The sequence below is a fragment of the Patella vulgata genome, chromosome 7 (assembly GCF_932274485.2).
Source record: "Patella vulgata chromosome 7, xgPatVulg1.2, whole genome shotgun sequence".
Taxonomy (NCBI): domain Eukaryota; kingdom Metazoa; phylum Mollusca; class Gastropoda; family Patellidae; genus Patella; species Patella vulgata.
Genome location: NC_065885.2, coordinates 64,573,482 through 64,717,660, shown reverse-complemented (window position 1 = coordinate 64,717,660; position 144,179 = coordinate 64,573,482). Strand labels below are relative to the sequence as shown.

The 144,179-nt window shown below is 37.9% G+C and overlaps 3 protein-coding genes across 7 annotated transcripts; all 3 read left to right on the top strand.

The window, feature by feature from the left end:
• Nucleotides 1-1,128: 1,128 nt before the first annotated feature.
• Nucleotides 1,129-18,015, top strand: LOC126827274 (cyclin-dependent kinase 20). The gene is made up of 11 exons (XM_050556558.2): nucleotides 1,129-1,335; nucleotides 2,405-2,498; nucleotides 3,072-3,145; nucleotides 3,359-3,398; nucleotides 4,833-5,021; nucleotides 6,738-6,859; nucleotides 8,693-8,755; nucleotides 9,390-9,441; nucleotides 10,480-10,551; nucleotides 11,318-11,473; nucleotides 14,090-18,015. Exons 2-11 carry the CDS (start codon nucleotides 2,418-2,420, stop codon nucleotides 14,282-14,284), a joined length of 1,044 nt encoding a protein of 347 aa, XP_050412515.1. The 5' UTR covers nucleotides 1,129-1,335; nucleotides 2,405-2,417; the 3' UTR covers nucleotides 14,285-18,015.
• Nucleotides 18,016-29,629: 11,614 nt separating this feature from the next.
• On the top strand, nucleotides 29,630-101,075 carry LOC126827250 (uncharacterized). 3 transcript variants are annotated; one of them, XM_050556512.2, is made up of 2 exons: nucleotides 29,630-29,859; nucleotides 97,788-101,075. In XM_050556512.2, exon 2 carries the CDS (start codon nucleotides 97,982-97,984, stop codon nucleotides 99,392-99,394), a length of 1,413 nt encoding a protein of 470 aa, XP_050412469.1. In that variant the 5' UTR covers nucleotides 29,630-29,859; nucleotides 97,788-97,981; the 3' UTR covers nucleotides 99,395-101,075. The 3 variants fall into 3 exon arrangements, with proteins under 3 accessions (XP_050412469.1, XP_050412468.1, XP_050412470.1); XM_050556511.2 differs by lacking the exon at nucleotides 29,630-29,859 and adding an exon at nucleotides 46,568-46,662; XM_050556513.2 differs by lacking the exon at nucleotides 29,630-29,859 and adding an exon at nucleotides 85,508-85,626.
• Nucleotides 101,076-109,273: 8,198 nt separating this feature from the next.
• On the top strand, nucleotides 109,274-139,374 carry LOC126827245 (striatin-interacting protein 1). Of its 3 annotated transcripts, none has more exons than XM_050556499.2 (19): nucleotides 109,274-109,365; nucleotides 110,065-110,134; nucleotides 111,681-111,755; nucleotides 112,194-112,325; nucleotides 113,627-113,747; nucleotides 114,962-115,030; nucleotides 118,057-118,163; nucleotides 118,952-119,079; nucleotides 120,983-121,171; nucleotides 126,754-126,920; nucleotides 127,699-127,828; nucleotides 129,925-129,996; nucleotides 130,644-130,718; nucleotides 131,847-131,944; nucleotides 132,223-132,349; nucleotides 134,334-134,501; nucleotides 135,488-135,592; nucleotides 136,417-136,621; nucleotides 137,267-139,374. In XM_050556499.2, the coding sequence occupies exons 1-19, from the start codon at nucleotides 109,288-109,290 to the stop codon at nucleotides 137,515-137,517; spliced, it is 2,367 nt and encodes a 788-aa protein (XP_050412456.1). In that variant the 5' UTR covers nucleotides 109,274-109,287; the 3' UTR covers nucleotides 137,518-139,374. The 3 variants fall into 3 exon arrangements, with proteins under 3 accessions (XP_050412456.1, XP_050412455.1, XP_050412457.1); XM_050556498.2 differs by having other exon boundaries at nucleotides 126,739-126,920; XM_050556500.2 differs by lacking the exons at nucleotides 109,274-109,365; nucleotides 110,065-110,134; nucleotides 111,681-111,755; ... (4 more) ...; nucleotides 118,952-119,079; nucleotides 120,983-121,171 and having other exon boundaries at nucleotides 123,310-126,920; nucleotides 137,267-139,372.
• The last annotated feature ends 4,805 nt before the right edge of the window (nucleotides 139,375-144,179 follow it).

Genomic DNA, 144,179 nt, shown 5'->3' with positions numbered 1-144,179 from the left:
ACATCCACTCGACACAAACTAGGTCATTTTGGGACCAACATAATTATGGTTAAATTTTATTTCAATAATTGGCTTGCGCGTAGGGGCCTTTAACAGTGGGAGGAAACCGGAGGACCCGGAGGAAACCCTACTCATTGACACGTACAACCGGGGAATCAATGACAGACCTTATGACGCAGGGCGCACGCGCTAACCATTCGGCCATCAACCCCACACCCCCTCACTCGTCCCCAAGTAGAAAAGAAATAGAAAATCGCTCATCTAATTTTAGCATACTAGGCCTACATAATGTTATTTCATTTTGAATAATATCAAATTTATTTTACAGTTTAGTATCGTTTTAATTTGAATTACATTTGTAATGTCGCCATGATGGCTGTCATTTTATGCCAACAAATAGTGAGGGTCTTGGGATGGTCATAATCTAGAACTGATGGCTGTCATTGTATTCTTCTCCTAAAGGTTAAGGTCTTGGGAAGGTCTTTAGATTAAAATTTAGAACTGATTGTAGTGTCACCGTGATGACTGTCATTGTTTTCTTCTTCTAAAGAATGTCAAAATTATCTCCATATTTCATATGAAATTGATCTTTAAAAAAGAGTATCTGGGAATAAATGAATGAATAAAACCGAAATATAGGCCCGTTAAAATCATGTTTAATCTTTAAATAGTCTAAAAACATTAATACGCTTACACTAGGCCTATACTTGGCCTTAATACACCCACACTAGTCCTACAATAGACCCTAATACACCTACACTAGGCCTACATTAGACCTTAATACACCTACACTAGGTCTACATTAGACCTTGATACACCTATAACTAAGTTTAAACTTCAAGGGCTCTAATCGCAGAGAGAACCCAGCATGTAACAAACAAAATTTATTTAATTTTTCTAAATTAATTCAGTGGTTTGTTTGGGGTTTTATTCAAATGAAATTTAACAATTTTTTTCAGAATATATAAAAGTCGCTTCTATATAAAAGTAGCTATTATGATGACCCCTTTCTTTATTTATTCTGCTTTTGTGTTTTGAACACACCATTAAATTGAATTCGATTGTTCAGCTTTCCCCGGGTGATCCCAGTCTAAGGGAGATAACTGCGACTCAATGCTCTCTGGTGCCGTGAGGATGAAACGGTATTCGTGGGAATTTTCTAGTAAATAGTTGTTTGTACCGTTGTTAAGACAAGTTTTTCAGTTAATTCTTGAAATATGACAATGATTTGATTAACCATTGTTGGTTTCCCGAGACTTTTAGGCCATTTTGAATTAATTCAGAATTTTTTGTTGGTGGTTTGGGTTGATTTAACTGGAAAACCTTGCTATAGTAGTAAGTGATGATTATATGAACTCCGTCACATACGTACAAACAATATTTAGTTCAGCTCTGAATGCAGGGCTCATTACACTCGCCTCGTACGTTCAGGAACCGCCCAGTTGAATCCTTGATGAAAAAGTATCGGCCCCCAGTTTGGCTTCTGAATACTAACTAGGGCACTCTGTGAAATCCATCATCATTTCCATGTCCCGCTTTATTTCCTTATTACTTCAACCCCAAATTTTTTTGAGTAATTGATATTCTGAATATTCCGAAGTACGACATCAATCAGAGGTCCCGTCACACGATTTGCATTGAATTATTAACAATGTATTTATATAATTCGACCTTCAATCTGTCAGTGTTTACCTACAAAAGATTGACACACAATCACCAATCAATTATCAATGAGATTACTTGTGTCGAACTTTGTTGGTTACCTTGATAACAACAGAATGACACACATTCACACAAGTGCGGTCCATGAGTAGGGAACGAAAAACCAAGAAACACCACAGCGCCAGTGAAGCCTACACACTTGTGTAAAATAATGCCCCAGTCAAAATCCCCCTCCCCCGCAACTCATTGCACACAATCATAATCACTGGAATGAAAATTAGTGTGTGTTAGTATTTAGTAATGACCAGAAGTTAGTTTGATAATGACCAATGTATCAACCCCATTCAGTTCTATTCTATTGAGGGGTGGGGGATGGATGGCCAAATGGTTAGCACGATTCGCCGAGGGTATGTGACGAGGAATAGGGTCGCCTGTCTAACCTCGTGGGTTTTCTCTGGGTCCTCTGGGTTCCTCCCACTGCTAAAGACCCCTACGCGCAAGCGAATTATTGAAATAAAATTAACCCATATGTTAGTCCTAAAATGGCCTAGCTTGTGTCAAGTGGAGTGAAACCATCTCTCTCTCTCTCTCTCCCTCTCATCTGAGAGAAATTATGAGGATTATTAGAGCATATGTTCAATTCTTGTACTGTAATAAAATCTGCCTTATAACTACAGTCTAACTGGAAAACTATTTAACAATTTTATTTCATATATAACATTTTATGTTTGATTTATTTCAGTTGAGATGTTAAAATGTCCATGTTTCAGTATACCATATTAGGTCGTATTGGAGAAGGGGCCCACGGAATCGTATTAAAGGCAAAACATATTGAGGTAGGAGAAACGAGAAATGAAATAAATAATGGATAATGGCCGCATGAATAAATGCATGTACGTTAGAAGATGAGGTCTGTTATCAACTGGCGTGGTTTTGATTCCCCGCTTGTACGTGACAAGGAGTAGGGTCGCTTGTCCAACCTTCTGGGTTCTCTGGGTCCTCATGTTCAACCCCCCTCCCCCACGGCAAGCAAATTATTGAAATAAAATTGAATCATGAGTTTGTCTCATCAAGAAAAATATGCAAATGAATAACAAAACACCATTCATGATAGCCTTAATTATCAAAAATTATCAAAATTATCAAAAAAAGCTAACATTGACCATTTCACTGCGAATAAAGTTTTGTCTACTATCATTCATCAGTATTCCTTGGAAACAGCTAAAATATGTCTCACTGACAGCGTTTGAGAAGGACCTGTTTTGGTTAATCACATCAAATTGAAATTTATTTTTTTTTAACTCAAATGATCTCTGAAACGCTGATGCCTCTTTACCTTATAATGGATACAAATATGAATGGTAATCTTTACAGAATAAAATAACTTTTAGTACTTAATGTTCTTACAGAGTGGGGAAATTGTTGCCTTAAAGAAAATCCCACTACGTAATCTAGAAGATGGGATTCCTAATACAGCTTTACGGTAAGAATTAACAATGGAGTATCTTATATTTTATATAAGACATTGAAGGAATTGATTTGTTTGGAACTCTCTCTCTCTCTCTCTCTCTCTCTCTCTCTCTCTCTCTCTCTCTTATGAAATTGAGATAATGTTCTGATATTTTTGATTTGGTTCTGCTATCAGATTTAGAATTATTTTTTAGATGTAAATTAATTAATTTGATTTTGTTTTCAGTGAAATCAAAGCTTTACAAGAAATAGCTGATAATCCATATGTAAGTTGATTGATTATATTTATATTATACATGTAGTTGATTGTTTATGTATATATAGGGGGGTTGGATGACTGAATGGTTAGCGTGCGCGCACTGTATCATAAAGTCTGTCATTGAGTCGACTGGCGTGGTTTTGAATCCCCGGTTGTACGTGACAAGGAGTGGGGTCACCTGTCCAACCTCGTGGGTTTTCTCCGGGTCCTCCGGTTTCCCCACCACTGCTAAAGATCCCTATGCGCAAGCGAATTATTGAAATAAAATAAAACCTTATGTTAGTCCCGAGAAATGACCTAGTTGTGTCGAGTGGACGTTAAACCCCATTTCTCTGTCCCTCTCTTTATGTATATATACCATCTGAAGATCTGTTAACGGAACACAGCTGTCGTACGTTCAGATGTCACTGTAACCCGGGTATCATTTAATCTTGTGTATCTAGCACTAAGTTCTTTCACATTCGTTTAATATCAGATTTTTGTTTAAAAATTCGTAAAAATTGTTTAAAATCATCCCAAATCATCTAATTTGTACTTGTATCCAGTTTGAAGCTCACTGATTAATTTTCATAATGAGTGTCCAATTTTGGATTGTTTATTTTTTAACAGTGATCGGGAAATTAAACGCTTGTAAATTGGACACTCATTATCACAATTGAATGGTCAGCTTTAAACTGGACACAAGTACAAATTAGATGATTTTGGTGATTTTAAACAATTTTAAAAAATTTTAAACATAGATCTGATATTAAACAAATGTGAAAGAAATTAGTGCTAGATACACAAGATTAAATGATACCTATGTTACAGTGTGTAGTCTCTATCAGAATGAAAAATTAAAAGTTGTTGTTTTTTTTTAATTAGACATATTTTTATACGCCCACATCTTCATGTGGAAGTGTATTGTCGTCCGTCTGGATTCTTTCGAAATTGTATCAGACCGTAACTTTATGGACTATGGCCCTTGATTGTATGAAATATCACATTTTTAGCTTGTGGACACTCTAGAGATCACAATTTTCATCCGATTTTGATGAAACTTGAAATGTATGTTTACAACCCAAAGATCTTGGTTCCCATCGATATTGCACATTTCAGACCATAACTTCTTGGATTATCACCCCTGATTGAACGAAAAATAGCTCTTTTTTTTGTCTTTTTAGCTTTTCATCTATTTCTCTATTCATCTCTTGCAAAATGTTTTGTTTGTATATTTCTAGGTGGTAATATTAAACAAACCAGTGCCACCTATAAGTTTTGTTTGTATATATCTAGGTAGTAATGTTAAGCAAACCAGTATCCCCTATAAGTTGTGTTTGTATATTTCTAGGTGGTAATATTAAACAAGCCAGTGCCACCTATAAGTTTTGTTTGTATTTTTCTAGGTGGTAATATTAAACAAACCAGTGCCACCTATAAGTTTTGTTATGTATATTTCTAGGTAGTAACATTAAGAGAAGTATTTCCCCATGGTTCTATGATAGTTCTAGTATTCGATTATATGTTATCTGATTTATCTGAGGTTATAAGGAACTGTGATAAACCACTGACAGAAGCCCAGATTAAATCATATATGTTGATGTTACTAAAGGGTGTGGCCCATCTACATGAAAATCACATCATGCACAGAGTAAGTCAAACTTTATTTATCTTAAACATACATTATGCAAGAGCTAAATCTGTCATTTGCAGGTCTTTCTTTAGGCCTGAAATGTTATCTAAATTATTAATTAGACATTAATTAACTTATCCAGAACATAATCAACTGTTGATGTCATCGCTAGCGTGCGATATTTACTGGATTAGCATCCCATCTGCTGTTCAATGCTCATTGATGATTAAATCTGACTATTGCAGGTCTTTCTTTAGGCCTGAAATGTTATATAAACTATTAATTAGACATTAATTAACTTATCCAGAACATAATCAACTCTCGATGTCCTTACTAGCCTGCGATATTTACTGGATTATTATCCAATCTTTAGAATCGTGCTGACTTTAGTAATGATGATCGAGGGTAGGCCTAAATTTCAATCGTTCAGAGTGGATCAATTTTCAGCAAATTCCCTTTACATTATCTAGTTTGTAAATATTGTAGTGAGAACTGCTAGCCCTTCATCTAATCTCCCATAATGTATCTTTAATGGGGGGTTGGATGGCTGAATGGTTAGCGTGCGCGCTGTATCATAAAGTCTGTCATTGAGTCGACTGGCGTGGTTTCGAATCCCCGGTTGTACGTGGCAAGGAGTGGGGTCGCCTGTCCAACCTCGTGGGTTTTCTCCGGGTCCTCCGGTTTCCTCCCACTGCTAAAGACCCCAACGCACAAGCAAATTATGTAAATAAAATTAAACCATATGTTAGTCCCGAAATGACCTAGTTTGTGTCGAGTGGACGTTAAACCCCATTTCTCTCTCTCTCTCTCTCTCTCTCTCTGTATCTTTAATACAAAAGGTAATGAAATAAAATTGGATCTAACGTCCTATTGTTCTGCTACGAACTGGGCTAATGCAGACAGGCGACCCTTGCCATGTAGAAGTGGAAATTGAAACCACGCCACTTGGCTCTATGACAGACCTTATGATCAAACCCACAGGCATTAACCATTCAGCAACCCATCCATACCCCCTTATAACCAGGGGGATAACAGAGAGAGAGAGAAATTGGGTTTAACGTCCACTCGACACAAACTAGGTCATTTCGGGACTAACATACAGTTCAATTTTATTTCAATAATTTGTTTGCGCGTAGGGGTCTTTAGCAGTGGGAGGAAACTGGAGGACCCGGAGAAAACCCACGAAGTTGGACAGGCGACCCTACTCCTTGCCACGTACAACCGGTGATTCGAAGGGGGATAACAAGTCTCAGCCAACACCGGGATCGAACCCCAGACAGCCTGGCTAGCGAGCAAGCACCTTGATTGGATGTAATTCACAAAACAAATGGAATATAATGAAATGGGGTTTAACGTCCTACTGTTTTGCTCCTAAAGTGGGCTAATGAAGACGGGCATACGCCATACAGTGTGCTATGAGGGAAAGTTTGCTTGCTCAGACAGCAGCTCTACAGCCTACCCAAATCAAATTCCAACTGTCAATGGATCTTTTACATGCACACCAATGTGTACACGGGACCTCGGTTTTTCGTCCTATCCGAACGACTAGACAGCTGTCCTTGTCTGGCCCTCCAGGTTTAACATCTTGTCAACACAATACTTTCATCGTTCTGGGACTAACATGTTTAGTTTTCCATAGTTAGCTTGTCCAACTTCATTGGTTTACTCCGGGTCCTCCGGTTTCCTCCCACTTCTCAAGACTCCTACGTGCAACATGGTTTTTGTTTATTTCAGGATTTAAAACCAGCTAATTTATTGATAAGTGCTACTGGACATCTTAAAATCGCTGATTTTGGTCTGGCTCGGGTTTTCCAGAATAAAGGTGAAAGACAATACAGTCATCAGGTGGCAACCAGGTAAATTATACAACTAGTAACCAGGTAAATTATACACCTAGTAACCAGGTAAATTATACTTTCCAGCAACCAGGTACTTTATGCTCCTAGCAACCAGGTAAATCTCCTAGCCTAGTAACCAGGTAAATCTTCTAGCCTAGTAACCAGGTAAATTATACTTCTAGTAACCAGGTAAATAATGTTTCCAGCAACCAGGTAATTTATGCTCCTAGCAACCAGGTAAATTATACTCCTAGCAACCAGGTAAATTATGCTCCTAGCAACCAGGTAAATTATGCTCCTAGCATCCAGGTAAATTACACTTCTAGTAATCAGCTAATTTATACTTCTAGCAAAGTATCCAACTGTTGTTTAGGGTTCCATCCCATGACATGGAAAAGGTTTGTTAGTCGAACCTTGTTTTGTGAATTTCTGGCACGGTTTCCCCTTTTCGGTGAGCAAAACAGTAGGACGTTATACCCCATTTCATTATATTCCATTTGTTTTGTGAATTACATCCAATCAAGGTGCTTGCTCGCTAGCCAGGCTGTCTGGGGTTCGATCCCGGTGTTGGCTGAGACTTGTTATCCCCCTTCGAATCACCGGTTGTACGTGGCAAGGAGTAGGGTCGCCTGTCCAACCTCGTGGGTTTTCTCCGGGTCCTCCAGTTTCCTCCCACTGCTAAAGACCCCTACGCGCAAACGAATAAAATTGAACCGTATGTTAGTCCCGAAATGACCTAGTTTGTGTCGAGTGGACGTTAAACCCAATTTCTCTCTCTCTCTGTTATCCCCCTGGTTATAAGGGGGTATGGATGGGTTGCTGAATGGTTAATGCCTGTGGGTTTGATCATAAGGTCTGTCATAGAGCCAAGTGGCGTGGTTTCAATTTCCACTTCTACATGGCAAGGTGTAGGGATGTCTGCCCAACCTCATGGGTTTTCTCGGGGTCTATTAGATTCCTCCCAACGCATATGTTTCAGATGTCGTGGTTGGTTAAGATATTTTCTTATGCAGTCAATCTGATTAAAATACAGATCTATATTTCGTTTCGTTTTTTTATACTTTCGATGGTCTACACTACATGAATATCTGGCCGGTTGTAGCGATAGGTCACTTCAGGGGTCAAAAGATCGACTTATGACCCTATGATGTCAGACATTTGATTAACCAATCAGCATTGATGTTACTAGTGGATTACCCACAGTTTCGTGCAAAACACGCCTAAAGCTCGCCGTGACAGACTGTTTCATTGGCTTATCCCTTACGCCATTCAGAACACGAGTTAAATAACAACTCTTCCAGAACCAAGTGTAGTAAAGACAAGTAAAACGAAATTTTGAACTATAAAAACGAAACGAAATAGGATCTGTGTTTTAACCAGATTGTTATGCAGTCGGCCTGAAATACCCGTCTTCACTCGATTGTGACTATTTTGGGGATTGAGAGAATTCAATTCTGGAACTTTCAATCGAGTAGCACCATACAGTCTTTGATAATTTATATGTTTAAACAGAATACAAATTCTTGTCTTTGTGCCTTCATTTGTTATTTTTTATACTTAGATGTTCACTCACAGCTTTTTGTATTTGTAATATTTGTAATAAAGCTATTACACTCGCAAATTATGTATGATATTATTGATTACCTTTGTCCTTGAGAAGCAGAAGAGGATTTCTTGTTGAAACCAGCACTAGTGATTGTAATCCCGTTCCCATCAAGTTGTTTATGTGTTATTTCAATGTTGGGGTGTTGGATAGCTGATGTGACCAGTGGACATTACCCTCTCTCTCTCTCTCTCTCTCCCTCTCTCTCTCTCTCTCTCTCTCTCTCAATGTCTATCTTTATTTTAAAGGTGGTACCGTTCTCCAGAACTTTTATATGGTGCCAGGAAATACGATGAAGGTGTAGATTTATGGTGAGTAAATGGAGAAAGTAGTTATGTTATATTAATACGCCCACATGTTAATGTCGTAATCCTGTCCTGCAGTTCGTCTATCTGTTCACGCTTTAACCCCTCTACAAGAGGATTGTTGAAATGAACAATTTCCGACAATTACTTTATTTCATTTGATTGATTGTGAATAATTACCAGAGTTATTCCCCTTGATTTATGAAGCCAATTATCATAAGTCAATTAGTAAACTGATGCAGCCCATAGATTTTAAACAATTGCTACCAGAGTTACTCCCCTTATTGTGCAAAACCTTGTTAACATTTCAAGGGAGTCGACATTATAATAACATCCTAAAAATTACTGCTGGAGTTATTCCCCTTGATATCCCATGATAACAACTTGATTTACTTTACTAAACTTTAACTGTGCCTAGTTGTTCAGATGGGACGAAAAGATGAGGTTCATCTTTGTACACAGGTACGGGAACCCTTGTCAGTTGGAAAACCCTTTGTCAAGTTGGAAGAACCCTTGTCAAGTTGGTAAAACCCTTGTCAAGTTGGAATTGGAGAAAGATTATGCAGATTCTGCTGTCCTGACTGCAAACAATTAATTTATCTGTCCGCAATCTTATCCTATGTTTGTTTATTTTTTTCAGGGCTGTTGGATGTATTTTTGGAGAACTGTTAAATAATTCTCCCTTGTTTCCTGTGAGTATTTTTTAAACCTTGTCACAGCAGCTGACTCTCATACTAATATCCGATTGCTGACTGCTAGCATTCTCCTTCCATACTAGGAGAGTTAGATGGCCAAATGGTTAGTGTGTGCGCGTTTTATGGTAAAGTCTATTATTGAGTCCACTGGCATGGTTTCGATTCCCAGGTTGTACCTGGCAAGGAGTAGGGTCGCCTGTCCAACCTATGAGATTTTCTCTGGGTTCTTTGGTTTCTTCTCACTGCTAAAGACCCCTACGCGCAATAAAATTGAACCATGTGTTAGTCCCTAAATTACCTAGTTTGTGTCGAGTGGATGTTAAACCATATCTCTCTCTCAATAACTATACTGTAAATAATATATATGTTGTAAACGGCTAGCAAAAAGAAATGCAGTGAAATTGTTGTTTAACTTCTACTTTTCTGCAGGGACCGCGCTAATAAAGATGGACATAAGCCATACAGTGTGCTCAATCTGATTACAATACAGAACTATATTACGTTTCGTTTTTTTATACTTTCCATGGCCTACACTATATGAAGATCTGACCGGTTGTAGTGGGAGGTCGCGTCACGGGTTGTACGAGCGCCTTTTAGCCCTATGACGTCAGACATTAATTAATCAATCAGCGTTGGCGTTTCTAGTGGTTTACCCACAGTTTCGTGCATCGCACGGCAAGAAGTCGCTGTAGCAGATGGTTTCATTGGCTAATCTCTCACGTCATCCGAAACGCAGGTTACATAACAACTCTTCCAGATCCTAGTGTAGTACAGACAAATAAAACGAACTTTTGAACTATAAAAAGCGAAACGAAATAGGATCTGTGTTGTTTTTTTTAAATGAGATTGCAGTGTGCTGTGAGGGAAATTTGATATAAGAGGATTTAACACAATTTCCTTTTATTTGTTAGGGTTACTGGTGCAGTGTGAAGGGCAGAATTTTGCTGACTTTTATTCAATTTCCAACAACTAAATGTGCAATGTTTACAGAGCATATATTTGTGGATATTAGAACTATTTGATATTTTATTACAGGGGGAAACAGATATAGAACAGTTGTGTTACGTTTTACGAGTTCTTGGTACTCCAACAGAAAAAACATGGCCGGTATGTTCATTGGTTTATAATTTCCACAATTAAAGATATTTTTCGTCTGTCTTTACCCCCTACCTGAAAAGGGTTGACTATCTTGAACAGAGGGAGGGGGCATCTAGTTTTAAGGAAGTTGACTATTTTAAGGTGTTTTCTATGCAGGGTCAAGAGAAAGTATAGACATGCACATGAACTTAAAGGTCGATAAACTTGAGAGTTAAAATAAGGCTTTCATATTACCTTTGTGAAACAGATTCATTTGGCTTACCTGAAGTATTCCCATGTTTTTGTCAGATATGACCTAGAAATCATTATGCAAATAAGTATTGGGGTTTTGGGTGGCATAAGGTCTGTCATTGAGTCAACTGGAGTGGTTTCGCTTCCCTGGTTGTATGTGACAGGGAGTAGGGTCGCCTGTCCAACCTCGTGGGTTTTCTCAGGGTCCTCCGGATTCCTCCCACTGCTAAAGACCCCTAAGCGAAAACAATTGAATTAAATAAAATTGAACCATATGTTAGTCGCGAGATTACCTAGTTAATCTCTCTCTCTCATCCATCGGATGATACGAAAAACCGAGGTCCTTTGTCTACATCGGAATGCAAGTAAAAGATCCCTTGGCAGTTGGAATTCGATATAAGAGTAGGCGATAGTGCCGCGGCCCGGGCAAAATTTCCCTCATAGCACACTGTATGGCGTATGCCCGTCTTCATTAGCCCAGTATAGGAGCAGAACAGTAGGACGTTAAACCCCATTTCATTTCATCTCTCCCTCTGTATTACAGGGAATGACTGATCTGCCTGATTATCATAAAATATCATTTGAACATAACGAACCCATACAGTTTGAAAAGATCGTTGTTGATGCTTCAACTGATGCATTAGATTTACTGAAGAAATTTCTGGTGTATCCATCCAAACAACGTATTGCTGCTAAAGAGGTGGGTATATAACCAAACAGAAAGGGATACTCGATTGACCGTTCCTGAATTAAATGCTCTCAATTCCAAAAATAGTGTCAATCAAGTGAAAAGGAGAGTTTCGGAGTACAACGCATGTGCCGACTGCATTAAAAAATATCTAAACCAATCATGACAGCTGAAACATATTTGTTACTTAAAATACGTCGCGATTCTACTCACACCACCTCAGCTGTCGGGACTGGTGGGGGGGGGGGGGTGGCCGAATGGTTAGCATGCATGCTATATCATACGGTCTGTCATTGAGTAAACTGGCAGAGTTTCGATTCCCCGGTTATACGGGGCAAGGAGTAGGGTCGCCTGTCCAACCTCTTGGGTTTTCTCCGGGTCCTCCGGTTTCCTCCCACTGCTAAAGACCCCTACGCGCAAGCGAATTATTGAAATAAAATTGAACCATGTGTTAGTCCCGAAATGACCTAGTCTGTGTCGAGTGGACGTTAAACCCCATTTCTCTCTCTCTCTCGGGACTGGTAAACCTGTGAAATGGCTGAATTCCGTATCACTTGATTGCATTTCCGTCAATTCTGGACGTTCCAGACTTACAATCGGGCACCCCCAAGAGATTCTATAATCCAGTTTTAAGCATACCAGGAACTGTGCCCAGAACGGAATAGTTAATTTTTTTTTGTAGTGTAAAATGGGTCGAACGTAACCGTACTACCAATCGGACCATTATTTGAATGACGATCAGCAGTGAATATTCGCTAGGCCGCGACAATCACTGATAAGGATGACATCGATGCGACTTAATGGGCCAAAAATATTAACTTTTTTCCGTCAACAAATTAAATTCTAAAACATTTTTTTTTATGTATTAGAAAAATAAATAAAGACGTTTGAAGTATTTGTAGGTAAAAATTATTTCCAATTTTAATGTAAATGGGTATTAAAATGAGTATAAGGCGCCATTCTGCTCCAATCAGTAACGTTTTATGTAAACAATGCATGCGCCATTGAGCCAATGATTGACGCCGCGTGATATGACGTCATGTGTTGAAGGCAGTCATCTTTTACAGAGATATTAGAAGACTTTCGTAATACTCTTTGAAACAGATTGATATTTGATATGACAAAAATGACAATAATTACTACCCAGTAAATGATAATTAACCCAATATCAAATAGCTGCATATCAGTATATAATTACTGCAAGAAATAACCCCATATCAAATAGCTGCATATATCAGTATCATTACTACAACCAATAATTCAGTATCATCAAACAATGGCATATATAACAGTTTATTTACTGCAACGTATCTGCGATAATTTTGTCCGAATCAACTTTGTTTTCTGAGTGGGGTGATCTAGGCACCGTTCTCACAGTTAAATTTTCGTACTGTTAATGATAGACTATAAGGTTTCAGAACAGTACTCAGTATGAATTTCTGCGCATGCGTCAGCATTAACGTTGGGCCTTTTCCCAGTGATTGAAATTAACTTTTCAGAATTGTTCTCAGTACGGATTTCTGCGCGTTCGTTAGCATGAACTTTGACCCTTTTCCCTGTGACTGAAATTAACTTTTCTGTGAAGAGTTCCACATTTAGCAAGCCAAACACGGTTCCGAGAATGGTCATTGCATGTATAGCAATGTAAACTGGGCTAAATCTATTTGTTAAGACCAGCTTATTTTTTGTCAAGGTCGCTGAAATGTAAATAAGGTTAGGGCACATGATTGTTTGTGTGATTGTAGGTTAGGTTTAAGATTGTAGGTTGGCTAGGTCCAGGGTTAGGGCTAGGGTTGGGATTAGCCCTAGATGTAAACGGTGTAATTTCTTGAATGTAATCGTCTGGGACGGTTCTGTGTAGAGTATGCTTACCGTGTTGGCTGAGAAAATTGGTCAGGATTGTACCTTGTCAAGGGTGCAGGATTAAAGACCAGTCTAGTTTAACCATAATGTATCTTTAATTCTTTTCTACACTCTTTAAAAAAAAGTAGGGGATATTGGAATGCTAATACCTATGTAGGTTGTGATATGATAAATAGTCATGGACACTTGCCATGCTTTAAGAGTATGTTCACAGATGAAGAACTATTCGCCCCAACAGAATCACTGAGCTGCACATGCGACACGCAATAGCGCCATGCACGTGGAAGGGGTTCATTGTCAAATTTGAAGGGTTGATGAAAACTGCCGCTTGCTGGTTTATCCTCTCCATGTTTGCTTTCCTATCGGTTCTTGCATAAGAGTTACAGTTTAGCGTAACTTTGCTTTAGTGTGTTACGTTTAATTTGGTCGGGAGATGGTTTCGTCGACGTCAACGTCAACCGACAACACTGCAAGAATTGCCACGACGAATTGCTGAATGTCTGAGGATTGGTGGAGCAATTACTCATTATTAAGACAAAAATCAAAAACGTCCATTTTCACTTTTGACGGTGTATCTCTTTACAGTGAAATGGGGCCATCAGATAAGCCGCCCATATGAACTGTTTATGTTCATGTGTATGCAATTGGCCTGTTATTAACATACACTGGTTACCTCTAATAAAAACAGCAGTGCATTTCCGCAGTTTTGTATTGTTTCTGAATATCCCCTACTACTTTTGATATTTGATAATGATTATTTTTCAGGCTCTACTACATCGATATTTTTTCACGGAACCTCTTCCAGCTCATCATTCCGAGTTACCTATTCCACAACGTAGTCGTCGTACAGGTGTTCAACATAAACATCAACCATATGAATATAACATCAATATCCCTCTAGAAGATACTCTAATAGATCCTGATCTTATATCACCAAATGTAGCTAATTATATACAATAATGTAGGGTTAGGTTTAAGAATTTGGGGGGAGAGGTTAAGTCTCCACATAAGCACTGACCTAGGATGATGAAAAATTAGTTCGTGATATTTCCTAGTTTTATTAAAATACATACAATACATTAGATTTATATACAAAGGCGATTTCACTGTTTATTGGTGTTGGTGGCGCTGATGGTCTTCCTTGGGTGGTGCTTCTGGTATTCTGGTATTATTGTTTCTGAAGAGAAAAGAAAAGAAATTTGAGGCTCTCGCGAGAGAGCCACATTAGTGTGTTTCCTACAACGGATTGGATTTTCTAAAAAAAATCGTGTTTGTTCCACATCACCGGGTTACGGCTAGGGATTCTTATATCTAATTGATTTTAATTACTAGCGGTTAGGCATAGGATTTGATATATGGTTTGTTTTGGGTCAGGGTGGAGACTGGTCTTATTTAATCTAATTTACTGTGCACTAGGATGTCGTTCAGATTTTTATTTTTAGAATATGCAATTATAAGTTTCTGTGTGAATATTTTCGGGTGATTTTCTTGGAGATCAGTATAGTGTTTTCTGATGATTTTGGACGCACTTGCTGCTGTTGCGCTAAATGGAACTACAAAAGGAGCTATTGCGCTAGCCGTATGAATATTCAAACCTAGGGGGGCTGTTGTTTTCAATTTGTCAATCCAGAATTTTTCTCTTGTTAGCCTAAACGTTTTAATTTCTTCTGAAGTTTCAAAGTCGCTCTTGGTCTTTTCTATTGGCGTGACAATGAGATCTGAAATGTCATGATTTGGTTGGTTGAAATGAATTGAGACAGGTTTGTCTTTTTTGGTGACTATGTCAGACCGGTGACCGTTAATTCTTTCCCTAAGTGCATTTTGAGTCTCCCCTACGTATTGCTTGTCACATTTTCTGCATGAGATTAGATAAATTATGTTTGAACTACTGCATGAAAGTTGGTCTAATATTGGGAATTTTGTGCCAGATGTTTTGTTATGGAAATGGTCGGATATGTTTAAGATTTTGCATGTTTGACATCTTGGATGGCCACAAATTTTGGTTTTATGTGCTGATTGTATATTATTTGTTTCTTTGGCGGCAAGCTCAGCTAGAGTGTTGTTTTTTATACGTCGTAGATAGCGTTTGGAGTATCCCCTTTCCCGTAGTTTGCTAAATACCAATGTACATGCTGACTCAAAGTCGGTCTTCTGAGTACATATCCTATGAAAACGGAGAATCTGAGATTTTATGATGCCAGAGAATGTATGTTTTGGGTGAAAGGAGCTTTTGAACAATAATTGATGTGTGTCGGTTTCTTTGAAAAATACTTTAGTTTCCAATTGGCCTGTGATTTTGGTGTTGTTACTTTTAAAAACGGTAGTATCAAGGAAATCTATGCTGTTATGGCTTACATTTGCGGTTAATTTGACAGATGGATGATGATTGTTCAGGATGTTGAAAAACGTCAAAAATTCGTCTAGTGTGTAGGTCCAGACTATGAAAACGTCATCTAAAAACCGCCCATAGAAATCTGGTTTTAATGGACAGAGTGGCAGAACTTCCCTTTCCCACTCCGCCATGAAGAGATTTGCATAACTCGGGGCAAATCGTTTTCCCATCGCAGTTCCGGAAGACTGAAGGTATACTTGGTCGTTAAAAGCGAAGTCATTCCTCCTCAGACAAATGTTGAGTAGTTTGAGGATTTCTTCGTCCGGCCTGGATGCTTGCGGGTTCCTAAGAAATGCTTTCCTAACTGCTTCAATACCTATGTTATTATCAATGTTCGTGTACATGCTTTGTACGTCGATGGATATTAATACGGTGTGTTCGGGGACTCTTAACTGTTTGATTTTCTGAATGAAATCGTTAGTGTCTTTAAGGTAGGATGGGTGTTGGCATGCTAGGGGTAATAGGAAATGGTCTATATATTGTGATACGTTGTATGATTCGCTGCCACAGTCTGATATTATTGGGCGTCCCTTGGGTATTTTATTAGGTATAAACCATTCTGTTTCTGGATTTTTATGTATTTTTGGTAGTGTATAGAGATGTCTTTGTCGGCAGTCAGATTTAGCAGATAGATAATCATATTGTTTTGCTGTTATGTATTCCTTATCCTGCAATTCATATAAGATGTTGTTTATTAAATTTGCGGTGTCCTTAAAGATTGGTTGGTCTAATTTAGTGTAATGTATAGGATTACTTAATTGTTTTTCTGCCTCTGAGATATAGTCTGCACGATTCATTATGACACAACACGAGCCTTTGTCGCTTTTCTTAATTATTATGTTTTTGTCCTTTTTAAGGGTGTTTAATGCCGTTTTAGTTGCTCGGTTAAGATTTGGTTTTTGTGACTGTGGTTGAATGGATGATATTTCTATATTCATTTCGTCGAAAGTTTTTAGGATGGCTGGTGATAATGACTTTTTAGGTGGTTTCCATGTGGATTTTACTGTGAATAATTTTTTACCTCTGCCGGGTTTGTTCCTAAAAAAATAAGTCAACGAAAGTGTTCTTTGGAAGCGATCGGTTGCTTGGGTGATGGGGTCTATGGATGTTATTGTGGGGGTTGGGATGAATTTAAGGCCTTTATCAAGAATGTTCATTTCTAGGGGGTTGAGAAGTCTGTCGCTCAAATTGACAACTGTCTGTCCTAAAGACGGCTTCTCATTCCTTTTCCCTAATCCTAGTTTAAATTCCTCATCCAGCAGTTGATGATCTCTCTGGCCGTGTCTGTGCTCCAGTGGATTGCGTCGTTACCTTTCAGTTCTATTTTGCCCTTGAAGGTTGGTAATGTGGTGGCGTTTGGTGAAGGTGCAGTGGAGATCAGTTGGTTGTAGCTGGTGATGTTTGGATGGCCGAATGGTTAGCTTGTGTGCGTTGTATCATAAGGTCTGTCATTGAGTCAACTGGCGTGGTTTCGATTCCCCGGTTGTACGTGACACGGAGTAGGATCGCCTGTCCAACCTGGTGGTTTTCTCCTGGTCCTCTGGTTTTGTCCCATTGCTAAAGGCCCCAACGCGCAAGTGAATTATTGAAAAAAAATTAAACCATGTGTTAGTCTCGAAATGACCTAGTTTGTGTCGAGGGGAGTTAAACCCCATTGCTCTCTCTCTCTCTCTCTCTCTCTCTCTCAACCCTTTGATAAAAAGAGAAAAGTAAGGAACAACCGTCCCTAGGTTAGATATGGAACTAACTCTAATAAGGACATTAATAGGAAGGCATTATCTAACTCATCCAGGCTTTCGTGACGTTGATACAAAAGAGATAACTTGTTCTTCGGAAAGCTGGATAACTTGGACTTTGGAAATCTGGATAAATCATTCTTTGAACAGCTGGATAATTTGTTGTTTGAATAGATAGAGAACTTGAACTAGTTTCGATTCTCTGTGGTGTAACAAAGTGCTGTTTAACTTTCATCAAATTGAACGGTCATCTGGGTGCTTAGAACTTTATGACCTTAGCTGCTTCTTGATAATATATATAATATTGACATTTTATGACCATGAGCTTATCATGTATGACCATGAGCTTATCTAGGATCAAAAGGTATATAACTGAAGACAACTAGAAACGAAGACAGACCGAGCAGAAGAGACGCAGAGGCCGGCGTATGGACTCAACTAAGTTCAGCCGCTGCCTTGGCAGAATGGCGGATTTAATATTGTTTTATGTTTTCCTGTTGTAATTATGTAGATGTGTTATATTCAGTTCCCGTTGTAAATAAATGCTGTATTTATTAAACTGATCGCTGTTATCAATAGAAAATAGTGTTACAGTGGTCCTTCAGACGTGACAAGGAGTAGGGTCGCCTGTCCAACCTCGTGGGTTTTCTCCGGGTCCTCCGGTTTCCTCCCACTGCTAAAGACCCCTATGCGCAAGCGAATTATTGAAATAAAATTAAACCATATGTTAGTCCCGAAATGACCTAGTTTGTGTCGAGTGGACGTTAAACCCCATTTCTCTCTCTCTCACTGCCTTCAGTACATCTAAGTTTTTAGGACTACCCTAGAACTAGTATCATTCTCTGTAGTCCTCCAGTACATCTATGTTATTAGGACACACACACACAAACTGTGGTTACGGACACGTTCACAAGGGTGGATACGTGATTTTTCAAAAGGAATGGGGGGTGGGGGGTCAGTAAAACCAAAGTCTCGTCGAGCGTATAATCGAGGACAGCATACTTGGTGACACCTTCAAGCGATTATATAGCGAAAAAACACACGTAAAGTCGACTAGAAATGGCATTCGTTGCATTAAAAGAGTTTGTTCCATTTGTTGCAGTTTGAGATGTAAGAAATGAATAAATGACAAATTCAAAGCGGGGCGAACTCAATAATTGTATTTTAGGTCTTTGAAGCTTGATAATTACAAATATACTATTCATGTTTTTATAATATAATAAACAAAATTATATTTAATATATCTCATGAAATTTTATGTAATTGGCACTCAGTTGTATGTAAAAAAAAAAATGCGAAAGCAGTATCTAAATGACCAATTAAATTCCATCGAAAATGAAATAGACACATTTTATGTTTATATAATGACTGCCAAGCGGGGCGATGCGAACAACTTTATTAAAGATAATAATTACATGTTCATCTTCCAGGTGACCGGACTACGTCTGGAGTCTTAAACGCGATTATATTTTAGAGAATAAAACTGCTTAATTTTATGTTAAATGCCCTTAAAATTATCTACCTTTGGGCCGAGCAACTCAGCAGGGTTAGAAATTCGTCATTTTTTGCGAGAATCCAAGAGAATTCTCATATATGCAATCTGCGCGAATCTTTCGAATCTTAATAATACTGACTAAAAAACAAAATTGTGTTTATTGTTTATTGCCAGTATGAGAAAATGCCGTAGCCAAAATAAGCTGATACGGCGCCGTGGCATTTCTTCATAACACAATTTGTAGTCCTTTGTCCATCACGTAACAGTCACGTAACTTGCAAAAGTTTTTATTCATTCGTCGATGATAGACAAACGGCACAATGATCAGGTGACAACCATAACTGAAATTGCTATAAAATAAAAGTCTGTACGACTATGATATTAGTCAGGTCAATATATGGAAAATACCCCCTCAACCCCCCAAAAATTAAATTGCAACAAAAGGTTTCTCAACTGATTCTGGCAGGGTTTAGTGTACTGTATAACATACTAAAAGTTTACCAAAGTAAGACCCCCGGAAAAGTGTTTTTTCAAGATGGCGCCAAAATGACCACTGAAACGTCTTAAAATAATCATAACTATGGAACTATCAACTCTAATTTGATGATCTTGGTGTCTTTCCCCAGGGTGTAACGGTGATATATTCAAAAGGTTTTTTTTAAATCGGATAATAATTGTGACCTCTAGAGGAAGCTAAAAACGCGATTTTTTTATACGCCCAAATTTTCATGTGGACGTATATAGTCGTCGCCCCTGTCCGTCCGGACGTCCGTCCGTCCACAATTGTTTGTGGACACTCTACAGGTCACAATTCTTATCCAAAAGATCTCGGCTGCTTTCGATATTGGCATGTATCGGATCGAAACTTCTTGGATTATGGCCCCTGTTTGTACGAAAAATCACGTTTTTAGCTTGTTGAAACTTGAAATGAAATGTAAGTTTATAACCCAAAGATCTCGGTTCTTTTCGATATTCGCGCATATCGGACCGTAACTTCCTGAATTATGGCCCCTGATTGTGCGATAAATCGCGTTTTTAGCTTGTGGACCCTATAAAGGTCATAATTTTTATCCGATTTAAAAAACCGTATTACTATCTCACCGTTACACCCGAAAGACGACTGAGTTCGAATTTCGTGAAAATCGGCCCAAAATTGACAGACAAAATGGCCGCCGTTCGTTCTCAAATAGCGTAAAAATACGGTATATCAAGGTTGTGGACCCTATAGAGGTCACAATTTTTAACCAATTTTGTTGAAACTTGAAATGTAAGTTTATAACCCAAAGATCTCGGTTCCTTTCGATATTCACGCATATTGAATTGTAATTTCCTGAATTATGGCCCTTGATAGTAGGAAAAATCACTTTCTTGTTAGCCTGTTCTCTATCCATCTCTCGAAAATGTGGGCGTATCCTGCCTGGCAGCCGCTGGTTCCTACATGAAGTTACGGTCCGATACATGCCAATATCGAAAGGAACCGAGATCTTGGGGTGTTAAACCTATATTTCATGTTTGATTGAAATCGGATAAAAATTGTGACCTGTAGAGTGTTCACAGACAATTGTATAAAAATTGATGTATGGTACAATATCGCGATAATGTAATCAGCCGAGGACGCATATTATGTTTCAATACCGACACATGGGGACTTTGTGTTTGGTAAACGCCAACAACCTAGTACATACACACTCACATCCGAGGACGTTACAAGTGTATATCTATAATATAAATTGAGTGGGTTCAACATTATATCCCAGAACAGGCCCCTTTGACCACAGGAGCAGCCCATTGAAAGAACATTTTTTTACTGATTCAGACACTTAAACTTCTAATTTTCTGAACCAATCTAACTGAGGTCTTACCTCGTAGACTTGACACTCGTTGTGGTCTTTAACCTGTAAATAACTACGCCCCCCCCCCCCACCCTCCACACCGTATGACCGCACATGGGAAAAACAATATAACAGTTAATAACTGATGTGTGGTACAATATCACGATAGAACAGTCATTTATTAATGTGATCAACCTAGAACGCACATTATGTTTTAATACCGACAAATGGAGACTTTGTGTATGGTGAATGCCAACAACATAGTAAATACACACCTGGGGATCACGTGGCTAAGTGGGTAAGACGCTGGCTCACTAGCCTGGAGGTCGGGTGTTCGATCCCTGCATTGGCCGAGAAAGTTCATCCAGATTTTCCGGCGTGGTTCCCCCTTGTCAGTGATGCAGGACGGAGGGCCTGACAAGGACAGCTGTCTAGTCCTTCGGATGAGACGAAAAACCGAGGTCCCGTGTATACATCGGAATGCACGTTAAAGATCCCTTTGGCAGTTGGAATTCGATATAAGAGTAGGCGATAGTGCCGCTGCCCGGGCAAAATTTCCCTCATAGCACACTGTATGGCGTATGCCCGTCTTCATTAGCCCAGCATAGGAGCAGAACAGTAGGACGTTAAACCCCATTTCATTTCATTTCATTTCAAATACACACCTACATCCGAGGACGTTACAAGTGTATATCAATAATATAAATTGAGTGGGATCAACATTATATCCGCGAACAGACCCCCTTTGACCACATTAGCAGCCCATTGAAAAAATAATTTTGTATTGATTCAGTCAGTTAGATTGGTTCAGAAAATTAGAAGTTTAAGTGTCTGAATCAGTAAAAAAATGTTCTTTCAATGGGCTGCTCCTGTGGTCAAAGGGGCCTGTTCTGGGATATAATGTTGAACCCACTCAATTTATATTATAGATATACACTTGTAACGTCCTCGGATGTGAGTGTGTATGTACTAGGTTGTTGGCGTTCACCAAACACAAAGTCCCCATGTGTCGGTATTGAAACATAATATGCGTCCTCGGCTGATTACATTATCGCGATATTGTACCATACATCAATTTTTATACGCCCACATTTTCATGTTGACGTAAATTGTCGTCGCCCCTGTCCGTCCGCCCGTCCACAATTGTCTGTGAACACTCTACAGGTCACAATTTTTATCCGATTTCAATCAAACATGAAATATAGGTTTAACACCCCAAGATCTCGGTTCCTTTCGATATTGGCATGTATCGGACCGTAACTTCATGTAGGAACCAGCGGCTGCCAGGCAGGATACGCCCACATTTTCGAGAGATGGATAGAGAACAGGCTAACAAGAAAGTGATTTTTCCTACTATCAAGGGCCATAATTCAGGAAATTACAATTCAATATGCGTGAATATCGAAATGAACCGAGATCCTTGGGTTATAAACTTACATTTCAAGTTTCAACAAAATTGGTTAAAAATTGTGACCTCTATAGGGTCCACAACCTTGATATACCGTATTTTTACGCTATTTGAGAACGAACGGCGGCCATTTTGTCTGTCAATTTTGGGCCGATTTTCACGAAATTCGAACTCAGTCGTCTTTCGGGTGTAACGGTGAGATAGTAATACGGTTTTTTTAAATCGGATAAAAATTATGACCTTTATAGGGTCCACAAGCTAAAAACGCGATTTATCGCACAATCAGGGGCCATAATTTAGGAAGTTTCGGTCCGATATGCGCGAATATCGAAAAGAACCGAGATCTTTGGGTTATGAACTTACATTTCATTTCAGGTTTCAACAAAATCGGATAAAAATTGTGACCTCTATAGGGTCCACAAGCTAAAAACGTGATTTTTCGTACAAACAGGGGCCATAATCCAAGAAGTTTCGATCCGATACATGCCAATATCGAAAGCAGCCGAGATCTTTTGGATAAGAATTGTGACCTGTAGAGTGTCCACAAACAATTGTGGACGGACGGACAGGGGCGACGACTATATACGTCCACATGAAAATTTGGGCGTATAAAAAAATCGCGTTTTTAGCTTCCTCTAGAGGTCACAATTATTATCCGATTTAAAAAAAAAACTTTTGAATATATCACCGTTAGTTCCATAGTTATGATTATTTTAAGACGTTTCAGTGGTCATTTTGGCGCCATCTTGAAAAAACACTTTTCCGGGGGTCTTACTTTGGTAAACTTTTAGTATGTTATACAGTACACTAAACCCTGCCAGAATCAGTTGAGAAACCTTTTGTTGCAATTTAATTTTTGGGGGGTTGAGGGGGTATTTTCCATATATTGACCTGACTAATATCATAGTCGTACAGACTTTTATTTTATAGCAATTTCAGTTATGGTTGTCACCTGATCATTGTGCCGTTTGTCTATCATCGACGAATGAATAAAAACTTTTGCAAGTTACGTGACTGTTACGTGATGGACAAAGGACTACAAATTGTGTTATGAAGAAATGCCACGGCGCCGTATCAGCTTATTTTGGCTACGGCATTTTCTCATACTGGCAATAAACAATAAACACAATTTTGTTTTTTAGTCAGTATTATTAAGATTCGAAAGATTCGCGCAGATTGCATATATGAGAATTCTCTTGGATTCTCGCAAAAAATGACGAATTTCTAACCCTGCTGAGTTGCTCGGCCCAAAGGTAGATAATTTTAAGGGCATTTAACATAAAATTAAGCAGTTTTATTCTCTAAAATATAATCGCGTTTAAGACTCCAGACGTAGTCCGGTCACCTGGAAGATGAACATGTAATTATCATCTTTAATAAAGTTGTTCGCATCGCCCCGCTTGGCAGTCATTATATAAACATAAAATGTGTCTATTTCATTTTCGATGGAATTTAATTGGTCATTTAGAAACTGCTTTCGCATTTTTTTTTTTACATACAACTGAGTGCCAATTACATAAAATTTCATGAGATATATTAAATATAATTTTGTTTATTATATTATAAAAACATGAATAGTATATTTGTAATTATCAAGCTTCAAAGACCTAAAATACAATTATTGAGTTCGCCCCGCTTTGAATTTGTCATTTATTCATTTCTTACATCTCAAACTGCAACAAATGGAACAAACTCTTTTAATGCAACGAATGCCATTTCTAGTCGACTTTACGTGTGTTTTTTCGTGTGTGTTTTCGCTATATAATCGCTTGAAGGTGTCACCAAGTATGCTGTCCTCGATACGCTCGACGAGACTTTTGTTTTACTGCCCCCCCACCCCCCATTCCTTTTGAAAAATCACGTATCCACCCTTGTGAACGGGTCCGTAACCACAGTTTGTGTGTGTGTGTCCTACTGGAGGACCACAGAGAATCGATACTAGTTCTAGGGTAGTCCTAAAAACTTAGATGTACTGAAGGCAGTGAAGGACCACTATAACACTATTTTCTATTGATAACAGCGATCAGTTTAGTAAATACAGCATTTATTTACAACGGGAACAGAATATAACACATCTACATAATTACAACAGGAACACATAGACCAATATTAAATCCGCCATTCTGCCAAGGCAGCGGCTGAACTTAGTTGAGTCCATACGCCGGCCTCTGTCTTCGTTTCTAGTTGTCTTCAGTTATATACCTTTTGATCCTAGATAAGCTCATGGTCATACATGATAAGCTCATGGTCATAAAATGTCAATTTCTAAGCACCCAGATGACCGTTCAATTTGATGAAAGTTAAACAGCACTTTGTTACACCACAGAGAATCGATACTAGCTCAAGTTCTCTATCTATTCAAACAACAAATTATTCAGCTGTTCAAAGAATGATTTATCCAGATTTCCAAACACCAAGTTATCCAGCTTTCCGAAGAACAAGTTATCTCTTTTGTATCAACGTCACGAAAGCCTGGATGAGTTAGATAATGCCTTCCTATTAATGTCCTACAATACACCTAGAACAAACTGCAACAGAAATCATTTCTTTGGGAACCGTTCAGGTATGGTCTCTAGTACTTCCATAACAAAAGCGGCCATTATATCGGTCTTGGGGAAATTTGCATAAGTAACATAAATCCAAGATGGCCGCCAGTGGACCAGAAAATCTCCAAAATCTCCGAATCGGTTGACTTTAGTGCAAATAAATGTATTAACGGCCTATAGGATATCGATACTCGCGAGTTCAAAAATGCCGACATAACCTACGATCTTATTATGACGCCGTAACGTCATTTTGATGGCATTACGTCGTTCTCATTGTGACGTCATTATCAATTGTATTGTAACTACGCTCGGAAAACTGTTGGAAACCATGAACCGCTGCAATCTGTTTCACGGAGGATTACGAAAGTCTTCTAATATCTCTGTAAAAGGATCAAGATGACTGCCTTCAACACATGACGTCACGCGGCGTCAATCATTGGCTCAATGGGGCGTGCAATGTTTACAGAAGACGTTACTGCTTCGGGCAGAATGCTGCCCGTTACTCATTTTTATACCCATTTACACTAAATAGGAAATAATATTTACCTACAAATACTTCAAACGTCGTTATTTATTTTTCTAATACTTAAAAAAAATGTTTAAGAATTTAATTTGTCGGAGTAAAAAAAATGTTTTAGAAATTAATTTGTCGGAGTAAAAAAGTAAATATTTGGGGCTCATTAAGTCGCATCGATGTCATCCTTATCCACTGCTGATCAGGGTGGAACCGCTGTACAACTCATCAAACTGAAACTCTACATCATCGTTCATCTATAGCTGGGGGACACGGTGGCTTGCTTACCTGGAGGTTCAGTGTTTGATCCCTGCGTTGGCCGAGAAAGTTCACTGGGATTTTACGGCGTGGTACCCCTTATCAGTGGTGCAGGACAGAAGACCAGGCAAGGGACAACGTATAGTCCTTCGGATGGTACAAAAAGCCGTTAAGGTTCCCTTGCTAGTTGGAATTCGATATAAGAGTGTGCCGTAGTGCACTGGCGTATATGCCAGTCTTCATTATCCCAGTCGGAACAGAACAGTAGGACGTTAAACCCCATTTCTTTTCATCTATAGCCATCTAATAAAAGCCGATAAGAATAGTCTACCTACTTAGAATATGAAAACAGGGACATAGTTAAAATCAAATCTTACGAAATTATCGCTGGTCTTATTGGAAAAATGCCATTTAAGTACTAAGTTCTTTTGACCAAATCTGAATAGGTTAATGGAACAATAGAACAAGCGCACCTTAACGTTGGCAAATACGTAAGACAATATGAACATAACATGATTCAACTGCAGGTTGTGATATGATAAATAGTCATGGACACTTGACTTGCTTTGGGGGTATGTTGACAGATGAAGAACTTATCGCCCCAATAGAACCACTGAGCTGCACACGCGACTGATACACGCAATAGCGCCATACACGCGGGAGGGGTTTATTGTCAAATTTAACACTTCAAGGAAGGGTTGATGAAAACTGCCGTGTGCTAGTTTATCCTATCCATGTTTGCTTTCCTATCGGTTCTTGCATAAGATTTACTGTGTAGTGTATCATTGCTTTAGTGTGTTACGTTTAATTTGATCGGGAGACGTGTTCGTCGACGTCAACGTCAACCGACAACACTGCAAGAATTTTGGCCGTGGCACTGCAAGAGGAGTTGGTCAGATTGCCCCAAATCGTGATTGGACGGTTGATTAGGAGCACGCCACAACGAATTGCTGGATGTTTGGGGATTGGTGGAGCAATTACTCATTATTAAGACAAAAATCAAAAACTTCCATTTTCACTTTTGACAGTGTATCTCTTTGCGAGTGAAATGGGGCCGTCAGATAAGCCGCCCATATGAAATGTTTATGTTCACGTGTAGGCAATTGGCCTGTTATTATCATACATTGGTTACCTCTAATGAAAACAGCAGTGCATTTCCGCAGTTTTGTATTGTTTCTGAATATCCCCTACTTTTTTGAAGAGTATATTATAATTTTATTTCTAAAGCGCTACATTATAGCAATAGTTATTTCTAAGCGCTGTACAGGCATATACATGCAATATAGATGATTAATATCTACATTCAAGTTAAACCATATATATTTTTTAAGTCTTACGTCGAGCTGTATAAACTATATGATTTATTGGCATTAAAACTCCAATGGCTGGTTAACAATGCGTAATTAAAGACTATAATTGGATCTTTGTAGAAATAATCATAGTAATTATATTAAGGTGTCATACGATTGCATGTAATATAAACTATGATATCATAACATTCTTTAATTACAATTCTCAGTAGGGGAGGGGTATAATTTATTGTGTAACATTGTGATTATAATCAAAACAATAAATCCCGTCCTATACTCCAAACAAGACATAGTAAGAAATACCTCCTATTGCGAACAGTTTAATATACCTAGAATTTTCTACACCAACTCGGGGGGTTGGATTGCCGAATGGTTAGCACGCGCGCGCTGTATCATACGGTCTGTCATTGAATCAACTGGCGGGGTTTCGATTCCCCGGTTGTACGTAGGGTCGCCTTTCCAACCTTGTGGGTTTTCTCCGGGTTCTCCGGTTTCCTCCCACAGCTAAAGACCCCTACGCGCAAACGAAGTATTGAAATAAAATTGAACCATGTGTTAGTCCCGAAATGACCTAATTTGTGTCGAGTGGACGTTATACCCCATTTCTCTCTCTCTCTCTCTCTCTCTCTCTCTCTTTCTCTCTCTCTCTCTCTCTCTCTCTCTCTTTAAATGTTAAATAAACTTTTAATTAGACACTTATTGACATAATCAACTCTCTAGATCATCGGATGGTGGAGATTTAAATGGATTACAACTCCTGCGAGATGTAAACATTGAACGATAAAATGATAATAAAAATTCTATATCTTCAACCAGTCATAACTTCACCTAGAAGAAAGTAATTTGAATGAAATTTTCAATATTATTTCTTTTTCAATATCTATGTTTGAACTATTATAGCAAAGAGGGAGAGAGCAATAGGGTTTAACTTCCACTCGACCTGGTCTTTAGCAGTGGGAGGAAACCGGAGGACCCGGAGAAAACTCACGAGGCTGGACAGGAGAGCCTACACTTTGTCACGTATAACCGGGGAAACGAAAACACGCCAAATGATTCAATGACAGACCTTATGATACAACGCGCACGCGTTAACCATTTCCCCCCCCCCCTTTTAATATCAAGAACTGCAAGTTCGCTATCTAGATCTTACATTATGCATCTTTAAATAGTTGATATGAGTGATCACAAGACTTGTGTAAATACGACGATCCAATAGTAAATACCCTAACTGTATATCATTATACCATTGCAGCATATTTATCACGCACCCTTTCATATCAGGTGTTCAGGGGCACTTTATACACTGATAATATACTATTCAAAAAAAGTAGGGGATATTTGATTTTGGGGGCATAATACTAAAATATGCAAATGACTACGAAAAAAGTCACTATAGAACCTAACAGAAGAAACATTTCCAGTTACATGTGACGCCCAAACGCACCAATAGCTACCGCATGGAATGCAGGTGATGCTTGGGATCATCATGGGGGTCCAACCCAAGATTTGCACGACTCTGACTTTGAATGTTACAGTCATTGTGGCATTGAATTCCAGGGTGGAAACATCAGTTTAATTGTTTTAGTGACCAGAAAACAAATTTTGACATGCGTCGGCTTACCCAAAATGAAAGGTTACGTGCCCTTGGCATGCTACAGATCGGCACAACACAGGCGGTTGTGGCGCGGACGATGAATGTTTCTCAGTCTGTCATAAGCAGGCTATGGTCCAGATACCGTGATACACAATCTGTACAGGACAGACCACGCTCAGGTCGACCAAGGGCGACAACTCAAGCCCAGGATCGATTTATCCGTACCTTGGCCTTGAGAAATCGTGTCATCACAGCAAATCAGATCAGCGCTCGTCTTCAAACAGACACTGGTGTGAGAGTGAGTGGCCAGACGATTCGGAATCGACTGCATAGGGGTCACCTTCGCGCCCGACGTCCTCGCGTGATCCCTTGTGTGAGAGATCATCACATTCAGGCAAGACGTCGTTGGTGTAGGGATCGTCAACACTGGGATAATCGACGCTGGAGCAATGTGATGTTTTCAGATGAGTCAAGGTTCACTGTTGATTTTTTGGACAGACGTAGGAGGGTGTGGCGTCGTCGAAACGAGCGCTTTCAAGACGTTAACGTCATCAGACATGATCGATTTGGGGGTGGTTCTGTTATGGTGTGGGGAGGCATCACTGTTGCTGGAAGAACGGCTTTACATGTTGTTGCAGGGCGTGTTACAGGCCAGTACTACCGGGACAACATCTTGGCCGCCGTTTCATCTTCCAGGATGACAACGCAAGATGTCACAGGGCCAGGATCGTTACAGGTTACCTCCAACAACAGAACATCACCACTTTACTTTGGCCAGCACTGAGTCCCGACCTCTCCCCCATCGAGCATGTCTGGGACATGCTTGGACAGAGGTTACGTCAACGTCAACAACGTCCTGCCAATGTCCAAGAACTTGCTGCTGCGTTGCAACAGGAATGGGACAATCTGGACCAAAATGACCTTAGACGTCTCATTAGGAGTATGCCACGTCGGATCAATGCTTGTTTAGCAAACAGAGGAGGATTTACCCGTTACTGACTTGGTTGTGATGCTGTGGTAACTTTGCTGTTTGACCCCGGGTATCATTTTACCCTTATAATGGTCAGTCTGTGCCTTACTAAGTCTAACGATCATTTGGAATAAATCGATGAATGTGAACTTCATTTCATTTTGTCATTTGTTTCTTCGTCAGTTTCATTAGGTGACTTTAATAACACTTAAAAATCAAATATCCCCTACTTTTTTTGAATAGTATATGATCATAAAATAGACTATTATGGACATTGATATTTCACAAACTGTAGAATATTTGGGGCCGTTATATCGTACAAGCCCCCAAAAGAATACTATAGAATTTCATGCTATGGAAAAAGTGATAGTATGTTAACGAGTCGTTAAAAGTTAACGGGGCTTTGAACACCCGGCCACAGGTGTAACACGTTCTAAATAATCTGAGAGGAAAACGGGAGCTTTATTTTAAAGATTTAAGGTAAGTATTCAAATCTTAAAATCAATTCGTTATTTGACAGGTACCCAGTGTAAGGGATATTTCGTGACCCCACGACCATATCCTTAACATATTTTGAGGGAACTGGTTCATAATTGTCTAACGAGAATTATATACAATTTCGAGTATAATGCTGTAAATAGAACGGAAGTGAGTTTATATAACATTTAAAGAGAGAGAGAGAGAGAAATGAGGTATAACGTTCACTCGACACAAACTAGGTCATTTCGGGACTAACATATGGTTTAATTTTATTTCAATAATTCGTTTGCGCGTAGGGGTCTTTAGCAGTGGGAGGAAACCGGAGGACCCGGAGAAAACCCACGAGGCTGGACAGGCGACCCTACTCCTTGCCACGTACAACCGGGGATTCGAAACCACGCCAGTCGACTCAATGACAGACTTTATGATACAGCGCGCGCACGCTAACCATTCAGCCATCCAACCCCCCCGGAAGTGAGGCAGTGGCAACATTCACCATTTGACAAGAGACAAGAGGTCTTGTGGACACCCCAACCTCCCATTTTTTTCTAACATTTTCCAGGTTACAAGTATCTAATCTGTTCTGCGCTCGGTGCTAGCTTTGTATATATTTGGAATCTTTCTTACTGATGATATTGTGTTGGTCATTCTAGTAATCTGGATCTAAAAGCAAATCTAGGTACTCTACCAGCCCCATCAAAGGGCGATTCTACATGGAAATGACAATTAAAGGACAATATTGGTGCCAGTTAATATCACATATTAAACACGTTCCAAATATTATTTTATCACATAGATTGCTACGATAGATGCGTAATCAGTGCTTGAACAATCGGTAGTGACGAACGCAAAAGGAAAACACGAGTTATCCCACTGTATAACCATAGAACTAGAATACTAACGGGAACGCCCACCGTGTGACGTCACTACCTTATGTGACGGCGGGCTTCTGACGCTGATATCGGGCACAGCGTACTTCCGGTTTCTGCTCGCACTAACAAAATGCCTGGCGCGAATTGTGTTTTGTTCGGATGTTCCGCCTGCAATAAAAGAAATCGGGGTTGATCATTCTATCGCTTACCCAAAAAAACATAGAGTGGAGAGAGAATCATTACGTATCATACAGTCTACCAGATCAGACCCGATAAATGACAAGACCTTGACAATATGTTCAAGACACGTTGAGCCGGATTATTTCGTTGAAAAAGTAAGTGAAAACTCAAAAGAAATTAATTATGTAGATTCTAGTTGGCAGTCCACCCTGACAACCTACAATGAAACAATGAAGGTAAGTTAAACCCATACTAGCTGAATGTCTGTATTTTCATGTTTGCCCGTTAGATTTTACCCTTTCTCTCATCAAAGTTGTATGCATATAGGTTTGTTTACATTAGTGCCGTAGCTAGGCCTAGTCTACTTTCAATTTGTTATGAAATTGACGATTACTACACCCGATGAGTGTGTGACAGCATGACGATTCTCTCTCAACAATCTTCTTTTACTTTAATTTTATGAATTACTAATTATTATTTTTTTTTTAAAGGTCAAAGTTTTAACTGAGCAGCTCCATAAAAATTAAAATTGTATATTTATTTATGACTGACCTTGACCTGTCAAATCCTTTTATTTTTAAATTCCGAAATAATCTTGTTCCCGGTATGAATAATCAACAAGCATGGAAAAAAAATAATTATATCTGAACCTTTTGTTTTGTATGTAGGAACCTTTTTATTTTGATTTTATGAATATGTCAGTCTTCAAGTGATTATATCTATCTGTTTAAAACTGAAGATAAAAGTGTAACATACCATTTAACCATTGACAAGGACTTGAATTGTGAAGTACAATATAATAATTTTTGTTTCCTGTTCAAATTAAAGTTACATCTATAGATTTACTTATAAGAACTGTTGAGAATATGAAGATATGTAGGGGCATAACATCAAAACATTTACAGTCTTATTCTCAATGTCAGCCTACAACTGTAATATATATTAGACAGGTTGATCTTTTCATGAACACAAATAAGTCAACAAATAAATTACGAAAGCTGTGTACTTGCTTCTGTATGTAATAGTTTTGTTGAGGACACTCAAAAAGAAATTTGTTTAAGTTGTCGACAGATTAACAGAGATTTACAGAGAAAGTAAATAGCAATAATAATAGTTTATTTCACATATATGGCTGCATAGCACATTGCATATTCAGATTTTGATTGACAATATATAATTCAAAGAATCAATATTTACATACTTGTAAATGTAATTTACAATTCAAAAATAGCTTAGCAATAATATATAGTTGCCATATAAACGAGCAAAAAGTGGTAGAATATAATCATGTGGTACGAATTTGATTAAAATGTAGATTTCACTCCATTTTGATTTATTTCTTCCAACTGACTCCACTCCACATAGATTTGAGGTCAAATGAGAAGTAAAAGAGTTAAACTGTGATCAGTGATGTCAGGTATTTTATTTACAGCACTTTGCTGCAAGCATTTCACACAATGAAAGTAACAAAAACACAGATTATACAGATAATTTCATACAACAAAATAGAAAGTGTATAATTAAACTAAACATTTCCTGGCTCTATTGGAATTAATATCGATATTGGAAGTATAAAAATATAAATGTGATTGAATCTAGGATTAAATCTAGAACTTAATCAGCAGTGTTCTACAGATTTTTTATTTCTTGTTATTACTGTATTGTAGATAATAAGTAATGAAAAGAAAACAAGGCCCTAAGGTTTTACTCAAAATTGTTTGTCTTATTTTAACTTAAATATAGCAATTTACTAACTATTGTTGTTTTAATGTAAATATATCAATAAGAAACTATGTGCAAAGTTTTGTGTTTCTGGATCAAAGATATTTCTCAAAAACAGTGATTGAAAGTTGAGCAAATTCTTAAGTCTGGGAATGCTTTGTGAACTTGGGGCCAGGTTGATAATTGTAAACAAAATATATCGAGACGCAATGAAATAGCACCTCTGAGATGACGTGGCATAATTTTGCACCTTCCACAGTTGCACAAAACCTAGCTTTTTAAAAGCTGCATTATATACCCCACGTGTGTACCAGAAAAATCAACATACTGATTCTGTTGGGTTTAATTTTTTTGATTGAGAATTGTTCGGGGTGCGTTTACACAATCTTCAAAACATTCTCACATGTTATCATCGTAATATGATGTTGTTACATCCTTAATTGCAAGATTAAAGCAAATCTTTAAAACAAAATTGAGCTGAAAAGTACTAAGTAGGGTGTTAAACCTGGATTCACTTCTAAACAAGATTTACATTCATCCATTTATAAAAGTGATGTATTATTTTTATTGCATCCCAGTATAAAATATTAACAATTATTTACAAAATTTATACAAATTTTATACAGGTGCACTACTTGTAATGTGTGAGCTTTATAAATGTATTAAATTATTCTTAAATATACATTATGTAAGATTTTCATAAAGAGCTAGCCATTCTTGCTATAATAGTTCGAAGATAAATAATGTAAAATGAATAATTTGAAAATTTCATTCAAATTACTCTATTGCGAGCGAAGATATTAGCCTTTGAAGGCCTTTGAAGGTTTGACAAGACGTGTGCAATAATTTCAACCATCGTACTGGTTGTTCGAAGTAAAGTCTCACTCCTCCATTTTTAGCTTAAATCAAAATATGGCTGAACTGTTCTAATCTATTTAATATTGGAGAAATCCAATGCTATCGAGAGTTGATTAAGGCCTGGATAAGTTAATTAATGTCTAATTAATAATTTAGAAAACATTTCAGGCCTAAAGAAAACCTGCAATAGGCAGATTTAGCTCTTGCATAATGTATGTTTAATCATTATTATCATAAGCTTATGGGTTTTTTTGTGCATTTCTATTTGCCTTTAGTGTTTATCAATGGGGATTATCTGTTAAATTCACAAGTTTTATTTAACAAGCATCACTGTCATGTGAATAAAATATCTTTGAACAGAGCCTTGGATCATTCCAACCACATATTGTTGTTCTTGTTTTTTAAATTAGTTATCTTGAATAGTAATTTAACCATTTGTTCCAAATGATGATAAACTTATACTAGAAAATGCACAGGCAAATGAACAGTTTTGATGTATAATATTCCTTGTTGGGGTTAAACTCGATTGAGGTTCGGCAAACCCTTGGGATCATGTGAACATCAGATCATTTTTCATATAACCACTACTTGAACTTTCCCATAAAATTAAACTGGATTAGTTTGAATCTTAAAAAGAAAATAAATAACAATGAAAACAACGTAAATAAAAACCAAACAAAATCAATAGCTATGAATTAAAATTACCAGTGTAAATCTGTACACAACCAAAGACAGGGTTGGAGGTTATAATTTCCCTCACAATTTTATCTAATTACGAGCTTGATACCAAATTAATACAGTTCTTTAAAGGCTCAATACCACTCTTGTTGTAACTGAATAATATGTCCCAATCTTTATTCTGGTCAACAAATTTAACTATTTTAGAATATTTCAATTAATTGATGATACAAATTTCATCTTAACACACCTTATTTAAAAAAATTGAAAAATTCAACATAATGGTTTGAAACGTCTAACGTAAACCTTTTCAAATGAAACTTCGATTTAAAAATATTTTCGAACCCTCTGGACAAGTAAAATAGGATGTAATGGATAATTTACACAACAGGTGGGACACTTAAACATCTAGTACTTAGATAGAGATATTATTTATTTTCTGGAGCTTTCAAGCCAGCAAGAGTGTTATTGTCCCTTTAAAGTAAATATTATACAAAATAAAAGAAACTGTTCCAAAGCAATTTGGGATCACGTGGCTAAGTGGGTAAGACGCTGGCTCGCTAGCCTGGAGGTCGGGTGTTCGATCCCTGCATTGGCCGAGAAAGTTCATCCAGATTTTCCGGCGTGGTTCCCCCTTGTCAGTGATGCAGTACGGAGGGCCTGACAAGGACAGCTGTCTAATCCTTCGGATGATACGAAAACCCGAGGTCACCTGTATACATTGGAATGCACGTAAAAGATCCCTTGGCAGTTGGAATTCGATATAAGAATAGGTGATAGTGCCGCTGCCCGGGCAAAATTTCCCTTAAATCACAACTTATGGCGTATGCCCGTCTTCATTAGCCCAGCATAGGAGCGCAGAACAGTAGGACGTTAAACCCCATATCATTTCATTTCCAAAGCAATTTGATCGTTTGAGAAGAAAAAAAATATATAGACATGGTCGAGACTATAATGAGTTTCAAAACTTGCCCATTTGCTACGAACACTATGTGACTATATGTATGTATGTTGTATATGTAGAAAACTTACGGATGCTACTGGAACGACAGGTTGAGATGTCTCAAACAAATCTTTAGCAAAGAAAAGCTGTAGTAAAGAATAAACATTTTTTTTTTATAAACAATATTTTTATTCAGGATGTCTGAATGGGATTGGGGAACAGGCTTAGCCTATGTAAAACCCCTCGTTATAAACAGGAAAAGGGCACTGGGAAACCAGCCAAAACTGGCACGGACATGCCATAAGGCTAACAACAATATACACAAAACAATAAATAAAAATAATAACAAGTCCTAGATAAAATGTGAATGTCATCATAATTTATTAATAATAATTTTATAATATGTAGTAGAAAATGATACACAAACGTGTGTTCGGATAATTTAATGTCCGAAAATAAATGGTTTATACTCCCGATGGTATGTTATATAACTAATTTTAAAAAAACTCATTAAAATTATGAATAACTTAAATCTATTACACCGTCAAGTTCTTGAAATTCCAGGGCGTCGTACGCTTCTGCCATGTTGACATACGGCCGGAAGTTACTTGTGCCTTATTGACTTCGCGCATGCGATGTACAGCATAATTGTGTCATCACCGTTATACGTCACCGAGTGGGCGTTCCCGTTAGTATTCTAGTTCTATGGTATAACTGACTGAAGTGACGAGTGATAACAGATACATGGGCGAATTTCTGCTCACTAATAATTAATTCGAAGACCAAAAGTTGTTATATGAGACAGTAAGAATATATCTGACAATTCAAAAATGTAATTAGATAAGAGAACAAGAGAAAAATAGAAACAGTCCGTACATTCACGTATGTTTATTCATTCTATACTTATAAAAACATGGTAATACACGGACTTTTTCTATTTTTCTTTCATGTTCTCTTATCTAGTGACAGTCAATTTATTTTATGAATTGTCAGAGCCGCCCATATGAAATGTTTATGTTCATGTGTAGGCAATTGGCCTGTTATTATCATACACTGGTTACCTCTAATAAAAACAGCAGTGCATTTCCCCAGTTTTGTATTGTTTCTGAATATCCCCTACTTTTTTGAAGAGTATATTATAATTTTATTTCTCAAGCGCTACATTATAGCAATAGTTATTTCTAAGCGCTGTACAGGCATATACATGCAATATAGATGATTAATATCTACATTCAAGTTAAACCAACTGTGTCTATATATTTTTTAAGTCTTACGTCGAGCTGTATAAACTATATGATTTATTGACATTAAAACTCCAATGGCTGGTTAACAGTGCGTAATTAAAGACTATAATTGGATCTTTGTAGAAATAGTAATTATATTAAGGTGTCATACGATTGCATGTAATATAAACTACGATATCATAACATTCTTTAATTACAATTCTCAGTAGGGGAGGGGTATAATTTATTGTGTAACATTGTGATTATAATCAAAACAATAAATCCCGTCCTATACTCCAAACAAGACATAGTAAGAAATACCTCCTATTGCGAACAGTTTAATATACCTAGAATTTTCTACACCAACTCGGGGGGATGGATGGCCGAATGGTTAGCACGCGCGCGCTGTATCATACGGTCTGTCATTGAGTCAACTGGCGGGGTTTCGATTCCCCGGTTGTACGTAGGGTCGCCTTTCCAACCTCTTGGGTTTTCTCCGGGTTCTCCGGTTTCCTCCCACAGCTAAAGACCCCTACGCGCAAACGAAGTATTGAAATAAAATTGAACCATGTGTTAGTCCCGAAATGACCTAGTTTGTGTCGAGTGGACGTTATACCCCATTTCTCTCTCTCTCTCTCTCTCTTTAAATGTTAAATAAACTTTTAATTAGACACTTATTGACATAATCAACTCTCTAGATCATCGGATGGTGGAGATTAAAATGGATTACAACTTCTGCGAGATGTAAACATTGAACGATAAAATGATAATAAAAATTCTATAACTTCAACCAGTCATAACTTCACCCAGAAGAAAGTAATTTGAATGAAATTTTCAATATTATTTCTTTTTCAATATCTATGTCAGATATCCTTTCACAGTCTCACACAACAACTTTTGGTCTTCGAAGAAATTATTAGTGAGCAGAAATTCGCCCATATATCTGTTATCAACCGTCACTTCAGTCAGTTATACAGTGGGATAACTCGTGTTTTCCTTTTGCGGTCGTCACTTCCGATTGTTGAAACATTGATTACGCATCTATCGTAGTAATGATCACTGTGATAAAATAATATTTGGAACGTGTTTAACCAATTCTATCACATATGTGATAATGACTGGTTGTTGTTAGTTAGTTGTATTTTACGTCCGCTTCCACCGAGGTGATATCGCAGACAAATAATGACTGGCTCCAATATTGTCCTTTAAGTTATACGCAGATTTGTATGGTTTCAAAAATACCTTATAATTGATATTGTAAATGTTAAAGATGGGTTCCCAGAAAGGTATTTATCGGGTGGTCATTTCCAATAAAAGTATGGTAATTTTGGTATATATGGAAAGTAGAGATATCCAATCTTACTAGAAAAATACTGGATTCCCCGAAAAACACTCATGGAGCGTATACAGGACAAAAATGTAAGGATTCACCTAATCAAGAGCCCGAAGATTAGGAATTTATGCACGCGTGATGTCAAAGGTCACACGCGAACATTGAGCGCTTGATGTACAAGTTGATAAACTTTATGAAGAGTTAGACGTACAACACTTTCTGGGATACAAATGACGGAAAAAGACGCGAGTAGTGGATAATCCTAGAATTTAATTAGGATTCGATATTTGTAATAAATAGTAAGCGATTAAAGACAACATCGTCTTATGTATGCAATGAATTCTCCTCTGACTTCCAAGAGAGGTAAGTCACGTGACGTAAACATGACATGGTTTGATCGAATTTTTATAGCAGAACATTCCTTCGCAATTACAATGTTTGAGAAGGGTTTGAAGCAAAGTTATGACAAATTAATTAGTTTGAATATGTTTTTAGTCCATATATACCATTAAATCACCCAGTTTGTACGCGGGAACCCATCTTTAATACCTCAAATGTTTTTGTTTTTTTTTTACTCTGATAGATTATTCTTCAGTCTTTATATGAATCTGTAGTTTGATCGTATTTGAATACAATTATGCATACAAAAACCTATTTGTGCCTGGGGTCTTAGATTACTCTTTGTTGCCGACAAGTGTTTTCGTGTGATGTGTTTGCGCAAGGTAAACAGTAATCACGTTTTTCAGTTAAAGCGAGAATTTCATATTTTCTAAGAAAGTCAAAACTGAATTATTTCTATGTCTTTTACTCAATAGGTTGTCATTCCACTATTATACGATCATAGGTATCATTATCACACTTATAAAATCATTCACACAGGAAATAATAACACAATTACCTCCCTTGTTTTTCTATTCCACCCATGGAATAGCTATCTTCAAACGTTTGAATTTGATCTTGAAAATGATATTTTTGCTAATTTCTCAACTGGCAATAGTGAATTATAGGATTAATAGGATTATTCTTTAACAAAGTAGGGCTGTTTATAGATACCATCTTATGTAAGGCTTTATTTTAATACATTTTAAATATATAACTTAAAAATATGAAATTTATCTAGAAGCTTTAACGGTAAATAAAGTACAAATCACAGGTACTGTAACAAGCCAACAGTGAGGCTGATGTCCCCCGCCGAAATAGGAAAATAATTAGAGGACACATATAAATTTATCACAAATAAGCGGAACGGACAGACAGACAAACAGACAGACGGACGAACCCATTTTAATAGTTCCCTGCTTTCTTCGAAAGGCGGGGGACAATCAAAGTAGGAGAGTTATTGTTTTCCAAAGTCTCGACCAATCAAATTGCGTATCGCTCTGCTTACCCTGAGCAGAAAATGCTCATTATCAAACTTAGTCAAGGTATTACTGTAATGAAACAATACACCAAGTTTCATCAATCTCACTTAATTAGAACTAAAGTTATCGTGTCCCAAAGCATCAACCAATCAAATTGCTTATCTCTGCTTACCCTAAGCGGAAAATGCTCATCTTCGAACTCCATCAAGGCATTGACCTAATCAACACATACACCAAGTTTGAACATTCTAGCTCAATTAGGAAGAGAGTTATCGTGCCCCAAAGTATCAACCAATCAAATTGCTTATCTCTGCTTACCCTAAGCGGAAAATGCTCATCTTCGAACTCCATCAAGGCATTGACCTAATAAACACATACACCAAGTTTGAACATTCTAGCTCAATTAAAAGTTATCGTGTCCCAAAGCATCAACCAATCAAATTGCTTATCTCTGCTTACCCTAAGCGGAAAATGCTCATCTTCGAACCCCATCAAGGCATTGACCTAATCAACACATACACCAAGTTTGAACATTCTAGCCCAATTAGGAAGAGAGTTATCGTGTCCCAAAGCATCAACCAATCAAATTGCTTATCTCTGCTTACCCTAAGCGGAAAATGCTCATCTTCGAACTCCATCAAGGCATTGACCTAATCAACACATACACCAAGTTTGAACATTCTAGCTCAATTAGGAAGAGAGTTATTGTGTCCCAAAAAGTGTGACGGACAGACAGACGGACAGACGGACGGACGGACAGACAGACGGACGAACCCATTTTAATAGTCCCCTGCTTTCTTCGAAAGGCGGGGGACAATAAAGTAATAAGAGGTTTATATTTAGAAGTAAAATATTTTGTGATTGTTTGCCTGGGGTTAAGATCCTAATCAGGAAATTCTTGAATAGACGGTTGAATAGCCATAACAGATAACTGTAACACTATATCTTAGTATAACATAGATCAGTTTCGTAAATATATGGTTTATTTACATAGGAACAGAATATAACTCAACTACGTCAATACTACAGACACTAGACTATACTGGAACTAAACTACATCGGAACACAGCCACGGTGGCTAGTTGGTTAAGACGCTGGCTCGCTGGCCTGGAGGTCGGGTGTTCGATCCCTGCATTGACCGAGAAAGTTCATCTGGATTTTCCGACGTGGTTTCCCCTTGTCAGTGGTGCAGAACGGAGGGCCTGACAAGGACAGCTGTCTAGTCCTTCGGATGAGACGAAAAACCGAGGTCCCGTGTATACATTGGAATGCACGTAAAAGATCCCTTGGCAGTTGGAATTCGATATAAGAGTAGGCGATAGTGCCGCTGCCCGGGCAAAATTTTCCTCATAGCACACTGTATGGCATATGCCCGTCTTCATTAGCCCAGTATAGGAGCAGAACAGTAGGACGTTAAACCCCATTTCATTTCATTTCATATAACTATATTAAATCGACCATTCTGCCCCTCTGCCAAGGTAGCGACTGAACTCGGATGAGTCTATACGCCGGTCTCTGCGTCTCTTCTGCTCTGTCTGTGATCGTCTCTAGTCGACTGCGTAACTGTCAGCAACATCCTCGTTATATACCTTCGGACACATGGTCATACATGCAATTGTCTCTTTTATCTCGTCATGGCATACTTACTGACCAGGGGCCTGTTTCACGAAATTTTAACAAAGATAAAATCCAAATTTTAGTAATTTGATTGGATAATATTAGATTGATTTTAGTGCTTAGCCTATCAAAATTGAAGTATATACTAAAATTTGGATTTTATCTTTAGTTAAACTTTCGCGAAACAGGGCCCTGTGCGTATTCCTTTGAAGTAAAGCGGAACGTGTGCACAGATCATATGTACTATGTAGTTTGTAAATGACATATGGGATTAATTACATGTTTAATTAGATTATAGCCAGTTAGTGCCTTAACAAAAGTTTATACAGAGTTGAAAAGTCAATATCATATATTATCAAAACCCAGCTGAGGTCATACAGTTCTAAGCACCTAAATGACCGTTCAATTTGATGAAAGTTATAGAGTACTTTGACACAGTACACGAGGACAGGAACGCCCTTCTAAGTTCTTACCTAATGTGATTTTTTCAAAGTTTTTGATTTTTTTTTTTTTCATATTTTTCATTTTTTTAAATCTTCTTTATTTGTCTCCCTTTTTGGTGGTAAATCATATGATATTTACTCTCAAACATGTTCGTATTAAAAATATAGAAAGGTAAGTTGCTTTTCTGTTGACATTTTTTTTTTCTCCGTGAGGTACCCCTGTCGCTATTTAATTTTTCAAATCGTGAATAAAATTGTCTTGCCGTACAAATCAGCCACTCGGCTCCTTTCGATATCTAATCCTTTCGATAAAAACAAAAAGAAATGCCAAGTCAGTTTATTTGCCATAAATCACTCGAAATTTTTTACAGTTCTTCGACATTTTGAACATGTTCCGTAGAAATGACGGAAGTGGTAATAAGGGAGACAACTTTGTCAAGTGGCCCGAATGAATCGGCATTACGAAAACATAGGTGCACCATATAAGGGCGCCCCTGTCCTCATGTACACCTGTGGTACAAATACTATAGATAAAAACGTAAATAAATGAAAAATACGTCAAGTTAAAAACGAGTTTTTTTTTTACCCCTTTACAAGATATAAACCAAATGATCCACTCTCCACACAAGTCTCGCTATCTAGCATTCGACTCTGCCGTCGATTCACGCACTACACTGGTTGACCTAGAGGTCATTGGTCACGTGATTAACAGCATGATGAAAATGACATCTGTCAGAAAAGTTTCTGGCGTTATAAACACTTGATGAGTTTTAGTCAATTTACGATCGCATTATAAAGGTAAACAGATACACGTGTATTATATTCTGAATTTAGCACGGTGACATGCGCAGTTCGTATTTCCGACCATTTAACCCTGTAATCTTACGCGAAAGAGTTCCCTGTAATATTTGTAAATACATTGTTACTTTGCAATTGTGACCCCATTTCTATTTAAATATGGTAGTAGTACTAAATATATTATCATTTATTTGTTTTAAATCGTATTGTTTATCATTGCCCATCAACCCCAAGAATCTGGGTGGCGTAGTCAAATGAGCCGTTAGCAGAGATAGTGTGGACTGCAAGGGAAGACTCGCTTTCAAATTTTGAAATCAAATTATTAAATGGCGAACCGTTCTAATCTAGTTAAAATCTCGAGTATCCGATGCTATCGAGAGTTGATTATGGCCTTGTTTTGTTAATAAATGTCTAATTAATAGTTTATATAACATTTCAGGCCTAAATAAAGACCTGCAATAGGCAGTTTTAGCTCTTGCATAATGTATGTTTAATTTACACTAGCATAATACAGGAGTAATGAGATCAAATTAAGGCAAATTAAGCATACAAGTCTGGTGAGTGAAATTGGATTGCATGTTTATTCTTTTAATGATATTATCAATTTTAAATTTATAACAGGGAAAATACTACTAAATTTAATATTTGAATTTTTGGTACAAGTTTTTGAAGGTTTAGAAACTTTTAAAACGGGATTTATTTGTATATTTTGTCGCCTGTGTACTCGGATGCGTGCGCATATTTCAGTACCGCACTTAGAAGTAGAAAACGTAACATTACCAGAAACTTGAAATTTAGCTCTAGTGGGTAATTTTTCACGACTAAGTAGTTGGCGTTTACTGCTGATTACTTCTAGGCTATGAAATTGATTTTTAAACTTATCATTAGAAAAGGAAACATATTTAGTATCATTAATTGTGTCGAATAAAAAATATTAAGTCGAGGATTGTGTGTCGTAATAAAGGTAATGCATACATATAATGAAATGGAGTTTAACGTCCTACCGTTCTTCTCCGATGGGGCTAAGGAAGACGCGCATACGCCATACAGTGTGCTATGAGGGAAATTTTGCCAGGACAGTGGCGCTACGGTCTACCCGTATATCGAATTCCAAACTGTACACGGGATCTCGGGTTTTTGTCCAATCCTAAGGACTATTTGCCTTGCCAGGCCACCCGTCCTTCACCTTTGTCTGCGATATCACCTCGGTGGAAGTGGACGTAAAATACAACTAACAAACAACAATAACCGTCCTTCACCACTGACAAGAGGGAACCACGCCGGAAAATCAAAACGTTCATGGCCAATACAGGGATCGAACACTGAACCTCCAGCAGGTTAGCTAGCCAACGTCTTACTTACTGATCCACCGCGGCTCCCCATCAGCTGTATACATATATATATTGTATATTGATGCTTTTTTTTTTATAATGGCCCATATTTTCGAAAGTAGGTTAGCGCTAATCATAGATTTGATCTCTGATTTTCTGAACAGTCATATTCTGAAAAGCTGACTAAATTATAAACTACGATTTTTATAAACTTTGATTAGCCTAATCATTGGGTTAATCATTGTTCGAGAATACCATAAAATATTAGTCATTTCGGGGCGGGGCGGGGCGAGGTGGGGGGGGGGGGGTAGTTGATGGAAGGATTAGGTGCATGGATATGCCATTATGATACATTCAGTTATGCAGTTATGAACCAAATAAGCATGAAGCAACATTTATTTTCGGCTAATACAGTTTGCCATTAGAGTATTTTATCAAATACATCAGCACTACGGACTACTCTTATTTCGAATTCCCGCTGTAAGGGGTTCTTTAAGGTACACGGTACCTCGGTCTTCCGCCCTAGGGTTAGGGTTAGGGTTAGGGCAGGAAAATGGAGATGAAACTTCTCGGCCAACAAAACGAGCGAATACGAGAGCGAGCCAGCGTCGTACTTGCTAAGCTCCCCTTATTTATTTTTAACACTATACCCCCCCCCCCTACACCATAATTCGCATACACGCTTCGCATACTCAACGTATGCTGTCTATAATTAAATATATTTTCAATTTACGCCGCCCCCCCCCCCACCTCGCCCCCACCACCAAAGTGCAAGTAATTGTCTAGATGCATGATCCCCAAGTTGCGAACGAAAGTTTACGGAGATCAAACCCCGGCCTTCCTTGTTTGTGTTTGACCCCCTCCCCCTCCCCCAACCAACTTCTGACTACGGACCTGTTCATAAGAGTGAATACATCATTTCTCAAAAGGGGTGGTGTGGGGATCAGCCAAACCAAATTCTCTTCGAGCGTATCCAGGACACCATATTTGGTGACACTTTCAAGCGATTATGTAGAGAGAAATACACAAGGCAAAGTCGACTAGAAACGACATTGGTTGCATTAAAATAGTTTGTTACATTCTTTGTTTCAGTTTCATATGTTCCCACAATATTTCCATCAAAGCGATGTTAGAAATGAAAACGAGCCAAGTTCAAAGCGGGGCCAACTCATTAATTCTATTTTAGGTATTTGAAGCTTGATAATTACAAATATATGTTCAAAGCGGAGCGAACTCAATAATTGTATTATAGGTATTTGGAGCCTGATAATTACAAAATATAATGTTCGTGTTTATATATAATAAAAGATATTATATTTAATATATCTCATGAAATTTTCCGGAATTGACACTCAGCTGATGTATAAAAATTGCAAAAGTAGTATCTAAACGGCCAATTAAATTTCATCGAAACATGAAATAGACACATTTTATGTTTATATAATGAGATGCCAAGCGGAGCGATGCGAACAACTTTAATAAAAATGATAATTACATGTTCATCTTCCAGGTGACCGGCCTACGTCCATACTCCTCGCAGTGTTCCGTTTGATTAGAGCTAATCTCGGGCCATTGCTTCAGGAATATGGCCTACGTCTGGAGTCATAAACTCGATTATATTTTGGAGAATAAAACTGCTTAATTTTGTGTTAACAGCCCTTAAAACTCAAGCCCGAGCCATTAACTCAATAAACGTTATACGTTTTCAAATAACTTAAACCTATCAGTCTTCATCTGGAAATGGAGACCGGTGTCCCAAGCTGTATTATACGGTGTCTGGATAAAACCAGACCTTTATTTTATAAAATAATGTGTTGTTAAAATTTAACTTTCGTTATCAAGTATAGCACATGGGTTATGCACAGTATAGACCTCTAAAGGAACGGCCATAGATTATCAGGTCACCCAACGAAAAAATTGACCCGAAATCTTAAAAGGGTTACGTATGCGGATGGGGGGTTTTGACGTTGACGTCCAAACGGCACAATATTTCGAACTAAAATTTTGAGACAAAGTAAAGACAAAATTGACAATTAATGATACATTCTGATGTTAATCCGAGAGAATTTTCTATTGTAGTAAAGACAATTACACCTCCTCACCTCCCCATTGTGAACTAGGTCGTTTGTGGCAAATGTGACGGATAACAACTACTGAAATTCACTGTGCCAATACAATATAAAAAAAGTTCATTTTCTAATTTACTTGGATATCCTTTTTCAGGGACCCGCTTTCTCAAACTACTTTGTAATCTACTTCCTGTAACTGGTCGTGGGTAACGGTGGCTAAGTGGGTAAGACGCTGGCTCGCTAGCATGGAAGTCGGGTGTTCGTTCTTGCATTGGCCGAGACGTTCATCGAGATTTTCCGGTGTGGTTCCCCCTTGTCAGTGATGCAGGACGGAGGGCCTGACAAGGACAGCTGTCTAGTCGTTCGGATGGAACGGAAAACCGAGGTCCCTGTACACATTGGCGTGTACGTAAAAGATCCCTTGACAGTTGGAATTCGATATAAGAGTAGGCGATAGTGCCGCTGCCCGGGCAAAATTTCCCTCATAGCACACTGTATGGCGTATGGCCGTCTTCATTAGCCCAGCATAGGAGCAGAACAGAAGGACGTTAAACCCCATTTCATTTCATTTTTTTAAGTTGAAATCGTCATCATCCTGCAGAATTAGTCTAAAACGACCATAAACCAATACGGCCAACTGTCACACTTTCAACCGTTTTGATCAAATGCTTATGGCCGTTTAGGTTTATGACCGTTTCATCTGTAATCCACTTACTCGCATTTTGAAGTGGAATTAGAACTTCTATTCACGGGAAACGGGTTTATTATCAGGAAAAATTCACATTATCATACAGATGACTAACTGACCCATGGGATCTCCACCACATTTTATCCATTAAAGGCTTCCATTCTTCTTCTTATATAGGGGGTTGGATGGCCGAATGGTTAGCACGTGCGCGCTGTATCATAAGGCCTGCCATTAAGTCAACTGGCATGGTTTCGAATCCCCGGTTGTAAGTGACAAGGAGTAGGGTCGCCTGTCCAGCCTTGTGGGTTTTCTACGGGTCCTCCAGTTTCCTCCCACTGCTAAAGACCCCTACGCGCAAGCGAATTATTGAAATAAAATTAAAACCATATGTTAGTCTCGAAATGACATGGTTTGTGTAAAGTGGACGTTAAACCCATCTCTCTCTCTCTCTCTATCCCGGACACTAATTAAAGTAAAAATCGAAATAAAGATGTATGTGTATCTTTAAATTCACCGTGAGAGCAGTAATATGGCAGATTAGCTATAGTCTAATCTACTGCATATATATCTAATAAGGACAATATCACGTGATATTGAGATAACGATACAGTGTAGATTGTGAAACTAAACGAAAGGACTATCAACCAGACAACGCCTACCTCGTGGAAATATTAAAACACCTTACAGGTCAGATATATCTATATATATAATTTATTTTCATCTCTTTCTACTGATCAAACGCCAACAAACATAAATTATTAATCGATCAGTTTAATATCCTTCTCTACGAGCTGAGAATTGTTAAACTGGTAGGGGTACGATACCATGCAAATAAACAGGTATGATATTGTCTTTCCATTGATGTTTCTTGACTAAAATGTCCTGGGTTCGAATCCTGCTGTGGGCCCCGAAGAGCGTTCGGGAACCTTTAATCGGGGTTTTCACGTGTCAGAAATGGTGCCTTTGGAGCTCACATGGGGGAAATTGAGCATAGTCTTTCTAGTCTACCCGTATTCATATTGGCGTGCACGTTATTATACATAGCAGAGGAAACATTGAAACATAGATTAATATCTTGGTGTCGAAAGGAGTGAAGTACTGAGTTAACAGGAGGCTAATTCCCATTCTTTTTATCACCTGTCGTTAATTTAGGGCAAGTTAACATTAAATGCAGTGGACTGCACCACACACAATTAAGTTGAGGGGGGTTGGATGGCCGAATGGTTAGCACGTGCGTGCTGTATCATCAGGTCTTTCATTGAGTCAACTGGCGTGGTTTCGAATCCCCGGTTGTACGTGACAAGGAGTAGGGTCGCCTGTCCAACCTCGTGGGTTTTCTCCGGATGCTCCGGTTTCCTCACACTGCTAAAGACCCATACGCGCAATCGAATTATTGAAATAAAATTAAACCATATGTTAGTCCCGAAATGACCTAGTTTGTGCCTCCTTTCATTAATTTGACTGTTTGAAATTTATCCCAAGTCGCCATTCGTCATCGTCAATACGCTGTATTGTTTCTGGTAAATAAGTTTGTAACATTTAGCAGGATCCCCTGCCCCATCTTGATCCCACGTCAATGGTAAGCAAATAAACCATACACGCTACAGACATTAGCAAACACTGGATAAACGAACGACAATTTATGATCAGTGGAGATGTATATAATATAACATTGTATTGAATTACAAAATGAACTACACAACTTTTATCAACTGCCATATATAATACCAGATACATGACAGATTATCTAGTCACATTAAAGTAGCTAAGTCTCTAACTCAATATCATCCAAAGTCTTGGATATAGATAACACGAATTATTTGTCAATTTTAATCAACATTGGTGTTGTGATCTTACCGGGAAAAGATGGGCTTCTAATATCCAATATTTAAGACAATATAAACATTTTACGATTGGTACACGAATCGTGTACCATAATGCGTTTCGGCTCAATTTGTAACAAGCGACCCGGAAGAACGAGGTTAGACATATTCTAAATGTCATGTCAAACGGTGACCCCATATTTTTCTCTGGAGAGCATGCGCAATAAATACTATCGGTGTAGACTGGAATAACCAGACGCTAGAGATTGCCATTCGATTGAGACTTCTGGCGTATTTCGCCGAACATAACTGTTTTGAAATTAGCGTAAAAACGGAAACGATTCATATTACATTCATATTACATTATTATATACGTTGCGACCCATTTGTATCAATTTTTAGATCCCAAATATTAACGATTTAGCTCCTTTAAATATGTGGTGGGGAATATAATGAAGACATAATAAACAACTAATGATCATTGCGCCACCAATTCTCTCATCTCTACAGGTGGTTGTGTGTTTAATTAGGGCATGATCAGTGAAGCCACAGCCTCCTTCATCTCTACAGGTGGCGGTGTTTTTATTTAAGACATGATAAACCTCCCCCAACTGATTGTTGAGAAATATACATATTATAAGTTGATATTCTTTCCGCATGAGTAGACATTTTAATGGCATCTGATGAAGATGAAATATAGCCTACTGGTTGTATGGATGTAATTACAACTAGACATGTGGATGAACCGTTCGGAGGTTGGATGTTCTAGTGGTCTAGGGTGTCGCACTTCGAACTCTAGCTGGCCGGTCACCTCTGACTGCTTGTGGTCCTGGCTTCGATCCGTGGTGTGAGCGTATTTGACTTGGACTGGAGGAGATAGGTGCGTCTTCTCAACATCGTTGGTTTACTTGGAGTACGGGAAGAGAGAGAGAGAAAAATGGGGTTTAACGTCCACTCGACACAACCGGGGATTCGAAACCACGCCAGTTGACTTAATGACAGGCCTTATGATACAGCGCGCACGTGCTAACCAGTCGGCCATCCAACCTCCTAAATATAAGAAGAAGAATGGAAGCCTTTAATGGATAAAATGTGGTGGAGATCCCATGGGTCAGTTAGTCATCTGTATGATAATGTGAATTTTTCCTGATAATAAACCCGTTTTCCCGCGAATATAAGTTCTAGTTGCACTTTAATATGCGATTAAGTGGATTACAGATGAACCGGTCATAAACCTAAACGGCCACAAGCATTTGATCAAAACTGCTGAAAGTGTGACAGTTGACCGTATTGGTTTATGACCGTTTCATCTGTAATCCACTTAATTGGTTTATGGTAGTTTTAGACTAATTCTCCAGGATGATGACGATTTCAACTTAAAAAAATGAAATGAAATGGAGTTTAACGTCCTACTGTTCTGTTCCTATGCTGGGCTAATGAAGACGGACATACGCCATACAGTGTGCTATGAGGGAAATTTTGCCCTGGCAGCGGCACTATCACCTACTCTTATATCGAATTCCAACTGTCAAGGGATCTTTTAAGTGCATTCGAATGTATACACGGGACCTCGGTTTTTTCGTCTCATCCGAAGGACTAGACAGCTGTCCTTGTCAGATTTAAACTTAAAGATGCATTATATAAGAGCTTCAAATTATATATTAATTAGACATTTATTCACTTGACAATCCTATAATCAACTCTCTAGGTCATCGGACAATGGATGGTTTAAATATTCAATGGATTAGAACATCTCGTCATTTGATAATTTAACGATAAAATGGTATTTAAAAAAAGGGATACTAGACAATCGAGATTGTCTTTCAAAACTTCAAACACAGAAAGGAACTAAACCTTTAATGTAATATTTTCCATAAAATTAGAAATTAAAAACACAGATTAGAATTCAATATTGGTACCTTTCAATCAGCGTAGCTGTTGTTATTTTGCCGGGGATCAAGGTGGCTAAATGGGTAAGACGCTGGCTCGATAGCCTTGAGGTCGGGCGTTCGAATCCCTGTATTGACCGATTTTCCGGCGTGGTTCCCCCTTGTCAGTGATGCAGGACGGAGGGCCTGACAAGGACCGCTGTCTAGTCATTCGGATGGAACGGTAAACCGAGGTCGCGTGTACACATTGGCATGCACGTAAGAGATCCCTTGATAGTTAGAATTGAATGTAAGAGTAGGCCCTAGTGTCGCTGTTCGGGCAAAATTTCCCTCATAGCACACTGTATGGCGTAGGACGTTAAACCCATTTCATTTCATTTCTGTTATTTTGCCTTTGTTTTCATCGCCATTTGTAATGAACAAGACAATACACTTTAATAATGGCTGATGGGTGGGACGATTTACCCAATACTACCCAATACCACCACAATACCCCCCCCCCCCCATATCACCACATACTACCCAATACTAAATCGTCCCGCGGATGACTGATTAACAAACGACAAAATATTACACTGAAAAAACACTTGTGTTGGATCTCAACACAAGTACTTGTGTTAAAACTAATCTACACAAGTTATGTGTTGTTTTGCATTGCATTAACACAAACTTGTGTCGATTTATAAAATCTTGTGTTTTTTTTCATATCATTAACACAAGTAATGTGTACCTTCCAAGATTTGTTTTCTTTTTAAAAAAAAACTCCATACAAAGTCTGAATTCGGGAGTCGTCAAGTTTTAAGAAAAGTAATAAAGGGCTTAATTCACATCTTGAAAATCACATGCTGTTCTTCACTGGAAGGGTGTGAGTACCAATTAATCAGACAATTGCCAGACAGACTTGAATGTTAATTGATGTTAAGTTGTCTGTAAAGTTAAAATGTCTGTCTTTTTTTATTGACCCAATAAACTGATAGATCAAATGAATATATAGTGTACATGTGATTTTCAGCACCCTGGTGTTTTCGAAAATTGATTCAATGTACAATGAACAAAAAAAATGAGTAAAACTCTTAATAATGTAATTGGTTGATGTAATCGAAATTGGACAGTATTGGTTAACTGAAAAGTAACCAATCAAATTTAATTGATCATCCACGTGTATCTCATAATCGACTTATTGATATAATGGTTCTCCAAGTTATCTATACTTTTTGTCTGCGATATCACTTCGGTGGAAGCGGACGTAAAATACAACTAACTAAGAAGAAGTATCTATACTTTAGTCATTGCGACAAATTCTTTCTTTGGTATTATATCAGCGACATTCGGTTAGATAGATGTAGTGAAGTTAGCATCAACAGGGTGCTTTAGCCGTGATATTTTAAAAAAAATTATAATGGTCACATAGAATACCAGACCGCAGGTTTGTAAATTTTTACAAAAAATAAAACCGTGTATTTAATTTAGCATGTATATATTGCTTCTATGTATATAATAATTCGTTCGGTTAAAACAGTCAGATTTAGAACTACTGCCACTGACTGCACCGGAAGTCTATTTATATAATGGCGCCACAAACAAATTTTTTTTGATGTGTTCTAAAAGTGTTCCGCTAATTCAGCAATCTAATGAATCTGTCTTAATTTTTCTGAAATCGTGCTTAATTATTATTAGCTAATCGGCGCTACACCGTTGTTCAAATACTTATAATTGCAAGAAACCCTCGACTAGGACCAGCAGGTAAGAATCTGTCTTGATTTTATAGTTATACCCGGTTGCAATTATTGGCCGCCATCTTTGATTTTTATAGACGTTCGGGCAAAAGGAGAAATGTATATCCAGACATGGACTATAGCTAGATACTAACTTTTGTGTTAGTTGTTTAGTTGAAATGTAATCTTATTTCTGTAAAAGAAAAAAACAACAACAAACAAATCAGCCTTTTTTTTTATATCAATGTCATCAATGTGTAGGCCTAATATTAGACTTTCAATGATTCACTAGTTTCTCTACAGTTTCGTTATTTTGTTTTTTCCAGTCATTGATGTTAGCATGTACTACACAAAGAAAAACAGGTAACAGAATTTCATTTCCTTATAATATATTTTTTTAATAATGGCCAATAATTGTTATTGTATGTAACACGAAAAGTATTTATCTCTGTAGAGAGAGGGCGAGTAAATGGGGTTTAAAGTTCACTAAATTCACTTGACACAAACTATGCCATTCATTTCCTTGTATTAAATTGGTCGAATCAAGTAGGTCCATGCTATATATATGTCCTAGAATCAAGTAGGACAGGTAGTCTTCTTCCGCCCTTTTTCTGAACACTGTCTCATTCTATTGCCATCTGTGTATGTTGTGTTATATTAATTCTGCATAATTAACTCTAGTTAACCTAGTTAACTCTATAATAATAAATGAATTTAATATATAAATAAATAAATAAAATATAAATAAACCAATAATATATTTGTAGTTTAATATGTTTTATCTTATCATTACAGGCAAAGCATGAAGCCAAAGGGAATGTTTTTACCAAGGCATGTTCCTCAATAGCGGAGAGAGTTTTATCCAGTGTCGGTTCTGCAGAAGAACCCATTCATAGCAGACCACCCATTGCAGCACTTCTAAGGTCGCTATAAAGAACCCGACAGACTCTGCGACCAAAAGATCCCACTGACGTGTCGTCAAGCGTAAGTACTCATGCAATTAAATACCCATGTATATAAGAATTTATTAACATGTAATTAAATGTACAATTTTATTTATTTATTAACATGTACTTAAATGTACTTTTTTATTTATTTTTTGTTTTAGCTTGACGCAGATTTCATCGATCATAGTGCACCGGGATTTTATCAAAAAAGAGTAAAAGTTGGGGAAAGGTGCCATCACATTTTTTGTACTGATAGACAGATGCAACTACTCGCACGCGCAAAAACTTGGTATATGGATGCAACTTTTCGGGTGGTGAACAAGCCATGGTCTCAGTGTTTTCCATACACGCCTTCATTAAGACTGGAGAGACCACCCGACAGTTACCATTGGTGTTTTGTGTAATGTCGGGTAAAAGCCAAGACGACTATTATAAGGTAAATAGCACTTACTGATTGAATTACTATTAATAGTAAAAAAGGACTATTATTTGGGACCTTGAAATTGTCACAAATGGGTCGCACTAACAGCGACATTTGTTTCAGGCATATTTGTTTCATCGGTGACACGTCTGGTGTCATGTGAATGCAACGACAACAGCCTGGTTGATTGATTTGTTGATTGGAGTTCAGATGTCTACATTAAAATCGACCACTTTCAGGTTGCCGTATTCACGGCCAGGCAAGACCGACTTGAAATTTCTAGAAATTTTTCTGGGGGAGACAGGCCCCAACAAACCCCCCGACGGTGCGTTTCACGACTTTGGCGCAAGACGGTGACCTTGAAGAGACGTCGAAAACCATTTAATAGACATAGTAAAAGTCATATCTTACGAGATTATCGCTGGTCTTGTCAGAAAATGCTATTTTATATATGACCAGTTTGTGTTTGAAAAATTTAATTATTTATTCTCCCACCATTAAAGCACACTAATTACGAAATATCGCTCTCAGAAACTCCATGGTTTCTTTTGCAATTTGTTTGGGGTAAGACGTTATATAAATAATATCAATCTGTCTACCACACAAATTTAACAGATACAAATGCATGTTATTCCACAGGTAGACAGACAGGGCCTCCTTTGAAGGGACTCAGTGAAGGGAACGCGGTTGGTTTAGAGTTTGTCTGACCCCTTTGAATATTTGCGTCTCATCTCCAATGAAAACAATCATGTTGCTCTCATGCTGTTCTCAACCAGAATCAAACATATATCGTACCTGAGATTTGTTAGCATGTTCCACACAACCCAACATTTATCGGCACCGGGATTAAGGGTGTATATCTTTGTTTCTAACGCTTATTGGGAATACGCCACGGAAACTACAATAAAAACTTATTTACAAAAACATTCTAAAGAGGGAAAACTGACATATTTCAAGCTTTACTGTATTTAAAGAAATAATTTAAATCAGCCGGCTGAAACCCCGTCTCCGCTATTTGTTCAGTCATTCTTTAGGTATAGTGCCAGTTTCCACCGACAATGATATTGCAAACAAGTGTCCAATCTATAAAAGCATACATTCCTACAAAATGTTTCTTTAGTCAAGTGAAACAATAAATACATAACTATGCGAGGGTGTGGTGAGTAAATTCGTGGTAACGTGAATAGGCTAATGTGACATAGAACAAGGTCACATTGATGTTGACAAATACGTAGGCAAATATGAACATCAACTAAAAAGATATGTAATGTAATTCAGCTGCAAGGTGATATATGCATATATGCAGCATAGATAATTAAAAGTTCTATTCAAGTTAAACCAACCGTATCTATTTATTTAAGTCTCACGTCGAGCTGAATACATTTTATGATTTATTTTCATCTATTGGTGGTTAACAGTGTGTAACTAAAAACTAAAATTGGATCTTATTATTGCCAATGATATAATGTACATGTAATAGCAAGTGTATATATACTATTCAAAAAAAGTAGGGGATATTTGATTTTTAAGTGTTATTAAAGTCACCTAATGAAACTGACGAAGAAACAAATGACAAAATGAAATGAAGTTCACATTCATCGATTTATTCCAAATGATCGTTAGACTAAGTAAGGCACAGACTGACCATTATAAGGGTAAAATGATACCCGGGGTCAAACAGCAAAGTTACCACAGCATCACAACCAAGTCAGTAACGGGTAAATCCTCCTCTGTTTGCCAAACAAGCATTGATCCGACGTGGCATACTCCTAATGAGACGTCTAAGGTCATTTTGGTCCAGATTGTCCCATTCCTGTTGCAACGCAGCAGCAAGTTCTTGGACATTGGCAGGACGTTGTTGACGTTGACGTAACCTCTGTCCAAGCATGTCCCAGACATGCTCGATGGGGGAGAGGTCGGGACTCAGTGCTGGCCAAGGTAATGTGGTGATGTTCTGTTGTTGGAGGTAACCTGTAACGATCCTGGCCCTGTGACATCTTGCGTTGTCATCCTGGAAGATGAAACGGCGGCCATGACGTCGTGCGAACGGCACAACATGGACTGCCAAGATGTTGTCCCGGTAGTACTGGCCTGTAACAACATGTAAAGCCGTTCTTCCAGCAACAGTGATGCCTCCCCACACCATAACAGAACCACACCCAAATCGATCATGTCTGATGACGTTAACGTCTTGGAAGCGTTCGTTTCGACGACGCCACACCCTCCTACGTCTGTCCAAAAAATCAACAGTGAACCTTGACTCATCTGAAAACATCACATTGCTCCAGCGTCGATTATCCCAGTGTTGACGATCCCTACACCAACGACGTCTTGCCTGAATGTGATGATCTCTCAAACAAGGGATCACGCGAGGACGTCGGGCGCGAAGGTGACCCCTATGCAGTCGATTCCGAATCGTCTGGCCACTCACTCTCACACCAGTGTCTGTTTGAAGACGAGCGCTGATCTGATTTGCTGTGATGACACGATTTCTCAAGGCCAAGGTACGGATAAATCGATCCTGGGCTTGAGTTGTCGCCCTTGGTCGACCTGAGCGTGGTCTGTCCTGTACAAATTGTGTACCACGGTATCTGGACCATAGCCTGCTTATGACAGACTGAGAAACATTCATCGTCCGCGCCACAACCGCCTGTGTTGTGCCGATCTGTAGCATGCCAAGGGCACGTAACCTTTCATTTTGGGTAAGCCAACGCATATCAAAATTTGTTTTCTGGTCACTAAAACAATTAAACTGATGTTTCCACTCTGGAATTCAATGCCACAATGACTGTAACATTCAAAGTCAGAGTCGTGCAAATCTTGGGTTGGACCCCCATGATGATCCCAAGCATCACCTGCATTCCATGCGGTAGCTATTGGTGCGTTTGGGCGTCACATGTAACTGGAAATGTTTCTTCTGTTAGGTTCTATAGTGACTTTTTTCGTAGTCATTTGCATATTTTAGTATTATGCCCCCAAAATCAAATATCCCCTACTTTTTTTGAATAGTATATATTTTTTGTTCAGTCTGTACACAGTAACATATCTGAGAACCATATTATTATCATTTCTGCCCAAGGCTCCCTGTGCCTTATAGTTAGCAGTGATACAAGGCAATTACCAATTTTCCATGTTCTTGGCCTGAAGAAATAAAATAATAAAAGTCAAGTTTTTATTATTATGCAAGTGGAAAAATACAATTATTCATAGTATGATTTGAATAAATACAACTGATTTGAAGTTGGAATTATTATTTGTCTAAGATGACTGGGCATTTACAAATTGAAATAGCTACTCTTCAATAAGAAAATACATTAATATTTTTCCCAATTCACCTGGATTTTATTGTAGGTCTTTGTACGTGAAATAGCTTTATTTAACGTCCGCTACCACCGAAGTGATATTGCAGAAAATTAACAAATTCGGATTCCCTTTTAAAGGAAATTGACTGCACTATTGCTGGATTGTATTATATAGGTCATGTCAGTTTTTTTCAAAATGGCGCCCAGAACACAAAACAAACATTGCAATTCAGGGCTGACTGGTGTCGAGGCTGTATCCGAAGAATGATTTTTTGAATATTTAATCACACAGAAACACAAGTATGCACATGCAGTTATGATATAATATTAAATTAGCTTACCTCAAATACCTCGAAATATACTGTTTGGTCAGTTTGTCCGCCCGCCATATTTCTATTAGTCACACATCCTTCGGCCAATTAAAATGGACGTATATTTTGTTTTAACCGAAACGAAAAATTTGCGTTATAAATAGTAAACGAGCTTGATTGACAGACCACTGCTAATGTTTTTTCGTGAAACGGTATAACACACGGCCGCCATTCTCGATGATTGACAACTCACACTTTTCCTCATCCACCAAAGAACCGTTAGGTTTCTTTGAACATACTGTAATAACATTGGGATTATCAGTTAATCAGCTTTAATAATCCCGCTTTGATCGTTGCCATTTCTTATATTTTCCACAAAAAAACTTTGCCTTGTACGCACTAATTTATCAATTCATATTGCCATCTACGACAAGCATGTCAACGTGCAGCTCACGGATTATCGTTAACAATTTCTAGGGGCTTGTAAAAAAAGATTGCATGTCGTGTAAATATTTATTTTGTTTTTTGTGTAGGTCATTATCAAATAAATTCATCAGCATATTATTCGTTTTAAATAAATATAAAACTTTTATAAGAAACGATGATTATCAAAGAACCTTAAGTGCAACTAATGTTTTATCGTTTGGTTGAGCCTTTTACTAACCACGTGATTCATGTTAATAAATATTTTCTTTCGTGTTTTGTTTGAATTGGCCTATTTCTAATAAATTATCCCGAGTCCCAAACGTCGTTAACCCGAGTCCCAAACGATGTATACCGGAGTCCCAAATGTCGTGGTCATATTTTTTTGAGTCCCAAATGATGTGAGTCCCAAATGACATGTAATCAACCTAGAGTTGTTGTTAGTGTTTGTCGGATAGATCCTTTATACTTACTGGCTCTAGGTAATTTCGAGGCTAATATTGTTCAATTTTATTTGAATGATTTGCTTGCGCGTACCGTAGGAGTGTATTAGAAACAGTGTTTGCGCAGGTTCGAGAACGGCTGAAGAACATGAAAACACTTTCATGAGAGAACGGTATCCATGGTAACAAGATGAATTAAATTCATACAATCTGTTACGATAACTTGTTTAGTATTTACTTCGCTATTAAGCATAATTTTGATAAATTATGACACCGTTTTACTCCTTTTCAATTCTTTGGATGACGATTACATCACCTTTTGATACGCTCTCGTCCGTAGGTTTGTCCATCGTCTACAGAACTGATTATTTTAAAATTGATATGTTGTTTATTTTAATGAGATGAATCCTATTTAATTTCAATAATTTCTGTTAGTTTCTTCTGGAGTTATGGCCCTTGTTTCACTTTGTGAAATTCATTTAAATCTTTTAAATTAGTGAAACGAAGACGTCTATTAAATTTCTGCGATTTCTATGAATAATGTCTACAGTTGTGGCCCTTGTTTCACTTTTTCGAACCTTGTGAACGCACGAACAACAGAATTATCATCCGATTTGTATGAAAATTGTATGCATTATTTAAATTAGTAAAACACAAAACAAAAAAATCTGTCAAATTTCAACAATTAAGGCCCTTGTTTCAGTTTGTAGAACCTTTGTAAACCCACAAACGACAAAAATTATAATCTTGTATGAAATTTTCTTGTAAATGCCCAAATTACCTACAAAAGAATGAATATGCGACAATCCCTGTTGACTGCGCAACCGATTAAACTGCTGTGGGCATATGTTTCGTTGCCTGGCAACCTAACTTACTTCATGTTATACTGGCCACATACTACATCCAATTTTCGAACGGTATTAAACTTCTAAATTAATAAATGCACCCATGATGCTGTTTTCTCAGCAGTTATCGATGCGTCGACCTTTGTAAACCCACAAACGACGAAAATTATAATCTTGTATGAAATTTTCTTGTAAATGCCCACATTACCTACAAAAGAATGAATATGCGACAATCCCTGTTGACTGCGCAAACGATTAAACTGCTGTGGGCATATGTTTCGTTGCCTGGCAACCTAACTTACTTGATGTTATACTGGCCACATACTACATCTAATTTTCGAACGGTATTAAACTTTTAAATTAATAAATGCACCCATGATGCTGTTTTCTCAGCAGTTATCGATACGTCGACCATGTTTGTTCTCCCTCACACCAGCTATGAAGTAGTGTGGGATTTGAGAACGGGAATGTGTTCGTGAACGTTCTCTGCACCGGAACGCCGTTTCGAATACACCCTAGGGGTATTTAGGAAAGGGAGGAAACCGGAGGACCCGGAGAAAACCCACAAGGCTGGACAGGCGACCCTATTCCTAGTCACATTCAAGTGGGGATTCACATAATAATGGCCTATTTCAAATAAGATATTTGCATATAAAGAAAGAAGGCTTACAGCCTCTTTCAAATGTGATATTTGCATATAAAGAAAGTACAAACTTAAATCGTCAGTGCTGGATAAACTAGCCAAAGGATTTGGCTGAATCAATTGGCGCTAAACTTCACCTAGTTTATCCACTGACATACGCCCGAATCAAACATGTTTGATATATTTGGCCGAATTGTATTTGAGTGGTGTGTCCGCTTCGCCGAAGCATTCGTCTGATTTTAGAATTCATTAGCCAATCACCACTCATTCATATCGATTGGGTATCGCAAACTAGCAGTCGAACTGTGACACGGGTGCTACAGCCAACAAATTCGAACTACCATACTATCGGCTTAAATGCACGCCAATGGGACCTCAGGTTTTGTGTTCCATCGAAACGACTAGAAATGAAATGAAATGGGGTTTAACGTCCTACTGTTTTGCTCCGAACTGGGCTAATGAAGACAGGCATACACCACACAGTGTGCTATGAGGGAAATTTTGCCCGGACAGCGGCACTGCGGTGTATCGAATTCCCACTGTCAAGGGATCTTTTACGTGCACGCCAACGTGTACACGGGACCTCGTTTTTTCATTTCATCCGAATGACTAGACAGCTGTCCTTGTCAGGCCCTCCGTCCTGCATCACTGACAAGGGGGAACCACGCCGGGAAATCTGGGTGAACTTTCTCGGCCAATGCAGGGATCGAACACCCGACCTCCAGGCTAGCGAGCCAGCGTCTTACCCACTTAGCCACCATGACGACTAAGCATGGAATCCATGCTGAAAAATTCAAATGAGCTTTCTCGGTCAACACTGGGAGCGAACACTCAACCTCATAGGTGTTTTTGGAGGGTGAGTGTTCAATTCTAATAGAAAATAATGTTGTTATGGTATTTTAGAATCTCACCATAATGTGTTTGACACAATAGGGCCCGGTTGGAGCTGATGTGACATAAAACTCCATTTCATTTCATTGTTTTGAAATTTAAAATTCAGTTTAGTATAGTAAATTTGTACACGTACATGTATGTACACAAACAGAATCTTACTTATGTCCAGATACATGTAGATATGACTGTCTCATCTGTGGGGGACCACGGTGGCCAAGTGGGTTAGACACTGGCTCGCATATTTTAAGGTCGCGGGTTTGCAGTAAGACATTGCAGTACGGAGGACTGGGCTAATGAAGTTGGGCATATGCCATACAGTGTGCTACGAGAGAAATTTTGCCGGGTACCGTGACCTTAAGGCCTTCTCTTGTATCAAATTCTAACTTCCAGGGGATCTTTTACATGCACACCAATGTGTACACGGGACCACGTTTTTTTTGTTTAATCTGAATGACTAGACAGCTGTCCTTGTCAGGCCCTCCGTCCTGCATCACTAACAAGAGGAAACCACGCCGGAAAATCTGGGTGAACTTTCTCGGCCAATGCAGGGATCGAACACCCGACCACCAGGCTAGCGAGCCAGCGTCTTACCCACTTAGCCACCATGACGACTAGACAGGGAATCCATGCTGAAAAATCCAAATGAGCTTTCTCGGTCAACACTGGGAGCGAACCCGCAACCTCCCGGGTAGCAAGCCAGTGCCTTACACACTAAGCCACATGGCTCTATTTTAATTACTGTGACTCTCCAGTCACATGACAAACAAGGGTTATTAAAACAGATTTTCACGCTTTAGGTAAGATCTTCGGGATTCAAATGGTTTTAGATATCACACAGTTTGTATATGGTAAGGTATCTTAAACAGTTAATTACATGTCACATATTCATATTTTTCAGTTTCCAAATTAGATGCCATAGCAAATCAAAGATCATATAATAAAATAAGTCAAAAAACCCAAATATGGGAAAAGAAAGAGCTGAAGAAATGGTGATTTGAGCACCTATGATTTCTCATAGGTGTTTTTGGAGGGTGAGTGTTCAATTCTAATAGAAAAGATTGTTGTTGTGGTATTTTAGAATCTCACCATAATGTGTTTGGCACAATATAGCCCGGTTGGAGCTGATGTGACATAAACCTCGATTTCATTTTAATATTTTGAAATTTAAAATTCAGTTTAGTATAGTAAAACTGTACACGTACATGTATGTGCACAGATAGAATCTTACTTATGTCCAGATACATGTAGATATGACTATCTCATCTGTGGGGACCCATGGTGACCAAGTGGGTTAGACACTGGTTTGCATATTTTAAGGTCGCGGGTTTGCAGTAAGACGATGCAGTACGGGGGGCCTTACAAGGACAGCTGTCTAGTCGTTCAGATTGAACAAAAAAACGTGGTCCCGTGTACACATTGGCGTGCATGTAAAAGAGCCCCTGGCAGTTAGAATTTGATACAAGAGTAGGCCTTAGGGTCACGGTACCCGGCAAAATTTCTCTCGTGGCACACTGTATGGCATATGCCCAACCTCATTAGCCCAGTCGAAGCTGAACAGTAGGACGCCAAACCCCATTTCATTTCATTTTTTTCATTTTGTTTCATCTGTGACAAAGCAAACCAACACATTACAATACAATTTAATTAAATTCAAACTTTCGTCTATTTAAATATTGAATCGATTTAAGTCAACTAAAACATAGTATGTTTTTTTTCTCAGTTAACTACATCAGAAAGATCAAGACAGTTGGAAATGGCTATTCATATTATGGAAACTTTTTCTCACAGAGCTTGATAATCAGGTAAAATGTAAGTAACATACATATTTGTATTTTTAATCATCAACTAGTTCTATACACTTGATTGGTAATCTAGTTATTCTTCTTGGGGCAATGCCTAGGACTCTCCTATTCAAGTCTTGGCATTCTTGATTTTTGACAATCACATCCATTGATTTTCTTCAAGTTGTGATAGACCCTATGTGTATTTTTACAGTAAATAGCAGTATAAAAATGGACAATATTTTACTTTTCAAATAGATTTTAATAGGTAATATCCAATTTGTTGTCGATGGAAATAAAATATAATAATCTGCCTGGGTCTGTTATTGGACAAGACACAATAAGTGTTACCCAAAGATGAAACAAAATAGAGACTCAGTCTCGATGTGGCAAAATAAATTGTTTATTTAAACATTGTGAACCATAAATAGTAAGAAAGTATTCTTATTGCCTACTTTTTACTTTTTAGGCTGGAAGATTATTTGATGTATGATAACAACAAGAGATCCCAAGCATCAATTTATTTTATAATTCTGGAAAAGAATGCATTTGACCCAATTTTTGAATATTTTTTTTTTGTTTTTACTGTTAAATATTCATCCCAAACACAATTAGATTTTAATTCTCTACAGAAATTTATGTATAATATAGAATGTAAAGTGACATATAAATCACTTAGAATTTGGTCGGAAATCATAAAGTATTTAATAGGCATAGTCTAGAAACCAAATGTAGATCAAATATACCCAGAATTACAAAAAACCTTGACCTACATTAAGTTGACTTTCCCTTGCTTATGAAATGAAATAGGGTTTAATATCCTACTTTTCTGTGTTATTATGGTGATTCTGCCCTACAACCTACTCTTATATCAAATATTTCAACTGTCAAGGTTGTTTCAGTGTAACAATGCAAAATGTGTGAAATGGACTAAACAGCCGTTCAGTTTGGACTGTTCAAGTATTTCTCCGAACATAATTTAAAAAATTACACGGAGGACATGTTTATACACGTTTATGACTACATGTCTTGTTGAATGTTGTAGCACCATGGGTCTTCTGTCTGACGTGGAGAGCGGGCATATGTCGGAAACCGGTCGCCACATCCTACGTACGACCCATGCATCTTTTCTTACTACATATTTCTGTAGCCTTGTGATCGTCTAGAATTTGTGTCTAGATGTCTTTACTTCTGCTTCTTAAGACGTTGTCTTACCAGGAATAAGAATGCGACAGTTTGCTTCTACATTTTATATATATATAGCTGAATACAGGTATACAAGCATAATAGATAACAATACTAGCTAAAACCATTTCTCTACCCTAGCCAGCCTCGTGGCGGCTGTCTAGGAACTCAGATGGAACGTGCGCGTTGCATCATAAGGTCTGTTATTGGGTCAACTGGCGTGGTTTCGATTGCCCGGTTGTATGTGACAACTAGTAGGGTTGCCTGTCCAACCTCGCGGGTTTTCTCTGGGTCCTCGTGTTTCCTCACACCACTAAAGACCCCTATGCACGCGAATTATTGAAATAAAATTGAACCATATGTAAGTCCCGAAATTACCTGGTGTGTGCCCCCAACCCCATAATAGTGTTATAATCAACAGACGTGTTAATATATAATCTCCTCTTGAATATGGGGTTGTATTAAAGATACATTATGGGAGATTAGATAAAGAGCTGGCAATTCTCACTATAATAGTTAAAAACTAGTTAATGTAAAGGGAATTTGCTGAAAATTTCAGTCAAATTGATCCAATCTGAACCGCGAATTTAGCGATTGAATTTTCGGTCTAGCCTCGATCATTAATAAAGTCAGTACGATAACAAAATATAGCCCTTTATAAAACTACTTTTGTTGTTTTAATGTGTCAAATACATCAATAAGAAACTATTTGTGCAAGGTTTTGTGTTTCTGGATCAAAGATGTTTCTCATAACAAGTGATTGAAAATTGAGTAAATTCTTAACTTACGTCTGAGAATGTTTTGTGATCTCGAAGACGTCATAATTTCGCGTGACGTCCTTAATTAGAAAGTTTATGTGTATCTTCGATAAGGACCATCCACAAAGCCCCCCCCCCACCGCCCGTCCGCCCCCCCGCCCCGCCCTCCCTCCACACACCCACCCGCCTGCCCTCCACACACCCACACACACCCACACACACACACCCACACACACATCCACCCCTACCGGGCCATATGGATTTCTTTCCAATGGATGTGGGTTTAATAAATGAGTTTAAAAGAGTTCACAATAACAGATATATTTCAGTGAATAAAAGTGTGGGTAAAGTTTACAAACAATATAAAATAAAAGAGTTTACGCAACCTCAATAAACTGTTTTGTCCATCAATTCCAAACGGCTCAACAGGATTTTTCTTTATACTTATGCGAACTTTTTTTTTCTCAGGAAACTGAACTTGTCCTTTGTCCTTTCAATGTTGATTAAAGATAATCCTTGCAATTCCAGCGTGGGGACGTTAAGAGAATACTTATCGAAATGTAGCCTAAATTAAAAAGTAAGTTTGATCAATATCAGGAGGTTAACATACCTAAAATAAAGGGAAGTAGGCCAACCTGAGTCAATACCAGGAAGTAGCTATAGGTGCAGGTCAAGGTCGTTTAAATTTTATATCCTGTGATCGTTTTACACATACAGGTGTTTAATTTTACAGTATTATACAGATTCGAATTGCACAAATTTAAATAATTTAAATATTTATGCAAGTTTTCCTACCGTGATCACAGTTCAAATTTTAGTAGACTCCATCTCCAAGTAATCTGTTAGAGATATGGCGCTTTGCTAATTTGATCACAGTCTCGATTTAAGTTAAATCCATCTCCAAGTAATCTGTTAGAGATATGGCGCTTTGCTAATTTGATCACAGTCTCGATTTAAGTTAAATCCATCTCCACTTAATCTGTAAGAGATATGGCATTTTACTACTTTGATCACGGTCCAGATTTTAGTTAAATCTATCTTCGGGTTATCTGTTAAGAGAATGAATGAATGAATGGGGTTTAATGTCCTACTTTTCTGTACCTATACTGGGATAATTAAGACGGGTATCTGTTAGACTCCCTGACCTTATAAATTACATATGGTCCATATAGACATATAATTACAGCGGGGTTCTGTTTTGGTCATTTTTTTAGTATCTAGTTCTTCTACATAGGCCTAATCTACTTACAATATAATACGAGTTTCTAAATAGTTTGTAATGGTATTATATTATATTATATTATGTGCTAAAGACCCCTTACGCGCTAGTGACGAGTGGACGTTACTCCTCGCCCCCCCCCCCTCTCTCTCTCTGGATAACTTTCCAAGATATTACAAACCCGTGATAATATACTTTACCTCTATAATACAAGCCTTTAGTAAATGATTTCAAAAATCCATATAATTGTCAGCTATGCGCCAATGAGTGAAAAGAGAAGGTAAATATTAAAATATTAATTATTTCGGTAATGTATCAATCGACCTGAATAGAAACTTATATTCTAGCTTTTAGGGACAACACCTTATATAAACAGAAAATATGCACAGGTTGTTGGCAAGATAAACTTAAAGCAGTTAAATATGAGAACTTGACTGCTGGGTATAAATTATGTCTCAAACTTCGGCCATCCGTTATGTAATAGGTTGTGGTGGTGGCTGTGTTGTCGGTATAATTAGAATGCCCCGGTTCGAATCTTAGTATGAGCATGATTTCTTAATAATTTTTTTTTTGAACGTCAAGACTATAATGATATGGTATTTGATGTATTATTATCAAATAATATTATTTATTCATTTAGTGTATGTATGATTTTTTAGAATGTAATTTACTCAATTCAAAAGCATTAGAGATTTAGAAACTACTGTCATAATTATTTTTAACAAACGTTTTCTTTTCTTGATATGTTGTTTTTTCTGACGAATGCTTCGAATGTTTAGGTTTTTTTTTTCGTTGCTGTTGTTTTTTTGTTTTTTTTTATCAAATTTACAATGTTTAATGTTTTAAAAATGTTTTAAGTTATTAATTCATTGGTCTTACTCAATGTGTCAATTGAGTTTATATTACCAGGAAAATAAAACTCTATTAAATAATAAGATAAATGACTGCGAAAATTTCTCTCAGTTGGTCTTTTACAAAAAGCTTCTTTTCCAGTTTTGATGTGGCTGTAGTCCAGAAAAGAAGCGTGTTGCTCAGGCCATTTTTTAAGGGAATATGAAACATGAGGTGTAGTGTCGGGCGGGCGGGGGGGGGGGGGTGTATACCTTAGAGTGGCGTATACCTGAGTAGTATCTGGGGAGGGGCGTAGACAGTTGTCAGAGAAAGATTTCAAACACTGTGTCGGTTGCTAGAAATCTACTAGCTGCGCTTTAGATCATAGGGTTTGTCATTTGAGTCAAGTGGCGTGGTTTTGATTCCACACTAGTAGGGTCGCATGCCTAACCTCATTGGTTTTTGTCCGGGTATTCCAGTTTTCTCGGGGGGTTGGGTGGCTGAATGGTTAGCACGTGCGCGCTGTACCATAAAGTCTGTCATTGAGTCAACTGGCGTGGTTTCAAATCCCCGGTTGTACGTGGCAAGGAGTAGGGTCGCCTGTCCAACCTCGTTGGTTTTCTCCGGGTCCTCCGGTTTCCTCCCACTGCTAAAGACCCCTACGCGCAAGCGAATTATTGAAATAAAATTAAACCATGTGTTAGTCCCGAAATGACCTAGTTTGTGTCGAGTGGAGGTTAAACCCCATTTCTCTCTCTCTCTCTCTCTCCAGTTTTCTCCCACCAATGCCTGGTGACAATGAGTAAGCGGGTAACAATACTCATGCGCCACTACCACAGTGACTTTTGCGCCACTTTTGCCATCACCTTTTCTCCTGAAATCAAGATTGGATTTTTTTGCAAAGCAAAAAACAATTCTTCATACTCAAATAAAAAGTAACACCACTTTCATTTTTCAAGTGGACGAAATTTAAGTTTGTTTGATCCGAAAGAGTGGATGCGAAGGAATCGTGGTGTATTTTTGCGCCACAATGTCTCGGCCGTACTCAACCTAAAATGACCATCACAAGGTCCCTGCCCCCCACTGATAAAAGGTCCCCCGGCGCAAGCAATACAACTGTACCGTATGTAAGTCCCGTAATTACCTCTGTATTGAGTGGACATTAAACCCCATCTCTCTCAAAGTTTCCCACCCACCCTTTCCGAAAACATTGTTTACGCGATTGAGGCTACAGTTTTTATTGGATTTTTTTTTTAATTTGGTGTGAAGCATTAGGACTGTGAGAGGATGAATCCTATAGATTTCAAACTTGGTGTCAAACACTGGTATCGGAGAGGCAGAACACTGTTGATTTTCAGCATTCTAGGACTCGCGTGTCCGGAAAGCTTGTGAATACGATTGAAATTAAGGATCCTTGTCGAATTTGGTCAACATCCAAGTTTTCCTTTCAGATAAGCTGGTGTCTATGGGTATCTTTTTGTCGAGACAGCTGCTGTGAGGGCGTGTTTGCACGCTGTTGTGTTGTGTAATACAATACAATGTACACATTGGTGTGGACGTAAACGAACTCTTGACGGTTGGAATTCGACATACGAGTAGGCTGTAGTGCCGCTGTTTGGGCAAAATTTCTCCCATGTACACTGTAAGCTGTATACACATCTTCAAGAGCCCAGTCGGTGCAGAAAAATAGAAAGTTAAACCCCAGTTCATTTCATTTATTTACAGCGTCCTGTGAAATCTGGGATTAACCCTTAAAGTGATGTAAAATTTGTAACTCCATAATGTTTTCAACCGATGACAGAAAAATACATGATTTAATTAATTAATAAAAATACCCGGCCTTGGCCGGAGGCTTAATAAGTATAGATTAAAATGAAATCACATTAGGAAGCGGAATTATTTTTAATATATGTTATCCACGGAAATATTGTTTTGTAAAACACTAACAGTTAAAGAGAAAATATAGCTCGGGGATTTACTACATATTTTGGAATGACATTAGAAAAAGTGTCATAAACTATATACACCGAGTAGCCTAAATATACTCTCCAAGAAAAATACATGGGGTTTCACAGTCACTGCTAATAAATATAAAAAATCGTAATGGAGGTCGATGTACCTTATGGCAGGACATGCTGTCCTGAGTAACATAAATAATTGGAAACAGGCTATGGGGGTTCTGGACGGGTGGGTATTAATTAGTTTAAAAATTGTTCCGGGAACAAGCCTCCCAGTAGGCTAGCGCATTTTGGTTCGCTAAGCTGACGCCCCCCCCCCCCCCTAACACACACACACACACACACACCACACCACACTACATAAACTGATTCCAACTAAAATAGTATTGACATGAGAGAAACTGATGCTTGTAGAGGTTCGTGTTGCCATGGTTACTGGTAATTAAACATCATAATATAGTTTCTCCTTTCCTCGTTATACTGGAGCCATCACATTACTAAGTATACCTTTGTCGTGGACATTTCATAATATGGCTACCTAATAATATATTATTACATACATACTTGAATTACTTTAATTAACAAGTTAAAGGAGCTAAACCTCTAACTCTGTATTTTCCATAATATTAAGGGAGCTAAACCTCTAACTTAGTATTTTCTATAATATTAAGGGAGCTAAACCTCTACTCGCCACAAAGTAGGTCATTTCGGGACTAACATATGGTTCAATTTTATTTCAATAATTCGCTTGCGCGTAGGGGTCTTTAACAGTCGGAGGAAACCGGAGGGACCGGAGAAAACTCACGAGATTGGGCAGGCGACCCTACTCCTTGTCACGTACAACCGGGGAATTAAAACTAAATGACAGACCTTATGATACAGCGCGCACGTGCTAATCATTCTCCCCCCACCCTCCCCCGTGCTACGTGTCGGTGACAAATAGATAAAAAGTTATTTTAATTTCATCATAAATATATATTTGAGAACTGCAAAGGAAGACAACTCTGCTTGTGAGAAGGAGGCAGACCACGATTAATTTTCACCTTCAACTGAATTATCAGTGAAATAAAATTCGATCGTTTGTCTGTTGTCGCTCGTTACTTCAGTCAGTTATATAGAAGGACAACTCGTGTTTGTCATGTTTGACGTCACTTCCCGTTTCTTCACGTGCTTGTTACACATCTCCCGTAGCAATGATCTCTGTGTTAAAATTATATTTGGGATGTATTTAACGAGGTCTATCACATATTTTATAATGACTGACACCAATATTGTCCTTTAATTCTGGCCTCTTTGCCCACCTCCAACTTTTACCCACATTTTCGTTGGACTGAATGCTTTTCACCACAGACAGAGAAACAAATGGCCATGTCTTTGCACTAAAATTTGTACGAGGTTGACCACCAAAATTTTGAGATACACAAACTTGAAGAAGCATACTAAAAACATGTAACTAGTTGCCGTACATATCCCCGTAGCCAACCTGATAACCCCGTTATCCTTCCGCCTCAAAATCATGAATATTTACCAAAACCTGGCGAAAAATGTTAACTCAAACCCTCTTCATCCATTCTAGACGAAAGAATTAACAAAAATTGGCATGCAAAAGGGGAGAAAAGCGACACAGAGAGAATTGCTATAAATAGACTAATGACAATTTGTGGGTACCGAGATGGTGAAATTTAATGGTGGTCTGCCTCCTATATCGTTTTATAAGTTCATATATCATCAAAATTCTTTTCTTCATAGCTTCACATTTATTTTTGCAACAATATTATAATACAGAATCACAAAAAAGTAATTACTGCAGAAACGGTGGCCCTTTAAAGTTGTGTACTGTTTTGTATACCAGATTGCAGCTCCGGTCCATGGCCTTTTGTTCTAGAATTGAAGATTCTTTCTTAAGTTTGTCAAAATGTGAGTTCTGCGAAAAGATTTAAAGAGTTTCAAACAATTCACATAAAAAATATTCAAATTATTGGAATATTTTTCAAAAATTGGCTTTCTGATGATGGAATATGGCTAATACCCATATTCTTCTATCCCTGGGTCCGTATTCAAAGGAAATCTTAAGTCTAAGATAGACTAGATTTCACTTAAATATACGTAACTTCCAGTAAGTTAAGGGTAAGTGGTATTCAAAGGCAGTGTTAAGTATCGAATTTTACCTTAAAGTTAGGCGGCCTTAACTTATAAGTGTTTAGTCCTTTAGTGGTATTCAAGGGCCAGTTTAAGTGAGAACAATCCACTTAAATTTAAGTGACCTATGGAAGGTACCTTAAAGTTGAGTCAGATTATAATGACTTCTTTTTACCGGAATACATAATGTAGTAGCATGCCCATAATGGCGATTTTAAAAGTAAGGATGAGATTGAAATAAAGACAATGTGGCTGAGCGTTGCTGGTCGCAATCTTTTTTTTTTTCATTATCAGCTTTGATTTTGCAGAGCCATGATTGTATAAGGTTACTACCACCGAAATGATCTAGTTTTTTTCCCGATCATCTATCATGTTCGTATTGCTTAATCATTTATGTTTTCCACGACTGCCATATAATAAAGTTTGATGCGTTAAATTTATTTGTAAATTTGATATCGAGATGACATTCAATTGTAGATTTCAGCAAATATTAATACGGCCGCGAGAAGCAAGGCGTGGTTTATTTTTTACAATTCATTCCCATACATATTTGAAGTTTTGATTGCTACATGTTCTTGTCTTTGTTTGTATAAATTTACAAATATATGATGATGACTGCTGACCGAAGCGTGCCACCAAATGATTTACAATTAATTTCTTGTGTTACCTATTTCGTTTTAATCAGTAGTATTCATTCGGGAAGAAAAGGGCGCCACGTGCATCTTTTGTACACGCAATGTACCGTCATGGCCAGGCCATGAAATGAAATGGGGTTTAACGTCCTACTGTTTTGCTCCGAACTGGGCTAACGAAGACGGGCATACGCCATACAGTGTGCTATAAGGGAAATTTTGCCCGGACAGCGGCACTACGGCCTACTCTTATATCGAATTCCAACTGTCAAGGGATCTTTTACGTGCACGCCAATGTGTACACGGGACCTCGGTTTTTCGTCTCATCCGAATGACTAGACAGCTGTCCTTGTCAGGCCCTCCGTCCTGCATCACTGACAAGGGGGAGCCAGGCCATTGGGATTCTAAAGCGTAGGAACTGACAAAATTTATTTGTTTAATTTCTCAAATGATAGATTGATAAACAAGCCCGAATTATTTGTTCAGTTTAACTTTAAAGCCAAAATCCCTGCGTATTGCTAATAATGTTGTTTTTTAATTTTTATTCGTTATAAATTGTTAAAATAATAAAGTTTATAATATCCATCATTATACTACCACTATTCGATAACTGCTATTGTTTTTGAAAAACATTCAAAGGAAACATCTGTTCGGTATGGTGGCTGATAGTGGCCATGTTAAATCTCGCCCTTTTCAAAGCGCGACAACACGACATCACGACAGTATTGACGCAATCATACGACACTTAACTCTGTCGTATCATCGTGTTATTTTTATCGTAACGTCGAGATGTCGACTTATTGTCCTAGTCTCTTTCTACAAGTCACAAAAAAATACAGCTGTACTCATTACATCAGATACATATACATAGATACATATAAATAAGACTCGTCAAAAGAGATAATAGGAAAACGTTGATTCGTTTTCTAAAAAAAAATGAAACATTTTGCGCCCAAAATTGAATTATATTTGGTATTACATTCAAAAAATCTAGAATCATAATAGCAGGACAAAAGTGAGTCAGCTATGTTAATTCCTTGAATAAGAAGTGGTGTCGGTAGGTATCGAACAAGTATGCATTGCCTCGTGTACGACACCCACCAATACTTATAGATTACTGAAGCGATAGTTTAGAAGCGATTTCAGAAGATTTCCAATTTATTTTATTAGAGTGGGAAGGGGATTATATAAAACCTCAAATCAGACCACATAAAATCACCGCATTGGTGTAGCACGCCATCCCAATAAGTGCAGGGGAGGTTTTTTATGAGGTGAAGAAAGCGATTTGCAGCTGTTATTGACCTTATCGCATATTCATCCGTTTGGCATCACTAATGGGATCGGGGCCTAGATGATTAAAAATAGGCCCAGTATTGCCTTCAGCTATGAACACACTCCGAAAGTCCCCTACGCACCCCCCCCCCCCCCTCTTATTTTGTTTAACAAATAATTTCGGAATCAATAAAATGGTAGGTCCCTATCAATGATGTTTGACACGACTGGAAATTAATGTGTCTAAAATTGATTAAACAACATAGGGTAGTAAATATTACATTTTGAATCCGTATCAATGATACATTTAGGGTAGTAAATATTACATTTTGAATCCGTATCAATGATACATTTACTCAAAATGTTCCTTCCAATGGATCACCATTTAACTTGAAAACAAGGGAAGCAGCCGATCGAAGAAAAAAAGATTTTAAAAAACAAGTTTCAATATGATAGTAGTGGTTCGGTCATGCATTTACATCTGTGGGTGTCATCCTTTCTTTGAAAGTAATGATTGTGCCAGATTTGAACAAAGTCCATCTAGATTCGCGGCCTGTAGGAAAAGTGTTGACAGATAAAACGTAAAAAAAAACAGACCTATAAAAATATATTTTCTAAAACTATTTTAATTTTGAAATTATATTATTTTCACATGTGCTAAGTGTTTTAGTGAATAGTTATAGAAAGGGTCTTGTAGATTAAGACTATAGCGCATGTGCACTGTGCAGTTTTAAACTTCCGAGACGACAAGTCGACAAGTCGATGATACGACGGCACGACAAAATCACACGATCTTACGATAAAATCGGGCGATCTTACGACAGAACAAACTGTCGTAAGATCGTCTGATTTTGTCGTATCATCGACCTTATTTTGTCGTGCTGTCGTATCATCGACTTATCGCCACGACAAGTCGATGATACGACGGTACGACAAAACACTAAACTGTCGTATCATCGACTTGTCGTCTCGGAAGTTTAAAACTGCACATGCGCTATAGTCTTTATCTACAAGACCCTTCTATAAATATTCGCTAAAACACTTAGCACATGTGAAAACAATATAATTTCAAAGTTAAAAGAGTTTAAGAAAATATATTTTTATAGGTCTGGGGTTTTTGTTTTTTTTGTTTTTTTTACATTTGATCTGTCAACACTCTACCTACAGGCCGCGAATCTAGATGGAATTTGTTCAAATTTGGCACAATCATTACTTTCAAAGAAAGGATGGCACTCTCGGAGGTAAATGCATGACCGAAGCACTACTGTCACATTGAAACCTGTTTTTTTTTTTAAAAAAATCTGTTTTCTTCGATCGACTGTTTCCCTTGTTTCAAGTTAAATGATGATCTATTGGAAAGAACGTATTGAGTAAATCTACGCTATCACTAAGACGGATTCAATATGTAATATTTCTCATTACTACCTATGTTGTTTAATCAATGCTATACATGTTATTTTTCAGTCGTATCAAACATCATTGATATCATTTTATTGATTCTGAAATTATTTGTAAAACAAAATAAGAGACGTGGGGGGGGGGGGGCGTATGAGGCTTTCATAGTGTGTAATCATCTAGGCCTCGATCCATTGTTTTTGGTGCTTGATATTTTGCGGGGGAGTCGCAGTGTCTAGGCAGGTAAGACGTTGGTTCGGTAACCCGAAAGCTGGGTGTTCGATCCCTTCATTGGACGAGAAAGTTCATCCAGATTTTCCGACGAGGTCTTGTCAGTTGTGCTGGACAGAGGGCCTGGCACGTAAAATATCCCTTGGTAGTTGGAATTCGATATAATGGTAGGCCATAGTGCGCTGTCCTGGCAAAATTTCGCTCATAGTATGGCGTATGCCCGTCTTCAATATGACAGTACTGGTTCGGTCATGTATTTACACCCGAGAGTATCATCCTTTCAGAGGATCGCGTGGCTACGTGGGCAAGACGCTGGCTAGCTAGCCTGGAGGTCGGGTGTTCGATCCCACACTGATCAGAAGTGAATATTCGCTAGGCCTCTGATAAGAATGACATCGATGCGACTTAATGAGTCCCCAATATTAACATTATTCCTCCGACAAATTTAATTCTAAAAAATTTTTTTTTATGTATTAGAAAAATAAATAAAGACATTTGAAGTATTTGTAGGTAAAAAATATTTCCTATGTAGCGTAAATGGGTATTAAAATGAGTAAAAGGCATCATTCTACCCGAAGCAGTTACGTCTTATATAAACAATGCACGCGCCATTGGTCCAATGATTGACACCGCGTGACATGATTGCATGTGTTAAAAACAGTCATCTTTTACAGAGATATTAGACGACTTTTTTCACAGATTGGTTCGATCCCTGCATTGGCCGACAAAATTCATCAAGATTTACCGGCGTGGTTCCCCCTTGTCAGTGATGCGGGACGGAGGGCCTGACAATGACAGCTGTCTAGTCGTTCGGATGGGACGAAACACCGAGGTCCCGTGTACACATTGGCGTGCACGTAAAAGATCCCTTGGCAGTTGGATTTCGATATAAGAGCGGGCCGTAGCGCCGCTTCCCGGGCAAAATTCCCTCATAGCACACTGTATGGCGTATGCCCGTCGTCTTTAGCCCAGTTTAGGAGAGAACAGTAGGACGTTAAACTCCATCTCATTTCATTTCATGCCATCCTGTCTTTGAAAGTAATGATTATGCCAAATTTGAACATCTAGTTCCGCAGTCTGTAGTTATACCAGAGGGTTGACAGATAACACCTTAAAAAAAACAGATCTATGAAAATATATTTTCTAAACCTTTTTTAATTTTGAAATTATATTGTTTTCACGTGTGATAAGTGTTTTAGCGAATAGTTGTAGAAAGGGTCTTGTAGATTAAGACTATAGCGCATGTGCAGTTTCAAACTTCCGAAACGACAAGTCGACAAGTCGATGATACGACAGTTTGGTTTTGTCGTATCATCGACTTGTCGACTTGTCGTCTCGGAAGTTTGAAACTGCACATGCGCTATAGTCTTAATCTACAAGACCCTTTCTGTAACTACATGTATTCGCTGAAACACTTAGCACACGCGAAAACAATATTATTTCAAAATTAAAAGAGTTTTAGAAATATATTTTTATAGGTCTGGTTTTTTCTTTGTTTTTTTGTACGTTTGATCTGTCAACACTCTCTACCTATAGGCCGCGAATGTAAACTGACTTTGTTCAAATTTGGCACAATCATTACTTTCAAAGAAAGCATGACACTCTCGAATGTAAATGCATGACCGAATCACTACTGTCATATTGAAATGTGTGTGTTTTTAAATCTTTTTCTTGATCGCTGCTTTCCTTGTTTCATGTTAAATGATGATCCATTGGAAGGAACATATTGAGTAAATGTACGTTATCACTGATACGGATTCAATATGTAATAATATTTCTCATGTTTAATCAATTTTTGACATATTATTTTCCAGTTGTATCAAACATCATTGATACCATTTTATTGATTCTGGAATTATTTGTAAAACTAAATAAGAGACGTGGGGTGGGGTATGAGGCTTTTAGAGTGTATTCATAGTTGAAGATATTACTTGGCCTTTTTTTACTCATTTAGGCCCCAATCCCATCAGTGATGTCAAACGGATGCAAGCCTATATGCGATAAGGTCAATAACGGCTGCGAATCGTTTACTCCACCTCATAAAAAAACTCCTGCATCTATTTGGGTGATGTGGGGGGGGGGGGGTATGAGGCTTTTAGAGTGTGTTCATAGTTGAAGATATTACTGGGCCTATTTTTACTCATCTAGGCCTCAATCCCATTAGTGATGTCAAATGGGGGAGAGAGAGAGAGAGAGAGAGAGGGAGAGAGAGAGAGAGAGAGGGGTTTAACGTCCACTCGACACAAATTAGGTCATTTCGGGACTAACATATGGTTTAATTTTATTTCAATAAATCGTTTGCGCGTAGGGGTCTTTAGCAGTGGGAGGAAACCGGAGGACCCGGAGAAAACCCACGAGGTTGACAGGCGACCCTACACCTTGTCACGTACAACCGGGGATTCAAAACCACGCCAGTTGACTCAATGACAGGCTGTGAATCGTTTTCTCCACCTCATTCAAAAAAAAAAAAGACTCCTGCAACTATTGGGGTGACGTGCTGCACTATGATAATGCTGTGATTTTAAAGAATGTGACCCGATTTGGTTTTTTTACAATCCCCTTCCCACCCTGTCTTCTGAAATCATTTTTAAACTATCGCTCCAGTCATTTATAAATATTGGTGGGTGTCGTACACATGGCAATGAATGCTTACTTGTGTGATACCCCCCGACACCACTTTTTCTTCAAGGAATTAACTTAGTTAACTCACTTTGGTCCTGCTATTGTAATTCTAGATTTTTTAAATATAATACCAAATATAATTCACTTGTGGACACAAAATGTTTCATTATTTTGAGAAAACAAATAATTAATCAACGTTTTCCTACTATCTCTTTTATATTTATCAAATCTACTACTTAGGCCTATATATGATGTAATGAGTACAGCTGTATTTTTGTGACTTGTAGAAAGAGACTAGGACAATAAGTCGACATCTCGACGTTACGATAAAAATAACACGATGATACGACAGAATAAAGTGTCGTATGATTGCGTCAATACTGTCGTGATGTCGTGTTGTCGCGTTATGAAAAGGGCGAGATTTAACATGGCCACTATCAGCCACCATAGTTCGGTAACTGGTGCGTACTATTATAATTGATCCTAGCCACGGTAGCTGGGTGGTTAAGACGCTGGCTCACTAGCCTGGAGGTCGGGTGTTCGATCCCTGCATTGGCCGAGAACGTTCATCTGGATTTTCCGACGTGGTTTTCCCTTGTCAGTGGTGCAGAACGGAGGGTCTGACAAGGACAGCTGTCTAGTCCTTCGGATGAGACGAAAAACCGAGGTCCCGTGTATACATTGGAATGCACGTAAAAGATCCCTTGGCAGTTGGAATTCGATATAAGAGTAGGCGATAGTGCCGCTGTCCGGGCAAATTTTCCCTCATAGCACACTGTATGGCGTATGCCCGTCTTCATTAGCCCAGGTTAGGAGCAGAACAGTAGGACGTTAAACCCCATTTCATTTCATTTCAGATTATAGTCATACTATTTTTGTGCGTTACAATATAATATTTCGATATACATTTTCCTAGTAATGACAACTAAGATTTTAATAGAATATGTGGCGCTAACATAACTTGCATGCGACGTGAGTAATCCGTGATTTTTGGCAGTGGAGGTTATTCCATGAGTTAAAAATTCATCTTTTTTGGCTAATGTTGGTATTCCATATTTTAAGTGTGCTGTTAAGTTTTCATATAGCCAAGTATATGTAAAACAGAGCCTCTGAATACCGATTTAAGGTAAGACACTCGGTTAAGTGGAAAAATTAAGTATTTTTATTTAACTTTAAGAAAACCTTTGAATACGGACCCTGGCTTATATACATACATATAAACACAGTTAGTTATAAGAAGTATGAATTATTTATTAAAATATGGATTGATAAATGTAAAACAAATGCTGTATTTAGGTGATAACCAACCACTCTAATAAAAGGGTGACAAAGCACTATTTTTATTTTCAAAAATGGGAATATTTCAGAATTTAAAATACTTTAACAATCAGAGGTATCCTTGAAATTACATAGTGTAAATATTTTTTGGAAGCAAGTTGTTTTAATCTTTACATCAATTTCCTGACAAAATGAGGTGGAAAAAGGGGGTTATGACATAATTCATTGCATAAAAGGGTTATGAAAAGACTATTAATTAATATTTTATTCCTCTGTAAGTGCCACATTTTAAAAGATCACAACATCCAAAATATAAAACATTAAGCTGCAAAACACACATCAACAACTTACCTATTTTGGGGTGTGGACTCATTTGGAAGAAATGTCATAGGATTACATGTTTGGCCATAAACAAAAAGTCTTAGAAATCCTTGTTTTTGCCAAATAAAATGCTTGGTTACAATTAAAGCACAAAAACCAATTACTGCTAATTTGGAGTCAACAAATGTTCAATTGAATATCTAAATATCATGTTCAAGAAATGGGGTGGGCTGGGGAGGGTGAGCCAGTCTAAATGAAATGAAGACAGAGAAATTTCCCTGCAAACACATAGATTTTACTTTCTCGAGAAGGGAAATGCAACAATTTCAGGGTTTGAAACATTAAAATTGTGTTAAGCCAGAGGAACACAGCAGCAAAATGCAGATCACTAATGTTTCTTAATTTTTAAATTTCTGACAAACACATGGATACTTTTTCAATATCTGACAAACACATGGATCCTTTCCAAGTTATTTAACAATGAAAATAAAGACATGCAAGACATTTTTGTTCATTTTACAACAGATGAATAATTTTGACAGCAATATTGGGGGTAAACTGAAGAATTTCAGACAACTTATCATGATTTTTAGGCAAAATTGAGTGAAATTATGATACTTTCTTCCCGTCTAACCTTTACGATGCAGAAAAAGTAAAAATTATACATTAAAATATTTTCCACTAATTTTGAAAATTAAATAAACACTGAAAATCATAAAATTTTGACTTAAATCAAAATCGCCCCTTACAAATTTGTCAAATATTTTTTAAATTTTACCTTTTCACTTTTTCTACTATCAAAATGTCATATATCACATTTTCTGACAATTTGGAGATCATGTCATCAAATTTAGGCTTCTCATCCGCTGTTAGGTTGTTTCCATACAGGAGGCAGACCACCATTAATTTCCCCGTTGACTTCAATGTTAATTCTGGCCTCTTTGCCCACCTCCAACTTTTCCCCAAATTTTCGTTGGGCTGAATGCTTTTCACCACAGACAGAGGAACAATTGGTCATGTCTTTGCACTAAAATTTGTATGAGGTTGACCACCAAAATTTTGAGATACACAAACTTGAAGAAGCATACTAAAAACATGTAACTAGTTGCCGTACATATCCCCGTAGCCAACCTCATAACCCCGTTATCCTTCCTCCTCAAAATCATGAATATTTACCAAAACCTGGCAGAAAATGTTCATTCAAACCCTCTTCATCGATTCTAGACAATAAATTAACAAAAATGGGCATGCAAAAGGGGAGATAAGAGAGAAATGAAATGAAATGAAATGGAGTTTAAAGTCCTACTGTTCTGCTCCTAAGCTGGGCTAATGAAGACGGGCATACGCCATACAGTGTGCTATGAGGGAAATTTTGCCCGGACAGCGGCACTACGGCCTACTCTTATATCGAATTCCAACTGCCAAGGGATCTTTTACGTGCACGCCAATGTGTACACGGGACCTCGGTTTTTCGTCCCATCCGAACGACTAGACAGCTTTTCTTGTCAGCCCCTCCGTCCTGCATCACTGACAAGGGAGAACCACGCCGTAAAATCTGGATGAACTTTCTCGGCCAATGCAGAGATCGAACACCCGACCTCCAGGCTAGCGAGCCAGCGTCTTACCCACTTAGCCACGTGATCCCCAGATAAGAGAGAGAAATGGTATAAATACATGTGGACGAACTACAAGATGGTGAAATTTAATGGTGGTCTGCATCCAGAATGGGTTAACGAACCAGTGTCATATCTAGTACCCTCGTAATCCCCCCCCCCCAACCCTCCCCAAAAGATATTTCAACTGAATGTCCCACAAGCACGTATTACTTTAACATTTTTTAAGCGGTTAACCTGCAATTTGGAGTGAAGGTGTCACACATCCACGTAGTACGACATAATCAAATATATTGAAAAAATATTGTACTTATATTATAAAAATTATAATTAAATTAAATTAAAGTACAATACTTGTTTTAATCATTCCACTTTAAATAGTGTATTCGTTTTTAGGGGCCAGTTGATATACCAGTTTAGTACTACGAGTAAGCTGTATTTTTACCTTACAAATCACGGAAAAAAGAGAGAGAGACAGACAGACAGACAGACAGACAGACAGAGAGAGAGAGAGAGATGGGGTTTAACGTCCACTTGACACAAACTAGGTCATTTCGGGACTAACATATGGTTTTTAATTTTATTTCAATAATTCGCTTCCACGTAGGGGTCTTTAGCAGTGGAAGGAAACCAGAGGGCCCAGAGAAAACCCACGAGGTTGGACAGGCGACCCTACCCCAAAAAATAAAATGAACTGGGGTTTAACGTCCTACTGTTTTTCTCCGACTGGGTTAATGAAGACGGGCATACGTCATACAGTGTGTTATGTGGGAAATTGTACCCGTGCAGCGGCACTATGGCCTACTCTTTTATCGAATTCCAACAGCCAAGGGATTTTTAACGTGCATGCCAATGTTTTTCGTACCATCCGAACGATTAGACGACTGTCCTTGCCAGGCCCTCCGTCCTACATCACTGACAAAGGGGAAACCACGTCGGAAAATCCCAATGAACTTTCTCGACCAATGCAGGAATCTAACACCAGGGAGCCAGCGTCTTACCCACTTAGCCACCATGGCTCCCTATAAAAATCCCAGAATGTACGTGGGAGTTGTGTTATTTGATATATCGATTATCCTCAGTTATAATCAATGACTGTTATTTAACTCATGTCTAGAATAAATATCCTCAAGTCTAAAACACATAGTATTATGAGCCAGCTGGTCCCACATTATATAACAACGTCACGCCCAGTTCTCAGAAAAACGGTTTTACGTGACTAGCCTAAACTATATTATATATTATCTATACTAATATTTGTGACTGTCGTTTGTCTGTCTGTCTGTCTGTCTATTCGGGGTTAGCGGCTACACTAGGTCTGCCCCGAGTCTGAAATTTGGGGTATAGGGGTAGCTCGGACAGGGGAGTAACATAGGCCAGGTTGCGTTAATCTACCACTTCCGGTTTCGGAGTTATGACCCCCCGAGTGAAGCCGGTCTGTTCAGGGTTGGCGGCTACACTATGTCTGCCCCGAGTCTGAAATTTTGGGTATAGGGGTAGCTTGGACCGAGGAGTAACATAGGCCAGGTGGCGTTAGTCTACCACTTCCGGTTTCGGAGTTATGACCCCCCGAGCGAAGTCTGTCTGTTCGGGGTTGGCGGCTACATCTGCCCCGAGTCTGAAATTTGGGGTATAGGGGTAGCTTGGACCGGGGAGTAACATAGGCCAGGTGGCGTTAGTCTACTACTTCCGGTTTTGGAGTTATGACCCCCGAACGAAGCCGGGTATCCTGCTAGTAGTATTATATGTGCCAGCTAGTCCCACATTATATAACCACGCTTCTACGTGACAAGGAGTAGGGTCGGCTGTCTAACCTATTGGGGTTCCTTCAGCAGCCAAAAACACTAACGCGCAAGCGAATTATTGAAATGAAATTGAAATTGAAAAATTGAACCACATGTTAGTCCCGAAATAACGTTGTTTGTGTCGAGTGGATGTTAAACTTCTGTCTGTCTGTTTGTGCCAATGTCTCTTAAGTCCGTCAAGATTTTTTTTATTGTTTATTCACTCTCGGGGTGGGGGGGGGAAGAGGGGGGACGGGATGGTTAACAAATGCGCGTTGCATCAGAAGGTCTGGCGCGCTACGTTTTATGGAGACGTATTGTCCGGATAAAAGTATGTGATACCATACTCGATGGAAGAGGACGTTAGCCACAGTAGAAGATCGGGGAAATATTTATTTTGAAACAGAAATTAATGAGAATTTAACATTATGAAACCCAGGGTCGGAAACTAAAGCCAGTAATAAAATACTTTTTATTTAAATTAAATGGAATCTTTATAATGTTGTGTTGTCAGCTGGTCAGCTATATAAATACTAATCATATTAAATTTCAAAATACATTACCGGTTTATATCAAACATTGATCATTATAACGTAATTACCGCAGCTGACCAGGTGATTAAACATTAATTAATCTATTTAAAGGTACACTCCCACATTAACAGCTGTTATTGGTGGATTAATTTATATTTTCTTTTGTTTTTAGTTTATCTTAGTAGATAATGAATCAATATATACATTATAATTTAAATAGAGACTTTTGGCAAGTGGAATTTTCCCATCCGTATCATGTTTCCGTGTCGTCACGTGATACGTTCCGTCAATGTAGTTTTAGAGTTTTGGCAGATTTTCGAGCCGCGTCCGTATGGGTAGCCGAGCTGAACTTAGTTCTATTATAACAAAAATTCGCTTGTGCGTAGGGGTCTTTAGCAGTGGAAGGAAACCGGAAGACCCGGGGAAAACTCACGAGGCTAGACAGGCGACCCTATTCCTTGTCACGTAGAACCGGGGAATCGAAACCACGCCAGTTGACTCAATGACAGGAGAATGTGGAATAAAATAATATTAAAGAAAGAAGAGAATCCACCAAACAGTATTGCGCAAACATTAATATGTGGACACATTAGCCGAATCGTTCGGCCGAATCAATAGGCGCCGAATTTTATTCTGCCGAATCAATCGGCGCCGAATTTTATTCTGCCGAATCAATCGGCGCCGAATTTTATTCTGCCGAATCAATCGGCGCCGAATTTTATTCTGCCGAATCAATCGGCGCCGAATTTTATTCGGCCGAATCAATTGGCGCCGAATTTTATTCTGTCGAATGGGTGGACCCACCAGCCGAATGCTTCGCCCGATTCAACCTGTCGATTGCATCACCTTTCACGTCACATGATTAAACATGGCGGCGTCTATGGCTTCAATCTATCACGTGACTTCTCGATATGAGCGGTGATTGGCTAATGAATTCTATATTCGGTCGAATGCTTCGGCGAAGCGGACACACCAGGCGAATATAATTCGGTCGAATATATCAAACCTGTTTGAAATTCGGCCGAATGACAGTGGACACACTAGGCGAATTTCGGCGCCGACTGATTCGGCCGAATCATTCGGCTTGTATGTCCACCGCTTTACAGAAAGCTTTATAAATTTGTGAACTTTTAGGAAAAGGTGTTTATTCATTTCATTTGATAAAGCTGTATTCCCCCATAATAAGACATTTATATTAATTAAAAGATAATGTAATAAATTGTTCAATAGTTCCATACGAATTACAGTGCAAGAAATAATGTTCTACTTTTTTTTATAAATTTATCACAAAAGCATTTAGGATCATTGACCACATTAATATGGTATAGATCAGTTGGTAATGAACTACACCCATGACGTAGTCTAGTATGAATAACATTTTCATGTCTTACCTTTCCACTTCCAGTTATAATCGGGGGCCTTGGTTATCGAAGATCTTCAATTTTGTTTATATTGATAGTTGAAAGATCGGACACTTGTAGCACCATAAGTCTTCTGTCTGACGTGGAGAGCGTCTATGGGAAACCGGTCGCCACATCCTACGTAGAACCCATGCAACTTTTCTTACTACATATTTCTGTAGCCTTGTGATCGTCTAGAATTTGTCTCTAGCTGTCTTTACTTCTGCTTCACGTTGTGTATTTACTTCTTCCAGTTTCTTAAGACGTTTGTCTTACCAGGAATAATAATGCATAGTTCGCTTCTACATTTTATATAGCATATAACTGAATACAGGTATACAAGCATAGCACAAATTACAATACTATATAGCTAAAACCACTTCTCCACCCTATCCAGCCTCTCGGCTGTCTAGGAACTCAGATGTACCCTCGATCTCTGAAATCTTATACAAGTCTGACTTATGCAATTAGAATAATTCCACTCACGTGTAATTCTGGTGGTAAATGAGTGACATATGTTTTCGATAAATAACTCTTTTTATGTGTCAACTGTCAATTACAGATTAAATTGATTTAGTGCACACTATATATGTGAATATGTTTGAAATTACTAACTTGCCAAAGATATTAATTAATGAAATATAAAGGCATCTTATTTCAAGAGCAAAAATTCTAGCAATATTATTACACACTGGTTGATTGTTTAATGGGGTTTTCTAATATTTCCCAATCCCGAAGAGTTGTTGGGAAGTAAGACGTTTGGTGTAGTGTAGTTCTACAATACGGAGACCTAAATTCGCTGAAATTTCGTAAACCATACTGTAGTCCCGAAATGACCTAGTTTGTGTCGAGTGGACGTCTCTCTCTCTCTCTCTCTCTCTCTCTCTCTCTCTCGTACCTTTTTGAGCATTTCAGTATTAGTTACGTTACCATCATCCTTAACTTGGCACGCATATTCCAACATTGGCCTTAAAAATACAAGGTACTCATTATCAAGTGTCGTCCTGTTCAGAGAGAATTTTAGTTTACTTAAAATATCCAATAATTTCAAGGAGGACGCGAAAATAGTTTCTACGTGGTTGGTCCATTTGGCATCTTGTGAAAGCGTAATTCCTAGATATTTGTGACATTTTACAACCTCAAGTTCCTGATTACCAAATATCAACTTCGGAGTAGAATCCGGGTTTTAGAACTACATATAACAACTTTTGTTGTGGTTAGATTAAAATCTATAAGCCATTTATTCGCCAAAGAATTGAGAATTGACAGGCCATAGTTGAGGGAACGTTCTATCACACCAACTGACTGTTTGTTACATCCTAGCAAATAATCAAGGCATATTGTGACAAGCGTCATGTAGATTATTAATGTAAATTAAGAATAGAAATGGACCCAATACTGACCCCTGGGGAACACCTGATTTTAAGGTAATTTCTGATGAAATTGGATTATTTACATAGCATAATTTGACAGCTTAAAACTCCATATTGACCAATTTATATATTAAACTCAGCAAAAATACGCGGTCAAACGCCTTGGATATGTCGCAGAAGACATAACAGGAATATGGGTGTTTATCTATTGCAGGCGTGATGTCATGATACGATACACTTCTAATAGGTGATGGGCAGTAGAATAGTTTGGCTGGAAACCTGATTGGTATATATATATAAGAGATTGTTCTCATGGAAAAAATTAAACATTTGTTTGAAAACTACCTTTCCAAATAATTTAAATAATTTGCTTAAAGATACATTATGGGAGATTCGATAACGATTTGGCATTTCTCACTATAATAGTTAAAAACAATATAATGTAAAGGCAATTTGCTGAAAATTTCATTCAAATTGATCCACTATGAGCCAAGAACTAAACGATTGAAATTCCTGCCTAGCCTCGATCATCATTACTAAAGTCAGTACGATAAACAGCATAGTCTCGATTATCAATTTAATCGTTAAATCGTGAAGTAAAGTTATGCAGTAAATAGGCTTATAATCCACTACAGATCGCAGGCTAGCGATGCCATCTTGCATAATGTATGTTTAAGGTACGCACCAAGCTAATAGGACGATAATTTGAAGCAAGAGAGCTGTCATCCTTTTTGAAAAAGGCAAAACATTTGCCCGTTCCCAAATTCTTGGAAATACACGAGATCGAAGTGATTCGTTGAAAATTAGTTTTAGCGAAATACATATAGTATTTCTGGTGTACTTTAATAGCATGTTACTAATATCATCAGATTTTCAGCAAATTTCCTTTACATTATCTAGTTTTTAACTATTATAGTGAGAACTGCCAGCTCTTTAACTAATCTTCCATAATGTTTCTTTAAATACAGATTATCACTGTGTTATCATTTGCTTGATAAAGATGAGAGTATGATCGTCGAAACTTTGCGTGTTTATAAACTAGTAATTGTTATTCCATAAATACAGTTAGTGTGTTACAGATCACTCAATAAGTTATATTTATAGCACGCCTTTTCGTGAGTTAACAGGTTTAAACATCAAGGCCGTGGGCCGACGGGTTAAACCTGTTAACGAATGAAGCGTGCTATAAATAACTTGTAACATTGACAACTGCTCAACATGCTTATTGTTATTGCACAGAAACCCCACCCCACTTTTCTATATGATTCTACTAAAACTAGTGTAAACCAGCAAAAGAATGCAATAACATTGAACATGTCTAGTTATTGCACGGTTAAGCTCCACCCAATCTACTATAGGGAAAACAATCTGCTTATTCAACGTAACGAACCAAGGAAGATTTCCTGTCCATGTTACAATATATTATATAACACCTCTATTATTGTTCTAATAATCTGATCATATATAATGGAACATTCTAACACTACAAAGTCCACGTGTTTACTGATAAGCGTTAATATAGATTATAAAAGTCAGTCTATTCAATGATATGTAACAGTGTGTATGGATATATACAATTTATTATACCTATGATCCATGCTTAGAGTTGTCAAGTGATTTTCTAGCAGAAAACTAGATATGCTTCTAACAAAACAAAGTTTCAAAGACAGGTAAGTTGATCAATGTTTAATGTTTCTTTCAGAGGGACTGGACATATGACACGTTATGGAAGGTGTCGTGCACAGTGAACGTGTGTGACGTTATAAAAGATATTGTTCACGGTGAATGTATGACACGTGATGAGAGGTGTCGTGCACGGGAAATGTATGACATGTAATGTGAGGTGTCGTACACGGTGAATGTATGTGACTTTATGAGAGGTGTCGTGCACGGGGATGTGTGTGACGTTATGGAAGATGTCTTGCACGGTGAATGTGACGTTATGTGAGGTGTCGTGAACTGGAATGTATGTGACGTTATGGGAAATGTCGTGCACGGGGAATGTATGGCATGTAATGTGAGGTGTCGTACACAGTGAATGTATGACACGCGATGTGGTGTCGTGCACGGGTAATGTATGTGACGTTATCAAAGATGTGCACGGTGAATATATGTGACGTCATGGCAGATGTCGTGCACGGGGAATGTATGTCACGTTATTGAAGATGCCGTGCATGGTGTATATATGTGAGGTTATGGAAGATGTGCACGGTGAATGTTTTCGTACTTTTTCTGGAAACACATTTCCCATTTTCTTAAATGGAAGCAGAATAAATACTTCTCAAATTCTCGAAGTATACTTTTAGGAACTAAAAATACCGGCGAACCAGGTAGATTTTTTACACAAATTTAGGTTTCAGTATACACATTTCCTTAAAGAATAGACTGAAACGTTCCTCATAATAGTCCATGTGACAGGCAGGTGTTCATTATCAATTTGATGAATAGATTTAACTATGATTTTCAATTAGCCTTAGGTCTAAAGTGTCCAAATAGTCTAATGGTTCTGTAGGAAAGTTTGAGTAGGGAGAATTGTTTTGAAGAAATGTTTAGAAGGTGGCTTAGTCAGTATTTTGGACTTTGGTGGATACTCACCACGGCAGGTTATTCCTATGACGTCATCAAAGATAGCCGCCTACGTTATTTCAATTTTATCCTACCTGCTCTAGTTTTCTGTCAATATCTATGAAATAAAGGTCAGAATGAAGCTGGCTGTGTGAACTAAAGTGAAATATATATTTATTATTAAACTTTTATTAATTTTTCACCAAAACCCAATACCCAATTTTTAAGTGACAACATGAAAAATGCTCTAAACTAAAATATAGTGTGTTAAGGGAGCTAAATCGCTAACATTTGGGACCTAGAAATTGACAAAAGTGGGTCGCAACGCATATAATACTGTAATATGAATGTATATAAACTGATTTACATTCAATGGTTTCCGTTTTTACTCCAATTTCAAATCAGTTATGTTCGCCGAAATCAGCCAGCAGTCTCAAGCGAGTGCAAATTCCTAGCGTTTGGTTATTCCAGTCTACATACGCCGTTAGATTTGGTGCAATGTGTCTAGCCTCGTCCCTCGAGTCTCTTGATACAACTGGGGCTGAAGCGCAATATGGTACACGATTCGTGTACCAATGGTAAAATATTTATTTTGTCTTAAATATTGGATATCAAAAGCCCATCTTTTTCCGGTAAGATCACAACATGAATGTTGATTTAATTTGACAAATAAATCGCGTTTTCAATGTTGAAGATTTTGGATGATATTGAGTTAGAGACTTAGCTACTTTAAAACGTGTTGCAAATTTCTGCATTACTTGAATCATCAGTATAAATACCCTATATAAAATAATAATTCGTATATTATTCTACAACTACAAAATAGAAAAAAAATGTTTCCGTTTTATCCAAAAAAACAATTTATTGTCATTTCATGCAGATAGATATGGTGTTAAAACGTGTAGGCCTTACATGGTAGGCCTTAAATTATCATATAAATTAACACTTGGTATATTGATCGAGTATTTTACAGCAACAAGAACGTTTCGTTTAATCAAAAATTCCAATAAACAATTTATTATGTAATATGGCCCAAAATATTCACAATACGATCCCGCATCTGCTGCTATAGGATACATGTTGTTTAATCAATACTATCAGTTTCAAAATAAAAGATTAATCTGAAAAAAGCAACATGTATTTTTTTTCTTTTCACGGTGTCTGTTCATAAGTTTACTAACAAATCTTGTTCGGACCCATATAAGCCAAATTATCTATTTGGTCAACTAAAGGGCTTTACTATAGATATCAGAAACATTGATCATAAGGGAGCCACGATGGCTAGGTGGTTAAGACGCTGGCTCGCTAGCCTGGAGGTCGGGTGTTCGATCCCTGCATTGGCCGAGAAAGTTCATCTGGATTTTCCGACGTGGTTTCCCCTTGTCAGTGGTGCAGAACGGAGGGCCTGATAAGGACAGCTGTCTAGTCCTTCGGATGAGACGAAAAACCGAGGTCCCGTGTATACATTGGAATGCACGTAAAAGATCCCTTGTCAGTTGGAATTCGTTATAAGAGTAGGCGATAGTGCCGCTGCCCGGGCAAAATTTATCTCATAGCACACTGTATGGCGTATGCCCGTCTTCATTAGCCCAGTATAGGAGCAGAACAGTAGGACGTTAAACCCCATTTCATTTCATTTCATTGATCATAAACAATAATCTCTAAGATGAGTGTCCCAAATCCAAGATGGCGGAAAGAGTCACAATACATGGCCTATTTCTGTTTACGTTAGCCCGTTTGCAGGAAAGTAGGACGCTAAACCACATTTATTTCATGTTTTTATTTTTGCATGAATTTCCAGCCACACCCCCATCCGCAAATAAAATGATATGAAATGGGGTTTAACGTCCTACTGTTCTGCTCCGACTGGGCATATGAAGACGAGCATACGCCATACAGCGGCACTATGGTCTACTCTTATATCGAATTTCAACTGCCAAGGGGTCTTTTATGTGCCTAACAATGTATACACGGTACCTTGGCTTTTGGCCCATTCGAACGACTAGACAGCTGTCCGTGTCAGGTCCCCCGTCCTGCACCACTGATCGAAGGTGAAACCACTTACCCACTTAGCCATCGTGCCCCCCCCCCCCCCGTAAATAAACTTAAGATGACACGAGAATGTATCTACACCATAATAAAGTATTATTTTCATTGAAATATTGGTTATCAAACTAGGTCAAAGCTCTTATCATTTATACTGATCGAAGGTGAAACCACTTACCCACTTAGCCACCGTGCCCCCCCCCCCCCCCCGGTAAATAAACTTATGATGACACGAGAATGTATCTACACCATAATAAAGTATTATTATCATTGAAATATTGGTTATCAAACTAGGTCAAAGCTCTTATCATTTATACATTGAACAAACGGATACATGTATGTAGTTTAAAGAAGGGCAGAGTAAGTCGCCATTCGTTTTCGTAATTTGCCATTCTTCTTTTTAAAATGGATATTTTCTGTCCTATCACGATGTCTGGTCGAGGGGTAATGCTACCAAGCACTTAAAATAGTTTACCTTTGTCCCATAAAATGGACATACATCATTTCCGTTGCAGTAAAAATGCGAAAATAACTACTACAACAAACGCTGGTTGAAACATTGCCATTGGAAGGCTATTTATAGCGTAGCGGTGACTACCCAAAAATGTCTACGATATCACCAATCTGTTTCACAGAGAATTACGAAAGTCTTTCTAATATCTCTGTAAAAGATGACTGCCTTCAACACGTGTCGTCAATCATTGGCTGAATGGCGCGTGCATTGTTTACATAAGACGTTACTGTTTCGGGCAGAATCCTGCCTTTTAGTCATTTTAATACCCATTTACACTAAATAGGAAATAATTTTTACCTCCAAACACGTCAAACGTCTTTATTTATTTTTCTAATCCATCAAAAAAATGTTTTAGAATTTAATTTGTCGGTGGAAAAAAGTTAATATTTGATGTCATCCTTATCAGTGATTGTAGCGGCCTAGCGATTATTCACTGCTGATCAGTGTGCGATATCACCTTAGGTGGCGATGTGGACATAAAACTTTATAAACGAACGAACGAACGAACGAACGATCCCCAAAAAGTACCATACTTTATGACCTGACTGAAATTCTAATTGTTACCCTGAATGGAAAGAAAAACTTCATTCGATCAGTGTAAATACTTTAAAATGTGTGAAATATATAAGACAAAATATTTTTATTCAAATAAACGGATTGAAAATAAACAGTGATTGAAAATGAAAGGTATACGTAGATAAAAAAAAACAAATAAAACACAAACCTGCGGCTAAACAATGAAATAATTAAAAACAGATGGACGTCGAATTGATTATGTACAATTATGTTGATATTCACTGTGTAACCTCATGGGACTCAAATGGAGAGAGAGAGAGAGAGAGAGAGAGCTTTGAACGTCCACTCGACACCAACCAGGGCATTTCGGGAGAGAGAGAGAGAGAGAGAGAGGGAGAGAGAGAGCGTCCACTTGACACCAATTAGATCATTTCGGGACTAACATATGGTTCAATTTTATTTCGATTTGGTTACGCGTAGATCCATAGCAGTGGAAGGACCCAGAGAAAACCCGCGAGGTTGGACAGTCAAAACTACTCCTTGTCACGTACAAGTGCGGAATCAAAACTACGCTACTGGACTAGAAGACAGACCTTTTGATCCAAGGCACACGTGTTAACCCCCATCTCGCCCCACCTAAATACAGTATACATGGAGGTGGGGGAGTCACGGTGGCTCAGTCAGTAAGACATTGGTGATTCCGTGTTCGAGAGAGAGAGAGAGAGAAATGGGGTTTAACACAGGCAACATTTTCCTCATAGTTATTTGGGATTTTCCGGCCTGGCTTTCCTTTGTCAGTTGTATCGATATCGATTTAAAGAAATTACGATTCCCGAAAGGATGGTGAAATGAAATGATATGAAATGGGTTTAACGTCCTACTGTTCTGCTCCTATACTGAGTTAATGAAGACGGGCATACGCCATACAGTGTGCTATGAGAGAAATTTTGCCCGGGCAGCGGCACTACGGCCTACTCTTATATCGAATTCCAACTGCCAAGGGATCTTTTACGTGCATTCCTATGTATACACGGGACGTCGGTTTTTCGTCTCATCCAAAGGACTAACAAATAATGATCGATGCCAAAAAAGTTCGCAAAACAGTATCTCTCTACAATATGTTTAAATCCATAGTAAACACAGTAGAAATGGAAAATTAGTGTTTTACTATAACTTAAAAGTCATCAGATTTCGGAGACATGATTTATTTATTTCTCGCATAAAATATTATATTATTTTTTCTTCCTTTACCCGTCTCCCCGCAAAACCTGTATTCCCTAAAATTAGGGCAGATCCCTCCCCACCCCACCCCCATCTCCTTCCTCACCTCTGGCTCGTACGCCTATGTGGGTAGTATTGTAAATGAATTATATGTTTCACAAATAAAACATAAGTTTGAAGAGAAAACATAACATATCGGTATTATATAGTGAATGAAGTATGTCCACCATTGCATTTGTAAACATAAGATTTAACTATTTTATATGTTTGGAGAGAACTTATATAGATAGGTCTTTGCCTGGTGTTCAATCCATTTCAGTTTATTGAATAAAATATTGTTTAAACTAAGTATACGGGTGGCAATAAAACTCACGGTTGGAAAAGAAATTAATGTAAACCATGAGCAGTAAATGAGAAATACAACAGGAGGCCAGTAAAAACAATCGATTTGAAATGGAATATATAAAGAGAGAGCGAGAGATGGGGTTTAACGTCCACTCGACACAAACTAGGTCATTTCGGGACTAACATATGGTTTAATTTTATTTCAATAATTCGCTTGCGCGTAGGTGTCTTAAGCAGTAGGAGGAAACCGGAGTACCCGAAAAAAAACACGAGGCTGGACAGGCGACCCTATTCCTTGTCACGTACAACCGGGGATTCGAAACCACGCCAGTTGACTCATTTACAAGCCTTATGATACAGCATGCACGTGCTAAGCATTCGGCCCTCCAACCCCCTTGGAATATATTATATTGGTATTAAACTGAAATATACGGGTGGCAAATGAAGCACCAAGTTGGAAACGAAATGTATTGGTAGGAAATCATATATACGAGTGACAAATAAAATATATTAAACATACATTATGGGAGATTCGATAACGAGTTGGCAGTTCTCACTATAAATAATAGTTAAAAACTAGATAATGTAAAGGCAATTTGCTGAAAATTTCATTCAAATTGATCCACTAAGAACCGAGAACTAAGCGGTTGAAATTTCCGCCTAGCCTCGGTCATCATTACTAAAGTCAGTACGATAAACAACATAGTCTCGGTTATCCATTTAATCGTTAAATCGTGAAGGAAAGTTATGCAGTAAATAGGCTTATAATCCACTAAAGATCGTAGGCTAGCATAACCATCTATAGTTGATTATTGTCTGGATAGGTTAATTAATGTATAATTAATAATTTAGATAACATTTCAGGCCTAAAGAAAGACCTGCAATAGACAGATTTAGCTCTTGCATAAAGTATGTTTAATGGAAAATACAAAACACGGGTTGCAGATAAAACACGCGGTTGGCAATAAAATATGTGGGTAGTCCGGGTGACAGGCGGCCGAACAAAGATAGAACCATTTCAATAGGCCCCTACTGTTTTCGATCGATAGAAATGAAATTAGATTAAATTTGTATGTTATGTACTTTGTGATCAACTAAAGTGCAAATAAAAATGCGTTTTTCACTGTTGATTGGTAAGATAAAAAATTTCATAGTGTACGGAACTTTTCACATGTATGCTACTTCCATCTAAACACCATGGTGGTTTCTCTGTCTTTCGCTTCGCCGTGAACGAGAGAGAGAGAGAGAGAGAGATATGGGGTTTAACTTCCCCTCGACACAAGCTAGATCATTTCGGGACTAACATATGGTTTAATTTTATTTCAATAATTCGTTTGCGCGTAGGGGTCTTTAGCAGTGGAAGGAAACCGGAGGACCCGGAGAAAACCCACGAGGTTGGACAGGCCACCCTACTCCGTGTCACGTACAACCGGGGATTCGAAACCACGCCATGGACCATAGTTAGCAACAATCAAGAACTAAACGACCTACGAGTAAAGAAAATCCAGTGATTACGTTTCTAGTGTAAGGAAAGATTTGTAATATAAGAATCTTCAATGAAAAAAATGGAATTAAACAGTATCCACTGAAAAAAAATAATGGCCTCAATCTGAGCAGAAAAACGATCTATATGAGTGAGGTGTAGGAATAGTGAATCAAACTAGGTTCGTTTTCTCCTCACGTCATCGCGATGGGGGCGGGGGGCGAACGAAAATAGTTGGTTGGAGGGCATACAGCTACCCAGTCCGACCGTGACAATTTTAATTCGGGGATAAATGCGGAATTATGATCATAAATGGTTGCAAACCAGCCATACAATAAGTCGTTAACTGGTTTCCTGTCCAACAGAGGACTAAAGTCAACGAACAAGGAGGATTGATCAATGGTGCATGTACGTACATTGAGAGGGTACTTTTTTCGGAACAAAAGGCACATAGCCACACCAATCACTATACCCTAGCTGGGAATCTCACCGGATTCGATTGTTATCAACCATTTCTAGTTTCTTTTGTTTTTGCAAACACCACCTACCCATCCAGTACGCCTCTAATAAAGCCGCAGATATAACTTCTCTTTCATAATATTCCAACAACACGGTATTTTAATATATCAATTATTCATTTCATTTTATTAGATATAAAATATATTAATATTATATGTATTGCCTTTCATTGTGTAAATAAATTTAATTTTCATAAATCTATACAATCTGCAGTATATAAGCAAGCTACTCTGTTTGAGATGATATCTTTAATTCAATAGGCCTAAAGTTATAGATTTATTAATAATAATAATAATAATAATATTTATTTCATACACAAAGGTATACATACAGAAGTACAGATGCGATAATAATGGTAGTAATACTAATAATAATGGTAGTAATACTAATAATAATGGTAGTAATACTAATAATAATGGTAGTAATACTAATAATAAAATTTACAATAATTTTACACTTATTTACAGTTTCATAAATACATGTTTAATTAAATTAAATTGACTTAATAATTTATTATTTATGTAATATGTGTTGCTTTTCACTGTGTAAAACAAATTCACTCTGGGATAATTAGGTATTACGTTATTCACTCTATACTTAAAACCGCCAACACAAAGATACCTGCCACCTTTTGCTGCAGGAATAAACTTAGATTGTAACTGTGCATTAGCCAATAGCCATCGTAAAGAAATGAATACTTATTGAGAAATAATCACAATGAACTGAATTTCGATCACCTGTCAGCTTCATGTTGAACTGTAGCCTATTATTTTATTAATTAATGAGTTGGTTGAATTGACAAAATTCAAGTTCATGTAATTTAAGTGAACTATATTCATTTTATTAATTTGTGAGTGAGTCGACTTCTGATAAAAATCAATTTCAGTGAACTATATCAATAATGACTGGTCCCTGCCTCATTAACGCTTTTAATCCGTTTTAATCCCATCAAAGGGTGCCGCGGTCGACTTTCCAAAACTCGGTAAGTCGGCGATATGGGAAGACCCCAACTCCACACAACCAATTATTTTTAAAGACCACATAAGACAAAAAATCTTAATTGCATGTATTTATAGCCAAAGGTTACTATATCTATTTTACGGCAAGTTCAAACCAATCTGATTAAGATTCATTCAGCTATTGAGGTTTAAGTATCGGAAAGTCAAAAACGGTTTTCAAAGTTTCAATTACAACCTTATTCTGGTTAATTGGCTGGTGACGTCACAGGCACTACACATAGTATATTATACATTATCTGTGCAATATATCACTGTTTGTACAATATATCACTGTATATACACACCACCAGTTGACATGCGTCTATTGGCGGTCCAATTACCACGTGACTGGCCTAATCATAATCACCGAATTATCGTCTTGCGTTGCTATAGATTAGACATTTGTGATGGGAATATTTTTGAGTGAATTTAAAATGCCGTATCATGCCGTAGATCCATTTAAGGTGCCATTGTTTAAATAGACCGCGTGACAAATGAAGACGACCCAAGCAATTAGCGCATTTACCGGTAATTTGCATAACCCGTAATACTTGATATCCCAAACTATTCTCTATAAGTACAGAAATACAAATGGTGCCAGTCAATTGTCGATATATTCATTATTAGCCATATATAATAATAATAACAATTTCTATACACAAAGAACAACTTTTATCGTAACTCCATTTGAAATTCACAGCGAGTATGGAATTTTCCAATGACTATGCATAACAATAAATCGCCCTCGTTTCTCAGCCAATCAACGCCGGGAATCTTATTACCATGTACGGTTCAATGCATACTACGGGCTTAGTAACTGAGGTAAAATTTTGGAGCAAAAATTTGCTTGGGATTCATGGACATGGATATCAAATACAGTTGGCTACTCTGATAACGGATCGTCATTTACAAATCGCTTTTCAATCATGTTTGACTTTTATGATAAATTTTCATGACCACATCTTTTTACTCCTGTACTCTTTTACTCGGTGAAATTAGAAACCACAATACTCTTCTGACGAAAATGTATCTAGAATCGTTTTGACTGTACACGATGGTAGAGGAACTATTACCAAAAAGTCACTTTAAAACACAGTTTTAAAATCGCTGTCGTGAGAAGAGAGGGCGGGACATTATGACACAATGCTAAATTGGATAATAAATTAGAATAAATTACTAAACAAATTATTCCGTAGTCAATTGGTTTTTTTTTAATTATGGGATTCAGGAACCAGTCAGGCGTTAATGAATACACACGCCGGTTGTATATAGGTAATTAAGCAAAAAAACATTTCGAATATGCATTCGGTCGCTGTGACGTCACCGGCGTCTGAGGGGATTAAGTGTGTTTTCGATAATTGGCAAAGTCGTTTTTACGGGAGGTCTCTTTTTACGACTTTGAGTGAAGATAGCCGAATTAATTTTAATTCAGATTGGTGTAAACTTGCCGTACAGTGGATATAGTAGCCATTGGCTATACGTACCGAAAAGTAATGTCGTCCATCTTATGTGCACTTTAACTTTATTTTGGTTAGAAGTTACGCAAAAATGACCTAATCACATTTCATGCGTTACCATGGTTACTATTCCATATTTCAACTATTATTTTAGTACATTTTAGTCCTATATTGTATTTCATGACGCTAAAGTAATAAAAGTTTTCTAGAACTTTGAAGTTTTTTCTTTATTCGAATGGCTTCTATTTTCAGTGTTTTCTCAAACTTCAAATTTGGGGTTAAATCGCATTTGCGAGCTAGCATTGGGAGCCAATACAAGGATTTTAGAATAGGTGTTATGTGAGACGATGTTTGGAGAGTTGGTTGGCCGAATGATTAGCACGTGCGTGCTGTATCATAAGGTCTGTCATTGAGTCAACTGGCGAGGTTTCGATTTCCCGGTTGTACGTGACAAGGTGTAGGATCGCCTGTCCAACCTCGTGGGTTTTCTCCGGGACCTTGGGTTTCCTCCCAATAATACGCACAGGGGAATTATTGAAATAAAATCAAACCATATGTTAGTCTCGAAATGAGCTAGTTTGTGTCGAGTGGACGTTAAACCCCATCTCTCTCTCTCTCTCTCTCTCTCTCTCTCTCTCTCTCTCCGAGATGATATTTTGGTTCTTGATATGATTCTGGCTGCTCTATTCTGTATTCTCTGTATCTTGTAGACTACAATAGTGAAATAGGGTTTAACGCCATATGTACACAGTATGGACGAACAAAGGAGATCCACGCAAAAGGACCCTTGACATAGGGAATTCAATATAAGAGTAGGCCGTAGCGCCAGTGTCCGAGCAAAACTTCCCTCTTGATACACTTCGGAAGACCCAGGTACCATACATCGGAGTCTCCCGGCGTTTGCCGAATGCACAATTTCCCCCATATCACATTGCATGGCGTATGCCCGTCTTCAATAGTCCAGTCGGAGCGAAGAAAAGTCCAGAAAATTACCTCTTCTGTCACCATAATAGCATTTTATATTGTTTGGATTGGGGTTTTAACTAAAACGTGGTATATTTCATTAATTCGGTTGATCGCAGATTCGCAGGAGTCGATACAAGTGGTCCAGGAAATCGGGTTACCCGACGAAATCCCACGAGATTTGACAAGCGAAAGGTCTGGAATAGTGACCATGCCATTTGATTCAAATGATACACCTTATGAATTATAGCACACGCTCTAGACTCCCCCCCCCCCCCGCTTCCGTTTTCAGATTGGCGGTTAAAACCTATTTTATGCCATTAACATGCCCAGTCTTGGTCATCACCAACAGTCATTGATTAACAGTTACTACCATTACGTCATATCCGGATGCCCATTTGTTAATTAAAGGCGAAGCGGTTTAAACCTCAATCTGTGAACGGTTGAAAGTCAAATGGGGGAAATACTGTAACGATAAATGTTCTCCTTTAAGTTTGGGGGGGGGGGGGGGTTGGATGGCTGAATGGTTAGCGTGCGCGCGCTGTATCATAAAGTCTGTCATTGAGTCGACTGGCGTGGTTTCGAATCCCCGGTTGTACGTGACAAGGAGTAGGGTCGCCTGTCCAACCTCGTGGGTTTTCTCCGGGTCCTCCGGTTTCCTCCCACTGCTAAAGACCCCTACGCGCAAGCGAATTATTGAAATAAAATTTAAAAACCGTATGTTGGTCCCGAAATGACCTAGTTTGTGTCGAGTGGACGTTAAACCCCATTTCTCTCTCTCCCCCTTTAAGTTTGTGTAGTTGGATTAGATCACATGGTCTGTTATTCGGTCAAGTGGCGTGGTTTCGATTCCTGGCCTGTACGTGACAAGGAGTAGGGTTAGTTAAAACTGATTTTATTGCATCAACATTTCATTGTACAATACAAAAAGATTAAAGATTCTAGCAACTTATAAACGTCTTCTTCTTAAAGAAGAGCATGGCTGCCTGCCCAACCTCGTGGGTTTTCTCCGGGTAATCAGTTTTTCTCCCACTGCTAAAGACCCTACGCGGAAGCGAATTATTGAAAAAAAATTGAACCATATGTTAGTCCCGAAATGAAGTTGTTTGTGTCGAGTGGACGTTAAACCTCATTTCTCTCTGAGACAATCATCCGATAACCCCATATTTGAATTGGCTTTATATATATCATTTGTATTTTGCAGGCAGCTTCTGGGGTAGAAGAAATCGGCATCACCTTCCACAGAATTAACAGCTGAAGCTGAACACGACATCAATGACATCGCAATACTCCGATATTGTTGTCTCCCCTGTGGACGTTACATGGAATGTATATCGATGACGTTGATCTAAACGTACACGTCATCTGGAGTGAACGACATCTGTCGTTGATGGCAAAATGGCTTTTAGAATTTGGATCAGAAAGAAAATAACATCTAAAAAATGTCTGGGTGTTCTAATCTTACTGTATGTTATCGCAAGTTCACTTTTATTTACCAACTTCAATAAAAATATAAGCAAAGCCCTGGAAAGACAAGACTATGTGAAACTGCACCAACTTCCTGCTAAATACGGTGTCGGCTACGTGTCTCCAGCCATTATTGACGTTTTGACAGGTGCATTCCAACCCTGTTCCAGTGAAAACAGCCAGTTTCATGGACAGAAAAATTATGTCTGTAAATGGTTGGATGATCGTTACTCTGATTCAACCGGAAATTACGTAATGTATGCTCGCGAGTTTGCTCTACTAAATGACGTCATAGTTGATCCTGGTCAGGCGACGGGTCGAGTAGGCGGTGAAAATATAACTTCGGTATTGAATCAAGAAGAATCAGTGGAATATCTAAAACTCAATAAATCTTATTTTCAATTAAACTGCGAAAAGTTACAGCACCCGCCATTTAATGGTAAAAATCATTTAAACGATTGGCTTGGTTCTGTCACGTGTGTTTCTAGGGACAATTTAAAACATGGCAGACAAGTATCTGGATTAACTATAGCGGTACAGAGATATGAATATGTCAACTTTTATCATACCATGACCGATTATTTTAACGCCTTTTTAATTATGATTTTATTTCAAAAATCACCCAAGGACATTAATATACTGTACATAGACGCACATCCGGCCGGAAGTCTCGATGCAACATGGGACCATTTATTCAATAAAACATACCGTGCCGGTAGCTTAGCTACCACAACAAAGTTTTCCAAAATGGCGTGGAATATACAATCTTATAACAGTCCTTTAAACAACCATGGTTTACCTTATGTGCCTTATTTGGAAGAATTTAGAAAGTTTTTTCTGTCGCGACATAAAGCAGATAAATTGAAAATTCTGGATTGTAAAAACCTATCCGTGTTATTCATATGGAGACGTGATTACGTCGCTCATCCGCGGAATCCATCTGGAGTTGTCTCTCGCAAGATAAAAAACGAGGATGAACTATTAACAAGTATTAAAGATGTACTTCCGGGTCATGATATAAAGGCCTTACAGCTGGATAAATTAAAAATGGATAAACAATTAGAATTAATATCCGGTACTGATATACTAATAGGTATGCATGGTGCCGGGCTAACACATACCTTATTTTTACCCAAACATGGCGGCCTTATAGAACTCTATCCTACATATTGGCCACAAGCCAATAAACACTTCCTAACCATGGCAAGATGGCGTAATCTGCATTACCTTGCGTGGAAAAATCATGATCCAGAGAATGAACATGCCAATAAAATGACGTATATTCCCCCTCGTACCTTAGTAAAGATGGTAAAGGAAATGGTGAAAAAAATCTGTAATAAATAAAATAAATTAGGCATTATCACTTTCATTCAAAAAATAAATTTAATAAAATTTACTATCATTTAGTGACCTTGCAGCTAAGTATTTTGTGTGGGCGTGTGCGCATCTTGAAAACAACTGACAGTTGTCTGGAATTACGCATGCGCTAGAATTCAAACAGCGAGAAATGTTGTACACAGTCAACGCCCGGGCACACCTTGATGCAAATAAAATTCCGTGTTATTTGCAATTAAAAATAGACAACGCATGACATGATTTCGAATGAGTTAAAAGCCTACGTGGTAATGGTGCAATATTCGTCCATATTTGTTTGTCTATTATTGTTGAGCTAAAGGGATTTTAACTGGGTTTTTTTTTATGTCGGCACATTAATATAAGCATCATCAACTACAGTGTGTGGGTTTATCTTTAATACAAAGAACATCAACCACAGTGTGTGTGTTCGCCTTTAATGCAAACAACACCCCCCACAGTGTATGTGTTCGCCTTTAATACAAGTAACACCAACTTGTGTGTGTGTGCTCGCCTTTAATGTCCCTTTAATTATCTTTTAAGTGTCATTATACATTTCAATTATTTTTAAAGTGTCGTTATACATTCCAATTATTTTTAAAGTGCCACCAACTACAGGGTGTGTGCGGGTGTGTGATGGTGGGTGTGTGGATGTGGGTGTGTGAGTGTGTGTGTGTGTGTGTTCGCCTTTAATGTCTCTTTAAATATTTCTAAAGTGTTGTTATTACATTCCAATTATTTTTAACGTGTCGTTATACATTCCAGTTATTTTTAAAGTGCCACCAACTACAGGGTGTGTGCGGGTGTGTGATGGTGGGTGTGTGGGTGTGTGTGTGTGTGTGTGTGTTCGTCTATAATATCTCTTTAATTATTTTTAAAGTGCCTTTATACATCCCAAGTAACCTACTCCTTTATGAGTTTATCTTCCACTCTACATTATGCTATTCCGAGACTAACATATGATTCATTTTTTATTTCAATATTGCATTTGAACACATGGGTATTTTACAAATGCAAGTAGACCAGAGAACCAAATTGTTTAACGAGTACACTTTGGATCACAATGTCTTTCATTCAGGGCTGGTTTAGACCACATGGTCTGTCATTCAGGGCCGGTTTGGATCACAGGGTCTGTCATTCAGGACCGGTTTGGATCACAAGGTCTGCCATTCAGGACGGGGGGGGGGGGGGGTGGATGGCTGAATGGCTGAATGGTTAGCGTGCGCGCGCTGTATCATAAAGTCTGTCATTGAGTCGACTGGCGTGGTTTCGAATCCCCGATTGTACGTGACAAGGAGTAGGGTCGCCTTCCAACCTCGTGGGTTTTCTCTGGGTCCTCCGGTTTCCTCCCACTGCTAAAAGACCCCTACGCGCAAGCGAATTATTGAAATAAAATTAAACCATATGTTAGTCCCGAAATGACCTAGTTTGTGCCAAGTGGACGTTAAACCCCATCTCTCTCTCTCTCTCTCTCTCTCTCTCTCTCTCTCTCTCTCTCGTTGTATAATATATTATGTATGAAATCATGAATTTTGGGTGGGGATCTGATTGTTTTTTAAAATATTATTTAATATTTTTTAATGTTTAATTTTGTTAAAATCTTTAATGATTGTTTTATTAAACCGTGAAAAAAAAACATATTTCCAGAAACTTGACGTCTCTAAATGATTGTAAACTTGATGTAAAATTGCGGAAATTTCTTCATCCTATTTGCATCGTATTCTTCGCAAAAAAATATTCTGGAAAAGTAGTTGATTGACACCCCTCGCACTCACCCGGCAAACCTCAGCAGATTCCAATACCCTACATCTAGCCTCGGCTGTATGACGGTAAGTGATATGTACCTACGCCTATGCAATTGCGATCCGGCACCGGTTTACTTATTAGGAAAACTTGCCGCTGTTAAAAAGAAGTTATCAAAATTGCGTCGTTTGAAGCGTGTGTAGAATTTCAGTGCAAATTAAGTTGTCATTGTTTGAAGAAAATCGGATAAACATGAAAGAAAAACAGCTTCAGACTTTGAAATATTTGCATGATAAAACATTCTTCAAAGGTGTCGTCATGGGCAACGCCGTTAGTAATCCGGGAACTTGAAGTAGTTCCAATGGCGGACTTCGTCATACAGCCGAGGCTAGATGTAGAGTAACGGAATCTGCCGAGGTTTACCGACTGCCCTCGCACTGAGCGTCCAGATATATACCCCATTCACACTTACCCAAATTAATGTCGTAGCATTAATGGTTAAGCGGGCCAGACTGCGCACGCTCGCCATCCTTCCTTTTCTACCCCCAAACTTTCTCCTCTCCTTTCGATGAGATTTTTACCTTGGGTATTCCCTTGCAAAGACACTATGTCTCAAATTAAACTGGACCAAGCCTAATCCCTATGGCTTCCTACAGTAAGTTTCTTAGGAAACATTTTGTCTACGATATCACCTTAGATGGAAGTGGACGTAAAACTCTAGAAACGAACGAACGAACGATCCCATTCACAGCTGATGTGTCGCACGACAACTACTCGTCTGATCGAAAGCTGTCGTGTTCTACAAGGGCAGTTATCCCATTCACAGCTGATGTGTCGCACGGCCATATTTTCAAACTCGGTGATTAATTGGTCCTTCTCTTCGTTCGTGCACCCTGAGTTGATTTCAGCAACTGATATCATTTGAAATTTAAAATATTTTGCAAATATGAATAAATTCTAGTGCTTATGAAAAAGTCCCCCCTTGAAATTTAGAGGATCATTATTACTCTGTAGGCACCCCTTTTGTGGTGGTGGTGGGGGGGGGGGGTCATGGCCGAATGTTCGATTCCCCGGTTGTACTTGACAATTGGTATGGTCGCCTGCCTAACCTCGTGGGGGTTTTCCGGGCCCTTCGGTTTTCTTCCACTGCTAATGACCCCTACGCGCAAGCTAATTATTGAAATAAAATTGAACCATAAATGACCTAGTTTGTGTCGAGTGGATGTTAAACCCCATTGCTCTCTCTCTCTCTCTCTCTCTCTCTCTCTCTCTCCCTCTCGTTTCGTTTTTTATGCTTCAAAATTTCATTTTCTTTGTCTGTACTAAACTAGGATCTGGAATAGTTGTTATATAACAGGCGTTCTGGATGGCGTGGGGGATTAGCCTATGAAACCATCTGTTACGGCGACTTCTTGGCGTGCCATGCACGGAACTGTGGGTATTCAATGTCTGACGTTATAGGTCAAAAGCCGCTCGTACGACCCTGACACGACCTTCCAGTACAACTGGTCAGATATTCATATAGTGTAGGCCATCGAAAGTATAAAGAAAAACGAAACGAAATATAGATCTGTAGTTTAATCAGATTGGAACTCGAAACTTATTTTGTCCGTTTGAACATATTTCTAGAGAAACAAGACACCCTTTATATCGGGTGCAGATTTTCGGGCTCTGCTGCTAAAATGGAAGATCATGGTGACTATAGTCTCGATGATTGAGTAAAATTAAATGATCGTTTGTATCCGGTCGTACTAGTCGCAGACAGAGAAGAGAGGTTTTGGCCTATATTCTGTAAACAAGAATATTTGTGTTATAGTCGAAGCGAGACCACAGGCTTTGTGTATGGTGAACACCGACAATCGAGTACACACACACTCACACCCGAGGACATTACAAGTGTATATCAATAATATAAATTGGATGGGTTCAACATTCTATATCCAAGAACAGGCCCCCTTTTGACCACAGGAGTAGGTCACTGAAAGAATATTTGTATTATTGATTCAGCCACTTAAATTTCTAATTTTCGCAATCAATATAAGTGAGGTCTTACAGTCTGTATCTGAACAATCGATGACTCGCACACGATCGAATACATGGGAAAAATTATTTCTGGAAATCCATATCTCCAACAAGTGATCCCAAAATTTACATTCTGGCAGCAATATACCGGTAATTTGTCATCAGCATCATCATTAACATTATCATCGTCATTATCCGTTTGCAATGAGCTGAAAACGATTGGGAAGGTAGAAGAAAAATTACCGCCCTGTATCTAATCTAACATTTCTCTCAAAGATTGTAGAGAAATAAAATCGTTTAAGATATTAACTTCAGTTTTTAAACTACTAACATTTTCAAATTTCAACTTGAATTTAATCTTTTAAGATCTTAGCCTAAACATTTAAGATATGCACGATACAGTCTCACGAAAGTATTTATAGGGTAGTTATTTCCAATAACAGTATGGCAAATTTGGTATACATGTATATGGAAAGTGGAGACACCCAGTCTTACTAGAAAAATACTGGATTGGGCAAGGATGTCAGGGTATTACTTGCTGTCAGCCCGACGGCGTATTGTCTGCTAGATTGACTTGGGAAGTGGATGTCAGGGTATTTCTTGGACGGTGTATTTTCTGGTAGATTGACTTGGGAAGTGGTTTATATTTCTTAATCGAATAGTTATGTGGTTTTGGGAACATTGAGGGGTTTAAACGTACAACAGATCCTGCAATCAAACGGCGGGAAAATAATTTGGCAGAGGATAATCATTTATTTAGGCTCCAATATATACGGTAAATGGACAGTAAGTATCAACAAATACATTCTGAAATGGACCCTCCCTCAATCAAGTAACATGACAAACATGGCTTCTAGAAATAGATTTTAACGTCTTGGGGCTCTTCCTCCCGAATACAATATTTTGAGAGGGATTTGAGGCAAATTTTTGATAGATTTATTAGTTTGAATATGTTTTTAGCCCAAATATATCATCACATCATACAGTTTGTACATTGGAAGGCATCTCTAACTTAAACATTTCAGATTTTAACTTAATTTTTAAGTTATAAACTTAAACTTTTAAAAACTTAAAATATCTAAGATATTAACTTATTTGACTAGTGGAAAATACAGGTGTCTTTTAAACACAACCAAACAAAACCAGGGATGAAGACCGTTGTTAAAGAGGAGATTGTGTCAAGTACATCGAACGGGGGCACCCTAGATCTTGGACCCCTGGCTTCAGTCTGTCAAGTATATAATTAATCTGATCAAAATACAGATCTATATTTCGTTTCGTTTTTTTTATACTTTCGATGGCCTACACTACCACTCGGCAAATCTCGACAGATTCCGTTTCCCTACATCTAATCTCGGCTGTATGACAGTAAGTGATATGTACCTACGCCCATACATTTGCGATGCGGCTGCCGGTTTACTTTAAACAGGAAAACGTGCCGCTTTTACAAAAAAAAGTCCCAAATTGCCTCTTTTGTAGAGTGTATATACCTAAATGAGCAGAGATATTGTCTCAAGGCTGCTGGTTTGATAAAATTCCCTGGTAATTCCCCAAACCCAATGCAAAACGTGACGTTTGTTGATATAATACACTCTCCACAGAAATCTCCATGGGGGCAGCCATTTTTCATTCGGAACCTTTAAAATAGTTCAAATATGGCGGAAATGGTCAAACAGCCGAGATTAGATGCGTAGAATCTGTCGAGGTTTGCCGAATGCTACACTACATGACAAGTAAACCGAAATTTTGAACTATAAAAACGAAACGAAATAGGATCTGTGTTTTAATCTGATTGGTATATATAGGCATCTTCAATGGAAGGGTTGGTCTCGCTTTAACCCTGTACAACTCATTTCAGCGACAAGAAAATCATTGTTAAAACTTTGCCTGTATCAGTAACTGTATTCAATCAAGTTTTGTGTTTACTTTAATTTGACCAATTACAAAAATGGCACTTACAGCAATTTACTAAAAGCTTCTGGTGTGAAAATAACCGTATTTAATATAATAGATGATTTTAAGCTAATTGGTAATAATCGTATTTAATATAATAGATATATCATTTTAAGCTAATTGGTGATGAAGTTGAATATATGTAGTCAATATTATACTTGAGATAATGGATTCCTATAAACGTAGATATTATCCGGGTACTTAAGGTACATTTTACGGTAACCATGGTAAATTATCACCTGATGGTAATTAACTAATAAGTTTTTTATTATATAGGATGAATGTTGCTATGGTGATAGACTTGTATATAACCATTTTCCTGAAGCAACGACTGTGACTTTTACAACAATAGCCGTTGCTAGATTAGTCTGAAATTCACAAACTTTTAGGTACGTTATCTCCCTTTACCACAGACACGTGATACAAACACATAAAGGAATGGATTCTTTTCGGCCGTTGAAAACTTTTTCTGGATGAAAAACTCGCGAAATACCAAAGAAAAGCAACCTACTAGCATAATGGAAGAGGAACAGTCTTTTATTGTTGAGAGAGAGAGAGAGAGAGAGAGAGAGAGAGAGAGAGAAATGGGGTTTAACGCCTACTCGACACAAACTAGGTCATTTCGGGACTAACACATTGTTCAATTTTATTTCACTAATTCTCTTGTATCAGGATAAAAGCTGTTATTTCGATGGGGGTCATTTGAGATATAATTTCCCCCAGGCAGCGGTGTTTTATCCTAATCATAAATGTCGAGTGCTATTTTACGTACAGGCCAAAATTAATAAGGACCTCGATTTTTCGTCCCATATTAATGTAATATGAATGTATATTTACGTTCAATTTGTAAAATTTCATTATAATTTCTAATGTTCGGGGAAATATGCGAGCAGTCCAACTTGAACGGCAATAGTTGTGCCTGTATAGATTGTTCTACGCTCTTTTTTTTTATTTAAATTGATTTTTTGTCGTTTGTGTAAAGCAGTCATTTTTGATTACTTCCACATTGCTTTAAATTGTTCCTTCCAAATGGAGCCCTGTGCCGAATGGATGTTAAACCCCATTTCTCTCTCTGAAATGGGCTTTAAAGTCCTACTGCATGTTCTGCTCAGAACTGGGCTAATGCAAGCAGTGTGCTATGAGGGAAATTTTGCCCGGATAGCGGCACTACAGCCTACTCTTATATCGAATTCCAACTGTCAAGGGATCTTTTACCCTCCGTCCTGCATCACTGACAAGGGTTGGGGGGGGGGGGCACGCCGGGAAATTGTCATGAACTTTCTCGGCCAATGCAGTGATCGAACACCCGACCTCAAGGCTAGCGAGCCAGTGTCTTATCCACTTAGCCACGTGATCCCCATTTCTCTCTCTACAAATGAAGCTAGAAACAGTTATGTCCATGGAATACACGACTCGTGTACTGATTATATCAGGTCCATTGTATCTTTAATATTGAATATTAGGATGCCATATGTTCACAACATGACAACAACATCAATATTGCTTGACATGAACCAATATTGAATTCAAATTCAATTTTTTAAAAAAAATTTTAAATTAAGAATATTATGAATAATATCGAGTTAGAACTTGATAATGACATATTGTGAGTCAATACCATTGATTTAAAGATTATTCTGAACACTTTGGTACATTATTACATCATGCTTTGAGTTTGCTCATTCGTCATGCGGAAAATGGTAGAAGTAGAAGAACTCTACATCCAAAGCGTTGCCTTTATTTTCCGCGGCAATAACCACATATCGCTTCATAAACCTATAACGGTAAATCTCTTTGATCTTTGGGGTATATTCTATGCCCGAAATAACTTGCGGTCTGAATGTTAGGGGCGGCTTTGGATATATACAGTTGAATTTGGGGTTATTCTTCTGAAAGTTTTTCTGTAAACCTGTAACGGTTATTCCAGAGTAAGGGGGTTGGATGGCCGAATGGTTAGCACATGCGTGCTGTATCACACGGCGTTTCATTGAGTCAACTGGCGTGGTTTCGAATTCCCGGTTGTACGTGACAAGGAGTAGGGTCGCCTGTCCAACCTCGTGGGTTTTCTCCGGGTCTTCCGTTTTCCTCCCACTGCTAAAGACCCCTATGCGCAAGCGAATTATGTAAATAAAATTAAACCATATGTTGGTCCCAAAATGACCTAGTTTGTGTCGAGTGAAAGTTAAACCCCATCTCTCTCTCTCTCATCGCTGATGTTGCGATGATGTTGCGATGATGATGATGATGATGATATTTGCTCGTGTTATGTAAGAGATAGTGACGACGATGGCGATAATCAACCGCAACGGGGTTTAACGTCCTACTGTTCTGCTCCTATACTGGGCTAATGAAGACGGGCATACGCTATGAGGAACATCGGCTTTTCGTATCATCCGAGGAACTAGACAGCTGTCCTTGGCAGGCCCTCCGTTCTGCACCACTGACAAGGGGAAACCACGTCGGAAAATCTGGATGAACTTTCTCGGCAAATGCAGGGATCGAACATCCGACCTCGAGGCTAGCGAGCCAGCATCTTAACCACCTAGCCACCGTGGCTCCCAGACGGTTATGCTGGGGAAAATACCCTCGACAGAAAACCTAGGTCTGCCAGCGTGGTTTTTTTTTATTTTCTCGGGTTGTTTTCTTCAGTCTTTCTTTTCCCCCAGCTCAATTCTGTGCTGATCGAATTGAAATGAAATGGGGTTTAGCACCCTTATACTGTTATGTTCTGGCTTGGCTAATGAAGACTGGACTGAAGAATTTTGCCAGCACTGCTTTGTTACAGTCTCCGCTTATATCGAATTTCAACTGCCAAGGGTTCTTTTACCTGCTCGCCGATGTGTACACGGAACCTCGGTTTTTCCTACAATCCGAACGATTAGACGTTGTCCCTGGCCAGCCCCCCCCCCCCCCCTGCACCACTGACAAATGGGAACCACGCCGGAACACCCCATTGAACTTTCTCGGCCAAAAGCGGGACCGGACACAGAACCTCTAGGTTAGCGGACCGCCGAGCCACCGCAGCTCCTCATGGGCTTAGGTAGAAATGGTTCCACTACTGATGTCTTCCGCCCTGCTTCAGTTTTATAGTCATTTGCCTACAAAAAAGTTACTGGCCTATAACTCCCTTAATTTCCAATTACACTGACCAAAAATATACTGTGCATAGCTTGGTATATAATAAACGAATTTCTATTGAACTATATTGAAATAAAGGTGAAACCTTGCCGAATAATTATGCTATACGAAATTTCCGTTCATTTTAAAATGGCCGCCGAAACAGAATCACGCGATTTCATGTCACTCGACAATACAGATTTCAGTGTTCCACTCTTCACTATCTGTAACATAATCAGAGACTGTTTCTAAAGGAAGTAGGCATTCACATCACACTTCGATTAGTTTACATATTTTTATTCTCCCAATCGAAACTTCACGTATGCTGTTCTCAGACTGTCATTGTCATTTGGCATGCATAATAAGAACCCCTTAACAATTGGAAACAGCGCTGTTCGGACAAAATTCTCCCATCTCGCACTTATATCTCGAACTATCAAATCAAAAATTGCCATAGGTTTGTCTCAAGTGTGTGGATGACATGACTACTCACACACTTGTCCGATCATTAGTATTTTCGAGATTGGATTACTGTAATAGTATCCTTATTGGTCTAAACCAAAATCTACTCTCTAAACTTCAAGTTATCCAAAACAATGCGGCCAGAATAGTTAGTCAATCATCCCGACGCTCTCACATTAAACCCATATTGAAGGAACTACACTGGTTACATTACAAGATTTGTGTTTATTACCCATTCTAAAGTATAATCTATACAAACTTTCGGTTCTAGAACATTCCAGTACAGTGCACCTATATTGTGGAATTCTTTACCCCGTCGCCTTAAAACAGCTCCATCACTTGACTCTTTTAAAACAAAACTAAAAACTGGATCCAGATATGTGTGTAAATAATGACAATAGAGTAAATCGTACGCGCCTAGAGAATGCATTTGTGGGTGGATTGGCGCTTTACAAATATACCTCATCATATTTATTATTATTATAGCATTCTATCCTTTCAAATATAGTGTGGTCTGAACCCTAAATGTTATTCAGCTTTGCGGCAGAGTTAGTCAACTTAGTAGTAGGTGGCGCCATAGTCACAAAATGGATCCTAATTCCGGAGGAAAAAGAGGGGTTCCCAAATTAAGGGAACTTTTACGGCGTCAGAGACGTGATTCTGAGGTATGATGTATTGTAGAGCATTTGGGAATGGTCGGAATTAATAAAAATGTATACTAACAGAAAATATAGTCTCCTATTATTAGAACACTGCGGTCGTTTTGACAGTATAGTATATTTTCCAATTTTGACAGTTCAAATCAATGTTCTGACAGTAAACATACATATGAACAAGAAGTAGGCTGCATTCATCATGTTTGTCGTCGACGATAAATTATGGTCTCTTATGATTAATTAAGATGAAATAAAGATACATTATGGGAGATTCGATAACGAGTTGGCAGTTCTCACTATACTAGTTAAAAAGTTAAAAACTAGATAATGACAATAATCATGTAAATGCAATTTGAATTTGCTGAAAATTTCATTCAAATTGATCCACTAAAAAAGGCACTATGAACCGAGAACTAAGCAATTGCAATTTCCGCCTAGCCTCGATCATCATTACTAAAGTCAGTACGATAAACAGCATAGTCTTGATTATCCATTTAATCGTTAAATCTGAAGGAAAGTTATGCAGTAAATCCACTCATAATCCACTAAAGATTGCTGGCTAGCATTGACATGGAGAGTTGATTATGTTCTGGATAAGTTATTTAATGTCTAATTAATAATTTAGATAATATTTCAGGCCTAAAGAAAGACCTGCAATAGACAGATTTAGATCTTGCATAATGTATGTTTAAATGTATTTAATTACAGACAATGTCGGATGTTCCTGATATAGAATTTGTTTATGATGACGCTGATAGAATGCCTGTAGAAATATCAGGTTTGTTACAGTTTGTATATCCAATATAATAGAAAGGTTCCGCAACCAGTACGAACTACGAACACGGCTTCGTACTTCGTTTTTGACATATTTCCGCCAAAATGCGAATTCCTAAGTAAAATCTTTAGTTCCAAGGTTCAGCAGTTGGTCACTTAAAACAAGGAATAACACTGTTTAGTTTGGTTAAATAAAAAATATCAAATCAAATCAAATCAAATTTTAGTCCTCAAGAAGCTCATTGCAATGTTGTTTTTTTTTGTTTTTTTTGAGATGATTCGATGTTATCGCCAACTGTCGAAAAAAAAAAATAACAAGTTTAACAGCCCGAAAATTTGCCCCAAATTAGCACAATGGCCAACCACTTCACTTTGACGCTCATCAATATTCTACTGAATGTCCAAGCTGTCTATAAAACCACAAAAATACTAATTTCCTTCACAAATCGGCAGGAAAATCACGATTTCGTACTTCATTTTTTAACCACAAACTTTTCCGATTTCTTTGTAGAAAATGGACGAACCGAACACCGCTTATGTCAATGACATCACACGAAGTGATGACTTCAGCAAAAAAACACTTCGTAGTTCGTACTGAATAATCAGTATGACGATAGGACGATTTAGTAGCCTACTACCACAACATATATACTACCTCATTATTGTGAAAAATTAACAGAATGGTTGAATTATATTCATTGTTTTTAATTAATTCTCATGATTTTACTAGCACTACAAAAAGACTGATTAAAAATTACCAAATAATCTACATCACTGGGATAATAGATGTGGTTCCAAGACTGGAATAGTGGCAGTGATTCCAGGGCTGGGATTACGGCGGTGGTTACAGTACTAACGACTAACGGACATCTACATGTATAATTCACAGGCACTCAACAGGATTCAAAAAAGACTGACTACAGATGACTAATAGACAATCACAATGGGTATGGACATAACAGCCATAAACCAATCACTATTATAACAGCTACATATATAAACCAAGTTACTGGCAATCACTGTTATAACAGCTACATATATAAACCAAGTTACTGACAATCACTGTTATAACAGCTACATATATAAACCAAGTTACTGACAATCACTGTTATGACAAATGGGTTATGGACATAACAGCCAAGCAAAAATTCAAATTGGATTATTCATATCAACCCAATGCTATTTATTTACATAAATTTAATGTGGCAATGTTTCCAAAATAGCTTGGGTGAAATAAAAAAGACATAATTAGTTGAAACTTGAATGAGTGTCATTTGGTATTTTTATCATCAGACAAAATTACTGTTTTGTAAAATATACATGTATATATGGTTTTCGCAATATATACATGTAAATAATTTTTGGGTCGAAGCGAATTTTTTATACCCACATGTCATTGGAAATAGATGGCTTGTTGAGGGTGATAAGTACCATGCACAAAGCAGTGCATGAATTACCCAATATTTTTCTCAGTCATTTGGGAAGTTCGTATACATGTAGGTAAAAGTTTGTATCACGATGTTAGAGCATATTTTTATTATTTATTTAAGAATTATACAGTTATACAGAAGAAGAAGAATATTCACAAAATCAGTGTAGCTTTGAAGAATTATTTCATAAACAAGGTAGGTCTAGACTGATTTCAGAGGGCCTGACAAGGACAACTGTCTAGTCGAAAAACTGAGGTCCCGTGTGTACATTGGCATGCACTTAAAAAATCCCTTTGCAGTACACATGTATGTGCAGGAGTGAACAATGACATGTCAGTATTTAGTCATTCTGATGGGATGAAAAACTAGTGTCCTGTGCACTAGTGTGGCCACGATATATTGTTAGATTGATGTATCATGATTCGAGTATGGAATCGCGAGACGTTGAATTAATGTATCCGGATTCTTGTTTTTTTATGTGGAAATACCCAGCACTACTCTATACCTACGCATTAGCATGCAAGTTAATTTTCTGGAATCCATCTCGTGTTAATTTACTAGAATCTGTCTCATGTTAATTTACTAGAATCTGTCTCGTGTTAATAAAAGATACCAACACGGATTTTATTTCAGGATATGAGAAATGGACAAATGTTGGAGAAACAGAACGAAGAAAGTTTCTTGTTTATCTAGAAAACGAGTTAGAAATTATAGATAGAAATCGACGTACTTCAGCTGTCCAAGCCTTTCTTTACATTGTACAGGGTAAGTGTACTCAGTTTTATGGCATTTAGTAATTGGAACATAATCAAAAACACACTTTTATGGATAACAATTACTATGGTTTATTTCACAGCGACGTTTCAACAAGGTTTCACAAGTCGTTATCAAGCATATACACAAATAGGAAACGTCGCTGTGAAATAAACCATAGTAATTGTTATCATTTGGTTTATACAAGCACATTGAAATAAGGTAGTATATTGTCATCACCTCATCTGTCCGTTCATCCAGCGATCAGATTTGCTTGTGGACACTCTAGAACAGTAGTTCTAAACCTTTTTTTGCTAACAGCACACCTTGGAACACATAAAAAATTAGCAGCACACCTGGCTAAATATTTAAAGAAAAATATTTGAATTTTGCAAAATAAAAACATGGCAAGTCATAGACAGCATACAACCGTAGACACAGAATATATTTATAGAATGACTGAAACTAAATAAAGAAACACATGGCTAGGAACTTAGTTGGTTTATTTATTGAGAAATTTTCTGAGTGTGCCCGTTCAAAATTTCGCGGTACACTAAGGATGATCTCGTGACACACTGGTTGAGAATCACTGCTCGAGAGGCTAAAGTTAATATCCGATTGACTTTCTGTTTATACACAGCGATTTCCGATAAATACCGCCAGAGTTATGGCTCTTTATTACTTTGAAAAACTGCTATAAACTTGTTATCATCCAGTTGACTTTAATCCTATTGATTTTCAGCAATTTCTGCTAATTACTGCCAGGGTTAATATCCTCGTTATATATTTTACATGTTATAGACCAATGGTGACCATTTCACCAGGGCTAACAGATCTGGGCCCTGTTTTTCGAAATATTAACTAAAGATAAAATCCAAATTTTAGTAGATACTTCAACTTTGATTGGCTAAGCAATAAAATCAACCTAATATTATCCAATCAAATTACAAAAATTTGGATTTTATCTTAGTTAAAATTTCGTGAAACAGGCCCCAGGGCTGAATGATATAACGTGTGTGCTGGAGAGCATAATGTCTATCATTGATTCGAGGGGGTTGGGTGGCCGAATGCTTAGCATGCGCGCGCTGTATCATAAAGTCTGTCATTGAGTCAACTGGCGGGATTTCGATTCCCCGGTTGTACGTGACAAGGAGTAGGGTCACCTGTCAAACCTCGTGGGTTTTCTCCAGGTCTTCCAGTTTCCTCCCATTGCTAAAGACCCCTATGCGCAAGCGAATTATTGAAATAAAATTGAACCATATGTTAGTCCCAAAATGACCTAGTTTGTGTCAAGTTTGTGTTTATATTTCTAGGAGTATTTGGAGAGTGTGATAATGAAGAAAGTCAATCGGAATGGTCACGGAGGAATGTATTTTTGCTTTACGATCAGGGATTGTTTTCATCATTTGTTGAATTATTGGCCATGGAGATTGAGTAAGTCTAACATGTCATGTATTTCATCACCAATCTGGATGTACAAGATATGTACAAGTATACTGAAATGATCAGCTCATTTATATTTAAACTACAGATGTGACATCATCATTTGATGTTGGCGTAACATTATTTTTAATATTGTACGGGCAACTTGCCAATCGTGCATTATTTATTCTAGATGAAATATTGGACTCGTGTGAAATATTTCATTGAAAAGCTAATGCGGGATAGTGTCTGTATTTTAAGTTGTTTAATGGTCTCAAGCTAAAGACATTGCGTAATATATTGAAACAACACTCGGCTAACGTCTCATACAATATCAATATATTACGCAATATCTCGCTGTTGATCATTAAACCATACATATGGCCACAGATCACTAATTATTTCCCCATTGACTTTAATGTTAATTCTCGTCTCTTAGACCGGCTCTAACTTTTTCCCAAATTTTCGTTGGGTAGAACGCTTTCTGCCACAGATGGAGCAACATGTGGCAAACTCTTGCCCAAAAGCATGTATGAGGTTCACTATGAAAAACTTGAGATACACAAGCTGGAAGTAGAGACAAGTAAACATGCAATTTCAACCTAACCAACCTCTCAACTCTTGTATCCTTCCGCATCAAAATTATGAATATTCACCAAAACCTGGCAGAAAATGTATTTTCAAACCCTTTTTTTCGATTCTACACCAAAAAGTCAACACAAATCGCCATGCAAAAGGGGGAAAGGGAGAGAGAGACTAAAAATAGCTTTGGCCCTTGTTTCGTGGGGGACGGCCCAGGAATATTTGGTGATCTGTGTCCATATAATGTAGTTGTGCTGATATGAGTTACTTCCCTTTAATTCTTAGCAAGAAGTAAAGAATGTAAATCTATACTAATATTTGTGACTGTCGTTTGTCTGTCTGTTCGGGGTTGGCGGCTACACTAGGTCTGCCCCGAGTCTGAAATTTGGGGTATAGGGGTAGCTCGGACTGGGGAGTAACATAGGCCAGGTGGCGTTAGTCTACCACTTCCCGTTTCGCGTTATGACCCCCGAGCGAAGCCGGGCATTCTTCTAGTGTCCTATAAATGGATGTATGTGTTATATGCTTAAGGATGACCGCACCACACACAAATATTAATAAGACAAAACTGTTGACACATCACATGGGAATTTCATCAGCTCTTTATCTAATCTTATCTAATGTCCCTTTAATGTTTTTTACAGGAATACTACGGCTGCTTCTGCTGCTTTAAGGAAACCAGCTGTATCAATATCAGATAGTAAGGAACTTAGGTAGGTAGAGTTATAATTTATATAAGTTATAGAATTTAATATCAGATAATAAGCAACTTATATAGTAGATATATAAGTTATAGAGTTATATGTATAGAAAGCAACTTATAAAGTAGATTATAGCGCTATATATATCAGATAGTAAGCAACTTATAAAGTAGATTATAGCGCTATATATATCAGATAGTAAGCAACTTATAAAGTAGATTATAGCGCTATATATATCAGATAGTAAGCAACTTATAAAGTAGATTATAGCGCTATATATATCAGATAGTAAGGAACTTATAAAGTAGATATATAAGTTATAGAGTTATATATATCAGATAGTAAGCAACTTATAAAGTAGATATATAAGTTATAGAGTTATATATATCAGATAGTAAGCAACTTATAAAGTAGATATATAAGTTATAGAGTTATATATATCAGATAGTAAGCAACTTTTAAGTAGATATATAAGTTATAGAGTTATATATACTATTCAAAAAAAGTAGGGGATATTTGATTTTTAAGTGTTATTAAAGTCACCTAATGAAACTGACGAAGAAACAAATGACAAAATGAAATGAAGTTCACATTCATCGATTTATTCCAAATGATCGTTAGACTAAGTAAGGCACAGACTGACCATTATAAGGGTAAAATGATACCCGGGGTCAAACAGCAAAGTTACCACAGCATCACAACCAAGTCAGTAACGGGTAAATCCTCCTCTGTTTGCCAAACAAGCATTGATCCGACGTGGCATACTCCTAATGAGACGTCTAAGGTCATTTTGGTCCAGATTGTCCCATTCCTGTTGCAACGCAGCAGCAAGTTCTTGGACATTGGCAGGACGTTGTTGACGTTGACGTAACCTCTGTCCAAGCATGTCCCAGACATGCTCGATGGGGGAGAGGTCGGGACTCAGTGCTGGCCAAGGTAATGTGGTGATGTTCTGTTGTTGGAGGTAACCTGTAACGATCCTGGCCCTGTGACATCTTGCGTTGTCATCCTGGAAGATGAAACGGCGGCCATGACGTCGTGCGAACGGCACAACATGGACTGCCAAGATGTTGTACCGGTAGTACTGGCCTGTAACACGCCCTGCAACAACATGTAAAGCCGTTCTTCCAGCAACAGTGATGCCTCCCCACACCATAACAGAACCACCCCCAAATCGATCATGTCTGATGACGTTAACGTCTTGGAAGCGCTCGTTTCGACGACGCCACACCCTCCTACGTCTGTCCAAAAAATCAACAGTGAACCTTGACTCATCTGAAAACATCACATTGCTCCAGCGTCGATTATCCCAGTGTTGACGATCCCTACACCAACGACGTCTTGCCTGAATGTGATGATCTCTCAAACAAGGGATCACGCGAGGACGTCGGGCGCGAAGGTGACCCCTATGCAGTCGATTCCGAATCGTCTGGCCACTCACTCTCACACCAGTGTCTGTTTGAAGACGAGCGCTGATCTGATTTGCTGTGATGACACGATTTCTCAAGGCCAAGGTACGGATAAATCGATCCTGGACTTGAGTTGTCGCCCTTGGTCGACCTGAGCGTGGTCTGTCCTGTACAGATTGTGTATCACGGTATCTGGACCATAGCCTGCTTATGACAGACTGAGAAACATTCATCGTCCGCGCCACAACCGCCTGTGTTGTGCCGATCTGTAGCATGCCAAGGGCACGTAACCTTTCATTTTGGGTAAGCCGACGCATATCAAAATTTGTTTTCTGGTCACTAAAACAATTAAACTGATGTTTTCACCCTGGAATTCAATGCCACAATGACTGTAACATTCAAAGTCAGAGTCGTGCAAATCTTGGGTTGGACCCCCATGATGATCCCAAGCATCAACTGCATTCCATGCGGTAGCTATTGGTGCGTTTGGGCGTCACATGTAACTGGAAATGTTTCTTCTGTTAGGTTCTATAGTGACTTTTTTCGTAGTCATTTGCATATTTTAGTATTATGCCCCCAAAATCAAATATCCCCTACTTTTTTTGAATAGTATATATCAGATAGTAAGCAACTTATAAGTAGTTATATAAGTTATAGAGTTTTATATCAGATAGTAAGCAACTTATAAAGTAGATATATAAGTTATAGAGTTTTATATCGGATAGTAAGCAACTTATAAGTAGTTGTATAAGTTATAGAGTTTTATATCGGATAGTAAGCAACTTATAAGTAGATATATAAGTTATAGAGTTATATATATATCAGATAGTAAGCAACTTATATAGAAGATATATAAGTTATAGAGTTATATATATATGAGATAGTGATTGAAAGCTCTGAATTGATTTATATAAATGAGTGACACAAAAACTAGTCATGTCACAGTTCTTTCAGTCCTATGTCACAATAATCAATATCTGTGAAATATTCACAGTAATTAATATCTCTATGTTTACTGTCATTTAGTTAGTTTTTCTATGATTGTTTCAATTGTCTCAATATAATTTTTATAAAAAGCCAACCAAATTTTATTTTAAGAAAATAGTCTTCCTGTAGTCTCTGATTTGGTCTGTGAATATGTCACTAATAATACAGTAATATTTCTTGTTGATATTAAATGTTTGTTATATTTCTAGGTTAATATTAAATGTTTGTTATATTTCTAGTTGATATTAAATGTTTGTTATATTTCTAGTTGATATTAAATGTTTGTTATATTTCTAGGTTGATATTAAATGTTTGTTATATTTCTAGGTTGATATTAAATGTTTGTTATATTTCTAGTTGATATTAAATGTTTGTTATATTTCTAGTTGATATTAAATGTTTGTTATATTTCTAGTTGATATTAAATGTTTGTTATATTTCTAGGTTGATATTAAATGTTTGTTATATTTCTAGTTGATATTAAATGTTTGTTATATTTCTAGTTGATATTAAATGTTTGTATGTTGATATTAAATGTTTGTTATATTTCTAGTTGATATTAAATGTTTGTTATATTTCTAGGTTGATATTAAATGTTTGTTATATTTCTAGGTTGATATTAAATGTTTGTTATATTTCTAGGTTGATATTAAATGTTTTGTATACAATTGTTGAAAGAATGAGAATCGTTGATGAATCTGAGTCTGAAGAAGAGAAACTGATTCGTGAAAATTTTACAGCCGAGTTGAGTAAGTTTTATTGTCCTGATTTATACACGCCTATAGCTTATTTATTATCTAGTTTGTTTTGTTTTTTTGGGGGGGAGGGGGGGCAGTGAGTTAGATATTGGCTCACCAACCAGGAGGGCCTGTGCTTCCACTTGTCGGTATTTTAGGATGGAGGGCCTGGCAAGGGACAACGTATTGTCGTTCGAATGATATGATAAGAAAAACATGTGCCGTTAGAATTCCATATAAGAGTAGGTCGTAGTGCCGCTATCCGCACAAAATTTCCCGTCTTCATTAGCCCAGTTTCAGTAGAGCAGTAGGACATTAAACCACATTTCCTTTTCAACGTCAGAAATATAAATTTAACCATATGTTAGTCCCAGGATGACCTAGTATATTTCAAGAAGACATTAAACCCATCTCTCTCTGGGAGATTGGATGACCAAATGGTTAGCACGTGCACACTGTATCATAAAGCCTGTCATTGAGTCCCCGGTTGTACAGAACGAGGAGTAGTGTTGACTGTCCAACCTCGTGGGTTTTCTCCGGGTCCTCCGGTTTCCTCCCACTGCTAAAGACCCCTACGCGCAAGCGAATTATGTAAATAAAATTAAACCATATGTTAGTCCCGAAATGACCTAGTTTGTGTCGAGTGGACATTAAACCCCATTTGTCCCTCTCTCTCTCTCTCTCTCTCTCTCTCTCTCTCTCTCTCAGGATGATGAAGGTTGTGTATTAGTTTGCCATCTTGTATGAATGAAAATGTTTGTTATTTGATCCAATCAATTAAGACCCTGTCCTATTTTCAGATCAACCAATCATAGGTGATGAACCATTAGCCATTACATTATTCTCCATGGTAACCAAATTCTGTAGTGGAAGTGCTCCACATTTTCCCATGAAGAAAGTTTTACTGCTATTGTGGAAAGTTTCGTTGGTAAGGATTACAATAATTAATCTCTGACTGTCATTGGTAAGAATTACAATATTTAATCGCTTAACATCATTGGTAAGGATTACAATATTTAATCTCTGATCGTCATTGGTAAGGATAACAATATTTAATCTCTGATTGTCATTGATAAGGATTATAAAATTTTATCTCTGATCGTCATTGGTAAGGATTACAATCATTAATCTCTGATTGTCATTGGTAACGATTACAATATTTAATCTCTGATTGTCATTGATAAAGATTACAATATTTAATCTCTGATTGCCTTTTGAGAGATGTAGAATCCCTTGTAAACTACGATATCGTGGAAGTTGAATCTATCAACGGATATCAGTCCGAAATTTTGTTCATTGATGAGTGCTGGGTATTGATAAGTTCACTAGTGTTTGGTATTGATGAGTTCACTAGTGCTGGGTATTGATGAGTTCACTAGTGTTTGGTATTGATGAGTTCGCTAGTGCTGGGTATTGACGAGTTCACTAGTGTTTGGTATTGATGAGTTCGCTAGTGCTGGGTATTGACGAGTTCACTAGTGCTGGGTATTGATGAGTTCACTAGTGCTGAGTATTGATGAGTTCACTACTGCTGAATATTGATGAATTCTCTAATGCTGGGTATTGATGTGTTCACTAGTACTGGGTATTGATGAGTTCACTAGTGCTGGGTATTGATGAGTTCACTAGTGCTGAGTATTGATGAGTTCACTACTGCTGAATATTGATGAATTCTCTAATGCTGGGTATTGATGTGTTCACTAGTGCTGGGTATTGATGAGTTCACTAGTGTTTGGTATTGATGAGTTTGCTAGTGCTGGGTATTGACGATTTTACTAGTGTTTGGTATTGATGAGTTCACTAGTGCTGGGTATTGACGATTTCACTAGTGCTGGGTATTGTTGAGTTCACTAGTGCTGGGTATTGACGAGTATATTAGTGCTGGGTATTGGCGATTTCACTAGTGCTGGGTATTGTTGAGTTCACTAGTGCTAGGTATTGACGAGTATATTAGTGCTGGGTATTGATGTGTTCCCTAGTGCTGGGTGTTGACGAGTATATTAGTGCTGGGTATTGACGATTTCACTAATTGATATTTTTAGTCATGCTGATGTCGAAGAAATAAAACTGTTTTATATCACGATATTGATGTGGATCAAAATAAAGATCAAAACAATTCAAAAGTGTTTGTGTATCTATGAATAATGTGTGTGACATGGATAATTAAGAGTGTCAGGTTAATTACTGAAGCGATTCAATATGCAAATCTGGAGAAGGTGAAACGTGATACATTGATTCAACGATGTATCGTGTCAGCACTAGAGGTCATATAGCTAACACTCGGTATCACTTTTCATTTGACATCCAGCGGGGTTTCCTCTTGTCAGTGATGCAGGATGGAGGGCCTGCAAAGGACAGGTGTCTAGTCCTTCGGATGGGACGAAAAACAGAGGTCCCGTGTACATATTGGAATGCACGTACAAGATCCCTTGGCAGTTGGAATTCGATATAAGAGTAGGCGATAGTGCCACTGCCCGTGCAAAATTTCCCTCATAGCACACTGTATGCCCGTCTTCATTAGCCCAGCATAGGAGCAGAACGGTAGGACGTTAAACCCCATTTCATTTCATTTTTTCATTTGACAAATTTATATAGCTAACAATCGATACCACTTTTCATTTGACAAATTCATATAGCTAACAATCGATACCACTTTTCATTTGACAAATTCATATAGCTAATACTCGATACCACTTTTCATTTGACAAATTCATGTAGCTAACAATCGATACCACTTTTTATTTGACAAATTCATATAGCTAATACTCGATACTACTTTTCATTTGATGAATTCATTTAGCTAAATATTTTGTATTATTTGCTATACCCAGGTATCATTAGGTGGTTTACATGAATTACAATATGAGAAGAATGCAGTTCGTGATACACATGGCTTACCTCCCCTACCAGAAGATATGTACGAAGTATGTAAGAATATGCGAGCTTCATCTCCTCCAGCTTCGGCTGCGGATCTGATCGAACAGCAAGCGCCAAGACGTGGAACTCGGGCAGGAAAACGGGTGAGTTCATCATTTGTTTTAAAAATTTGACCATACTTTTGATTTCACCATTACGATATCACATTGGCGTGAACGTAAAAGATCCCTTGACAGTTGGATTTCGATATAAGAGTAGGCCATAGTTCTGCTGCTCCTGGCAAAATTTCCCTTAAAGTTGTATGGCGTATGCCCATCTTCATTAGCCCAGTCAGAGCAAAACAGTAGGACGTTAAACCTCATTTCCTATTTCGACTGTACATGTACAAGAATTGACGGAGTCTTAGGCTTTTTGGATATAAGAGTAGGCCATAGTGCCGCTGTCGAGGCACGATTTCCATCAACGCACACTGTATGGCATATGCCCGTCTTCATTAACCCAGTCGGAGCAGAACAGTAGGACTTTAATCTACATTTTATTACATTATGATATACTCTAGTTTTTGGCATTTAATTTGACAAAATATCTTTGATTAATGAGGGAGGTAAAGAAAATAAATTAAAATTGTCTATATGATTAAATTACATGTTTCTTTGTATTGCTAGTTGTTTTACTAATCTAAACAGTGCACACATTACGGACACTTGACACATACTGTTACATCTCTTGATCTACGGTTACATCTACTCACTTATCATTTAATTGAATTAGAAACTTATCCAGAAACTTATCCAGAAATGTGATAATTGCAATGTATGAAGAGAGTCAAGCATTCAGCACTGCACGTTTTTACAATTTGACTTTGTTATTATCAGCAAGAGAGATCTGTCCTTGATATATTCATTGCATGCATCACCTTAAATACTTATAGCATGTAGGCAGCGGTTAATTAACTTGCATGTTTATTTAAATTCTAAAATTTTATGAATTTCGGGCATTTTAGGTCGGTATGAATCAATCCCTTAATCAGTTAATGTTCACAGAACCATTCAGATTCTAAGTCATATAATGTTATTAATCGTTACTCAAAATCAATTAAGTCAAATTATCTGTTGTTTATCACCTATCAGATGTTTGGTCATTAAAATGGAGGTAACTCAAAATAAATTAAGTCAAATTATCTGTTGTTTATCTCCAACCTCGTGGGTTTTCTCCGGGTCCTCCGGTTTCCTCCCACTGCTAAAGACCCCTACGCGCAAGCGAATGATTGAAATAAAATTGAACCATGTGTTAGTCCCGAAATGACCTAGTTTGTGTCGAGTGGACTGTAAACCCCATTTCTGTCTCTCTGTTGTTTATCTCCTATAAGATGTTGGGTCGTTAAAATGGAGGTCCCACGTTTGTTGGCTGTTGATAATCTCCTATAAGACATTGGCTCGTTAACCTGGATGTCCTGCGTATAATCCAGTGATGGGATTTCAAAATTTTTCTTGTCGGACATTTTTTTCGTTATTTAAGCAGACGTTTTCAAACCACAATTAAGAATCACGTGTCAACAAAATATTCAAATTTATATGTAATAAAAAAATATCTTCACCTCGTTATTTTTCATGCTTAATTCCCGTACGGTATTAAAATTTATGTCAATAATGTTCTTACAAAATTACATGACATCGTAAAACCATAGAATGAAAGTGTGACGACTACTGACGTACTGTTGATCGGTACATACATGTTTCAAATTCCCCCCCAAATTACCGTATTTTTCGGGTCATATTTCGATACATTTTTCAGCAAAGACCGGCATTCATCTCATACTCCGTTTCGATTTATATACGAAAGGAAAAATATGACATCCCAAAATTTATTTCGTAGTAAACGTCGCTCAAAAACAAGCGATTATACTATAATCACACCAGAGATTTTCCCCCCTTGATTGGTTCCCTGTTGTTAGTAGTGCAGTACGAAGGGCCTGACAAGTAACGTGTAGTGTGTAGTTGTTAGGATGGGACAAACAGCCAAGGTACACATTGACATGCATGAAAAAGAACCCTCTGCAGTTGTTTTTTATTAAATATTTTAGGTTAGAAACATTTAATTTCTTATAAAAATATTCCTTGGGATTTTGTGGGTATGATATAATCAGTCGCTGTTATTTGTATTTAAGATGATAGCCGAAAAAAACTCCCCTTAATCAACAAATTAAAAAAATCGCCCCCGTAAAATATAATGAATCATTTATTAACATTAATATAATCTCATATAGAAACATAGTTAATATATTTTTTTTTTATGTATCTTGAAGAATAGATGGTTTTATGCATAGAACTAGTAGTTTCTAGTATCAGTTAGAGTCAAGTTTCAATGTAATTTGAGATCTATTTAAACATACATTATACAAGAGCTAAATCTGCCTATTGCAGGTCTTTCTTTAGGCCTGGAATGTTATACAAACTATTAATTAGACATTAATTAACAAACAAGACCATAATCAACTCTCGATGTCATCGCTAGCCTGCGATATTTACTGGATTAGGATCCGATTTGCTGCTCAACTTTCATTCATGATTTAATCATTAAATGGATAATCGAGACTATTTTTTTTATCGTACCGACTTTAGTAATGATGATCGAGGCTAGGCCCAAAATTCAATCACTAAATTCTCAGTTCAGGGTGGATCAATTTGAATGAAATTTTCAGCAAATTGCCTTTACAGTATCTAGTTTTTAACTTTTTAACTGTCAGCTCTTTATTTAATCTTACCTAATGTATCTTTAAATGCAGCTTGAGAACTATTTAATGAACTATTTAATGAAATGTTTTATGAAATTTTAGGCCTACTAATGTATGTTTCCGCGCGTAGCCTAATTGTAAGCAGCATCAACTATTATAAACTCTTACTACGATAAGAGAGGGGGAGGGTGGCCGAATGGTTATTGCGATCTTGTTGGGTCATAAGGTCTGTCATTGAGTTAAGTGATGTGGTTTCTATTCCCCACTTGTGGGGGGTTGGATGGCTGAGTGGTTAGCGTGCGCGCGCTGTATCATAAAGTCTGTCATTGAGTCGACTGGCGTGGTTTCGAATCCCCGGTTGTACGTGACAAGGAGTAGGGTCGCCTGTCCAACCTCGTGGGTTTTCTCCGGGTCCTCCGGTTTCCTCCCACTGCTAAAGACCCCTACGCGCAAGCGAATTATGTAAATAAAATTAAACCATATGTTAGTCCCGAAATGACCTAGTTTGTGTCGAGTGGACGTTAAACCCCATTTCTCTCTCTCTCTCTTTCCCCACTTGTAGGGCCGCCTAGTCAACCGTCTGGGTGCTTTGCTCTCCCTCCACCGCTAAAGACACCTAGATGCAAGCGAAGTATCTGCCATCAGAGGCGAAGGGGTGTTGGATAGCCGAACGGTTAGCGCGTGCATGCTATTTCATAAGTTCAAGTGGTGTGGTTTTGATTCCCTGGTTGTATGTGACAAGGAGTAGGGTCGCCTGTCCAACCTCGTGGGTTTCTCCGGGTCCTCCGGTTTCCTCCCAGTGCTAAAGACACCCACGCGCAATCAAATTATTGAAATAAATTTGAACCATATGATAGTCCCGAAATGACCTAGTTTGTGTCGAGTGGATGTTAAACCACATATCTCTTTATCTGTCCACCATCAGATGTGACCATCCATTCCTGGGGATCACGGTGGCGAAGTGGGTAAGACGCTGGCTCACTAGCCTGGAGGTCGGGTGTTCGATCCCTGCATTGGCCGAGAAAGTTCCCCCTTGTCAGTGATCCACCCACTTCCATTCTTATCTCTCGTTTGATAAATTATTAAAATTTGAGCGCCAATGTCGGACAAAATTTTGGAACAGATGAAATAATTCTGCAAACTGCTGTTGAAAAATTTCTGAATTTTGATAGTCAACTTGTACAATTATATTATCTTAAGAAGAATTCAAACGTATTTTTCATGTTTTTATTAAAATCTCTTATCATCTAAATAGTATGCTCCAATACAGTAAAGGTCTGTCCGTCTTCATTAGCCCAGTTGGTGCAGAGAAGTCGGTCGCTGTTGTTTGTATTTCAGAGGAGAGCGAAAAAAAGCTCCCCACAATCAACAAAAAATCGCTCCCCTCAAAAAACTCTCCCAGTTTTGATAAGAAGAATGATTTAGAAAAAAAGGAGAGTGATCTGATATTAAGGAGAGTGATTAGTTGTGTGCATGGGAAATGGTTCTAAGATCAATAACTGCATGTAATTGGGAGGGAAAAAAAACTCCCCTCGGTCAACAGGTGCTCGAGAGTGATCGCTCGCCTTAAAAAACAATGACAGAGAAGTAGGTCATTGACTAGATTATCTGGGCTTTTACAAAGTCTAAGGGAGGTAACTAGCCCTAAAACAAGATGTTGATGCCCTATGAAATTAATTTAAGAATTGCCATTTCAGAAAATTAATTTGCATTGCCAGTTCAATATCAAACACACTTAATTTTTTTATTGTAAAATTTCTGTCTTCGTGGACCATATCTATGTTTTTTAATTAATCCTAATTCATCATCACGGTTCCTGTTTGTTTATAATAACGCATGAATTATGGGATTTATTTTGGGAAAGGGGGGTTGGATGGCCGAATTGTTAGCACGCTTGCGCTGTATCACGAGGCCTGTCATTGAGTCAACTGGCGTGGTTTCGAATCCCCGGTTGTACGTGACAAGGAGTAGGGTCGCCTGTCCAACCTCGTAGGTTTTCTCCGGGTCCTCCGGTTTCCTCCCACTGCTAAAGACCCCTACGCGCAAGTGAATTATGGAAATAAAATTGAACCATATGTTAGTCCCGAAATGACCTAATCTGTCGAGTGGATGTTGAACCCCATTTCTCCCTCTCTCTCTATTTTGGGAAGGGGTGCAACTCTTATTTGAAATTTACTGGATAATCATCCACATGTTGACAACAGACCCAGACCCTCCATAAGATGAAGACTAGGAGGTTCTGGGTGACTGAGACTACGGTTCCTAACCTTTTCTCATCCTTTTTACCCCCAGCAACTTTTAAAAATATAAATACACCACTCCCCCCTTTCCTGTTTTGTTCAGTTATTTGAGTTCACAATTATACATGTACAGTAATAGAGGACAACGACAAGAGAGAAATTTTAAGATACCATTTTTAAAAATTATTTTAAATACAATAACAGATCCCCTAGGCAGATGAAATTGATTCCCAACTGGGCAGATGAAATTGATCCCCTAGGCAGATAAAATTGATTCCCAACTGGGCAGATGAAATTGATCCCCTAGGAAGGTGAAATTGATTTCCAACTGGGCAAATGAAATTGATCCCCTAGGAAGGTGAAATTGCTTCCCAACTGGGCAGATGAAATTGATCCCCAAGGAAGGTGAAATTGCTTCCCCTAGGCAGATGAAATTGATCGCCATGGCAGATGAAATTGATTCCCCTAGAATGGTGAAAATGATCCCGCTAGACAGGTGAAATTGAATCCTCTACGAAGATGAAATTGATTCCTCTCGGCAGATGAAATTGATCCCCTTATGTATATGTATAGTCAGTTGATGCTGCTTGGTATGAATTGATATTAATTCTATAACATTTTTTTAATTGGTTCTGGTTGCTACTTTCAATTTAGCTTTTATTGCTCTAACACTTTTCTTGGCTCTCATGCTTCTTTCTACGCCTTCGTTTCTACCACCTTATATGGATGCTAACAGAGTTTAGTCAAACAGAGTAGTATGGATGACCCGTTTGAAAATGGTTCTGATCGGGACGATGATCTGATGAGGGACGTTGATTCTATGAAGCCCGACAGTGATGATGAGATTCCTCCCACACCACCACGACCTTCGACCCCATCTTTCTTACATAAAGCATTACCATGGAAACCTAAAGTCAGGTATGTTGTTTTTTTATTGAGAGAGAGAGAGAGACCACGCCAGTTGATTCCATGGCAGACCTTATGATATAGTGCCCATGTGCTAAACATTCGGCCAAGTAAATTCTCCCGTTACCTACCAAGGAATAAATATGTGACAACCCTTGTCGACTGCCCAGACGATTTAGCTGCTGTGAGCTTATGTTTTGTTGCCTGGCAACCTATTTTTTAAGGAGTCAACTCAAATATTAGTAAAGAAACTGTTCTATTATCGGGTGAAAGTTCTATACTTTGGGTTAGCTCCAGGTTTTGGCCCCGAAAGTGTAGCTCAGGGTTCGCTCCAGGTTTTGGCCCGAGAGAGTAACTCAGAGTTCACTCGGACAGAGTGTTGGCTCTCGGGGTTCACTCTAGGTGTTGGCCCCGAGAGAGTAACTCAGGGTTCGCAGCAGGTGTTGGCCCCGAGAGAGCAACTCCGGGTTTCGCTCGACCAGGTTTTGGCCCGAGAGAGTAACTCAGGATTTTCCATTTGGTTTTCAGGATGAAGAACCACATATGCGTGCACGACAGTTGGAATTCAAAAAAAGAATAGGCAGTAGTCCCACTGTCCGGTCAAAATTACCTCATAGCACACTATTTGGCATTTGCCCATCTTCATTATTACCTATGAAATTAGCCATAAAACCTCAAGTTTTACTCTGGATAACTATGTCTGAATACTTATGGAAGTCATTGTGTTAATTTATTGTCCTGATTATGAAGTCCCTCCTGTTGATCTATTGTTTGTTATTTCATATTTTAGGTTAAAGGATCTCGAGATGTTTCTGGACAATACAAGAAGTAAATTTGTCGGATTTCAAGTTAAAAATGATAGTAACTCTTTAGCTGGTTTACCTCAACCCATCCATGAAGGTGTTAAAGTTCTCAAACAGGTAATTTTACATTTCACAATATATATTGGCGTGCACGTTAAAGATCCCTTGGCAGTTGGAATTCGATATAAGAGTAGGCCATAGCGCCGCTGTCCGGACAAAGTTTCCCTCATAGCACACTGTATGGCGTATGTCCATCTTCATTAGCCCAGTTCGGAGCAGAACAGTAGAACGTTAAACCCCATTTCATTTCATTATCGCCCTATTGTTAAGTTTGTTTAACAAAATGAAATGAAATGAAATGGGGTTTAACGTCCTACTGTTTTGCTCCTACAACCCAGTTTAGGAGCAAAACAGTAGGACGTTAAACCCCATTTCATTTCATTTCATTTTGTTAAACAAACTTAACAATAGGGCGATAATCGTAAAACACTTACAAAGAATAAATAGAGAATCTACTACTCGTCTTTTTTGATATGAAAAAATATCCACACAAGTCGATAAACTAAAAAATAAAAAGGCTCTGACGAGTTTGTTTGTATTAAATCGACTTGTGTTGATATATTTTGATATTAAAAAAAGATGAGTAGGAGATTTTATTTATCACTTGATCTTTTCTTACATGCACAAATAAATAAATATAATTCTTTGCTATAGAATTTCACTTTTACTGAACCTGATTACATTGCGGCATAGCGATACGTCATTTTTTGACTGCAATCCACCCATTGCAAAGTTCTTTATATTGACCCAGTGTTTCCATCAAGGCTAAATAAATATAGTTCCTTTTCAATAAGAAAGAAGTTAATTATCACCCGCCTTTCGAAGAAAGCAGGGGACTATTAAAATGGGTTCGTCCGTCTGTCTGTCTGTCCGTCTGTCTGTCCGTCACACTTTTTGGGACACAATAACTCTCTTCCTAATTGAGCTAGAATGTTCAAACTTGGTGTATGTGTTTATTAGGTCAATGCCTTGATGGAGTTCGAAGATGAGCATTTTCCGCTTAGGGTAAGCAGAGATAAGCAATTTGATTGGTTGATGCTTTGGGACACGATAACTCTCTTCCTAATTGGGCTAGAATGTTCAGACTTGGTGTATGTGTTGATTAGGTCAATGCCTTGATGGAGTTCGAAGATGAGCATTTTCCGCTTAGGGTAAGCAGAGATAAGCAATTTGATTGGTTGATGCTTTGGGACACGATAACTTTTAATTGAGTTAGAATGTTCAAACTTGGTGTATGTGTTTATTAGGTCAATGCCTTGATGGAGTTCGAAGATGAGCATTTTCCGCTTAGGGTAAGCAGAGATAAGCAATTTGATTGGTTGATACTTTGGGGCACAATAACTCTCTTCCTAATTGAGCTAGAATGTTCAAACTTGGTGTATGTGTTGATTAGGTCAATGCCTTGTTAAGTCAATGCCTTGATGGAGTTCGAAGATGAGCATTTTCAGCTTAGGGTAAGCAGAGATAAGCAATTTGATTGGTTGATGCTTTGGGACAGGATAACTTTAATTCTAATTAAGTGAGAGTGATGAAACTTGGTGTATAGTTTCATTACATCAATACCTTGACTAAGTTCAATAATGAGCATTTTCTGCTCAGGGTAAGCAGAGCGATAAGCAATTTGATTGGCAGAGACTTTCGAACACAATAACTCACCTTCTAATTGATCTAGAATGTTCAAACTTTGTGTATGTGTTTATTAGGTCAATGCCTTGATGGAGTTCAAAGATGAGCATTTTCTGCTTAGGGTAAGCAGAGATAAGCAATTAGATTGGTTGATGCTTTGGGACACGATAACTTTAGTTCTAATTAAGTGAGAGTGGTGAAACTTGGTGTATAGTAAGATCTATCTGATAGATAGAAATGTACGATTAATTAATGTGTCATCTATTTATTTTGCAATTTAGGCGGGGGACATCAGCCTCACTGTTGGCTTGTTTTAATTACTTTGAAAATAAAAAAAAAGTAGTTCATTTTTGATTGACTAATTAAATTCATGTAAAGCGATATCTCCTAAGGAGATATCGCTGTAGATTATGAAATATATCACACAAGCGATATCTACTGTAGAATTTATTATTGGGTGATAAAGTTTAATGAGCAATTAGAAGCATAAATAATTATGAAGTAAATATATTTATTTTTAATTTCAGCATTTATATATATCACTATCAGAACTGCAGATCAAAAGAGAAGAGGAGATTGCTAAAAATCCACTATCACGGGTAACGCTACATTTTTACACGCCTATATTTTCATGTGGTCGTATATTGTCATCGCCCCTGTCTGTCCCACAATTTGTTTGTGGACACTCTACAGGTCACAATTTTTCTCTGATTTTGACAAAACTTTAAATATTTTTTATATCCCAACGATCTTGGTTCCTTTCGATATTGACGTATATATCTTCATGGATTATGGCCCCTGATTGTACGAAGAATCATGTTTTATAGCTTGTGGACTCCCTAGAGGTCACAATTTTTATCTGATTTTGATGAAACTTAAATTCTATATTTATATCCCAAAGATCTTGGTTCTTTTCAATATTGGCGCATAAGGGACCGTAACTTTTTTAACTACATACAAATTTCACAATACACTGTACTATCCAGATTATCACCAAAAAAAAAAAAAAAAATCACCACCAATAACGTTAAAATTTGTCATAGGTTCCACCCTTTTTTACAAAAATTGTGGTTGCCTAGTGGTGACGTCATTTCAGTTTGAAGTAATTCTGAAAGTGACGTCATTCTGCTAGTAAACTCATAATTTGGTCTTAAAACTTTGGTTAGGGCTTAACAAAAAAGTTAATGAATGACTGACCACATTACTTAAGATGTTTTATAGACATGTTTTTTTTATCTGTTTACAGCCAGAATCTGATGTACCAAGTACCCCAGCAGAGTTATTATACCAGGCCATGCTACCCAATTTACCACAATATATGGTAAGTTATCATCTATCATCACTACAATATCATATCATTTAATCTTCACCGGACTTCTTTCACATTCATTCCATATCAAATCAGCCACATTTCATTTGATTATGAAATAAAAAAATTTATCTTAGAATGACGTCTAAATAGAATATGATGTAATATTTTAGATAGTGTTTTAGTCCCAAAATGACCTGGTTTGTGTCGAGTGGACGTTAAATTCCATTTCTCTCTCTTTTAGATAGTGTTACTATAAATAGAATATGATTTTAGACAGTGTTACTATAAATAGAATATGATTTTAGACAGCGTTACTACAAATATAATATGATTTTAGATAGCATTACTATAAATAGAATATGATTTTAGATAGCATTACTATAAATAGAATATGATTTTAGACAGTGTTACTATAAATAGAATATGATTTTAGACAGCGTTACTACAAATATAATATGATTTTAGACAGCATTACTATAAATAGAATATGATTTTAGACAGCATTACTATAAATAGATAGCATTACTATATATAGAATATGATTTTAGATACCATTACTATAAATAGAATATGATTTTAGATACCATTACTATAAATAGAATATGATTTTAGACAGCGTTACTATAAACAGAATATGATTTTAGACAGCATTACTATAAATAGAATATTATTTTAGACAGCATTACTACAAATAGAATGTGATTTTAGATAGCATTACTATAAATAGAATATGATTTTAGACAGCGTTACTATAAATAGAATATGATTTTAGACAGCGTTACTATAAATAGAATATTATTTTAGACAGCATTACTACAAATAGAATATGATTTTAGACAGCATTACTATAAATAGAATATGATTTTAGACAGCATTACTACAAATAGAATATGATTTTAGATAGCATTACTATAAATAGAATATGATTTTAGATAGCGTTACTATAAATAGAATATTATTTTAGACAGCATTACTATAAATAGATAGCATTACTATATATAGAATATGATTTTAGATTGCGTTACTATAAATAGAATATTATTTTAGATACCATTACTATAAATAGAATATGATTTTAGATACCATTACTATAAATAGATAGCATTACTATATATAGAATATGATGTAATATTTTAGATAGCCCTATTAAAGCTACTTTTGGCCGCTGCACCTACATCAAAAGCTAAAACAGAATCTATAAATATCCTGGCTGATGTTCTACCTGAAGAAATGCCGTAAGTTATATTTACCTGATCAAATTGTATATTTATTGGGATTGTGATAGTTGAGTAATCAGGGCACTAGTTGATTAAATGGGATACAAAACATATGTTAGTCCCAAAATGACCTGGTTTGTATCCCAGGTTAAACTCTCTCTCTCTCTCTCTCTCTCTCTCTCCCTCTCCCCTTGTTTTATAATTTACACAATGGTACATATAATGGATTTATTTGAATAGTTTTATTAAGTTTCTTTATGTAAGCTCAAAGCTGTAAATATATTTTGATATTTCAGAACAACAGTTTTACAGTCGATGAAATTAGGTATTGATGTGAATAGACATAAAGAAGTTATAGTGAAAGCAATCAGTGCATTGTTGTTATTATTACTCAAACATTATAAACTAAACCATATATACCAGGTTGGTTTTATTATTACTCAAACATTATAAACTAAACCATATATACCAGGTTGGTTTTACTATTACTCAAACATTATAAACTAAACCATATATACCAGGTTGGTTTTACTATTACTCAAACATTATAAATTAAACCATATATACCAGGTTGGTTTTATTATTACTCAAACATTATAAACTAAACCATATATACCAGGTTGGTTTTACTATTACTCAAACATTATAAACTAAACCATATATATCAGGTTGGTTTTACTATTACTCAAACATTATAAACTAAACCATATATACCAGGTTGGTTTTACTATTACTCAAACATTATAAACTAAACCATATATACCAGGTTGGTTTTACTATTACTCAAACATTATAAACTAAACCATATATACCAGGTTGGTTTTACTATTACTCAAACATTATAAATTAAACCATATATACCAGGTTGGTTTTACTATTACTCAAACATTATAAACTAAACCATATATACCAGGTTGGTTTTATTATTACTCAAACATTATAAACTAAACCATATATACCAGGTTGGTTTTACTATTACTCAAACATTATAAACTAAACCATATATACCAGGTTGGTTTTACTATTACTCAAACATTATAAACTAAACCATATATACCAGGTTGGTTTTACTATTACTCAAACATTATAAACTAAACCATATATAACAGGTTGGTTTTACTATTACTCAAACATTATAAACTAAACCATATATACCAGGTTGGTTTTACTATTACTCAAACATTATAAATTAAACCATATATATCAGGTTGGTTTTACTATTACTCAAACATTATAAACTGAAAAAGGGGAGGTCAGGTGGGGTGTTTTCGATTCCCTGCTTATACCTGGCAAGGTTTCCTCTCACTGCTAAAGACCCCTACCCATTTAGACAAATTGTGGACATTGCAAGTAATAAAAAACAACAACCGCATATAACAAATCAAGTGACAGGTTCCGAGGGGCCAGCCGTAATGGATTTTCAGAACAAGTATTTCCAGCTTATAAGAAACCCATCTAAAAACGAGAGTTATCACTGTAACCCAAGTATCATTTAATCTTGTGTATCTAGCACTAATTTCTTTCACATTTGTTTAATATCCAATCTTTGTTTAAAAATTCGTAAAAACTGTTTAAAATCACCAAAAATGATCTAATTTGTACTTGTGTCCAGTTTAAAGCTGACTGATTAATTTTGATAATGAGTGTCCAATTTACAAGTATTTAATTTCCTGACCACTGTTCAAAAATTAATCATTATACATCATTAATCAATTGGGTTGTTTATTTTTTAACAGTTATTGAGAAATTAAACACTTCTAAATTGGACACTCATTATCAAAATTGAATGGTCAGCTTTAAACTGTACGGATTTATAAATTAAACGATTTATGGTGATTTTAAACAGTTTTTACAAATTTTTAAACAAAGATTGGATATTAAAGTTACAATTTCATATTTTCTAAGAAAGTCGAAACATAATTATTTCTATGTCGTTTGCTCAATAGGTTGTCAACTCACTATTATACGATCATAGGTGTCATTCTCACACTTAAAACTCATTTACACCGGAAATAATAACACAATTACCTCCCTTGTTTTCTATTGTCCACCATGGAGTAGCTATCTTCAAACGTTTGAATTTGAAGTTGAGAATGATATTTTTGCCAACTGGCAATAGTGAATTATAGGATTAATAGGATTATTCTTTAACAAGGTAGGACTGTTTATAGATACATCTATTTTAGGGCTTTATTTTAATACATTTTAAAAATATAACTTAAAAATATGAAATTGTAACTTTAAATGAATGTGAAAGAAATTAGTGCTAGATACACAAGATTAAATGATACCCGGGTTACAGTTGGTGTTGAAAAGTAAAACGTTAAACTGTGTTTTATTTTATTTCTACGATGCTACGTACAATATTCATCTTATATCTACATCTGTTCGTTGTTTTATTTTTTAGTTTGAGTTTATGAGTCAACATCTGGTCTTCGCTAATTGTATCCCACTTGTACTGAAATTCTTCAATCAGAATATCTTATCTTATGTTAGTGCTAAAAATAGTATACCAGTTCTAGACTTTCCTAGCTGTGTTATAGGAGATCAACCAGAACTGACAGCAGAAACAATGGTAAGTGTACTATTATTCTAGCTACACTCAGTGTACCACCCCTTTACTACTATCATTCTAGCTAGACTCAGCTTACATCAGCAGCAGCTGCCCTTTACTATTATCATTCTAGCTAGACTCAGCTTACATCAGCAACAGCTGCCCTTTACTATTATCATTCTAGCTACCATTAGTGTACCACCAGCAGCAGGTGCCCTTTACTACTGTCATTCTAGCTACACTCAGTGTACCACTAGCAACAGGTGCCCTTTACTACTATCATTCTAGCTAGACTCAGTGTACCACTAGCAACAGGTGCCCTTTACTACTATCATTCTAGCTAGACTCAGTGTACCACTAGCAACAGGTGCCCTTTACTACTATCATTCTAGCTAGACTCAGTGTACCACCAGCAGCAGGTGCCCATTACTACTACTAACATTCTAGCTAGACTCAGTGTACCACTAGCAACAGGTGCCCTTTACTACTATCATTCTAGCTAGACTCAGTGTACCACCAGCAGCAGGTGCCCATTACTACTACTACTATCATTCTAGCTGCGCTCAGTTTACCACCAGTAGTAGGTGCCCTTTACTATTATCATTTTAGCTAGACTCAGTGTACCACCAGCAGCAGGTGCCCATTACTACTACTAACATTCTAGCTGCACTCAGTTTACCACTAGCAACAGGTGCCCTTTACTACTGTCATTCTAGCTAGACTCAGTGTACCACTAGCAACAGGTGCCCTTTACTACTATCATTCTAGCTAGACTCAGTGTACCACCAGCAGCAGGTGCCCATTACTACTACTAACATTCTAGCTGTGCTCAGTTTACCATCAGTAGTAGGTGCCCTTTACTACTATCATTTTAGCTACACTTGTATCACCAGCCACAAAGTGTATTTGGTGGTAGTAGAAAATATTTCATACTTGATTTATTTCAATCTCCTCAGAATTCACGAGGCAATTGAAGTAGTTTAGTTTTGTTTTGTATATTTAAACAGGAAAATGGTGATAATCAAGGTTATTGCTGGAGAAATTTATTCTCATGTATTAATTTATTACGAATATTAAATAAATTAACCAAATGGAAACATTCAAGAACTATGGTAAGTCAAATATTTATTCAGTTCTGTTTCATGGTTGACAACTCTCTTGCTAAAATTACAAGAGTTATCCCCCTTATATCAAAATCAATACCCGTTGAGAGGTAATGAAATGAAATGGGGTTTATCGTCCTACTGTTCTGTTCCGAACTGGGCTAATGAAGATGGGCATACGCCATACAGTGTTCTATGAGGGAAATTTTGCCCGGACAGTGGCACTATCGCCTAATCTTATATCTAATTCCAACTATCAAGGGATCTTTTACATGCACGCCAATGTGTACACGGGACCTTGGTTTTTCATCTCATCTGAATGACTAGACAGTTTTCCATGTCAGGCCCCCCGTCCTGCATCACTGACAAGGGGGAACCCCACCGGAAAATCAGGATGAACTTTCTCGGCCAATGCAGGGATCGAACACCAGACCTCCAGACTAGCGAGCTAGCATCTTACCCACTTAGCTCGCGTGACCCCCCATGGAGAGGTAAAGGGGATAATTGATTGAAGATTGATTGAATAGTAACAGTCGAGTGAAAAGGGTGATTTCAGGCTACAACGCATGCACCGACTGTATAAGAAAATATCTCAACCAACCACGACGTCTGAAATATATTGTTTGTGTTTAATTACATCACGATTCTACTCACACCACACCTCAGTTGTCAGGACAGACGGAACTGTGACTGGACTGAATTCTTTATCATTCGATTGCATTTCTATTGCATCTAATTTGTACTTGCGTCCGGTTTAAACGATATTAAACTATTCTGAAGTTTTATTCTAGATGTTGATATTAAACGATGCTATTTTGATATATTTATTCTAGATGTTGGTTGTATTTAAGTCAGCACCGATATTAAAACGGGCGTTAAAAGTGAAACATTCGATGATGCAGCTGTATATATTAAAACTATTGAAGATGCAGACTAAGTACCTCGGTCGTCAGTGGCGTAAGAGTAACATGAAAACGATGTCTGCTATTTACCAGAAGGTTCGACATCGTCTTGGTGATGATTGGGCGTATGGAAATGGTAATTTTATTATTTCTTTCAAATTAATGGGGGTGGGGGGGGTGGCCGAATGGTTAGCATGTGCGTGCTGTATCATAAGGCCTGTCATTGAGTGAACTGACGTGGTTTCGAATCCCCGGTTGTACGTGACAAGGAAGAAGTAGGGTCGCGGTCATCTGTCCAACCTTGTGTAGGTTTTCTCCGGGTCTTCTGGTTTCCTCCCACTGCTAAAGACCTGTATGCGCAAGCGAATGATTGACAAGGAGTAGGGTCGCCTGTGTAACCTTGTGGGTTTTCTCTGGGTCCTCCAGTTACTTCCCACTGCCAAAGACCCCTACTTGCAAGCAAATTTTTAAAATAAAATTAAACCATATGTTAGTCCCGAAAGGACCTGGTTTGTGTCCACTGGAGGTTAAACCCCAGAGAGAGAGGGAGAGGGAGCGTTTAAGTCCACTCAACACAAACTAGGTCATTTCGGGACTAACACATTGTTCAATTTTATTTCAATAATTCACTTGGGCATAGGGGTCTTTAAGCAAGGAAACCGCAGGACCCGAAGAAAACCCAGGAGACTGGACAGGCCACCTTACTCCTACAGCCTCACAGGTATCAGCCCTGTCAAGTGAAACATTTTCATACATTTTGTTTGGTTTTTTTTATTTCCAGATATGGATGCGAGACCGTGGGATTTCCAAGCTGAGGAATGTGCGTTGAGAGCTTGTGTTGATAGATTTAACAATCGTAGATACGGATCAAACGGAACGGACCCAGAATTTAAACCCGTCGACAATTGTTTACAGAGTATTCTGGGATTAAAGATTGAACTTCAAGATGAATTTATATATAATTATGAACGATGGTTAGAAATGGAAGTTTTTTCACATCAGATTGACTGGAATCAAGTTCTTGTTCATTAATCTAGCAGTCTGGTAGATCCAACCTACTTGTGTACTGTTATATAGCAGGCTGGTAGATCCAACCTACTAACCCTTGTGTGCATGTGTCTAGCAGTCTGGTAGATCCAACCTACAAACCCTTGTGTACTGGTATATAGCAGTCTGGTAGATCCAACCTACATGTACTACCCTTATGTACTGGTATATAGCAGTCTGGTAGATCCGACTTACAAACCTTTGTGTACTGGTATCTAGCAGTCTGGTAGATCCAACCTACTAACCCTTGTGTACTGTAATATAGCAGTCTGGTAGATCCAACCTAATTGTGTATTGTTATATAGCTATCTTTGGGGGCGCTCGATTGTCAGTCCAGAACGTCCAGAATTGCAATCAAGTGATATGGAATTCTTTCAGTCCCAACACCTAAGGTGGTGTGAGTAGAATCGTGACATATTTTAAGTAACAAATATGTTTCAGCTGTCATGATTGGTTGAAATCATTTTTATCTTATCAGCACATGCGTTGTACTCCGAAATTCTCCTTTTCACTCGCTTGGCACTATTTTTGGAATTGAGAGAATTTATTTCTGGAACGTTCAATCGTGTATCTCCCAGAACCAGCAGTAGATACAATAAAGGTAGAGTCCAAAGCTATTTGAAATGGCATTGTCGTGAAAACTAATTCCAAACAGTGGAATTTTCACAGTAATTTATCAACTAATATTCCAGAAAATATGTAGGTTTTATACATTTAATGTCTAGATATCTGAAAATGTAGCAAATTCGGTCCACAATGTGATCATTAGAATTGTATCTGATATTTAGAGAGCAGTGGAAGCTTGTAAATCATAATAATGATATCACCATATGATATGACTACAGCCTGGAAGGTTTTGATTGACGTGAAATATTCAAGTGGATGTCCGTTATTAACAATTGTATAGTCAGGTTATCACCTTAGTTCCTCCAACCGTGTCAAGGAGTAGGGTCGCCTGTCCAACCTCGTGGGTTTTCTCCGGGGCCCTCGGTTTCCTCCCACTGCTAAAGACCCCTACGTGCAATGGATCTATATGTCACTATGTCTCTATCGTCATTTTGGCGTATATACATACACATTGAGCTACATACACAACAGAGAAATTCAACACCTCGTTTGACGTCAATTTTTATTATGAATTAATACAATGACTTTGTGATTCAATTTCATGGATGCAAAGCATTAATTGTGATATCACATAATGTCTATATCATTATCTCGTGCTTTGAGTGCCCATCCTGTCCCAAATCTGACGATAAAGGATAAAGCACACGGCCGAGAAACCTTTCTTATAAAAAGTGTTGACCCCCCAAACCCCCCCTCTGGATCCGCCCCTGATTAAAGTAACTAAGTCTCTAACTCGATATCATCCAAAATCTTCGACATTGAAAACACAAATTATTTGTCAATTTAAATCAACATTGATGTTGTGATCTTACCGGGAAAAGATGGGCTTCTGATATCCAATATTTAAGACAAAATAAACATTTTGCCATTGGTACACGAATCGTGTACCACAATGCGTTTCAGCGCCATTTGTAACAATGGACTCGAAGAACGAGGCTAGACATATCATATGCCATGTCAAATGGTGACACCATATCTTATCTGGAGAGCATGCACAATAAATACTATCGGTGTAGATTGGAATAACCAGACCCTAGACATTGCCATTCGATTGAGACTTCTGGCGTATTTCGCGGAACATAACAGATTTGAAATTAGAGTATGAACGGAATGATTGAATGTAAATCAGTTTATATACATCCATATTACATTATTATAGGTCCAAAATATTAGTGATTTAGCCCCTGTAAAGTCTGATGTAAATAAAAACATTTAAATGTCAATAAATAATTTATTACACAAACATATTGTTGGTGGTGGTGGTGGTGTTCCAAACGGCAAAAATTTATCCTTCACAGTAACATTCTTTAAAACATTCCCATCAACTTTTATGATCACAATATACCACAATCATCTGATACAAGTATTGAAGGGGGTTGACCCTGTAAAGACACCACAATCATCTGTTGTGAATATTGAAAGGGATTGACCTAGTAAAGAAACCACAATCATTTGATGTGAATACTGAAAGGGGTTGACCACAATCATCTGATTGTGAATATTGAAAGGCACCCATCCATCCCCAGTTTGCAAAATAGGGTTGTACCTGATGAAAGGAACTATGAAAATCACAGAAAATTTCAATTTGCGATATTGGCATATTATGATACTTTGATATGAACATTATAAAAATTTGAAGGAAAGAAATTCGAAAAAGTCTCTCAGACGAGGATACTGTGATGCCTCTAATTTCACCTGATTTTTTCTTGCGAGAGGACGTTGTAGTAAATCCAAAGAATATCCGTATGAACTTGAGAAATGCACGATTGATGATCAGGTCTAAACTGAAATCTGTACAGTTTCGATATCACCAGAAACACGAAGGATGCCAGTGAAATATTAATAACTGGTGAGATTCAACAGCATTAGTCTACCGGATAAACACAGATTTATGAGTTTTCCTGGAAAAAAGTCCCATCAAAGCAAACTTGGTCGCAAATGAAAGGTGGGGTCCGTATGTACTCCAGAAAAAAAATGACCCATCATGATCGTTTGGGGTAAATTTTTGGGGCGGGGTCAAAGGTCACGATCGGCCAATCAGAAAACAGTCAATATCTCAAAAACTATCAATTTTAGACCCTATAAATGTATTATCAACATCGCGTACAAAATTTCAACTATGCTAGATGAGTGGACAGCGGTGTCCGATACTCTGAACCTTGATACTTAAGTCGTAGGTCCCCTTCCCATGGGGGTGGGGGTCTGACAAAACGTCGAAATTTCTAGTTTAATTCGACTTTTGCGTTCAACAATCAACTTTCGTGCATAAGTCGACCAACTTCAGATGTCGCCAAAAACACTGCTTAATTAAGAAGACCCTTACTCCCTTAAGAACACCCCTTTGAGAGAGGAGTTAATTGTTTCGTAAAAAGTTTCACACTAACATAACACTAACTTAAGAACGCAAAATCCCCTTCTATCCCGGATAAGAACGACAAAACGGGTGACCCATGGGTGAAATGACCAAAATAACGATTTAATTCGACTTCTGCGTACAACGATCAACTTTAGTGCATATGTCAACCAACCTCAGATGCCATCAAAAACATTGCTTAAGAAGACCTACGACCCTTCCTTCCTCCTTTAAGAAAAACCTCCTTTACTACCCCCCCCCCCCCTTAGCGATGAGTTATTTCGAATTCCGCGTACAACATTAATTTTTTCGTTAAAGAGAGAGAAATGTGGTTTAACGTCCACTCGACAAAAACCAGGTCATTTCGGGACTAACATATGGTTCAATTTTATTTCCATAATTCGTTTGCGCGTAGGGGTCTTCAGCAGTGGGAGGAAACCGGAGGACCCGGAGAAAACCCACGAGGTTGGAGAGGCGACCCTACTCCTGACGTCCATTCTGTTTCACCTAAATAAAATCTGTAGGATTTGCCATACTCATGATATTCCAAGATCTTCTAGATGGAGTGATATTTTCATTAAGGACTCCAATGAATTGCTCTCGTACGGTGTTGTCGACCTACTCACTAATGTGCTAAAAGAAGAAGCCTTGATTTGAGAGTTCTTGAAACCCGTATTCGATAACTTTCTATTCCACTGGATACATTACTACAAGTTGATACCATTACTCCTTCGATCAAGCAATGCCTGGAATCCACTTATTTCACACGGGGAAAAAACTATTATGGACAGATCCATGGTTTACCGATGGGAAATCCTGACAAGTGGAATCCACGTTGACTGATGCCGGACCTGTTGGTTAGTGATCCACCGGGCCTGTTGGTTAGTGATCCAGGGCACCACTTACTGAACAACCGTGACTCTGAAACGAAATATGATCTGTGTTTTAAATTAATGGATGCTTTTGTCTTGATGACGTATATAAAATAGTGTTGACCTTGAAACAATTTTCAGTGATGTTAACAACATGGCTGTCACTGGTTTCACTGATAAATTGTCTACGTCACATTATCGCATGCGTCATCAATCATTCTCTGGCCACTGGGTCATGGTGACAGGTTTATATAACACGCTTTCATGTCGATGTAATAATTCCTAATAATCAAATGATAGAAATGGGAATCCACAGACAGTCGCTTGGTGATTAAGTGGCTGACTCTTTTAAAGAGGCAGTCAAAGATTAAAATTAAATATTTTAAGGTGTTTTTTTTTTTCGGTCCTGTACTTGAGAGGGGGGGTTGGATGGCTGAATGGTTAGCACGTGCGCGCTGTATCATAAAGTCTGTCATTGAGTCAACTGGCGTGGTTTCGAATCCCCGGTTGTACGTGATAAAGAGTAGGCTCGCCCGTCCAACCTCGTGGGTATTCTCCGGGTCCTCCGGTTTCCTTCCACTGCTAAAGACCCCTACGCGCAAGCGAATTATTCAAATAAAATTAAACCATATGTTAGTCCCGAAATGACCTAGTTTGTGTCGAGTGGACGTTAAACCCATTTCTCTCTCTCTCTCTCTCTCTCTCTCTCTCTCTCCCTGTACTTGAGTCTCAGGGGCATACTGTACTTGAGTCTCAGAGGGATACTTTACTTGAGTCCTGGGCCCTTATTCACGATACAATCGAAATTTTAAGAAATACTGCAATTCGATTGGCTGACCAGTAAAATCAATTTGCATATATCCAATGAAGTTGCAGTATTTCTTAAAATTTCGGTTGTAACTTAGTTTACGTTTTCGTGAATAAGGGCCTAGGAGGTAAACTGTCCTGTACTGGAGTCCTGGAGGCATACAGTCCTATACTCGAGTCCTGGAGACATACTGTCCTGTACTTGAGTCTTGGAGGCATACTGTCCTGCACTCGAGTCCTGGAGGCATACAGTCCTATACTCGAGTCCTGGAGGCATACTGCCCTGTACTCGAGTCCTGGAGGCATACAATCAAGGAGTATGTCCCTGGTATCCATCACTGCCTGTCTACTTATAATATCATCTTTATTTCGGGTTTAATTATGGCCCAGTCGTCATCAACCCAGTCTTTAAAGAACATCAGATCTTTAAACCCCATTTCATTTATTTTCATGTCAGTTATGGCTGGCCTTCAACCTACAGTAACTGTATCAATTCGGACCACTCACTGGTTTACATCACTTGAACATACAACCTCGTGGGTTTACTCCGGGTCCCCCGGTTTACCCTCTCTCTCTCTCTCTCTCTCTCTCTCTCACGGTACATATCTGGAATAATTTCCGCTAGAGTCTCTTGTTCTATAATTTATTGTTATTTGTCGTTGTTGTATTTATATGTGTGATATCTAACTCCGTTGAGTCTGGCCATGTTTACATCCATCATTCTCCGCCATCTACTAGTCGGTTATTCCCGATATGTGACAGTATAATGTCATTCACCAGCACGGATAAGTTTTCCTTTACGTTGTACAGTCAGAGATTAATAATAAAATTGCGTCTCAAATTTGAACAACCGTGGTAATCCTTTCTTAGTTGGGATCTTTGACCAATTTCTATACGCTCACGTTTCAATACGGCCATTACGGGGATATTATGCCGCCCCCTGACTGGTCAGCAATTAGCTTGTGAACGCGCTAGAAGCTAGAATATTTTACGGATTCTTTTCAAAATTGAAGTGCAGCATTTGTGATCATGAGAGGATGAACCCTATGGATTTTCAACTTTCTGTTCCGAAGTTATGCCCCCTTTTCCAAACCTTGTGAACGCGATAGAGGCTGTAGTTTTTAACCGATCTTTTTCCAACAATGTGGAAAGCTTTCAAGCCATGAGAGCTAGACTCCTATAGATAATCAGCGTTCCGCGAAACTCTTCTACCGAGTTACCGCTTCCCCGGTTGTACGTGACAAGGAGAAGGGTCGCCTGTCTAACCTCGTGGGTTTTCTCCATGTCCTCCGGTTTTCCCCCAATGCTAAAGACCCCTACGCGTAAGCGAATTATTGAAATAAAATTTAACCGTGTGCTGATTTGTGTCGAGTGGACGTTACCCCCCCCCCCCCCTCTCTCTCTCTCTCTCTCTCTCTCGTTGCAAATTTGGTGTCTGGCATTAGGATTGAAGAGGATTTCCAGCAGTTTAGGTCTTTCTGTTCCGGAGATACGAGTTGGGCGATACGAGCCTTCAGATAGGCGAATTTAATGACTTTCGAATAGGTAGAATAATATGTTCAGGGGGAATACATGTAGGCCTGGTTATACGAAAATAAGTAGACAAGGACACACTGTCTTTATTTCAATTTACCATACACTTCCTGTGACAAGGAGTTCATAGTATTGTCCATTTCCAATAATACCGTAATTTGTCAAAATTCGATACATTCCAGTAATGCTCTAATTTCAGAAAGATAGAAAGTATATGATACCGACCAAATACCCTAATATTACACATCCGATTATTGTCACCTAAAATTAATGGTATTGTGCGTTATTTATGGAGCCAAGGTGTTTGATCCCTGCATTGGCCGAGAAAATTCATCCAGATTTTCCGGAGTGGTTCCCCCTTGTCTAGTCGTGCGGACGGGACGCAAAACCGACGTCCCGTGTACACGTTAGCGTGCACGTAAAAAATCCCTTGACAGTTGGAATTCGATATAAGA

Excerpts from the sequence above, each read along its gene's own strand:
- LOC126827250 (XM_050556512.2), top strand. The coding sequence starts at position 97,982 with ATGGCTTTTAGAATTTGGATCAGAAAGAAAATAACATCTAAAAAATGT.
- LOC126827274 (XM_050556558.2), top strand. The coding sequence starts at position 2,418 with ATGTCCATGTTTCAGTATACCATATTAGGTCGTATTGGAGAAGGGGCC. Across the intron at positions 2,499-3,071 it reads TAAAGGCAAAACATATTGAG|AGTGGGGAAATTGTTGCCTT; the intron begins GTAGGAGAAACG and ends ATGTTCTTACAG. Across the intron at positions 6,860-8,692 it reads AGTCATCAGGTGGCAACCAG|GTGGTACCGTTCTCCAGAAC; the intron begins GTAAATTATACA and ends TTTATTTTAAAG.
- LOC126827245 (XM_050556498.2), top strand. The coding sequence starts at position 109,288 with ATGGATCCTAATTCCGGAGGAAAAAGAGGGGTTCCCAAATTAAGGGAA. Across the intron at positions 113,748-114,961 it reads TTATTGGCCATGGAGATTGA|GAATACTACGGCTGCTTCTG; the intron begins GTAAGTCTAACA and ends TGTTTTTTACAG. Across the intron at positions 135,593-136,416 it reads GGAAACATTCAAGAACTATG|ATGTTGGTTGTATTTAAGTC; the intron begins GTAAGTCAAATA and ends TATTTATTCTAG.